A 121896-nucleotide genomic window follows, 5' to 3' on the forward strand; every position below is an offset into this window, starting at 1 on the left:
TGTAGTATAAACATTTATCATAATCATCAAGGTGGAAAAGATCTGGCATAAGATCGTAATCTAAAAAATTCTAAAAGGTTAGGAGAATATTGCCAATGGGGCCACGTAAAGTAAAATGCAATAGTATCAGATGTGGTGACTATAATATCGGTCCCAACTTTTTTTGAAAACCCCTCGTATAAATTCCATAACAACCTATTGAATTTACTAAGGTATTTCTTGTTTTCTGTATGACTCACCTGCAGTTGTTAATACAAAGAGAGAAAGTTGCACAACAAAAATTGTAACAAATTTTAGACTCATTTTTCCTTCTTTTTTTATGTAACCACTAACATTAATTTGAACTTTGCGGTGTTCGGATGTGTTTAAGGTGTTTGTGATTATTGCTTGTGCAATAGAGAAATATGAGTGCCTTGAGTGGATATTGATATTCTTCCATCTCTTAAGATAAGTGATTCTTATTTTTATTGTCTATTTTTTGTCTTTTGTGACAACGATATCACCTGCAGCATCTCTTATCTCATCCTGTTTTTATCGGCCAACGTCTTTCTTGGGGCCCCGAAAGGTGTAAATGAGAATCGGCGAATATGGCTATAAAGTGCAGAAAGTGTAATAAGTGCAAAGGGCGGCGACCTTGGAGTTGAGAACTGTGCGGACCACCACATGTATGCACATGACCAGTGCGGCACGGTGTCGATCAATTCGTTGGCCGACTACACTGCATTGGGATCGCAGTCTTATCGCTTGTTTTTCAGGTGCAATACGCACCTGTACATAGGCGTCGAGTACTCCTTGCACATCAAACGCTTAGAAGTGGCGCAGTTGGGGCAGTATTCATTTGTAAAATAGCAAATTAGTAACAAAAATGTGTTTAACATTTTAGTTTCTTTTTATTTATATATATCTATGTAGAGGTTTTTCAGTATACTTTTCAATTTTATGAATCTTATTTTGATTTTTTTATTTCATTTTTAATAGAAGCAGCATTCTATATTATTTTTTTATAATATTTAACATTGCACAAAATTGTCAAGATTCATCGAAAACTATAGGTTAGTTGCACTCTGAAACTTTAAAGTTACATGGTGCTTTATCAAAATTTCAAAATATTGTGACCCAATTTAAAAGGCTTCCAGGTGAATGTGGGAAGAAGTTAAAAATGAAAGTAGAATCTGTTTTTAGTAGCACTCCCGGTTTAAACACTGCATCAAGTTTGCACTGCATGACAGAGCCAAACATTAGAACAAAATACATATTAAATTTCCTCTCATTTTTTAATTACAGTCCCACAATCAGTTGTGACGTAGATCGTTCATGTTCTAAATTGAAAGACTTATTAACCCCCAAAAGAACACGTTTTACAGAGGAAAATCTCGAGCGAGCTCTAGACCTTGAGCGCGCTGCGAAAATTGTGTGTACGGCTATGAATTAAAACGGCTTCGCCGTTCTCTGGTAATAAGTACATAAAATTAAAAATAGTGGCATAATTCTTAAATGTCATAACCCTGATGAATTAAAAAAGTTAGCTCAAGAGAAAGAATTATCTGATAAGGTGATAAGTATGAGATTGGTGATTTAAAAACACCGCAACCACGTATACGTATCGCAGGTATTTCGAATGATATTGGAGAACAACATATTACTGCATTCTTAACGAGACAAAACAAACACATTTTTTCAGACACATCCCACTGTAAACTTCTCAAACATTCGCCCATAAAAAACAACAATGATTTTTCTCAGGTAGTTATTGAAGTCGATATATCAACGTATACCTAAATGTGCATTATCGTATGGTCACTGCTTAGTAGGTCTCGATAGCTGTAATATTTTTGATGCAATTGATATCATACGCTGTTTCAAGTGTAATGGTTATAATCATTCCCTAAAAAACTGTAATAGAGAAACATCTTGTCCAAGGTGCTCATCTAAGCATAGCGTTAAAGACTGTAAAGCTGCTGATAACGAACTAATAAGATGTATTAACTGCGTAAATATCCGTGAAAAAGAAAGTCTTAGTGAAGTTGATATAAACCATGCCTGCTGGGATCAAAGTAACTGTTTTGCTTACAAACGTGCAATTGAAAAATTAAAATCTGATGTTTTTGGGTTATTGTAGCAATCAGTGTTTCTACCGACAAGTATGATTAAATCTTCACTTATGATTTATTATCAAAATGTTAGAGGTCTAAATACTAAAACAAACATCTTGTATAATGCATCTCTTATAGACCATTTCAAGGTGATTGCATTTACTGAAACGTGGTTAAATTCTACTATTAATAGTTGTGAACTTTTTAATCTTTCCCTGTACAGTGTTTTTCAAGGTGATCGCAAGTATCACTTGTTGAATAAACAAAGAAGTGGTGGTGTTATGTTGACGGTTGATAAGTCCTATAGAGCAGTCCAATTGGAGGTTCCCAATGTTCCAGACATAATTGATTTACTTTGTGTTAAAGTATTTTTATCATCTAGATTCATATACGTCATTGTGCTATATATTCCACCAGGTATAAATGTTGAAGAGTATGATGCTCTTCTTGACTCTATTATGTCTCTTGAGTGTTTATACAACAACAGAATTGTAATTCTAGGTGATTTTAATATCCCTGAAATGGGAATATCAAAGGCATCACATGCGGTACAGAAAAACTCTTTACCTTAGAACAATCCAAGCATATTGTTAATATAAATGGCAAAATTCTGGATCTAATTTTTCATAATTTTACGCGTTGTATTGTCACTCGTGCTAATGACCCTGTATTACAGGAAGATAATCATCACCCACCTCTGTTAATAGACTTAAGTATAAAACATAACACTCATACTCTAACCTATAGATCGAAAGGTGGCTTTAATTTTAAGAAGGCGAATTTTAGTCAACTCTATGATGAAATATTTAGGTATGATTGGTCAATGATTCATAATTCTAGTGATCCTTCTGATGCTTTGAATTTATTTTATGAACATCTTAATATGTTATTTGAGAAATCATTACCCAAGAAAAAATCCATAAAAACATCTTATCCTATCTGGTTTACATTGGGGATATTAAAAAATATAAAATTAAAACACAGAGAATGGAAAAAATATAAGCGTACTAAAAATATTGTACATTATAATAATATGAGTTCTCTTAGAAAAACTATTAAACGAGATGCTGCTAAAGCATATAACGAATATGTTGAGTCTATGGAAGCAAGCATAAAAACAAATTCAAATAAATTCTGGGCTTTTGTTAACTCCAAAAGGAAATTTTCTGATCTACCACATTGTTTCACCTATAATAATGAAGAACACACCGATCCGCAAAACATTGCAGATTTATTTGCATCATTCTTTGCATCAACGTATAAAGATCATAATGATATAACCGAGGATACAACTAACTGCAATAATCTCCAACATGAAGTTCCACATAACTCTTGTCTAAATATTAATAAAATAGAAGACAATGATGTACTCAAGGCAATTAAGCGATTAAAAACATCCATGACAGCTGGACCAGACTTTATACCTGCATTTATAATTAAGGATTGTGCATATATTTTTGCCAAACCATTGTGTAAGATTTTCAATTTAATAATAAACACATGTAGCTATCCAGATATATTTAAATTGACACGCATATGCCCCGTTTTCAAAAAAGGTGACAAATGTTTGGTTGAGAACTATAGACCAATCTCTATAATGTGTAATTTTGCCAAAATATTTGAATTTATCATATCAGACTTAATAGCGTTCCATATTAACAAAATTATATCAGAACATCAGCATGGATTCATTTATAAAAGATCTACAGTCACAAACCTTTTATCTAAAACTCAATATATATCCGAATGCCTTGATAGAGGTAATCAGGTGGACGTTATATATCTGGATTTCTCCAGGGCGTTTGATAGTATTAATCACACATTGCTCCTTGATAAACTTGAATGTTTTGGATTCTCAGACTCTTCTATTCTTTTACTAAATTCCTATTTATCTAATAGGTCTACATATGTGAATTATAGGGGTTTTACTTCTTACACATTTACCCAATCATCTGGTGTACCACAAGGGTCAGTTCTTGGACCTCTCCTCTTTGTTTTATATATAAATGACATCACGGAAACACTTTATACTAAACATCTGTTGTATGCTGATGACCTTAAGATTTACCATGAAATAAAAAAGACATCTGATTGTTCAATGTTACAGCAGGACTTACAAAATATATTAAACTGGAGTACCCTAAACCATTTGAATATTAATAAAACTAAGTGTTATGTTATGTCATTTACTAGAAATGAATACAAGGTAAATTATCACTATAGCATAGATGATGTTATCTTGAATAGACCTAATGTCGTCAATGATCTTGGGGTAACATTTGACGCTAAATTATCGTTTTCATGTCATATAAGAAAAATTTCAGATGATGCGTATAAATGTCTAGGTTTCGTTATTCGTAACTCCAAATCATTTAATGACACCTCCACAATCATGACACTCTATATCGCCTTTGTTCGCAGTAAAATTGAATATGCATCTACAATCTGGTCTCCATGCTATAAAATATATTGTTCAGATCTTGAAAAGATTCAAAGACGCTTTTTGAAGTTTTGTGCATTCTTCGTAGATGGTTTTTATCCTATTCGTAACTTTCCACAGGACCTGCTACTATCTCGTTTCGCTTTACAAAGTCTTCTTGTCAGAAGATCCATGCAAGCATCGGTAATTTTATTTAAAATAATACAAAATATAGTTGAATGTAAATATATTTTCAATCAAATTTCTTTACATACACCTAGAATCAACTACCGGTATCATATTTTTCAGCCACTTCGTGCTAGAACTAATATGCTTATGTTTTCGCCTCTAAATCAGATGATACTAAGCTACTGCAGCGTTGAGAAAGATGTTGATATTTTTAACTGCAAGCTGAATCAATTAAAAAGATGTTTTCATAAATGACAATACAAAGAGGTTAAACACCAACACTGGTACCTAATAGAAAATTGTTCATGGTTTCATTACATTTTAAGAGTATACATAATAGTGCTTATTGTATTTTATAATTATTATCTGAGCTCACCTAACTGGGACTTGCAGTAGTATAGCTGCAATTGTGCTTAAACTGATGAAATCAATATACATGTTTTAACTTGGCTTGTAATTGGGTTTTAAAAAACCTGTTAGCCAATGTACAATAATAATATTAATAATAATAATAATAATATTAATAACAAAATATCACAAAATAAAACAACTTCTTAAAAAATACTTACCCCATAACCTGGGTCGAGATTTGTGTATATATTGTAGATGATGTTGAAGTAAAAAACTGTGCTAAATTCTAGCTACCCATAAATACAGATGATAACACTTTTAATTTTTTGTTCACAACTTTCAAATGAAGCATATTAGAAAAAAACTTTTGAAATGCAAAATTTAACACGTAAGAATTTTTTTTTTTGCACAATAAAGGAGTGGATAACCCCACTTGATAAATTTTCAGAGGTAATTTTCCCCTTTAAAAGTGTTCATGGACCCCTAGAATTTTGCACAGTTTCTTACTTTAGTATTCTCTACGATATATACTTGTACAAATCTCGACCCAGGTTGAGGTTACATTATCACAAATTTTAATCGCATCACTTAAAAAAAACTAGAATTAAATGAAATATTTTTTCAAAAACTAAACTGCCTCTTCTGAGTACCTGAGGTGGAGGTCGTTTCATTATATATTCATTTTCTTGGATCTCCCCCTGATCTTTAATGTCCGGAAACATAAAAGCATTCGGAATTTTTGGATTCCATTTCAAAAAATCACAAAAAATAGGGTTAAGTGATAACACTTTACCAATGTAACATTTTTTGTTTTGTTTTTGAGTTGTTAATTGTACTATAATATAATCGTCTATATTTAAGTCTGGTTTAGAACGATCAGTCTTACTATTTTGAGCCTTGAGATTCAAACGACGATTCAAATCATCAGAATAATTGGAAGAATTCAAACTTGTGGTGTCCGTGCTGTCATCATATTCGATACTAAATTTTGTTGTCTAAATCAGATGAGTCACTTGATATACTATAGCGTCTTTTTTGTTTTCCAATTTAGACGGGTTTTTGAATTTGAGATGCATCTTTATGTTGAAGGCAGGTATGTTTCTGAGTTAACTCTACTACTATTACATTTCTTATTTTGAATAATTCTTTTGAGACGATCCACACTGACGCGATCCTTTTCATTGTCTAACAGCCAGCAAAGTGAAGACTTTTTTATAACTTTTGTTGTATTATCTAAGCGTATTCTGACTAGATCACCTTTCTCAACAAAAATATCGTCACTATCAAAACTTCTAAGGTGTATGTCTCTGTGAAATTTCTTTGACAGAGACATACACCTTGTGTAACAAATTGTGCAAAGATCATTCAGTAAATCTTCATCTTGGTCATCTGGATCGTTTTCCAAACTTTGAAACCAGTTACGTTTCATGGCTATTTGAGAATTGTTGTAATTTTCAATGTGATCGCACTGTTCTTCACTAAACATTTCATCTTCAACTTCGTCATTGCATTCATTGTCTTTACACGGAGGCAAAAATACATAGTTGAAATCTATCACTTTCATTCCTAAATCTTCAGTGTCACGCAGACAATCCCGTAAAGCTGATTCTACGGTGCTTTGTATATCTTTATCTGAAATGTTTCCTAACTCATAATTTTTCACAAAATCTCTCTTCATGATTGAACTTTTTTTCCTGATTTCTCTAGGAAAAACGAATTTTTTATCCAAATCGTTTTTAATGTTGTTTATAGTTTGCAGTCTGTCACTTCGATGCAACATATCTCTTATACCAAAATTAACAATTGTGCTAAAAGTTGAGGTCATTGATCTAAGGCTTCTAAACATACTCTCACAAGTTTGAGAGCTAAACTTCCAAGGGAAGAACATATCATCAGTAAGATTTTTGCACGACCTGAACTTAATGAATTTGGGACCTCATATCACAAACTCAATTTTTAAAAACTAATTTGGGGTGAAATTATAAATTTGGTTTGTAGGTATAAAGCAATATAATGTATCATTTCTCCTCGGAACTGCATTTCATTAACTACAACTTTAATATTTGTCAAACTGAAATATCATGCTGTCAGTTAATGATCTTATACTGGAATTTTCTATCAGTATGCCCTTAAAAGGTTATTTAATCTCCACTTTTATGATTAAATTGATATTTTCTTTCTTATGATGAATGCTATGACTTATGTCGTACATGTTACGTTTATTAGTTCTAGAAAATATCTAGTTTAACTGGATTTGCTATGATGATTTTGGATTTCCTTTGTTTTCTTGTTGATTTTTCGTTAATTTCTCATTGATTTCCTCTTGATTTCTCGTTGATTTCCTCTTGATTTCCTTTTGATTTTCTTTGATTTCCTGTGATTTCCTGTGATTTCCTTTGATTTCCTCTGATTCCCTTTTTGATTTCCTGTGATTTTCTTTGATTTCCTCTAGCGTGTAGAATTGATTTCCTCTGCGGTTTACCCCTCGTAAAAACCTATACAGGGTCAGAGCAGGGTGAGTATTATAATAACGGGACCCTGATCAATTTTCAATGCAACACAGCATACAACTATCAGTTATCGGAGCTCAAAACTGACAAATAGAATTATTGCGAAAGTCAAAATTAACTACTAAGTAACTACACTCACCGGCAAAAAAATCGAATCATTAGGATTTTTGTAGAAATCTTCAATAAATTCTGGTGTGCGTCACATTTATAAGACAAATTAGTTTATCTAGGACGAAGGAGATGAGAAGGTAACGGGACCTTCGCTGAAGTTGCAACAATTACGAGTTTATTAAAAAATACCAGAAAATCCATTACATTAAACCAACAAAAGACTACTTAACATATCATTATTAACGACTATTGCCGCCTCTAGCTTGCATTACGGTTGCCATACGTCTTCCCATACCATCTATGAGGTGTCTAATCTCAGCCTGGGCTAATTGGTCAAATTCTTCAACTAGCGCATTTGCAAGATCTCTTATGTGTTGTATGGCCGGCACACGTGCTCTGATACGTCTACCTAACATGTCCCACACATGCTCAATTGGATTCAGGTCGGGACTGCGTGCTGGTCATTCCATACGTGAAATCCCGAATTCGTCGAAGTAGGTTTGTACAAGTCTAGCGATATGTGGTCTAGCATTATCATGCATTAGAATAAAATTATCGCCAATAAAAGGAGCAAAAGGTACGACATGCTCTTGAAGAATATTTGCTACATATCGATCAGCATTCATTGTGCCTCTATCCACCACTACAAGTTCCGTGCGAGCCTCGGCAGAAATTCCTGCCCAGACCATCACAGAACCTCCATGAAAACTTAGTCTGGAAACAATATTGCACTGAGCCTACCTTTCGCCTCTTCTTCGCCATACTCTTTGACGGCCGTCAGGAGAACGTAGACAAAAACGCGACTCATCTGTAAAGAGTACTTGGCCCCATTGGGCAAGATCCGAGTTAACGTGTTCTCGAGCAAATGCAAGTCGGGCTACTCTATGGCGTGGGAGAAGTTCTGGGCCACTTGCAGGTTTACGGGCCCTCAATTCAGCTGCAGTTAACCTTTTCCTTACAGTTCTTTCACTTACACTAACTCCTCGTGTTTCTTCAAGTTGATTTCTGGCTTCAACTGCGGTCGTATCCCTATTACGGAACACGGTCAGCGTTAAAAAACAGTCATCCCGAGCCGATGTTTTCTTTGGACGACCCGAATCAGGTCTTCGGCTGTATGATCCAGTCTCATTAAACCGTCGTACAGTTCTGTGAATGCTCACTTGTGATACCCCTAACGTATTGGCAACGTACCGTTAACTTCGACCATCCTGAATAAGAGCAATTGCTCGTGCTGCATTAATGGCCACAATACTCATGTTAATTGACAAAAACACAGTTTTCATCAAATTACAATGACAAACAGTCTGTTAATGCCCTCTAAACGTCACAACTGCAAATCTCATTGTTGGAAAAAACTTATCATCTTCAGATTTGAGGTTCATATCATGTACAAAAAAGAACCAAAAACCTAGTATTAGTATATTTTGTGTGATTTTTTCAAAACTGATATTGACTGTAGCCAAACGTTTAAAAAAGGAACCATTTTCAATACAAACTTTGGGTGATTCGCTTTTTTTGCCGGTGAGTGTATGTTTGTACATTTTAGAAAAATAAAAGTTAAAAAGAGTTACATATGAGGTATGTATTTTGTGTTGCATTGAAATTTGGTCAGGGTTCCTTTATTACAATACTCACTCTGTATTTATTGGAGAAAATTTTGAGGGGATGTCATCACGTTGTTGATGGGGATGATTAGACAAATTTTGGTTAGCGTGTTACCATCTACGTTATATTTCTAAAATATAATGTAAATAAAATAAATACAAAATTTGACAACAAATGGCCCAGTACTTTCGGAGATTATGTCTAATAAAAATCCGGACGGACGGTCAGACAGATAGACGGAAACGGCAGACCTATTTCGTAGTAATGTAGGGGTTATGAAAGGTCGGGAAAATGTAAAAGTAGGGAGTCGGCCGACGGAGTCGATTACAAAATAAAAAAGCGAGCGAGAAACCGTGTCACCGTCACCGCGTTTTTTTTGTGACCGTCAAAAGTCGAAACCGTCGTGCACGCATCGTTACCGTCACCGCGCTCCCCGCCCGGGTAGCCGCACCGTCTTCGCGCGATTTTCAGATCCCAAGGTCGCCGCCCCCAGAGCCAGAAGGAGGCCGTCCTGAGGGAAGTCGCCGCCCAGGAGGAACGACCGTGCCGGGCATTTAATTCTTTTGTTTGTAAAATAGAATTGTTAGTTATTTAAGTTGTTTAGCCGTAAGATTTATTATTTTAGACCGTGTAGCTGGTGGCAAGGAATAAACCCTATTTGTTATACACATCCTCGCCGTTTTATTTATTTTCGAGTTTTCGCGGCGGCTCATCACCTGAATTCCGTGTCTCCGGCTTTAGAGCACCCCGGCGCTCCCTCCCCCGGAGAGGGAGCTGGCGCCCGAGCGACCGCCGCTCCTGACCGAAGGCGCCACCCCCGGCGGCGTGAAGGTAGCCGCATAAGCTTGGTCGACCAGACGTGTTTCTGACATCAGCGATACTAGTCGACCCAAAGCTTGGCACCCAAGTACGCCGCCACCCCATACGTTATCGGCGAGATTCCGGACCGTCACCGGACCGTCTGTCCCATCATCCGGAATTTCGTCGCAATATGAGTATTTGAAAACAAAGACTATGTTGAATTCAAATCGCACCCATCCCGAATTTGTCCCTCTATACCCTTCTAAAAGCAGGGAGGAGGGGAGAGTAAGAGCAGTTAGGTAAATAGGTATCGTTGTTATCGGGAAAATAAATGTATAGTCTTATGGTACACCGGGACATCGAAGAATGTTTTCTCGAGCTTCCACAATGCGAAAGAGCGGTCGTCCTACTTGATGGTTTGAGTAGATCCTTAAAAACTACTGACGTGGTTATCATGAAACCAATCACACTTAAATTTCGACACATCTTTTGTGCAAGTAACAAAGAAAAATCTTTTTGCATTGTTAGAATCAACAGTTTTTGGTAATATTAAAGTTAAAAAGCTAAGACAAAATTTTGAATAGTTTTTGAAATATGACGTGATAAAAAACCAAAAAACGTAATTTTGAAATAATGAAAATTCAAGAAATAATTCGATTTGCTATGAAATTCTAATATATAAAAATCAAATTTTAACACGAAAAGAAGCGGAATGCAAAAACTATACGATAATTTGTGTAAGATACATGTATCAACTTCTTCAGAAATCGGTATGTTTTTGAATAATTGACAACACAGTACCGCCGCGAATTTTGGTAAGCCGCCAAGTCAAAAACCAATCAAGAAAATGTAAATACTGAACATGCAACATGGGACAAGAACTCTCACTGTTGATAAACTGAAACATGATATGTTTGGCATTGGCACATAGCAATCAATTCCTGTTCAACATCGTCTTCCTCCTCTACAAGTTCTAAAGAAAAGTCCGCGACAGCATATGTCTATCTTTTTAAGGTCGACTCAGCATAACTTTTTTAAGGTAATAAAATTTGTTCTAAAATAATAATGCATCTATATAAATAAAAATGAATCGCCGAAATGTATGTACGCGCATAACTTCAGAACGGCTGCACCGAATTGGACGATTCTTTTTTTTTACGTGTTCCTTATTGTCAGGACAAGGTTTATATGTAAGAAAATTTATAAAAAATAAGACGGCTAAAAGATTTAAAAAAATAAAAATTTTGCATGGGAATCGCCACTTCGAATGAATTTGAATAGTTGGCGTTTCTGACGGACCTGTCGCCTAACTGACGTGTCATACAAAACTATTTCTTCCGTGCGATTGTGAAAAGTATTATTGCATTTCAAGTCGTTGTTTGTTTTTTCGTAACAAAAAACGTCGTTTATTTCAAGAAAAGTGTTCGTTAAAGTAAATTTAGTTACGCATTGCGAAAGTTTCTTATTAATTTTGATCTGCCATTCTATTTACGTATACTCACTTTGTTGGTTTCGACAAAACCTCAAACTTTACCGTTATTCGAGGATTTAATTTGAAATTTTCAATATTTTAAAATTCTCAAGACAAAATTTACAGATTTGATTGACGGTGAAAATAATTCTGTGTCGTTTTATGCCGAGCAGACGACAAGCTGACATACGTCCACGAAGTCAATCAAATATGCGACGAACTACCTCAGGTGCAAATCGGAATGATTTATTTCATGGGTAATTCGGGTACGGAAGTTGATCATAATCAACATAATAGTCAAACATTGAAGCGAGACATTGGGTGGTATGAATAAAACTGAGTAGATACTCATATTCGAAGTACGAAGTACCTACTTGCAAACATTGTATCTCCCCGGACACAAATTGAACATCTACGCGTTTTGTGAGCATTTAATCTAAAAATGAGCATCGGTGTGGCAAATGACTATTGGTCCTTATAAATAATAAATTAAATGTAATATATTTTTGTTTCCTTAAGAATACAAAGTTAACAAATTTAGTTGAGTTACAAAAGTCTCTTTTGCTCCACGTTGGCCACCAACGAGCGATTTTCAAGATTTTTGTGAAACTTTGCTGGTTTTGAATTTGAATTTTCTGTCCTCGATATTTGATGCTCAGCAAGAACCACGGGAAGGTCTGGAGCAGATCTCGCTAGGAAAGGAGAGGGCTAGGATTTGTTAATGAGGGATAGAACGTTATACAGTACAATACAAAGGAAATACAATACAGGTACCTACAATCTAACTACAATACAGAATACACTACAGATACAGATACAATTCAGATACAATACAAATGCAAAGTTAGTAGCCAATACACCACCGGAAGAAATTGCACCAAAAATTGAGAATGTTGCAAAATGAAAACCCAAGCAAGCACACCCATGGGAGAACGCAGCCGCATAGATACAGGGCCGACTGACCTCATCCTTTTAGGATGATGAACCTCATCCGTTTAGGATGATGACCCAGCGTCTAAGGGCCAACAGAACCCCCCCAGGCCAAAGCGTCTGACGACATGGAGAATTCAGTCCCGGAACCAAAGAATGCACTGTTGCAAAATTAAATCCCAAGCAAATGCACCATGAAAACAAAGCATTTACACCACTGGAGCTAAATTGGCAAGACCCAAGTTAAGTTAGTAACTCATACAATATACAGTACAAAATGCTTCAATTACAAAAGTTACAATATACAAATTTCTCCACGTTTGCCACCAAAGAGCGATGACTTTGCTCGCTCGTTGCTGTTGCCCAGCAAGAACCAAACAATACGAGGAGGTCTGGAGTGCGTCTTGCCATTAAAAGAGAGGACTAAGGTTTGATAGCATGGGTGAAGGACACCGTATTTTGTAAATTTGGACGCCGTACTTTAAAAATTATGAATACGGTATTTTGTGAATTATGAACGCAGTACTTTGTACATTCTAAAGGCGTACTTTATCAGTCCTGAATGCATGTTATTAACAACATATTTAATAAAAATCGGGCATTTTTGGAAAAATATCCACTTTCCTTCGTGTTCACAACACTTAACACAAAACATTTTCGCTAATATTTATTAACAATAAATTAGAAATTCGCGAACACGTGCTACTTTTAACCCAAAACGAAGCTCCAATGTTGCTGCTACCAGACCGGAATCAAAACTGAACAGAAAGGATCGAAAATGTGACCTTTTATCTGGTAGCTCATGTGACAGTGACATCATCGTACGTCACGATGAGATTGCAAAAATTATTTTTCATCGATCAGAAATTGTACATTTTCGGGGTTAATTTAACAACGTTTAAACAAACTAATTTGTTTTTACTAACCTCGTGTTCTTAGGAAAACGTATTTCGGTTTAATTATCATATATTGATAGTTATCATATTTGAACATTATGAATTGTATTAATTATGTTTAAATTTTATTTAATTATATCGCGAAAATGTATAGCTTTGACCCACCAACTTCAATCGTTCCGAAAATTTATTCAAAATGTAAACATTGTCGACCAAACGAATCACGGAATCCGATAAATTAAAACTGAAGTCGTACTTACCCTGTTTTCGGTCCTTTTCGGAAAAATATCCATTTTCGTTCGTGTTCACAGCACTAACACAACATATTTTCCGTAATATGTATTAATAATAAACTAGAAATTCGCTAAAACGCACCACTTTTACGCCAAAATGAAGCGACGATCTTGCCGCCATCAAACAGAAATTAAAACTGAACACAAAGGACCGAAACACGTGACCTTTATACAAGTACCTCAGGTGACATTGACGTCATCGTACGTCACGATGAGATTGCAAAATTTATTTTTCATATTTTGGCCGGGAAAATGCACATTTTCGGGGATAATTTAACATTGTTTAAACAAATTGATTTGTTTTTAATAATTTCGGGCTTGTAGGACAACGGGTTTCGTTTTAATTATCATACATTGATGCTTATCATATTTAAACATTATAAATGATATTATTTATGTTTAAAATTTATTTATTTATGTCGTGAAAATGTATAGCTTTGATCAACCGATTTCAATCGTTTCGAAAATTTTCCCAAAATTTAAATATTGTCGAGTGAACGAATCACGGAATCCGATAAATTAAAACTGAACTCGAACTTACCCTGTTTTCGGTCCTTTTCGAAAAAATATACATTTTCGTTCGTGTTCACAGTACTAATACAACACATTTTCACTAATATTTAAATATATAAATTAGAAATTCGTGAAAAGAGCCCTACTTTTAAGCCAAAACGGACTCTGATGTTGCTGCCACAAAACCGAAATCAAAACTAAACGCAGAGGACTGAAAAATGTGACCTTTTATCAGGTGGCTCACGTGACAGTGGCGTCATCGTACGTCACGATGAGATTGCAAAAATTATTTTTCATATTTTCGCTCAGAAATTGTACATGTTCGGGGTTAATTTAACAATGTTTAAACAAACTAATTTGTTTTTGCTAACCTCGTGTTCTTAGGAAAATGGTTTTCGGTTTAATTATCACATATTAATAGTTATCATATTTAAACATTATGAATTATATTAATTATGTCATTTCTGCAACTCTTGAGTTATTTTCTAAAATAAATTGACTGATCCATACATTTTTTTGTCACTGTAAAAGCAAATCTAAAAAATATGAATGCAATGATAAATTTACGAAAATATACTGATGATATTTTGCACATTTTAGATAGGATTTATTCGACAAAATCTTGAGATGACGTCATCAAGTTTTTGGGCTTGATAAACAGATATATTTTGATTAAAAACCTACCATGTCAAACAGTAACTTCAAAAGGTCTGCAATAAATCTAAACATTTAGTTTTGCAATTCTTAATTCAATCAATAAAATAAACTGACTCAGTGATTAATTTTTTTTGAGACACCCCCTATAAGCAAAACTAAAAAATATGAATGGAATGATAAATCACAAGTATAGTCTCATCCTATTTTGGATATTTTAAAAAGGATTCATTTGGCAAAATTTTGGGCTGACGTCATCAATTTTTTGAAGGGGATAAGTAAATATATTTTGAATAAAAATTTGTTATGCTTAAAAATATGTTTGAAACATCTGCAAGATTTCAAAGCATTCGATTTTACAGATTCAAAATTAAACTGTAGGTGAAACGAAGTTCACGGGGTCAGCAGGTTTTATTATATGTTTACAAGCTGCACTTGTTTTATGGATTGTCCTTACGAAGCAAAGAAATTGTAGGTATATATCTAAATAAATTTATATATTGCTAACTGATAATAAATAAACTTTTCAAATTTGTGACAAATAGTGCTTCCAGTAGTGTCCCATTTAAATTACCAAATGGGTTGGCACATTTTAATCTGGTGTTATATCTATGAATAAAACCAACATATGACCTATGTATTATATTTAAAAATTACCATTTTAAGTTCAAGAAAACAACACCAATAACATTTCCCAGTATGACCATTTATCTCAATTAATTAGAAGAACAACTTTCTCTATAAAAATAAATAATACTCCTGTCTTTAATCTGATAAAATAAGGTTGATCTATGTTAATACCCTTTTAATAACAATGTAAAAATGTCATTAATATATTTAGCCAGTACTTATACTCATAGTACTAATCTTACATAAAATGTCACGCATATAATAGCAACTTTTTACCAACGCATCCAGATTATTACCGGTAAAGATATTCCAATCCCTATGTCCTGTTAGTACTATTATCGATAGTAAACACGTTACAAAGTGATGAGCGCGTTAATATAAAAGAAAAAACAATAATCTTTACAAATTAAAATAAAAGCAAAAAATCGGCATAAATACATATTTGTACATGACATAAAACAGTCCAAATGTGAATGCTATTTTACAGACTTTATCGAGTATCCGCATTCTGTAAAAAAGTCATATAATTTTGGTAGTATATTGGATTTATATCATCTACCTTTCCATGTGCTTTTGTGCAGAAGGAATAGTGTCATCTGGTTCCTTTAAAATGTATATTCTTGCTGCATGTATGCAATTCTTAAAGTACTGGTAGTAGTCGACGTCCTCTCCATCCACTTTATAAACTGATCTTTCTCTAGGATTCAGAATTTTTATCGCTTCTAAAGTTCCGTCATTGTTAAAATCCCATTGTCTGTTGGCATAGTACTCGAACATATCGTAACCTTTAGATATTCTTCTTTGAACCTTCATTAATCTGAAACAAATGCATTTCGCCAAATTCTTAATTACAAATTTAACCCAAGATTTTTTGCTCATTTTTTTTTGTAGATTTTTTATTCAGTTCCTAAATGGATATGTTTTGTGCACTTACACTGCATCATATCGCAGTAAAATTAACAAACCATCCAAAACAACTGCTGGAATCCACTGAAACAGAAGAAACTCTAAATTGTGATGCCACCGCCATTTTTTCATAGATCCACCAGGGTACCATAACACTCCATTAAGAGGTATATCATTGCAAACAATTCTTCTACCTATCTCTATGATTTCTTGATTCGTCACTTTATGTTGGAATGAACTAGTAATATTAAAAATGCGTTTTCTAGAATACAATAACTTAAAAAAGTGCTTCATGAAGTTATAGCATACATACTGTTTCTGTAGATAAAAGAAGGTACAACAAAATAATAAATTCGCTACTATATCGACAGGTATATAATCAGCATAGGTTTCTTTTTGACAGTACATAGTACGCAGCACTCCTTTCCCTGCCGCAATAAGAAGACCTGCAGGGCCATTAATGTTATCAGTCCATCCAACTACAGGCTCCTTCCAAATAGGAATAACTAAATTTATATAAGTGTATGAAATATTTTATCCTAAAAGTGATGGGTAGCGTACCAACTGAAAGTCTAATAGTTATAACAGGGAGATTATCCATTTCATTCGCAACTAGAGCTTCGGCAAGGGCTTTTGTGAAAGTGTAAGTGTTGGGGATGTCACCTAAAAGTCTACAACACCAAATCTATTCTACACTATTCAATAACAACAAAAATATCAAACATAAATTAGAATTACTAACTTATTCGTAATCTGATCTAACGTTTCTTGATCCAAACACTCACAAATTTTAATTATTGCATCCGGATCGGCTGGAGGAGGGTAAGTTTTTTCATACAAAATTTTTTCGTTCAAATGACAATAAGCTGTACTTACATAAGCAAAAACCTGAAACCAGAATTACCCATTTTTCTAATTTACAGTTTTAGTACACCTACAAGTAATCTTTCGCATTCTTTAGCCAACTGCAACATTAATTTTGTGCCCCTAGTATTAAGAAAGACAATTTTTTGTATCATCAAATCTGACGCTAGCGGCACAATGATAAATCATATCCACTTCTTTAGTTATTTTTTCTCTGTCCTCGGACGACAAACTTAAATCTCTAGTTTCCAAATTTACAGGGATAGCTTCAACTTTTTGGAATATCTCTGCTCCTTTTTGTTTCTTTAATAAACTGAATAGCTAAAATGGGGAATCAATATACACTTTTAATATGATTTCTACTTACAGGTCCAGAAAAAATATCTGCCATTCTCTCGTTAGGGTGTTTGCCTTTTTTTGCTCTAATCATGACAAGTATTTTCTCAACTTCGGGACATGTTCGAAGCAGTTTTTCTAAAAAAACTTTTCCCACGAAGCCTGTAACTCCTGTTATTAATATAGTTTTTTGTGCAAATGTTTCAACTATTCTGTTTGGATGGTCTTCTATCGTCGTGTCCGTCATTTTATTCTATAAAAATAAAATTAATTGCATGATTAATCAGAAATTATCTCAGAAAAAAAACTTAATTGTTTTAATAAGAGAATTGTCGGAAGAGTTTCATTTTGAAGAAACAGCTGCACAATTTTCCAATCTATGTGAAAAAATTATTTTAAGTATTAGCCGTATGTCGAAGCAGTTCAAACGAGTGACGTTTGTGGATTTTGTTCCGAAACGAAACTAAAAATATGAATATGTATTAAAAATTAAATTAAATTTCAAAAATTGAAACGAAAAATAAAAAAACATCTCTAAAACCTGAAATATTTTGACAAATTTCAAGCAAAATCACAAAGAAAAGAAAAGGTCGAATAAAATAAAATTAACAGTACAATAATTCCAATGTTAATGTTCTATCAGAAATTACTACGTGGAAAGTCGACTTTTGACGTTGTGTTCTGGTTCTATTTCAGCAATTAAGGTTTTACACGTATCAATAATACAGTTCAGCTTACTTTTTAAATAAATCCCAAAGGATACACATCTTTGGATAGTATTGTGGATACGCTGGATTTCAGCCCGTTGGTTTGAGTTTGAAGGCATTCTTTGATATTTTGTTAATATTAGCAGTTAGTTGACCATGAAATATGGTTATTAGAGTTTGAATGTCTTTGATTTGACTTATGTTGATGTAACATAAATAATTATATATGTACAACTTTTGTAACTTTGGACGAGTCCATTTCAGGCCGTGTTGATTAAGACCTCTAGCGGGTCTTGAAATTTATTCTTAAAATAGAGAATGACATTGGAAACATCAACACGTTCCTTGTTCAGTTTGACAGTCAAATAGAATGCCAAATACACACATCATTCTGTTAAAAATAGTAGTTTATTAGAGAAGAAGACAAAATAGCGAGTATCAACTTCGCACCACTAGATGGATCAAGGTGACGTACTTTAAACGACAAACAACAAAGGCTATTTCGACAGAACTTCCCTCGCCCTTATAATCCGACAAATCCAGCTCTTTAAAAAAATTAGATTTTTCAACTTTTGTTTTGTGATAACCTCTGTAAAGTAAGAACCAGCGACATAAATAACATCCCTACAGCCCCTGCGCCGTATGGACAATGTAAAATGTGTTCAAAGCACATAATTAACGAGATAAAATGTCCTTCAGCATTAGGTACTAGCAAACTAAAGCTCAAGTGTTTATTTATATTTATACATCGAAAGAATGTCACGTAGAAATTAGTTTGATTTTAATGAGCTTGTCTTCTCAAACAGAGGACTAAAATTATTAATTAAACCACAATCTACCAAAATGTTCTGAATATTATAATTTCTATTTTATCATGATAATATGAAAACGTGTATATTCTCACATTTTCGAGAAAATCGGGTGACTCGTTCGTAACTTGACCAATAAAACATTACCAATGCAAGAAAAAAAGGAAACGGCCAAGTTCTGCATCGAACCCACGACCACAAGACGCGGTTCCTTTGTTGGTAATTCAACGTTATTATACCTTGCAAACGTTATCGCAAAACGGTAGACTACTTTTTTCGTCCTGAAACGTCGAGAAAACATAAAAGTGGCCATTCGTCCGATGAAGTCGATTACTATACTTGCTAACTTACGCTCGGAAAGTGAAAAGTGGACCACTGACCACAGCTATCAACCCTTTTATTTCGATCGCACACTTATTTACGAGTAAATACTGCCGAGGCCAGAAAATCTTGAACGAGGATATCATTCCACTGTCACAAAGTGTAAAACACCTTTTTATTTTTTTATTTTTTTCATTTTTGACATTGCGGATATGCTGACACTGGAAATGAAATGAAATCTTTTAAACTTCAGACGTCAAAGTGGCAATAAAGCATAGACCACATAAAAATTTTCAAATTGCTAGAAAAATGACGTCCAAGATTTTCTGGAACCGGCTATATATATCACAGAGCTATTTATTACCTGATAGTTGAACTAGTTAGTATGAATCACAAAAGTTACATCTGTCAGATCGCCAGTAAATCAAAAAAATTGTGGGGTGGATGTCTACCAACCTCACTCACTGATGGTCTATTATGCCTCGGTGGTATTATAGGCAGCAATAAAACCTGTTTATATTGCTCATTCCACAGAAAACAAATTAGATATAAGTAAATAGTGAAGGTTGTGCTAGTATTTTTTTTTTTTTTTTAATACATGTGTAGATAATTGTGTACCTAAACCTGATGTATTCAATGCCAGCAATATAATTTCGCATAACAAGGGTAATATGAACAAATTTCACATCAATTGCATCAACTATGTTTTTAATAAATGTAGCGAACATTAGCGGGTCCAAATTGGAACCCTGATGAACTCCAGTTTATTCAATCATGGCCAACTAATATAAAGATTATGGCCTGTCCAAGAGGTACCATACGTGTTGCCATTTATTAATAATTACACTTAATAATTTAGCAAAATTTTAATTTGTTTTGACATTATGAGACTTCAAAACGTGTAATGGTCGTTTGTTTCGGTATGAATGCCTTTGTGCCTTTCAAAAAGTGTTAATAATTCTTTTGTCGTTTTTGAATTATTAATAGATGGCAGCACGTATGGTACCTTTGGATAGGCCGTAATCTTTATACTAGTCGGCCATGCTTGAATAAACAAGGGATTCAAATTTCTTCAACAGTCGGCCATGACCAATTTTGTCAAATGCCTTAGAAAAATCGACATAAATGACATCACCCTGGCAGTCATTATCTGACTTATCACAAAAAATTGCGTTATTGGTTTCGGTAGAACATCTTTCTATCTTCCAGTATCTTTGCAAAATTGCAGAGCATTGTTTCAGATCTATAATTCACGATGTTAGTTTTATCCGACCGGAGAAATCCTAGATATTGTCCATTGTGTAGCAAATACACCAGTCTTGAGTATTACATTGAAAAGAATAGTTAATGGTTCATGGAAATATAACAAAGTGTATGGAAATAGAAGTGGAAAAGAGAACATAACAAAAAGAAATTATTTATCTACGACTGTTTAGTAACTGTTCAATTCTTTACACAAATTTTTGTAGTTAAGTGTGTCCGTTATTACTCGTTTGATTGTAGCTGTTCAAGAATATTTTATTATGGCATCGATAACTAACCATTCTTGAAAGACTACCTGCGAAGAGGCGGCAGTTATATGAGAATTGATTCAGTTAAAGAGAGGAGGTAAAATTTGACCGATTGATGATACATTCATTGATTGTAATAACTATGGGAGGGGACCCAAAGGTTCTCCTTACGAACTGAAATTAAGAAATTTAAATAAACTTTCCATCATAAGGATGAGACAAAATAAATTTTTTATAACTTAAAACCGTGCTTAAAACGATCCGTTGATAATAAACAAAAGTTCAAACGTCACTTAAAATGTTGGCTTATGTTTGAGCTGCTTTGAACTGAGCAATATTGTTCTTTTTATTTATACAACTGAGACAAATGAATGGCGGCTTCCTGATTTGGAATGGCATAGGCATCTAGCCACTTGCTGAAGTAGTCGCTGGCCACCAGGATAGACTTGTTACCGTCGTTTGTTACAAGGAACGGACCGGCCACATCGATGGCGATTCTTTCGAAAGGTGCCCCAACATTATATTTCTTCATTTTTCCCCTCGCCCTGGTATGAAGACCCTGGCTGGCCGCACACGTCGTACACTTGCGACGCCAACTTTCGACGTCGTCACAATAGCCGACCCAATAAAACCTCTCCCGGATTTTCGACAAGGTTTTGTTCACTCCGAAGTGGGCTCCAGATGTTCCGGCATGAACTTCCTCTAAGACCTTGGAAACCTTTACCTTGGGGAGTACCAGCATCGTCTTATAGGTACGCCCATCAGGACTCTCCCACCTTCGCTTCAAGAGCCCATTTTCCATGACGAAGGAATCCCATTGGACCCATAGCGCCTTCAAACTGGGGGATTGGTCGGACAATTCCGCCCAGCCGGGTCGTTCGAGTCCTTCCTCCTTCCACTTTAGTATTGGCCCGATTATGTCGTTTGCTTCTTGTTCACGCTTTAACCGCGTCGTTGTCCATCCTTCATCTTGCTCAAAAATCGTCCGACGAACGGGCAGGTTCCCTTCTTCGGCGTCGATCCTGTCGCAGTGCTTGCACTCTCCGCACGGACGTCTTGACAAAGCGTCAGCGTTGTTGTGAAATCGACCCGCTCGGTATTTGATCCTAAAGTGGTACTGCTGTAGTCTTTCCAGCCAAAGCGTTACTTGACCCTCGGGATTCTTTATTCGCAGTAGCCACGAGAGGGCAGCGTGGTCGGTTCTGATCAGAAACTCCTGTCCGTATAGATACTTGTGGAAGTGGTTGACGGCTTTGACAATGGCTAGCAGTTCCTTCCTTGTGGCACAGTAATTTCTCTATGGTTTGGAATGTAATTTGCTAAAATATTCGATAGCCCTTTCCTCCCCATCTTGTATCTGCGACAATACGGCCCCAACTCCCGAGTTGCTCGCATCGGTATCGAGGACGAACATTCCTTTGTCCCTGGGGTAAGCCAAAATGGGGCTGGTGCACAAAACCGTCTTTAGTCTCTTAAAGGCCATCCCACATGTACTGCTCCACGTGAAAGTCGCCTTCTGCTCCGTCAGTTGGTGTAACGGTGCTGCGATGTCAGCATACCCTTCTACAAATCGTCGGTAATATGTGCAGAGTCCCAAGAAGCTTCGTAATTCATGCTTGTCTCTTGGTATGGGCCAATCCCGGAAAGCAAGAACTTTTGTCGAGTTGGTTTCTGTTCCTTTCTCCGACACGATATGACCCAGGAACTCGACTCTTTTCTGGAAGAGCGGGCATTTCTTGTGATTTAGTTTCAAACGAGCGTTTTCCATTCGTTCTAGCACCTCCTCGAGATTCTTCAGATGGTCGTCAAACATTTTGCCCATGATCATGACGTCGTCGAGGTATACCAGACAGGTCTTCCATGTCCATCCTTTCAACACCATCTCCATCAGCCGCTCGCATGTTGCTGGCGCATTACATAATCCGAAGGGCATAAGAGTGAAGTGATAGAGGCCACTTCCGGTGGAGAACGCAGTCTTTTCTATGTCGTCCGGGTGCAAGCCTACTTGCCAGTAGCCACTCTTCAAGTCCAAGGTCGAAAACCACGTCGAGCCGGATAAGGTCGTCAAGGTACGTCTATTCGAGGAAGGGGGTAACTGTCTTTCTTCGTGACGTCGTACAATTTCCTGTAATCGACGCAAAATCGGGTAGTCCCGTCCTTCTTGGTAACCAAGACGACTGGAGATGACCACGCGATGTTGGATTCTTCAATTACCCCATTTCTCAACATGTTGTCCACGAGTCTTGTAGCTTCTTCTTGTTTGGCTAGGGGTAGACTTCGCGGAGCCTGACGGATCGGTTGCGTGTCACCAGTGTTTATTCGGTGTTGTACGATGTTGGTCTTCCAGAATGGTTCCTCCTCTGAGGCGAAGACATTACGGTGCCTACGAATGAGTCCTTTAGCCAGTTTTCTATCACGAGCAGACAACTTGACCTCCAAGCCTTTGGTATCCCATTCCTTAGACTCATTCTCAATGTCTTCTTCCTCGCAATTCAACACCCGGGCAACTGACTCACATATTCCGATAATCTCCCCTTTTCTAATATTGACTGCATTGGGAAACACGTTTGCCACACGTAAGGGTATGTCACGATCGGTTTTGACTAGGGTGCTCGCGATCAGGAGCTTGTGGGTCGAGTCACCATCCCCAAACTGTATCCGGGGTTCGTCTCTACTCTGGCGGGAACGATGACTTCTGCATTACCATCTACCTTCGTTGTCTGACAGACCACTAGTCTGACTGTTGCAGCTTCCACATTCGGACGTCCCAGCACAAATTCTTCGGCTCCGAAACGCAGAATTTTCTGTTCTGGATCATTAAACCATACCGGCTGATTAGGTCCATACCCAGAATGAAATCGTCTGCGATTTCCGCCACCAGAACTTCATGCCTTATTCGGAGTCGACCGAGCTCTACATTGACCACTTCTGTACCCAGAACTCGTGTTGTTTCTCCCGTGACCGTCTTCACATTCGTGGTAGTACATACTGATTTAATCTGGCAATTTTGTAACCTGGATCTGCGTGCAAGAGACACTTCGGCTCCTGTGTCGATGATGATCTTCGATTCCTGGCCATTGATTTTTCCGCTGATTGTCGGGCTGTCGACGCTCCCCGCGATACATCTAACCATTATAGTCGTTGGGGCTTCTTTTTAGCAGCCAGTACGCGCCCCGAGGTACCGACTGCCTTTAGTTTTTCTACTCCTGATGTAGAGAAGGTCGCGGCTGCGATCTCCTCATCGGCGCTGGCGATCTAACACGGCAATCCCTCCTAATATGCCCTTGACGCCCACACCTGTAACATTCTAGGTGCCCTCCATGTTGTCTAGAACTGCCCGTCTTAATTTCGGCAATTATTTCACGGGCGAGTTTCTCAAAGTTCTCGCTCATTTTGTCGAGACTCTCTTGAATAGGGTTTACTTCGGCCTCAACCCCGATACCTCGTATCTTAACGTTGGAACGAGGTGAGCTGTTGTATGCGGCGTCCACTTCTAACGCTCGAATCAGCGCCTCGGATGGTTTCTTGACCCCGGAGATCTGCAGGACTCTTCTTACCTCACTATCTCTTACCTCGTTCACGAAGGTTTCTGCTGCCAGTCTGTCTTGAAAGTCTTGCGGAACTTCAGGATAGGCGACGTGTACCAAACGTTTAACATCTGCCGCAAACTCCTGAAGAGATTCACTACTCTTCTGAATCTTAGATTTAAGCTGCGCTCCGAAAACTTGCCGGAGGTGTTCATCTCCAAATCTGAGTTCGAGGGCGGTCGCCAAGGCGGTATAGTCCCTCTGGTTCTCTTCTGATAATGTCTATAGAATCTCCAGAGTCGCACCTCGTAGTGCTACTACCAAAGCGGTCACTTTCTATTGGTCATTCCAGATATTCGACAAGGCCGCAGCTTCAAATTGCTTCTTATAAGTAAGTAGTCCCCGACGTCTGCCCAATTGATCCCACTCCTGACACCAGTGTTACGTTGACGGGCGAATAATTAATCGGGCGTAGGTAAAACTCAAAGATTTATTTCTTTAACACGAATTACACTACTAACTACACTGGTCAACAAAATTCAATTTTTTCTCTCTAACTTTGACATAATTGTAATGTTTTCGTTTAATTTGTCTCTGTGTTTGTAACAAAGGGCATAAACCTTACAACTTAGCTCAATTAAAAATAAAAATGCATATTTGATGTTAAAAACAAAAAAGCAGGTAAAACAATTTAATTTTTGTATCTTTAACGGCAAAAAGTGATGTATTAACAAAAGAACAACCATAATTAAGAAAAAAACAACGATTGTAGATTAAAAAAAGAAAAAAACAAAAGAAACAGCTAAGACCGACGTTTTTTCGGTTGCCTACTATGGATTTCATTGGAGATCTCTCGCTTGATGGTCCCGCAGTATTTTGCGAGCATTTAGGGGTTCCATCGATCTTGGTAACCTTTTTGTATCCACAAAATGCCCAGATGGAAACGTTCTCTATGTCCGTCACTCACGTCGTCATAATTTTTGGGGAAAAAATCAAGACGCGAATACATAAAATGCACTTTTAAGAATATGTTAATTTTAAATTTTTTATATGATGATAACATGTTTTCTACTTACTAAACGTAGTTTTCTTATTGTTTCCCAAGAAGTTTGTAGCAATTTGATCACAAAAAAATACACCTTATAGAAAGTTTCCTATTACTTAATAGTACGATTTTTGTATTTTTCAAAGTATAATATTGAAGATTACTTTTAAATGAGAGCTAAGTTTGGGTTTAGCCGTTTATAATATCATTTAAAATTGTTAATTAAATAATAATTGGCTGCTATAATAAAAGTTAGAGCTTAGCTATTGCAACGAATATGTACAGAAATTATTCCGGCGAATTTCACTGGACGCTTTTGACTGTCTCCACTAGCTGAATAATCTATTCCCGACGGTCGCCTCTATTGAAACCCATTCTTCTCCGATCGAGATCTTTCCCGAACATCCATCGCGACTCCGATTCGAGACTTCCGGTAACCGGCTCCAGCCCTGTCTTTATGCGCCCGATACCCTCAGCAGTGATGATTCACCCATCAGCGCGATGTGTACGTCCAGAAAGCTCTCGACGGCCATAGGCGTCGTACTGGGGCGGCGTTAGGGTGTATTTCGTAACAATAAATAACATTTTTTACTAAACGACTCTTACAATAGTTCTTTTTATACTATTTAAATTAGTAATATATTTAATGCTTTAATTGTTGTAGTTTAACATCAGAGTTCTAGAAATTGAACATTTAACAGTTTTTTACGGATTTAAGTGGATTTAAATTTAAATTAAATAGTGAATCTTTCTTTAATACACTTTCTTGACTACAATAACTCGAAAGAGCAAAATTGTGGCCTTTTCAGCAGTTTTGTTTAGTAATCAGGAGATCACATCGGAATTTTCTTTCGGTACGTTTTTAGCGAGAAGTCGCTTTACTTTTACAAAACCTTATCTTTCGTACTAATTTGCGATGTCAAACTGTAGTCAGTGTAGAAAAACTGTTAATAAAGTATTCAGTTGTGACATTTGTCATACTGTATTTTGCAAAGAATGTGGAGAACTATCTGAGACGGAAGTAAGAGCTTAGCAACTACAGACACGTAGGATGCGATTTCTCTGTAAAAAATGTGATGAGCGTTACTGCCTCAGTTAACTCAATTAATAAACGACCTACGAGATGAAGTTATGAAGCTTAAAAATAAAAAAGAGAACTTAATCATCGAAGAAGATGACATGATTGTTGAAATTCAAGATCGCCTGAACAAGTCTAAAAATGTAATTATGTTCAACGCTCCGGAATCTGATAGTAAAGAGGTAAAGGATAAAATTATTCATGATAAAGAAATGGTTTTAAATATAATTAATGATATAGGAGCATCCACGGAAGTAGAAAAAGTTATAAGACTAGGAAAAATCGAAAACAAAGGTAAACCGCGGCCACTCAAAATTATTTGCAAACATTCAGATGATGCTCTTGAACTGCTAAGATGTCGTAAAAAAATAGTAAACAATATAAAAATAAATAATGGCTTAATACCAATGCAAAGAGATAAACTTAAAAAATTGAGAGATGAATTAACGGAACGGAAATCTAAAGGTGAAGATGTAACCATAAAATACATATATTAAGGGTATACCTAAAATAGTAAAATCGTCTCATCTAGAAAAAAACTAACAAATTCAAACTATATAATTAATGTCTAGTTTCAAAATGTTGGCGGTTTACGAACTAAATTATTAGAGTTATATTTAAATATTTTATCTTGTAATTACGACATAATTATTTTAGTTGAAACGTGGTTAAATGATGATTTCAAAGATTCAGAATTAGGCCTAGATAATTATTCAATCTTCAGAGCAGACAGAAATTGTCATCTTTTAAATAAGTTTAGAGGCGGTGGAGTTATGATACTAGTTCATAAAAGGATTAAATCTTTTCAAGTGCTATCTGTAAGTAGTGTGTTTGATACAGTATTTGTTGCAACCTCTTTAAACGGGTCAAAGAACATTATTTTTGGGGCCGTGTACATTCCTCCGCGATCTGAATTAATTGTGTATGAACAATTTTGTGATTTAATCATTGATAAATATCAAAAATACGAAGATTCCTCTGCCTATATCTGTGGCGATTTCAACCTTCCAGATGCACGGTGGAATATTGTTGATGATACATTAACTGCGGAATCGTCAAACAGCTGTCCTAAAGCTCTGGCCATTGCTAACTGCTTTTCTTATTTAAATATGTACCAGATTAACAAAATATCCAATAGCAGAAATGCATTTTTGGACCTTGTTTTCTCGAATAATTTAGAAACACAGATACAATATGCAAGTGAAACTTTAATCAGTGATTCCATCCATCACCCTATATTTGATTTTCAAGTATTATTATGCAATGCACCTTATTCGAACATGAAAGTAAATGAAGCGTATTATGATTTCTCTAACGGTGACTATGATGCCATAAACTCTTTTATTTTACAAATTAATTGGCAAGAACTGTTTTCGGACTCTGATCTAAATGTATGCCTTAGCAAATTCAATGGGATTATAAATGAATCTATGCGCAAGTGGATCCCTGTCAAGTACTTTAAGACATCGTGTTTTCCCAAATGGTTTTCTAATGAACTGAAAAACCTTATTTATTCTAAAAAAAGACTGCATAAACTTTATAAGATAAGTGGTGATCTAAATATATATGACGAATTTTCTAGACTCAGGAGATTATGTAAATTAAAAACAACAGAATGTTACAATTTATATATATCAAAAATGGAAACTGAAATCAATTCCAACTGTAACTCTTTTTGGAAATTTTGGAAAGAGAAAAATAACATGAACGATCTTCCAAATACTATGAAATATAACAATGAAATATCAGTTGATTCAATGAGTGCATCGAATTTATTCGCTGACTATTTTAAAACAGTTTATAGGAATTTGCAAATCAGTGTTGATTATTCTAATATACAAGTTAACTGCTTAACAGATTTTAACTTAAGAATGTTTTCGTTAAGTGAAATATTCGATGCTATTCTTAGTTTAAAGCCTACCAATAATGTAGGACCTGATGGAATTTCAACAAGATTTCTGGTTTCTTGCATATTTAGTATTTCTATACCAATACATCTTTTGTATAATTTATCCCTTTCTTCTGGGGTGGTTCCGAACATCTGGAAAGAAAGTTTTTTGGTTCCTATTTTTAAATCTGGAAACAGAGAACTCATCACAAACTATAGAGGGGTATGTATTCAGTCGGTTATTCCCAAGCTTTAAGACAAACTTATATCTAACCAGCTAAAATTATCGTGCAAACATATTATTCATACTCGGCAACACGGATTTTGTCAAGGAAGATCCACTACAACCAATTTAATATTATATCAAGATTACATTGTCAATGCTTTGGAAAAAGGATTTCAGGTTGACTCCATCTATGAAGATTTATCCAAGGCGTTTGATAGAGTGAATCACAATATTTTGTTATATAAATTAAAGCTAATGAATTTTGGGTCCAGATTTCTTAAATGGATTGAAAGTTTTATTAACAATAGGAAACAGTTCGTTAAAATAGGGAATTCTGTCTCTGATCCGGTTGTAGTTTGTTCAGGTGTGCCACAAGGCTCGCATTGTGGTCCACTTTTATTCTTATTGTTTATAAATGATATTTTCGATGCTGTTAAATTTTCAGAAATACTTCTTTTTGCGGATGATTTAAAGGTATACAAAGTAATTAACAATTTAGATGACTGCTTGTTGTTACAAAGGGATTTGGGTAATATTTTTCAGTGGTGTTCTTCTAATGATATGGGTATTAATTTTGATAAATGTTACAAAATTTCTTTCGGTAAACTGAATTTATTTCTTGACTTTACTTATAACATAGATAATGTAAATTTAGCAACAGTCTCGGAAATACGCGACTTAGGCGTCATATTTGATGCAAAACTTAGTTTTGTCCCTCATTTACAAATGACTGTTAATAAATCACTACGAAGGTTAGGTATGGTAACAAGGATTTTAAATAAATTTTCTGTTCATACATATAAAAAAGTATATTGCTCTTTAGTACGCTCTACACTGGAATATGCTAGCATAGTATGGTCACCACAGTATATTACTTATATAAGGATAATTGAAAGAGTTCAAAATAAATTTTTACGTTACTGTGCTTGGAAAATTGGTTTTAGGCATCAAGACTATTCTTACCAGCTAATTAGAAATATTTTAGGCCTAGATTCCCTTGAAATACGTAGAACAAAAGCAGACTTGATTTTTATATATAAGCTCTTTAATGGCAATATTGACTGCTTCGAATTATTGAGTTTGTTTTCTATCAACTGTCCCACAAGAATATTACGAAGCAACCCAATTTTCAGTGTTAAGCTCCACAGGACAAATTATGGATTTTTTTCACCATTGGCGAGAATGTCCCGAATTGTTAATGTTCATAGCGAATTTATAGAAATCTTTGGGGTGTCACATATATGCTTTACGAGATCCATTCATCAAGGGTTATTGTAGTCGTACAACGAGTTTTTTTATGCACACCGTAATCATTAATTTCTCTACTTTATCTAGTTATTATATTTCTTTTCTTCTTTCCTTTCTTTATATTTCTTTATTATTATTAGTATTATTATTATTATTTTTGTTATTTGTTTTTTCTTTATTTTTTACATTAGGTAGGATGTTTAATTTAATTTAATTTAATTTTTAGTGTATTTAATTATAATTTGTAATTTAGATATAATGGGGTTCCCCGTAATAAAGTTTATTTATTTATTTATAATAGTTTTAACACTAGTCCTTAGATGAAACATTTTATTAGCCTATTTGCTTCTTTGCAGTTAACATTTTCGATAATCTTGCCATAGGTAATAAAACAAAACCTGTAAAAATAACAGAAAAAATATAAGATAGTGCCAAAATTTTAACACACTCGCAGAGCTACAAATGAAACGACTAATTAAAATTATTAATTTTGCCATTATACTGACAGCTAAAAATTCTGAGAAGTAGTGAGGCGTTCGTCTTAAACTAGCATCTGTTTCTAGAATACTGAAATGGATCAAGTATGCACCAAAAGAGAGTTGTCCCAGCGTATGCATTGGAATCCATTCAAAACACTTCTTTACAGTACATACAGGACATAATGAAATTTAACATTAAAAAATAATAGTAACAAAGTCAACCTCCAAGATTTTGAGACAATCCAAAAATGAACAGTGCGATCCCTAAATCGAAGAGATTTTATCTATACTTCCATAGGCTGCATTAAACCATCGATTTCTGTACAAAACAGTAGTCATAAAATACACAGATAGACAAATAACCCCAATGGATAGAAGTGTGGTCAAGATCCGCCACAAATTTATGTAAATCTAAAGCAATAATAGAGTCAATAAAAAACGTCTTCGCGACTAACCTTAGAATATTTTTGTTTTTCATATCGGATGTAGAGACAACCAAAACATAATCCAAACACAAACGGTGCTAAATTGGAGTAATTACTGGTCCATGTAGCTTGCCACTCTTCCAAAAATATTATTTTTAAATAATACGCTAGCCTGTAGTGTTCATCTGAATCCCGATTGATCTAATTTGAATTAAACTTACTCTGGAGTCACCATCACAGCAAACTTAAAATTGTACCAAGCCAAATAGACAAACATAAAAATTATTTGAAATGCAATCACAAATCCTGAAGTTAGCAGTAGATATTTGGGTTGCTTTTGAGTCAACCATAGAAGAAAGAGTCCCAACACGGTTAACTGGAAGTCTGCCGACAAGTACCAAGTGTGCATGAGGCACTAGAAATCGTTTGGTTTGTAATTTTACAAACTTAAATCGCAATTTTGAGTTAAATTACCACTCCATCGCTCATTGCAAAGTTGTTGATGTATAATAAATTTGTCCACCATTTTTTTGTACATACATTGTATTCTGCTCCTAAAATTAATTCTGCGAAGGGACCACGAAACAAATGATTTAACCAAGAAGTATGCAAGATAATGATGGTTAGTCCAGACGTAAACCTGTAAATATAAACATGTCAGGCTTAGTGCTTTCTATTTTACATACAAGCATTTACCTAATATACCTTTTTATTATAGACTGTACAACATACCGGAATCTAATTTGACCTTTATTTTTGAGTTTTTTAAAAAACTGAACGGATAGTAACCAAGACGAGATCACAAAGAATGTTGAAACTATCATTCTACCTTGAGAAAAAAATAAATAGTATGCATTTTCGGCTTTCTAAAAAAAAACGAATAATTAAATCGGATGATATCATTTTGTGATTAACTTTTTCCACTTCATAAGGATTTAAAACTGGAGTCATCGCACTAAATCCCATTGCGTGGCTAGATATTATACAAACTGAGGTAATAAATCGAATTGCTTCTAAGAAGAGCATGTAATCTTGATTTTTGTGTTTGGTGGTAAAAATGTACTTTATGTTATCAAAGACTGAAAATATTGACAACAATTTTTGCTCTGAAAAGATGGTAGTTAGTAAAAACAAAAAAAAAAAAAACTATATAATCACTGTTCTACTTGACATTCCGACCTCCGTTTTGAAGCATTTTGATTTGTTTTTAATTAACTGAAGCCAAATGGATACTGACAATACAAAAAGAATATACAGTCCTGCAAGTACACTACAAGAAAATAAATCAGTTTGAAGTTTACTGAACCAACTCACCTTATAACAACATCAGTCGATGTTAATTTATAATTGGAGCTTTGCGTTTCACAACGAATATAATTTATTTTTCCTACAAGTCCCAAATTTCTACATTTTGTTTTGTAGTGGTTACTCAGACAGTTAGATATTGTTCCATTATATTGTGAGCACACTGTAGAAGCACAAACTCCGTGTCGCAAAATGTCGTGACGATAATGCGTACTGTTTGAACTTACTTTCTAAAACTCAAAATTAAAACGAATGTTTTAAATTCTGCTACTTAAAAAACGTACCTGAATGGTATTCCAGGACCTGTTTATACTTTCTGAAACATTTCCATTATTTTCCGGCAGTAGTTGTATTGTAAGTGAACAATACTCGGGATTGATTGAACTGGTATAGTACAAACATTTGTCATAATCATCAAAGTGGAAAAGATCAGGTATAAGATCGTAATTTAAAAAATTCAGAATGTTTGAGAGAAGGGTGCAGAAAAAATTGCGTGTGAGGTCATTCCGGTTTTGTACAACAATGTCACAACGTGCGATAATTAAATAAGCAACGAAATACTATACTTTCATTTATCAAGAGTTAACTTTTTAGACGATCAACTTTACAGTGTTATTACGTATCGCTTTAGATTTCGTGAAAGTGTCTTAGAACAGAAAACACAAAAATTGGCTTTGCAAAGATTTTGAAATAAAAAAAAAATGTGAAGACTTGGTTTAGTAACAGATTTCACCCTACACAATTAAAATTCATACACTAGTGTACAGGACTATAATATTTTCAGTCCCACTTTTTATTGACAACCCCGCGTAAAAGTTCCAGAAGAAACTCTTCTATAGTTTCATTTGTAGCTTACCTATAGCTGTGAATACAAAGGGAGAAAGTTGTAATATAAAAAACGTAGTAATAAATTCTACACTCATAATTCTGTTTTTGAAACTATAGTCACCTATTGTCACAGTTGAACACATAAAATTTGATTGTATGTGTTTTGCGTAGAAGTTAGAATAACCTTGTTAAGTACTTAGTCGTGCATCGATGATGGTGCAATTAAACAATTAAAATTAATTTATTTTTATTACTCGTTTTTTTTTTCTGGAAGATTCTATAGGAATATGCATATATGATGTATAGTAAAGTGCGCATCAATAGTCCGTTGAAAAACTTGTTTATTATTATAATTTCTTTAACACTTTTCGAAAAAAATTAGTAGGATGTAAAAAATTCAGTTAATAATTTTTAAGATTTACAAAAGCTTAACAAATCTGTCAAAATATTGATTTTGCTAAGTTTATTTTGGTAACAAAAAATAGTATATTATTAGCTAAGGTTGCAGAGCCAAGCATTCTAGACCGAGCGCAAATTAGAACCCGAGACGCGCAGCGTCGAGGGCTCTGAAGCGCGAGGTCTAGAAGTGGCTTTGCAACCGTGGTTAATATACTATTTTTTTCACTAGTAGAAACCATAAGACAATAAACTGAAAAAATAAACGTTCAATTTTTTGACGCAACATGATTTTGTTTTGATTTCTAATCAAACTTAATCTAAATCTTCAACACAAAGAAAACCGTTTATACTTGTGGCTGAGTTAATCATTTTATCTTCTACCGTCTACCAACTACCATGCGTATACTCAAGTAATGTTTGTAGCACACATTTGTTCATTTTTTAAGAAATAATCACATCAAACATTGCGTACATAACCTCAATTTTTCTTTTTGAACCGGTGGTCGCAAAAGTTGAATTTGCTACCTCTAAATGAGTCGACATTTGCATGCGTCATAGCTGCTGGTGAAAAAAAATTATATTTACATTATTTTGTATTGAATAGTAGAAAAACGATTTATTACACGAAAATTATCTGGAGTCTGGCTTGACAAGTCGAAATTCCTAACAAGATTTATTAATGTGTCTGAGTCAGTAATTTGTAGGGTGAAGATCGTTTTGTAACCATAGGAACGAAGATAAAATCCTTAACATAGGTACTCGTAGTGACCTGCAAACTTTGTAAATCATGGGATGGAAATAAATAATTTTGCAAAGATACCTAGTTTTCATAAATTTAATTTCGTTTCATCGTCATGACGGAGAATAAACCAAATTGCTCCGCCACTGGTTGGCAATACTTTCAAACCTAGGGGGGTGGTTAACTCTAGCGCATAGTCGTGAACGGTGTTTAGATCCACCGTACTATCGACGTCTATTTAACGATGTCGGTAAATGAACCTAGCAGGACACTCCATTACTAAGTAATAGCAAATATGTATGTAGCAAGGTGCCTGTGAATCTTTCCAAGACATACATGAACGTTGTAAAGTGGCACTTTGTATAAAGCGATCGAGGTGTCAAAATTAGTAGTATTAATTTATTATTTGCCTTACAGGCTTAATAATATTCCCAGTAGGGGTACAAATTAACTTAATCTACCTCAGATAAATCCATAACAATAAAAATAAATAAAATAAAATAAAATAAAAATTCGAGTGTTATATAATAAATATTCTATTCTTTCTGCTTGCCCACCCCTTGCCATAGTTCCCTTATCTTCCATAATTTTTTCATCCAGTCCAGTCCTCTTCCATCCTCGTTTAGCACTTCTTCCCTACTTTCCTCCGATTCTCTCAATCCTTCACATCCTTCCAGTCTATTGTTTCTCCCTCTCTCCAACATATCCTACACCTTCTGTCAGTTTCATCCATCCAAAAATTATTCTCTTTCTCTTCATTTCCACACCTAATTCTCGCCATCATTCTTTTCTCCTTTATACTCTCTCTCTGTGTACTTTGGTACTTCATCCTTTACTATTTTTCTATAGTCTGCATTATATCTAGACTCCGATATTCTCGATCTACGTTCTTGCTTATCTATATCCTTATCTCTTACACTCAGCTCTTCTTTCATACTCCTTCTCATTTCTCTCATTCTCTCTATTTCTTCACATGCATATCCCTTTCCTTCATAATACTTGTCCCTTTCGTTCCAAACATGTTTTCCCCCTTCCTTTCTTATTTCTTTCCAACATTCTTGCAATATCTTGCAATCACCTCACTCACTGAACTTCTCTTCAAATCCAACCGCCCTTTTACCCGCTTCCACTCTCATTTTCTCCCTTTTTGTTTCTTCTCTCACTATATACCCCGGCGTATACTTTTCCAATCCCAATGTCCATTTCAAGTATTTTTCTTGCACTCTCTCTATTTCTTCATATTCCCTCCATCCCCAGATCTCAGCTCCGTATATGAATCCACTTTTGACCAAACTATCAAACATCATTATTCTTCTCTTATAATCATGTCCAAATTTTCTCTCTCCTATTCCCCATACTATTCCTACCACTTTGTTCGCTTTTTGGACCATTTCTTGAATATGCGCTCTATCTGAGTTATTGCTCTTTAATGTATATTCTAAGTACTGGAATTCTTTCACCTGTTCAATCTTCTTCCCTCTCCATGCCCACTCTTCCTTCTCCTTACTTACTTTCTTGTTTTTTCCACATTCACTTCCAACTCCTTTTTTTTACATACTTCTCCAGATTTTTAATCATTGCTTTCATTTCTTCTCTTTTCCTTGCCACAATCACCAAATCATCTGCGTACGCCAACGACCACACTTTCTCTTTGCCGACTACCACCCCTCCTGTCTGTGCTTTTCTGAACGTTTGATCTGTATCTCCTACATAAGTTACAAACAATGCGGGGCTGAGTGGGCATCCTTGTCTCACTCCTCTGTTTGTATAAAAACTCTCACTCTCTATTCCATTCACTCTCACCGTATTTACTGTTTCTTCATATATTTCTTCGATTTTCGTTACCAAGTATGCATCTACTCCTTTTCTCCTCAAATACTCCCACATTTTCTCTCTATTCACGCTATCAAACGCTGCTTTGAAATCTATTAACAATGCGTACATTCGTCCACCCTCTTTCCTTATTTCTCTTCCCACTAAATGCCGCAGGGTGTACACATTGTCCATAGTACCTTTTCCTTTCCTAAACCCTGCCTGACCGTCTGGTAACATACCCCTTGCTTCCATCTCCTTTCGTAACCTCTCATCGAGTATCATTGCATATATCTTCTACGCCGTATTGAGCAAGGTAATCCCTCGGTAGTTCTTCACATCACTTTTTTGCTCCATTTTAAATAATCAGATTATTATACCTTCTCTCCACTGCCGAGGAAACCCTTTTCCCTTCCAAACTCCATTTACCACTTCCCATATCTTTTCTTTCACTTCTTCTGTCCCGAACATCCACGCTTCGTTCTGGATTCCATCCCCTCCTGGTGCCTTTCCTCTTTTCAGTCTTCCAATCTGTCTTTCTATTTCATCTTTTGTTATTTCCGAACCTCTCCACATTTCTTCCGTCGTTGTGATTCCTCTATTTATTTTGCAGCATTTTTCCTCACAACCTCCCAATAATTCCATAAAGTGTGTTTTCCATTCATGTATTTTGATTTTCCCGCTGATTTCAGTCTTCCTTCTCCGTTCCTTGTTTATATATCTCCATACTTGCTCTTCTCTTTTCAGGGACTTTATTGTCTTCTCTTCTTCTTCTCGTTTTTCTCTTTTTCTTTCTTCTCATTTTCTCCTATAATTCTCTCTTGCTTTTAGGTACTCTTCTTTCCTTCCCTTGTTATTCTTCCATTTTCTTAATTTTTCCCTTGCTTTTCTCTTCAACTCACTACATTCTCCGTTCCATCCATTATCCCTCCCTTGCCATATGTATATCTTTCTTTTTTCCGTAGCTTCTACAATTAGGTTGCTCAGTTCCACCATCATAGCTTCTATATCTTCTTTTACTTCGAATTTCTTTTTTTCTAGTCTACTTCTGTATCTTTGAATTCCCTCTTCATCCCATATGCTTTTTTCTAATTCTTTTCTTTCGTGTCTTCTCTCTTGTTTTTCGTACTCTTGCTCTTTTCCTTTGATTTTTATTTCTAGAGGCATGTGGTCTGATTCTACCCTTTCCCCCACTTCGAAACTCTCTATTTCTTCCCACGCCTCTTCGTTGACAATCCCATAATCTATAATTGATTCTCCCCTCGCCCCTACGTACGTCCATTCTCCTTCTTCATCTCCTTCCTTGTTTCCATTCAAAATTCCCCATCCTATTCTTCTATTATCTGCCACAATATTTTTCCTTCTTTGTTATTTGCTTTATCTTTTGATCCTCTTTTCTCTCCCTTTTCTTTATCCATTATTCTTGCCCCCTTATCGCCCAATCTTGCGTTAAAATCCCCTCCTATAAGTATTTTTTCAACTCCTTTTTCTTTTGTTTCCATTTCTATGTTTATCTTGGTTTCCTCCATTTTCTTGCTATAAACGGTTACTATTTCCCATCGATTGTTATCCAGCTGTATTATTTTCTTCATTAATCCGTTTTTATTATTACTTCCCTTTTCCAATTCTTGCATTTCTTTTCGAATTCTCATTACTAATCCCCCGCTTGCTCTCCCCTTTTTCTTTTCCTTTGTGGGCCCCTTGACACTCCCACACATATTCTCGTGGTAGTGTCTCTTCCAATTTCTCCCAGTTTTCTCTTTGCACCCAAGTCTCTACTAGCCCCACAACATCAAATTTTCCCACGTAGTCCCAGAACTCCTTTTCCTTTTTTCGCAACCCTTGGACATTCCAAAACAGTACCTTCACCCCTTTTTCTCCTAATTTTGTACCAGCTTCCCTTTTTCCGATTTCCCTATCTACATCCTTTATTTCTTTTCCTTTTCCTTTGCCTTGTTTGCTTCCCTTTTTCCTCGTTTTCTTCCTTCTCTTTTGGCTCTTTACTAAAAATTTTCTGCCTTCTTAAGTCTGCCCTCTTCTTCATTCCATTTAAAATTTCTGCCGTCTACAGTTAACTTTTTATATCCCATTCTAACCATTTTTCCTTTATTTCTCTCTTTTGTTGCCTCTTCTTTTATCTTGTTTTGAATTTTTCTTTCCGTTTTCGTCAGATCATCATTTATGTAAATTGACGACCCTTTTAAGTTCTTCTTGCATTTCATTACATTTATTTTTTCTTCTCTGTTTTCGAATTCCACTACATAAACTTTCTCTGCAATTTTGTACGCGCTTTTAACTTTACTCTCTACTTTGACTTTCTCTTCTAAAAATTTTGTCACTTTTCCAATTATCTGCTTCTGCTCTCCTGTTTCTATGTCCAATCCCATCATCACTACTTTATTTCTTCTCTTTTCTCTCTCCATTCGATCTAGTTGACTTTCTACTTCACCCACTCTCTTTCCCATTTCTTCCTTAGCTCTCTTCCATTCTTCATACTTATCTCTAATTTCTTGATTTTGCTCCTGTAGTTGATCTCTTGTTTGCTTTAATTCTTCTCTTATTGTTTTAAGCTCCTCTTTAAGCTGTGTATTCCATTCGTTCAATAGTAGTTTATTACTTTCTCTCATATCATCTCTGATTTGTGTCACAAGTTCGCTGATCATCTTCTTGACCTCCTCCATCTCTATATCTTCTTGATTTTCCTTCTCTCTCGATTGCAAACATACCTAGTTTACATAAATTTAATTTCGTTTCATCGTCATGACGGAGAATAAACCAAATTGCTCCGCCACTGGTTGGCAATACTTTCGAACCTAGGGGGGTGGTTAACTCTTGTGTATAGTCGTGAACGGTGTTTAGATCCACCGTACTAATGATATAATATTCTTAATGTCGGCTGTGTACGCGATAAAAAGCAGAGGATCAAGTACGGCACTCCACTCAGAACAACAATCGATCTACTGACAACGTCTCCAATCTTCACTCTAAAGGTTCGATCACTTAGGAATGAATCAATCCATCGATGCAAATTACCCCGTAGTCCAAGATGGTCTAATTTGTGTAAGAGTCGGCCTTTCGGAACTCTGTCGAACGCCTTCGAGAAATCAATATATACGATATTCAACGGTCGTTCCGAATCTGCATCTTTTGTCCAGTCGGACATACAGCACAATAGGTTTGACTGAATAGATCTACCGTGCAAGAATCCGTGTTGTTCGCGTGGAATGGGCTGGTGTGTCACTAGAAATGCAATCATGTGGTCGTATATTATGGATTCCATCGCCTTGACCACAAGACAGGCCGGTAATTAGAAGCATCAAACTTATAGCCTTTTGTGAAATTCGGACGAATTATTGCTGTTTTCCAGTCTAAGGGAACTTCTCCCGACTTGAAAGATTTAAAATTGAGAGTGACACCGCGAGAGAGTCTGCACAATTTTTCAAAACATTGGCCGAAATAAGATCTGGACCAGGGGAATTGTACGTTTTTATTTTCTTTAGTCTACTTAAAACTATCTCGCTAGAAAAACTCGGGTCTTCAATACAGTTCGGATTATACTTGCTGGACAAACTTAAATCTTTTAGAGGAGGCTCTACATGACCCCTCTGGCAAATGTGTCTGCAAATACTTATATTCGCAACACTCTCGTTTTCGTGGAGTGCTACACCGGAATCATCCTTGACTTGAAGTTATCTAACTGGTCCAGATAGTTTGCTACGAATATGTTTGAAAAGGCTTTTTGGATTTTTGTTGTCCGCTATACGCTTTTCGTATACAAATCTAACTTCCCTAATAATTCACGAAAGGTGATTTGAAAAGTTTCTATGGGCATTGTAGCTGGATTCGGAACCTGTTCTTTTAAAGATGCACTACGCTTCGCCTCGAAAATACATTCAATTGCTTGTCAAAATATGTTGCACTTTTCATCGTAATACCATAATCTAGATACTATATTACATTATTTAGATATAATCAGTTGTCCTGATGATCTACTACTCAAGTATCGCATCGCTACGTATTATTAATTTAAATTGTTGGTTTTTATTGTGATTTCGAGTTTGAAATTTATACCAATAGTGAGTACATAGTTCTATATATCTAAAGGTCATTGTATATGTTATCCTCATCCATCAGCGATTCCTAGCTTCTTGGTGTACGACGTCAGGTTCGCTCTGGCAAAACCGTTGACGTTCATCATTAACATGGCCATTTCGAAATCAATATTTCCTGATCGATGGAAGCGAGCTCGAATAACACCTATTTTTAAAAAGAATGATAAGAAGCAAGTAAAAAATTATAGACCTATTGCTATTATTTGTAATTTTGTGTTCGTATTTAATCAACAGGCTCAACTATGTCTATTACAATGGTTATACATCATTTAATTACATGTCCACTTCTGGCGTACCACAAGGTTCCAATCTTGGACCGCTGCTGTTCCTGTTATTCATTAATGATCTCTTAATGTCCACGTCTTGCTCTATCCTTGGTTTTGCAGATGACTAATGATGTTGACCATCTCCAGAATAATATTAATCTTATTGTACAATGGTGCTCTGATAATCACTTAAAATGAAACACTAACAAGTGCTTCTATGTTTATTTTTTGTCGTAATAACAGCGTTATACCTTCTACTTACTACATAAATGGTCAATTTTTAGTCAAAACTGATACCATTAGAGATTTGGGGGTTTTATTTGATCATCGACTCAGTTTCTCCCAACATATTATAGCTATAACCTCATCTGCATCCAAAAGTTTGGGATTTGTAATGCGTTCCGCCACGTATTTCAAAAATACGAACCTGCTTGAGTCACTATATTCTTCCTTTGTCCGTAGTAAACTAGAATATATCTCGATTGTGTGGTCTCCGTATTATTTTGTCATTAAAAACTACAGTTGTTTGAAACTTTACTTCATTAAAACAACATGCAGTCCTTGACATCAAGAAGAAATTTGCAGAGTGCTCACTTTATGTGGAAAATAATCCATGATCAGGTAGATTCTCCCAATATTTTGTCTGAAGTTAACTTCCATGTACCGAGAAGAAATGCTCGTCATTCAGTGACATTTAGTTTTCCAACCTCGCGAACTAAGATTCTGAAAAATTCACCACTCTGTGGATTGTGTAAAAATGCCAATGATCATTATGCGGACATATTCTTCCAAAAGAAGTGATGGATATACATGTGTAATTAGTCGTCTCATTATCTTTATATTTTACTAGCTGACCCCGTGAACTTCGTTTCACCTACAATTTAATTTTGAATCTGCAAAACCGAATGCTTTGAAATCTTGCAGATGTTTTAAACATATGATAAGCATAATAAATTTTTATTTAAAATATATTTACGTATCCCCTCCAAAAAATTGATGACATCAGCCCAAAATTTTGCCAAATGAATCCTCTCTAAAATGTCCAAGATAGGATGAGACTATACTTGTGATTTATCATTCCATTCATAATTTTTGGTTTTGCTTATAGGGGGTGTCTCAAAAAAATTAATCACTGAGTCAATTTATTTTATTGATTGAATCAAGAATTGCAAAACTGAATTTTGAAATATTGCAGACGTTTTGAAGTTACTGTTTGACATGGTAGGTTTTTAATCAAAATATATATGTTTATCAAGCCCAAAAACTTAATGACGTCATCTCAAGATTTTGCCGAACAAATCCTATCTAAAATGTGCAAAACATCATCAGTATATTTTCGTAATTTATCATTGCATTCATATTTTTTAGATTTGTTTTTACAGTGGCTCCAAAAAATTTATGGATCAGTCAATTTATTTTAGAGAATAACTCAAGAGTTGAAGAAATGACTTCTTTGAGATCTTGCAGAAGTTGTAAAGTTATTGTAAGCATGGTAAATTGTTAAGAATATTTACTTATTCCCCCCAAAAAATTGATGGAACCGCCCACTCGATTTTCGCAGATAATTTTGGGAATACAATACAGTTATTTTTAGTATTACACTGCACCAATCCATTATACTTTTGGTGCGAAGGAAGTTCTGTCGAAACAACGTTCGATCAAATTTTTGACAATGGTTGATATAAATAAAACTCAGTAGATGCTCATACTCGAAATACGAAGTATCTACTCGAATATCAAATCAAAATATTTCTAGTTTTTCTTGATGATGCTAATACTTCAGTAGGTAACAGTTGATGCTCAAGTAGTATCTCGATACAACAAAAACGGAAAACAGTGACAGTGTTCAACCATCAAGGCAAAAATCGAGTCACCAAAATATCAGTTAGTATGGGGTAGACACCTTGAGTTGGGAATCTCTATGGTCAGTGTTAGAAAGAACGCACTGCACAATTTATGCATAAATAAAAGCTAATTATCTTACGACTTCAGTTTTAATTTATCGGATTCCGTGATTCCTTCACTCGACAATGTTTAAATTTTGGAAAAATTTTCGAAACGATTGAAGTTGGTTGATCAAAGCTATACATTTGCATGATATAAATTAATAAATTTTAAACATAATTAATATCACTTATAATGTTTAAATATGATAAGCATAAATATATATGATAATTAAACCGAAACTCGTTGTCCTAAAAGCCCGAAATTATTAAAAACAAATCAATTTGTTTAAACATAATTAAATTATCCCCGAAAATGTGCATTTTCCCGGCCAAAATATGCGAAATAATGTTTGCAATCTCATCGTGACGTACGATGACGTCACTGTCACCTGAGCTACCTGTATAAACGTCATGTTTTTCGGTCCTTTGTGTTCAGTATTAATTTCTGTTTGATAGCAGCAAGATTGTCGCTTCATTTTGGCGTAAAAGTGGAGCGTTTTAGCGAATTTCTACTTTATTATTAATAAATATTACGGAAAATATGTTGTGTTAGTGCTGTGAACGCGAACGAAAATGGGTATTTTTCCGAAAAGGACCGAAAACGAGGTAAGTACGACTTCAGTTTTACTTTATCGGATTCCGTGATTCGTTTATTCGACAATGTTTAAGTTTTGGAAAAATTTTCGAAACGATAGAAGTTGGTGGGTCAAAGCTATACATTTTCGCGATATAATTAAATAAAATTTAAACATAATTAATATAATTCATAATGTTTAAATATGATAACTATTAATATGTGATAATTAAGCCGAAAACCATTTTCCTAAGAACACGAGGTTAGCAAAAACAAATTAGTTTGTTTAAACATTGTGAAATTAACCCCGAAAATGTACAATTTCTGATCTAAAATATGAAAAATAATTTTTGCAATCTCATCGTGACGTACGATGACGTCACTGTCACGTGAGCTACCTGATAAAAGGTCAGATTTTTCGGTCCTCTGCGTTTACTTTTGATTTTGGTTTGGTGGTAGCAACATCAGAGTCCGTTTTAGCTTAAAAGTAGGGCTCTTTTCACGAATTTCTAATTTATTATTAAAAAATAATAGTGAAAATGTGTTGTATTAGTACTGTGAACACAAACGAAAATGAATATTTTTCTGAAAAGGACCGAAAACAGGGTAAGTTCGACTTCAGTTTTAATTTATCGGATTCCGTGATTCGTTCGGTCGACTATGTTTAAATTTTGGGAAAATTTTCTAAACGATTGAAATCGGTTGATCAAAGCTATACATTTTCACGATATAAATAAATAAATTTTAAACATAATTAATATCATTTATAATGTTTAAATATGATAAGCATCAATATACGATAATTAAGCCAAAACTCGTTGTCCTACAAGCCCGAAGTTATTAAACACAAATCAATTTGTTTAAACAATGTTAAATTATCCCCGAAAATGTGCATTTTCCCGGCCAAAATATGAAAAATAATTTTTGCAATCTCATCGTGACGTACGATGACGTCACTGTCACCTGAGCTACCTGTATAAACGTCACGTTCTTCGGTCCTTTGTGTTCAGTATTAATTTCTGTTTGATGGCGGCAAGATCGTCGCTTCATTTTGGCGTAAAAGTGGAACGTTTTAGTGAATTTCTAGTTTATTATTAATACATATTACGGAAAATATGTTGAGTTAGTGCTGTGAACACGAACGAAAAGGGTTATTTTTCCGAAAAAGACGGAAAACAGGGTAAGTACGACTTCAGTTTTAATTTATCGGATTCCGTGATTCGTTCACTCGACTTTGTTTAAATTTTGGGGACATTTCCGAAACTATTGAAATCGGTTGATCAAAGCTATACATTTTCACGATATAAATAAATAAATTTTAAACATAATTAATATCATTTATAATGTTTAAATAGATAAGCATCAATATACGATAATTAAACCGAAACTCGTTTTCCTACAAACCCGAAATTATTAAAAACAAATCAATTTGTTTAAACAATGTTAAATTGTCCCCGAAAATGTGCATTTTCCCGGCCAAAATATGAAAAATAATTTTTGCAGTCTCATGGTGACGTACGATGACGTCAATGCCACGTGAGCTACCTGTATAAAGGTCACGTTTCGCGGTCCTTTGTGTTCAGTATTAATTTCTGTTTGATGGCGGCAAGATCGTCGCTTCATTTTGGCGTAAAAGTGGAGCGTTTTAGCGAATTTCTACTTTATTATTAATAAATATTACGGAAAATATGTTGTGTTAGTGCTGTGAACGCGAACGAAAATGGATATTTTTCCGAAAAGGACCGAAAACGAGGTAAGTACGACTTCAGTTTTAATTTATCGGATTCCGTGATTCGTTTATTCGACAATGTTTAAGTTTTGGAAAAATTTTCGAAACGATTGAAGTTGGTGGGTCAAAGCTATACATTTTCGCGATATAATTAAATAAAATTTAAACATAATTAATAGAATTCATAATGTTCAAATATGATAAATATCAATATATGATAATTAAACCGAAATCCATCTTCCTAAGAACACGAGGTTAGCAAAAACAAATTAGTTTGTTTAAACATTGTTAAATTAACCCCGAAAATGTACAATTTCTGATCTGAAATATGAAAAAAAAATTTTGCAATCTCATCGTGACGTACGATGACGTCACTGTCACGTGAGCTACCTGATAAAAGGTCAATTTTTCCATCCTCTGTGTTTAGTTTTGATTCCGGTCTGGTAGCAGCAACACTGGAGCTCCGTTTTGGCTTAAAAGTAGCACATGTTCGCGAATTTCTAATTTATTGTTAATAAATATTAGCGAAAATGTTTTGTGCTACGTGCTGTGAACACGAAGGAAAGTGGATATTTTTCCAAAAATGCCCGATTTTTTTTTAAATATGTTGTTAATAACATGCATTCAGGAGTCATAAAGTACGGCTTTGGAATATACAAAGTGCAGCGTTCATGATTCACAAAATACCGTATGCATCATTTTTAAACTACGGCGTCCAAATTTACAAAATACGGTGTCCTTCACCCATGCTATCAAACCCTAGTCCTCTCTTTTAATGGCAAGACGCACTCCAGACCTCCTCGTATTGTTTGGTTCTTGCTGGGCAACAGCAACGAGCGAGCAGAGTCATCGCTCTTTGTTGGCAAACGTGGAGAAATTTGTATATTGTAACTTTTGTAATTGAAGCATTTTGTACTGTATATTGTATGTGTTACTAACTTAACTTGGGTCTTGCCAATTTAGCTTCAGTGGTGCAAATGCTTTGTTTTCACGGTGCATTAGCTTGGGTTTTAATTTTGCAACAGTGCATTCTTTGGTTCCGAGACTGAATTCTCCATGTCGTCAGACGCTCTGGCCTGGGGGGGTTTTGTTGGCCCTTAGACGCTGGGTCATCATCCTAAACGGATGAGGTTCATCATCCTAAACGGATGAGGTCAGTCGGCCCTGTATCTATGCGGCTGCTTTCTCCCTTGGGCGTGTGAACGCTGCGACCTATAGATTTCGTTTCGAGTTCCATCGGTGTGCTTGCTTGGGTATTAATTTTGCAACAGTGCATTCTTTGGTTCCGGGTTTGAATTCTCCATGTCGTCAGACGCTTTGGCCTGGGGGAGGTTCTTTTGGCCCTTAGATGCTGGGTTGCATCGTTCTTTGAGAATGAGGTAAGACGACCTTGGATTTATGCGGCTGCGTTCTCCCTTGGGCGTGTGAGCGCTGCAACCAATAGATTTCGTCCTGAATTCCATCGATGTGCTTGCTTGGGTTTTCATTTTGCAACATTCTCAATTTTTGGTGCAATTTCTTCCGGTGGTGTATTGGGTACTAACTTTGCATTTGTATTGTATCTGAATTGTATCTGTATCTGTAGTGTATTCTGTATTGTAGCTAGATTGTAGGTACCTGTATTGTATTTCCGTTGTATTGCACTGTATAACGTTCTATCCCTCATTAACAATTCCTAGCCCTCTCCTTTCTTAGCGAGATCTGCTCCAGACCTTCCCGTGGTTCTTGCTGAGCATCAACTATCGAGGATAGAAAATTCAAAACCAGCAAAGTTTCACAAAAATCATGAAAATCGCTCGTTGATGGCCAACGTGGAGCAAAAGAGACTTTTGTAACTCAACTAACTTTGTTAAGTCTATATTCTTAAGGAAAAAAAATATATTACATTTAATTTATCATTTATAAGGACAAATAGTCATTTGCCACGCCGATGCTCATTTTTAGATTAAATGCTCACAAAACGCGTAAATGTTCAATTTGTGTCCGGGAAGATACAATGTTTTGCAAGTAGATACACAGTACATCGGGTAGATGCTCAGGTATATAAGAGTAATAATGAAGTAGGTACTTCGTACTTCGAATATGAGTATCTACTCAGTTTTATTCATACCGTCCAATGTCTCGCTTCAATGTTTGATTATGATGTTGATTATGAGCACAACGCTGATCACCCTCCGTATCCGAATTACCCTTAAAATAAATCATCGCGATTTGCACCTTAGGTAGTTCATCGTACATTTAATTGACTTCGTGGACTTATGTCAGCTTGTCGTCTTCTCGGCATTGTAATTAACTTCATAAAACGACACAGAATTATTTTCATAGTCAATCAAATCTGTAAATTTTGTCTTGAGAATTTTAAAATATTGAAAACTTCAAATTAAATCCTCGAATAACGGTAAAGTTTGAAATTTTGTCGAAACCAACAAAGTGAACAGAGGTAAATAGAATGGCAGATCAAAATTAATAAGACACTTTCACAATGTGTAACTAAATTCACTTTAACGAAGACTTTTCTTAAAATAAACGACGTTTTTTTTACGAAAAAACAAAGAACGATTTGAAATGCAATAATACTTTTTTCACAATCGCACGGGAGAAATAGTTTTGTATGACACGTCAGTTAGGCGACAGGTCCGTCAGGAACGCCAACTATTCAAATTCATTCGAAGTGGCGATTCCCATACAAATTTTTTAAAATTTTTTTATCTTTTAGCCGTCTTATTTTTTATAAATTTTCTTACATATAAACCTTGTCCTGACAATAAGGTACACGTAAAAAAAAGAATCGTCCAATTCGGTGCAGTCGTTCTGAAGTTATGAGCGAACATACATTTCGGCGATTCATTTTTATTAATATAGATTTTACTTTAGTTTTAATTGTAAACGGTGTTTAACTCTGAATTGTATTTATTTTTGTCCTGTAAATGGATTTGTATCTGTTGGGCAAATACATATTATTAAGACCCAACACTGACCCGGAAATGACCGGCATTCAGGCAAGACTTCTATCATTACGGGTACTAAGATCAAGTAATGATATGCATTGATTAGATTAACAAAACAACTTTCGAGATTCTAGAATTACAGCAAACAAATTAGTCTGCTATTATTCTCTAATCTCAATCTCACCCCATCCCCAAAAGTCTAGCGTAACTACCGATCATTTATCCGCGCATCACTTGGAAAGTGACTTACACTACTCTGACCAACTGGTGCTAATCTAAACTGACTGACATGATCAGACAGTTCGAGAAACTTACGAACAATATGACATGTTCCTAACAAAACAGCTTTTTGAATTTTGATAATTATTGAATCATTCAAATCCAAAGACTTTAAATTCTCAACTAAGCTATTTGGGACTACATCTGCATTAGAGATAACTAGGGGTAGAATTGAATTTTTTTTAAGATTCAACATGGATTTCATTTCTATCGATAATTGTAGATATTTTGAAATCTTGGTGTGGTATGTTTGAATAATGTTGTTTGTGTTAGGAATAGCAATGTCAATGAGAATGGCTTCGTTCGTGTGTTTTTTGATAATTATGATGTCTGGTCTGTTAGCTGTAATGTTTAATAAGTCTGTAAGTATTGTGCGATCCCAGTATAATTTGTATTTGTTATTTTCAAGGAACGGAGATGGAATGTAAATCTTATCTTCGATTAAGTTCATAAGTGTTGCTAATTCTTTGTGAATGATTTTGGCTGCGTTGTCGTGTCTAGCTTTGTAGTCAGTTTGTGCCAGGATGCTGGAGGAGGAGATTATGTGCTGGATCGTTTCAGGTTTTGCTTTGCAGAGGCGACAGCAGTCGTTTCTTATATTCGGATCTTTGATGACGTATTTTCTGTAATTCTTGGTATTGATTACTTGGTCTTGAATAGCAAACACAAATCCTTCTGTTGCGCCATACAAACTTGATTTTTTTTAACCAAATCAATGACATCTTCTTGTTGACATAAGTTTCTTCTAAGTCTTTGTAGAATTTTCCATGTAGTTGTTTTTGTTTTAGTCCACTTATTATTTTATCTATTGTGTAGGGGGGTGTGGATTTCTTCGGTGTTCGACAGATTCAAGGGTTTGTGGTTCAAATCTGCTCTTGTGATGGTGCGAAACATTTCATTTCTTTCTGCTCGTTTCAAGAAATACTTCTTCAGATCCGAGATTTGTCTCTGATATAAGTTTTCTAGGTTCTGGAAACCCCTTCCTCCATTCTGTTTTGGTAATGAGAATCTTTCAATGGACGATTTTGGATGATGCCTTCTATACTGTGTGAAGATTTTCCTTGTTGCGATGTTTAAATTTTCAAGATCAGTTTTGGACCATTTATTGACTCCAAAAGAATATGTTAGCAGTGGAACGCAGAATGTATTTACTGCTTTTATTAATTTTTTTCCATTTAACTGTGTCTTCAATATTAATTTTAATCTCGCTAGGTATTGATCTTTCAACTGTGTTTCCGTTTTGGTACGATTGATGTGGGAGGATTGACAGAAACCCAGATATTTGTATGTATCATTTCGTTCTTGGGCTTCGATTATTTCGTTATTCTGGGTTATATGTGGTACTTGGTGTTGGACGCCTCTTCTGATTGCTTAGGTCTTACATTTCTCAATACCAAAACACATACCAATATCACCGGAAAACTGTTCAGTCAGATTTAATAGGTTTGTTAACTGATTTTGTGTACTTGCATATATTTTTATGTCATCCATATACAGCAAGTGACTTATTCTGTTTTCTCTTTGTTTGTTAATTCTTATATTCAACCCATAATTGCAGCTGTTCAGGATATCGGAGAGGGGATTTATTGCTAAGCAGAACCATAATGGGCTAAGAAAATCGTCTTGAAAAATTCCTTTTCGGATCATTACTAGATCTGACTGAATTGTTTGTTCATTTAAGGTTATTTGGAGGGTGGTCTTCCAAAATTCCATAGAAAATTTGAGAAAAGTGCAGATTTTAGTATCAATTTTGTATAATTCCAGAATTTTGCATAGCCAGGAATGAGGGACAGAATCGTAAGCTTTCTTATAATCAATAAAAGCAGTATATATGTTTCGGTTTTCTTTTCTAGCTTGTTCACAGATGATGGAATCTATGATTAATTGCTCTTTGCAACCGAAGGATCCTTTAATACATCCTTTCTGTTCTTCATTAATGATGTCAGAGTTAAAACAGTGTTGATAGATTTTTTGTGTAATGCATGAGGTTAATATTTTATAGATTGTCAGTAAACATGTGATAGGTCTGTATTTTGATGGATTTTTTGTGTCGTTAACTTTAGGTTTTAGGTATGTTACACCATGACATAAGAATATTGGAAAGGAGGATGGGTCAAGAAGGAACTGATTTAAGTGATGTAGTAAATGAATATATACACAATTTAACTTTTTGTCCAAAAATTATGGATTTTGTCTGGTCCTGGTGATTTCCAGTTGTGTGTCTTATTGATGGTACTTATTAATTCGGCAAGTGTTATCTGATGATCATTCATGGTGTAACTGTGGATAGTTTATGGGATATATGAGGAATCCATTTGGCAGATTGGTTAAATTCAATTTCTTGAGACCAAAGTTTTGACCAAAATGTTGTTACATCCTGTGAACTTGGAAGTTCACCGGATAATTGAGTTTTGCTTGAATTAGTTAAATGTTGATAGAATAGTTTTTCGTTGTTTAAAAATTTAGTGTTATGAATTTTTCTGAGATATGATTGTTTGTATCTTTTAAGTCTTTTGCTATATAAGGAAAGCTTTTGTAATAGGGTAACTTTAATTTGGGATAGTGTTGTGTTGTACTCATCGTAATCAGTTTGATGAAAATTATTGTTGGTCAGTATCGAATGCATACATGTCATGATATGTGGTGTTTTAAATCCTCTAAGGTACTGTGTTATTTGGCTTAGTTGTTTTCTAATGTTATTAATTTTATAATTTAACCGTGTTTGCTAATGAGGGGTGGAGGGTATATGATTGGTGTTTGTATTTATTATGTTATCTTTACATGTGTTAATTTGAATACAAGTTAAAGCTGCACAATAGATAATTGTATGAAGTTTTTCAAAAGAGATCGAGTTTGCGAGATATTTTGGTAAAATGAAGGAGTTCATTATTTCTACAATTGCCAGAAACTTTTTAGAATAACACTGGCGGGGAAGTAAATGTCTATCATTTGGTTTTAATTTAGAATATGTTTCGAAAGTTAATTTAAATTGGTCTTCAATTTCATTTTGGAAATTAATGTGGAATTTAAAATTGTTGTTTACAGTTTTGATTAATGTGTCTTCGGTGTTGTAGTACGTGTTTTGTAGATTATCTGGGATGTTAATTTGGTTTTGGATTGTTCTTGATAAATTGTTAAGTGATTTGTCAGTTAATGTCTGGGATCTGTTTGAACGAGTGTTGGTAATTTGTGTTATGGTTGTGATCTTATTTTGAGGTGATTTGTTTAATAAATATTTAGTAAATGTGTCAGTCAGTTTATTAAAATATAATATTATCCACTTTTTTTATTAATAGACAAATTTAATTTTCAGGGAAACAAATTAAAAAACACCCTCTAATATCATACAGGAGTAACCCTACTTAACGAACGAGAAAAGTCTAGATTAGGTACATTTTTAACGAAATTAATCTTACAATTTTTTTATACTGTTTAAATTAGTAAAATGTTTTAATGCTATAATAGTTTTAACATTTGTCCTTAGAGAAAACATGCATTAGCCTATTTGCTTCTTCGCAGTTAAAATTTTCGACAATCTTGCCATAGGCAATAAAACAAAACTTGTAAAAATAACAGAAAACATATAAGACAGTACCAAAATTTTAACATTTTCGCATAGCTACAAATGAAACGATTAGTCAAAAGTATTAAATTTGCTGTTATACTGACAGCTAAAAAATCTAAGAAGTAGTGAGGCGTTCGCCTCAAACTAGCATCTGTTTCTAGAATACTGAGATGGATCAAGTATGCACCAAAAGAAAGTTGTCCCAGTGTATGCATTGGACTCCATTCAAAACCCTTCTTTACAATACCTGCAGAAGGAAAATAATGAAATTTTAATTAAAAAATAATAGTAACAAAGTCAACCTCCAAGATTTTGAGACAATCCAAAAATGAACAGTGCGATTCCTAAATCGAAGAGGATTTTATCTATACTTCCATACGCTGCATTAAACCATCGATTTCTGTACATCGTTGTAGTCATAAGATACGTGGATAGAAAAGGAGTACCAACAATTAGGAGTGTGGTCAACATCCGCCACAAATTTATGTAAATCTAAAGCAGCGATACAGTTAACAAAAAATGCCCTGGTGACTAACCTTAGAATATTTTTGTTTTTCATGTCGGATGTAGAGATAACCAAAACATAGTCCAAACGCAAATGGTGCTAAATTTGAGTAAGTACTAGTCCATGTAGCTTGCCACTCTTTCAAAAATATGAATTTAAAATAATACGTCAGCCTGTAGCGTTCATCTGAATTACGATTGATTGTTAATTTGAATGAAACTTACTCTGGAGTAAAAATCACAGCAAACTTAAAATTGTTCAAAGCTAAATAGACAAACATAAAAATTATTTGAAACGCAATCACACATCCTGAAGTTAGCAGTAGATATTTGGGTTGCTTTTGAGTTAGCCATAGAAGAAAGACTCCTAAAATGGTTAACTGGAAGTCTACGGACAAATACCATGTGTGCAGGAGGCACTAGGAATTGTTTGGCTTGTAATTTTACAAATTTAAATCGTAATTTTGAGTTAAATTACCACTCCATCGCTCATTACAAAGTTGTTGATGTATAATAAATTTGTCCACCATTTTTTTCTACACACATTAGATTCTACTCCTAAAATTGATTCTGCGAAGGGACCACGAAACAAATGATTTAACCAAGAAGTATGCAAGATAATGACGGTTAGTCCAGACGTAAACCTGTAAATATAAACATGTCAAGCACTAAGCTTTCGATTTTACATGCAAGCATTTACCTAATGTACCTTTTTATTATAGATTGTAGAACATACCGAAATCTAATCCGACCTTCACTTTTGAGTTTTTTAAAAAACTGAACGGACAATAGCCAAGACGAAATCACAAGGAATGTTGAAACTATCATTCTACACTGAGGCAGATATAAATAGGATGCACTTTCGGTATTCTAAAAAGTACGAATTACTATTAAATTGGAGGATATTGTTGTGGTGAACAACATTTTCCCATTCATAATAGTTCAAAACTGGAGTCATCACACTAAATCCCATTACGTGGACAAATATTACACAAACTGAGGTAATAAATCGCATTGTTTGTAAAAACAACATGTAGTCTTGATTCTTGTGTTCAGTAGTGAAAATGTAGTTTATGTTATCAAAGAATGAAAATATTGATAAAAATTTTTGCTCTAAAAACAAAAATCATATGATTACTGTGTTACTGATGTTCTGGCCTCCGTTGTGGCACCTTTTGATTTGTTTTTAATTAGTTGAAGCCAAACCGATACCGACAATACAAAAAGAATATACAGTCCTGCAAGTACACTACAAGGAAAGAAATCAATGTGAGGTTTACTGAACCAACTCACCTTATAACAACATCAGTCGATGTTGATGTATATTTGGAGTTTTGCGTTTCACAACGAATAGAATTTACTTTTCCTACAACTGCGAGATTTCTATATTTATTTTTATAGTGATTACTCAGACAGTTAGATATTGTTCCATTATATTGTGAGCACACTGTAGAAGCACAAACTCCGTGTCGCAAAAGGTCGTGACGATAATGCATATTGTCTGAACTTACTTTCTAAATGTCAAGATGAAAACGAATGTTTTAAGTTCTACTACTCAAAAAACGTACCTGAATGGTAGTCCAGGCCCTGTTTATACTGTCTGAAACATTTCTAGTATTTTCCGGCAGTAGTTGTATTGTCAGTGAACAATACGTAGGATCATTATGACTAGTATAGAACAAACATTTGTCATAATCATCAAAGTGGAAAAGATCAGGAATAAGATCGTAATCTAAAAATTTCTGCACAAGTAAGTTATAAGAATGTCACAACCTTAAATTATTATTAATCAAGCAATGAAACACTAAACTTAAACCTCTTCCATGGTTTTGTATGTAGCTTACCTGTGGCTGTTAATACAGTGGGAGAAAGTTGTAAGATAAAAAATGTTGTAACAAATCCTGCACTCATATTTGTTTTGAAACTACAATCACCTTAGTTTTGTTACAGTTAATCATACAAAACGATAGTTTTTATTGTATGCGTTTTGAGGTAGAAATTATAGAAACCTTGTTAAGTACATCGATTATGAGGTAATTAAAATTAATTTGCTGTTATTACTTTTTTCTTCTGAAGGACAATGTAATGATGCTATTTGTGTTTTATTTAATATTATAGGTACGTAGGTAGGGGAACGAGGGGCTTGTTGTAACAGTTTTTAGGAAAACGAATATAATTTGGTATCTATTAGCTGTTTGACCATTATAAAAGTATCTATCGGTAGTCTAACTATTCCCCTATTGGACTGAACAGGCAAAAGGTCAAAATTGTTCATCTTCACTTCACACCAGGCATTTTCTTAAAAAAAGTGCATTGTTACAACTTGCCCCGTGGTTGGGGCTAGTTGTAACAGCCATCATACAGGCAGTACCAGTAAAAATAAAGCTGATGTTGATACATATTTAGACTTTATTTTTGAAAAATCAACACAACACTTCATTATATACAATTTTTTTTCAGTAAAACTGAAATAAACTTTTAGAAAAAGAGTTAACATTAAAAATTTGAGTGTTGTCTTCCTTTTTCTTAATATATCTGGAAAGCGATAAATGGCATAGGTCAAAATTTTGGCTCGCTTTTCGTATGCTAGGTATGAGATTTGTAGAAGTGAATTTGGGATAAGTTGTAACATGTTACAACTTGCATCAAAGCTATTGTTACAACATGCCCCGTAGCACAATTTTCTACATTTAATTACATTTCGTCAAAATTATGTGGCTTAGCGTCAAAATGTGTAAGGAATATCAAAGCTGAGTAATTTTTGAGCTACATGCAAAACTAAAAGTTTTAAATTAATTAATAACTGATACGAAAAACCAAATTTTACTAAAGCAATATTTTACATTACTTGGTCAAAACGAGACACGTGCACACATCCACTTACTGCGCTGGCTCAAGGAACAGTGGTTGTGATGACATGATGTCTTATGGTGCAAGAATTAAATTCAGTAAAATACCTGACGTTAAAGAGTTTAAATTGTGGGTAAAAATTTAGTGTTACAACTTACCCCTGTTACAACAAGCCCCTAGTTCCCCTACTCTGACTATATAAGTAAATATAATAATTATAAAAGTCAAGATCAAATTTAACAGTTCATTTAAGGAACTGATTGTGTTTAAGTGATTGTGTACGTGCTTTCCAAAAATATAATCGTGCTATATATCTTGTCTCAAAAAAAAAACAAATTATGAGTTATAGTTATTATAAGACTTACAAGGAACTCTTGAAATATAAATATAACAGCGTGACGGGTTTTCGATGGAACAACAAAATCAAAAGTTAATATAGTAGACTCAAAGTTGAAGTATGATTCAAAATGTTGATTCCAGTTTTTAAAAATAAAATAAGGGGCAACTGAGTTACCTTAAGACTTTCATCAGAGAGTTACGTTTATTTTGATATAATTTTATTTTAAGGATAATACTTAGTATATTAAAAACCAGTTTGAAACGACTTTATTTTTGAGTACTAATCACAAAATTAGAAAACGAGTCGTCAGACGAGATGTCTTATGGGATGTATGTTATATGGTACTTTTTCTATTTCGCAATTTATTGTTTATTATAAAAAATCGCTCGTTCGAGAATTTCTGCTGTTACTAATCCACAGGCTATAGTAATCTTTTCGTTCAGATTGTTCACACCTAAAATAGGATTCTTTGTCCTTTACCATCCCCCATAAGAAAGATCCAGTGGTGTAAAGTCGGGGTTCCGGGGAGGTCAACCATTAACTGATGCCCTCCCCATCCATTTGTTTGTGTACCTTATTTCCAAATTTTCTCTCAATATCCGTGCGTTATGGGCATGGGCTCCATCGTGTTGAAACCACATACCAAATTTAAAGGGATAAGAAAAAATTAGGGTCCAATTAATATTATTTTCTATAGTAACTAGAACACCAAACACTCACTGAATAAACAATCTGTAAATGGATTTGGCGAATCCAGTGATGATTCCTGGGAGTAATAATACCAATTATGCCCGTTAACCCATCCATTTTTGCTAAATTTGGCTTCATCATCATCACTGAAGAGTACTTTTCCAAAAAATTTTCATCTTCATTAATTTTATGTCTAATAAATAAAGCTCGGAATTATAGGCAGAAAAAAATATGTAAATACTTATGCGAATTGCATTAGATGCAAAAATTGCTAAAATATGCAAGAAGTATATGCAAAATATGCAAGAAAAATTACTTCTTTTACACATTAGTATTTTATTTCTATCATTTCTTATAACACATAACTTAAATAGATAATACATATTTGGACTTAAACAACACATTTACAAATTAAAACTAACTACGTCGGTGTATACTATTACCCTATTAACTAGCTATTTTATTGACTAACTAGTTACTCTCTTGAAAAATATTGTTACGAAATAAACCCATACGCCGTCCCGGTGTGACGCCTATGGCCATCGAAGCCTTTCTGGTCTATACGCCAAACAGCGGCCGGGGTCGCCCCAGAAATGCTTAGAAACGGAAGTCGCGAATGGGGATTCCGGAGAAGTAAAGAAGCGATGACGTAAATCTTCAAGAAGGACCGCGTGTTGTTTAAATAGAGCCCACCTTTGGGGAACGGATTATTCAGAAGGTTCAGCTAGTTCAGTCAAGAGCGTCCAGTGAAATTCGCCGGAATAATTTCTGTACGAGTAAGGAATAAATTGTTGAGTTTTACCCACGCCAATTCAATCACCCGTCCAACGTAACAATATTATTATTTACATTTATTATAATGTTTTTCTAGATTTTCCACTTTAAATGAATGTCTTCGATCACTTAAAATATATTTATACACTGAAAAACTACGCTGTACATCGGTAGATGTTGTTAGGGCATATTAATTTATATTTTATTTTTCATTTTATCATGTTTATCATAACTTTAAAACATCTGTAAGATTTCAAAGCATTCACATTTAAATCGCAAAATGTTTTACAATTTTGATTTTTTTTTTAAATCTCGACGTTTCGGGTGAAAACTCAATACGGAATCATGAACTACATCTTGTGTTATTTCATACAATTTAAACGCCATTTACTATGTGCAATTATGTGACGTCATCACATTATTGGTGGGGATGATTAGACAAATTTTGGTTAGCGTTTTACTATTTGCATCATATTCCTAATATAAATACAAAAATTCGGTCCAGTGCTTTCTAAAATTATCAGTCTAATAAAAATCCAGGACGGCAGACAGAGAGACGGAAACTGGAGACTTATTTCTTCGCACTCTACGGGTCCTGAAAGGTCGAGAAAACGTAAAAGTAGAGGGTCGGCCGACGGACTCTATTTTGTACAGAATCTTCTATATATGTCTCTGCGACCGTAGTAGAGCGCCACCCCCTTGTCGTTTAATGGTTGTAATATTGGCTCCTGAGTCGGTTAATAGGGTGGCGGAGGAACGCCTGAAGCAGTGCTCTGTATAATTTTCCGGGTGAGGCAATTTGAGATACGTTGCTCCTTCTTTTGGCACATTCTTTATTTTGTTGACGCCAACCACTTAATTAACACATTTTTCCCTGATATATTTCACAAAAAATCTGGTAGTAACTCCCGGACGTAAATCACGATATTTTCGCAATATCTTGATATGGTCTTGACGTGAAATCACGAAAGTTCTCTGACTATGATTTTTACAATCGGGAACTCTTACCAGGGGCGGCTTGTCCTATGAGGCAGGTGAGGCAGTGCCTCACCAATGAATTTTACGCCTTATTAGGATTTTTATTATTTTATACGGACACATTTCGGCCAATAATTTGTGTCTTTTTTCTAAAATTTTAAAAATAAATATAGAAAATTATATTCTTATTTTTATCTCGGTAGGTACTCGTTGCTCCCTTAATTAAACAGCGCGCTTAAACACTCGGCACAACATGTATTTTGTGACGCGAATGAGGCCGACTCGAAGCTTGCCTCTACAGCATATATAGAAATCATGTTGTTAATAGGCAAGCAACCTGCAATACACTTATAAGCGGTATGAGTTGAAAAAAGACAAAATTGAGGCTAGCCTCATTTCCGTGCTTGCAAAAGAGATGGACAACTATATTATTTGCGCGCGGGGAACGTGCGATTGCAATGCAGTCTGCATTCGCAGGAGTATTCAAAATTAGGCCGTTGATTGTTTTGCCACAAATCTGTGTGTGTATAAATTGATTCAAAATTTCGGTAACAGAATTTTGTCTTAAAAGTGCCTACGTTTGCGTGGGTCGCGTTAGTGCTTTGTGCTTGTCATAATTTGATTTCGGTAATCGTTATTTAAGATTACGAGTAAATCGGAATTTTTCTCTACTAACGTTAAATGACAATGGCAGTTCTGTTTTTTCTACTTTCACGTATGATGATAAATTGTATGTAGTTAAGGAATTAAAACCGCCGGTTCCTGATTTGAGTAAATCGTTAATTGATCCATAAAAAAAAATTTTAAATAAATCCGTATTTATATTTTATATTTTTTTCATTTTGTTTTTTGTTATAAATCAAATTAGCTTTATTTTATGTTGTATTTGATCTTTTTCGATATGTTTCCTTTAAAGTTTATTTTAATTTTGTTTTTTGTTAGAAGTTATATTAGTTTTTTCTGACCACGCTTCCCTTTCCTTTTGTCCTGTCATTCTCATCCTTTCCTTGCAAGACCTCCTTACACCTTCACGTTGGTTCTTTGTGGACAGTTAAATGAGTTTACAAATTTGTTTATTTGACTAAATAGAAAATATTTAAGTAAACTTGATTTATTTATATTTTAGAGCGTTTTGTGCTGTGCCTCATCAATTTTTCAAGTCATGAGCCGCCCCTGACTCTTACAATGATGATTGAATCTTTATCTTCTATATTACTGGTCGTCATTTTGAGCAGTCCATCTGATGACCTGAAAAATGGGTCAAAATTATTTCAATCGATCTATTTATATCAATTTGGATTAGCTACCTTTTGTAGCAGAAATCTAAGTATTATCAGGTGCCTTTTGTAAAAATCTCTCTAGTTCTTCTTTTGTTAGAATCTTAGACCAGCGATTCTCAACCTTTTAGTCTTCACGACCCATTTACCAATAACAGTTTTTATCGCGCCCCCCCTCAAAAATTTGCTCAAAAATTTTGGAAGCAGAAAGCATGAAACCTAATAAACTTAAACGCCATTTGGAAACGCTTCATAGTGAATTTGTTATTAAACCTCGGCAAATTTTCGAATTAAAATTGAAATCATTTGAAAAGCAAAAAAAAAATCTTTGTAAATAAAAAAGCTTTACTTGGATCGTACAAAGTTTCATATAGCGATATGTAAAAAGCCGGCGAAGAACTTATTCTACCAGCTGCAACTGAAATTGTAAAAATTATGTTTGGAGATAATTTTACCAAACAATTGAAGTTTGTACCTCTATCAAATGAAACTGTTGCGCGTCGAATTGGTGATATAGCTAACGATGTACAGCATCAGCTTTTTGAGAAATTGCATGATAAATTATTTTCAATTTAGCTTGATTAGGCAACAGATAGCATTAAAGATGCGTTTGTTCGGTTTTGTCTGGTGCTCAGCAGTAGAAGAACTGCTTTTTTGCAAACCAACAGAACTCAAAGCAACAGCACTTACATTATTTGCTACTTTAAATGATTTTCTAAACGAAGGAAACATAGAATGGAAAAATTGCGTCGGAATATGCGGATGGTGCTCGTGCAATGTCTGGAAAATTCCAAAGTACCTATGCAAACACTTGTGAAACAAAAATCTCCACAGTGGGTGTGGACGCATTGCAGATCCATAGAGAAGCTTTGGCTTCCAAGGAAATGAGTCCTGGTTTAAATATTGTACTAACAACGGTTCTGACAGCAGTAAATTATATAAAAATGAGATCCTTAAAAATCAGAATATTTTCTGAACTTTACAAAGACATGGGTGCAGTACATTCATCGTAATTTTTTTATTGCGGGACAAGATGGTTATCACGTGGAAGATTTTCGCAACGTGTTTATGAGTTAAGAGAGGAAATTACCATTGATTTAGTAGACGAACACAGACCGTCGAGAAGTTTCGAGATTATTAATTTGTCATGAAATTGAGCTACTTGTTCGATATTTTCGAGAAATTAAATATTTTGAATCTTCAACTCCAAAGAGCAAACACACATATGTTGGATACTAGTGATAAAGTTACTGCTTTTTGTAGAAAATTGGAATAGTGGAACAGAAATGTAAAGCAAAAAACCTAGAAATGTTTCCAAAAGTGGATGAATGTGTTAAAACTTACAAGGTTGAGGAACAACTCATATGAAAGTTGTTTTTGTAACCACTGAAAATCATGCTGGCAAAGAATTTTACAAAGCACTTTTTTGCTGATGAGAATTTGCTAGCAGGTTACGAGTGGGTTAGGGATCCATTTCAAAACACTCCTGACGGCCTTTCAACTGCTGTAGAAGAAATGTTCATACACTTCCCGGCAAGCGGCGAAATCAAAAGACAATTTAGTAACAAGCCACTCTTTGAATTTTGGCCATGCTTGGATAATGAGTTCTCTGCGCTGAAAATAAGAGCGCTATGTATACTATTACCATTTTCAACATCGTACCTTTGTGAAACCGGATTTTCTACGATGGCTGCATTGAAGACAAAATATAGGTCTCGGTTGAATGTAGAGAAAGAACTTAGAGTGTCAATTTCTCAAATTAAACCGCGTTTCGAAAAGCTTTGTGCGGCTAAACAAGCTCAAGGGAGTCACTATTGCTGCATTTTTATTTAATTATTCAGAATGAATTTTATTTACTTTTTTAACAATATATTTAATTTTTTGTAGTAATATATTTATTATTTTTTTAAATATACTTTATTTTTTCTAAAAAATATATTTCTTTATTTGCTCGCGCCCCCCCTCTAATGTTGTCGCGCCCCCCTAGGGGGGCGCGCCCCACAGGTTGAGAATCGCTGTCTTAGACTTTTTTGGTCGGTACCCAATTGACTTGTTTTTCAAATATGGTATCAGTTTCGGAAATTTCGCTATATTTATATTTCCTTTAAGGTTCAGTGTACTTTTTAACATAGAATATATCGATCATAAAGGTACTACCTTTTTTATTTTATGCTCGAAGTATGCTAATAAAACAGATTCGAACACTTTTTGGATTTTCTTGGAACTGCACCACTCCGAATTCCGTATAAGCAAGTTCGTATTGTCTTACGGATTTGTGTGGCATCAATTGTGACATCGCACTTTGTGCCGCTTCGAAAACTTCTTGTGGTAACTCATTTTTTAATAAAACGTTATAAAACTGCAGTTCCAAAACGAGTTTTTGACACAACTGATTTTATTGTTTGCTACGTTGCTATGGATCGTCTTGATTAAAAATTTACTCAATTTGATTTATTGGAACTGTGCAGTTTTCAAAAAAAACGTTGTTTAATACTCGATTCGCAATCTAGAGTCGCAATTTAGAATCAAAAATAACTATTTCAGGCATATCAGTTACATCAACTATGTTATTAATTTCCATTTAAATTACCAAATGGGCTGGCATATCTGGAAGTAGGTCATCGACATACTACACCCCAACTAGACATCTGTAAGACAAAACTGCTGTGATAATTATGAATAAAACCAATATATGACCTGCATCTTATATTTAAAAATTACCGTACTGAAACATCATAAGTTCAAGAAAACAACAGAAATAATATTCCCCAGTCTGACCATTTACCTCAGCTCATTAGAATAATAATTTTCTCTCTACAAAATAAATAATAGGTATCATTAATCTGATTAAATTCAATTAGTTAATGTTATAATTTATGTTAATATTCTTTCAGTAATATGTAATATAATGATAATTTTACTAACTTATTTATCCGAGAGACCACGTAGTCCCAAAGAGGTTACAAATTTCACCGAGACAATAAATACCATTATGATACAATAATAATAATAATAATAAATTACAAATTAAGGGCAGTAGTATACTCGTAATACTAAACTAACATGAAATGTCACGCATATAAATAATAATTAAAGTGTACATCAGATAATAAAATCTTTACAACTTTTTTTATAATTGATTACCGGTAAAGATGTCCAAATCCTTATGTCTGTTACTAGTACTGTTGTAGATGGTAAACATATTATAAAGTGGTGAGCGAATTTTTATTGCTACTAACAGTCATACCTATTAAGGCCTGTAAACTGTATATTTACTGGAGTTAATATAAAACAAAAACTATAATCTTTACCAATTAAAATAAAAGCAAAAAATCGGCATAAATACATATTTGTACATGACATAAAACAGTCCAAATATGAATGCTATTTTACACACTTTATCGACTATCCGCATTCTGTAAAAAAAGTCATATAATTTTGGTAGTATATTATTGATTCATAGTATTTACCTTTCCATGTGTTTTTTTGCAGAAGGAATAGTGTCATCTGGTTCCTTCAAAATATATGTTCTTGCTGCATGTATACAGTTCCTAAAGTACTGGTGGTAGTCGATGTCCTCTCCATCCACTTTATAAACAGATTTTTCTCTAGGATTCAGAGTATTTATCGCTTTTAAAGTTCCGTCATTGTTAAAATCCCATTGCCTATTGGCATAGTACTCGAACACATCGTAACCTTTAGATATTCTTTTTTGCACTTTCATTAATCTGAAAACAAAAGCATTTTATTCCATTATATCCGTTCTAAGTTTTTTTTTATTTCGTTTTGCCCACTTACACTGACTTATATCCCAGTAAAACCAACAACCCATCCAAAACCACTGCTGGAATCCACTGAAACAGGAGAAACTCTAGATTGTGGTGCCACCGCCACTTCTTCATGGAGCCACCAGGGTACCATAACACTCCATTAAAAGGTAGATCATTACAAACAACGCTTCTACCTATATCTATGACTTGTTGATTCGTCACTTTGTGTTGGAATGAACTAGTAATATTAAAAATACGTTTCCTAAAATATAACAATTGAAAAGAGTGCGTCATGAATTTATGGGACACTTACTGATTCTGTAGATAAAAAAAAGTACAACAAAATAAAAAATTCGCTACTATATCGACAGGTACATAGTCAGCATAGGTTTCTTTTTGGCAGTACATAGTACGTAGCACTCCTTTCCCTGCCGCTATAAGAAGACCTGTAGGACCATTTATGTTATCAGTCCATCCAACTACAGGCTCCTTCCAAACAGGAACAACTAAATATATATATGAATTATTTTATCCCAAAAGTGATAGGCAACTTACTAACTGAAGGCCTTAGAATTATAACAGGTAGATTATCCATTTCATCCGTCACTAGCCCTTCAGCAAGGGCTTTAGTGAAAGCATAGGTATTAGGTATGTCCTTTAAAATTCTACAACATATAAGCTATCTTAAACTCTTTAATAACAACCAAACTCAAACATAAATTAGAAATTTACTAACTTATTTGTAATACATTCTAGCGTTTCTTGGTTCAACCACTCACAAGCTTTAATTACTTTATCTGGATCGGCTGGAGGAGGGTAGGTCTTTTCATACAAAATCCTTTCCTTCAAGTGACAGTAAGCTGTACTTAAATAAGCAAAAACCTGAAGACAAAAATTAGCCATTTTTTAAATTTATGCAGTTTTAGTACACATACAAGTAATCTTTTGCAAGCTTTAGCCAACTGCAACATTAATTTTGTACCCCTAGTGTTAAGAAACACCGCCTTTTGTAAAGTCTCATCAAATCTGATGCTAGCGGCACAATGGTAGATCATATCCACTTCTTTAGTTATTTTTTCCCTGTCTTCGGACGACAAACTTAAATCTCTAGTTTCCAAATTTGCAGAGACAGCTTCAACTTTTTGGAATATTTCTGGTCCGTTTTGTTTGTTTAGTAAACTGAATAGCTTAAAGAAAGAATTACGTACTAGATAGATATTTTTAATACGATTAACGCTTACAGGTCCAGCAAACACATCTTTCATTCTCTCGTTAGGGTTCTTGTCTTTTTTTGTTCTAACCATGACAAGTATTTTCTTAATTTCGGGACATGTTCGAAGTAGTTTTTCTAAAAAAACTTTTCCCACGAAGCCTGTAACTCCTGTTATTAATATAGTTTTGTGTGCAAATATTTCGGCTATTCTGTTCGGATAGTCTTCTATCGTTGTGTCTGCCATTTTACTCTATGAAAGAAATGTAAATAAAATAGTTTATTGTTTATGAGTTCTAGTTCGTCGAAAATACAATATTATAGAAAAAGTCGACACGTTTCGTCAACCACGTTGGTAGTCTAAAGCAAAATGTAGCCCCGCCCACCCGCCCTATCTCAATTGTGATGATTTTTTCTATTCGTCGTGAGCCAAGGGGACGGAGCTAACTGCAAAATCCTTATTTCTCTACGAAAAATTAAAAACATGTTGTTGAGTATCGTTTTGTTTAAAGAAGACTTTGTACATTAAGAAAAAAAATAAAGCCAAAGATTAGGCCCCACCTATCGCCACTCCAATCTCAAATCGCAATTGTGACGAATTTTTCGTTTTTCGTCACTTTAAACATATTTTAAGTTTTAAGAAGAAAAGCAAAATATAAGAAATTACCATGTAAGACATGTTTTTGTGTATCGTGTTATTCAAAGAATGCTATATATATTAAGAAAAAATTAAAGCCAAAGATTAAGCGCCACCCATACCTGCCCTGATCTATATCATATCTAATGAAGTTTTCATTCGTTGGCAGACCTAGGGGCAGAGCCTAATTGCAAAATCCATATTTTCTTACAAAAATTTACCATTTTAAACGTATTTTAAGTTTCTAAGAATAAAATAATTATCACAATTGAGATATGGTGGGTGGGCGGGCTTTATATTTTACCTTTTTTTCTTTATATGCATAGTATTCTTTAAACAACACGAGGCTCAAAAACATGTTTTTAATTTCTTGTAAATAAATAAGTATGTTGCAGTTAAGCTGAGCCCTCTTGGTTCAAGGCGAATGAAAAAAATCATCACAATTGCGACTGGGCGGGTGGGTGGGCTTACATTTTGCTTTGTTGTTGTAATACGTGTGGACTTTTTTTCACAACATCAAACTTAGAACATGTTAAAATGAAAAATTTGTATAAGGAAATATCGATTTTCCAATTAGTCTCCACCCCATAATTGCAAAACCCATATTTCCTTGCGCACCCACTGGTAATAGATTTATTATTTAATGGTGAATCTAAGCATTTACAAATAATTGCGAAATTCCCTGGCTGGAGAAACTTAATTGTTTTATTTCTCCCAAATTTAACAATACTATGTTGATTTAAGCATAAGTGTTTTATTTGTTTGCGAAAGGACCAAGAAAATTGTTTATTTATTACACCTGTAATTGGAATTCCCAATACATTATTGACAAATTTCACAAAAATCAGTTTGTTGAAATCAACGTTATGAAAGGTTCTTCTTGTGATTGGAGGTTAGTGCTCCTAATTAGAATTATTTAACAAATTATGACAGACGGAACATAAAACCAAATATACATTTAATGTATTAGTTCATTACTGTAATAAATTATATGCACCAGACACATTAAAATTCAATTTTATGTTTCTTTAGAATTAATATTAATGCAGTTATTTCTTTCACACAGAGTAGTCTTGGACTAATTTACGTGGGCATCCCGAATATTATTTTACAATTAGAAGAGAGTGGCTTCTTTTCGATTAGTTATAACAAGTGTTGAAATATTCAATTTCAAATTTAATGGACGGGATAACCCATTGCCTTAGAGATACAGCGAAGTATACCGGGTTTCCCATTACACATTCAACAGAAAACATACCCCTTTCATATTAACTGCATTCAAAATAAACAAAGACATTGTCATTTTTTTATTATAATTATGGATTGAAAAAGTGAATGAATTGAACTTTTATTGAGCATTTTTTATTTGAACTTGAACATCAGCAACAATAACTGTCGCAATTTGTTTAAAAAATTCCATTTATAATTAATTTAATGCTAATAGTAATTAGAGACGGACAAAAGCATTTGTACATTCTAAACTACTGGGTATATCAAATTAAAACTTGTACGATATATTTTTTTAATGTTTTAGTTTTCAATTAAATGAACCATAAAAATATTGTTGTAAAATTTTATGTGTATTTTTGGAATGTCGTGCAGTTGCTAAAACGCTAACTCTAATTTGTCCTGAGCATTTGATAGCATCACCTTAAAATTGTGGTTTATGAATCCAGCTTGATTTTTATTTCCCGAGGAAAAGCAAAAGAATAGCATTCTTCTAACTTTCATGTTTTCTCAACGTTCCATAACCGCTGAAGTATGAAAAAATGGTTTCCCGTTTCCGTTTGTTTGTCCTCGATTTTCTTCATATTTTATATATACAGGGTTAGTAAAAAATCCCGGAACGATTGAATAACTTTGTTATTTGAAAGGTTTTTTTTGGAAATTTTGTGTGGATATATACTTAGTTAAACTTGATTGCAGTATTTTTCTTTTTTTATCGCTTTTGGTTTGACACACAAGGCAACTACAGAATAATAAACTAATTTCAGAAATTATCAACATGTTCAATTCTACTGATACAAAAAATACAAAAAAATTCACAAAAAAACACCTAATAATGAACGATTTTCATTCAATTTTATAAAATAACAATTTTATAATTGTGCTTTGTGGATCCCTTCGACATCCAATTTTCTCAAAAAAATCAATTGTAAAACGACTTTTTGTACTACAGGGCCGCAGTAGTTGTCTTTTTTATTTAACACCTGTTTTAAGTGTAACTTTCATTTTAATTTTACACGCATTTGAATTAATTGTTATATCTACCATTGGATTCAAAATATGTAAATTTGTTTGACAAAATTGTTAAACGCTGTCATTTTTTTAAGTATTTAAAATACTATTAATTGTTTTGCAGAACGATGAACTTTTTTTTTCGAAGCAAATTAAAATTGTTAGTAATGGATTTGAAAATCTCAATAAACAATACAGTACAATTTTAAGTAGATATTTTAAAATTGGAATTTAAACATGCCAGGATATATATTATATATATTTATTTTTTATTTTTAATGACGATAATTTAATACATAAAAATATCAAAAACATACCTTCAATGTAGAACTTCACGTTCTTAATTTGTTCAAACACACCAAAACAAGTAATTACCCTCACCGTCCGCACAGTGAAGTTTAAATATCCATCAGCTTCGATGAACACCTAAATTCACTATGACCACTTTCTTTGAGCCACGGATAATTAGTGGGGACTTACCGTAATTTTTTTGTCTAATATGTCCGCGAATAGGTCTACTTTTTGCGTGCTTTGTGGGTTTCTTTCCACTCGGAAAAAACTTTTTCCTTACGCATTTGATTGCGTGGTTAACCTTGAAACAGTGTAAGAAACGATGAAAAATGTTAAGATGAAAATAACAACAAATTTAATAACTATATTTTTAATGAACTGTCGTCAACGTTACTGTTTTCTTATTTCATTGTTTCATGCTATGTTAATGCAACGTTTATTCTAAATTACAACAACGTAGTGCGCTATTGTTGTCTGAAAATGTTCTGGAAAATAATGCTAGTATTAAAAAGTATTTTTATGCATATACTTTACAATTCAAATTTCGTATAACATAAAAAAAATATGTAACTCAAGGAAGACAAAACAACCTGTTTAAAGTTGACAAATTAAATAATATAAGCATGTTTACATAAAAAGATTTCTACATTTAGCGTTATTATAAGTATCACTGAAGAAGAATTGATTTCTTTTTTAGCACTTCAAACAATTGCATACCTATGATGACACAACTCAAACAAAGTTATGGAGATGTTGGGCGATGCTGCAATAACACTAAAGAAAATTGGTGTAATCAAAATGAATGTTCCTACCGCAGTCCAAATTTGGCAAATTTGCTATAAGTATATTCATATTTTCAAAAAAAGAAAAAAGTTTTATAAACTACGATAAAAAGTTGTTTATCAAATTTTGAATCGTTCTTAAAAATGTTATCTAATATTTACATAAGGCAGTGACACACATTTTAATGATTTCCACAAAATCTTTTCCTTTAATCTAATATACTTACCAAGATATCACTTGTTAAAGGTCCAACGGGAAGTGACCCTAGGCTTTCATTTGTGTCTACAACCAAACCGACGGAAATGTTCCTTTTAATTTTGTAAACATAAGGAAACAAAGAGTGGAAAGTTTGTCTCTTACATGAGCATTTTACTGGTTACATGAATAATTATCATCGAATAACAAAATGAACTACACATCGAAATGTTTCACTTGTCTTCTTAATTGTCTTTTTAACTATCCATTCTTCTTTAAATGCGTGGTAAGTCTGGAAATTTCTAAACGGTAGTGTGTATTCACAAAAGTGAAATTTACGCCCCCAATGATAAAACCCACAACACATATTCGACACGGTATTTTCATGACTGATTTTATAAAAAAAATAATAGGAGTAATAATTATAATGAAATATACCCATGCAAATAATGAGATTTCGATTTAATTTATTTTAATCCTAGTTTTCTGTTGTAGGTACTTGTACTTAGAGTGGCTAATCACTCCTTATCACTCATTATTTAACAGGAAGTTTGTTTCAGATTCACGATAGAACAAAATTAGTCCCGTGTTAAAGCATCCTCTATCAGACTGGTCAATTAATTCTAAATACTTTCACTTCTGATTTATGCTTGTTTGAAACATTATCGTACCGAGATAGTTTTGTTACAGTTTCAGTTTTCTGAAAACACAAAAAACTTTTTCGGAACGTGTTAACACTGCTTGATTAAAATTATATGTTTGAGGGAGGAGTAAATTCTTTTATATAATAAAAGTTCAGACAACGTTTTCAATTATATTAAGGCTCGAATTGTATGTAAAATGCATATTCCTTAAAATGCGGCATATTCAGAAAAAAGATATTTTCTGAACATAATTTGTTCATTAAATTTTTCATAACCCGATTAAAATTATCTTAATTTTTCATTATTTAACTCTTTATGTAGCATCCTTCTAGCAATTACTCATTCCCAGTACTTTCGGAGATTATCTGTCTAATAAAAAGCCGTGACGGGAGACAGACAGACAGACAGGCCGAAAAGGGGGTCATGAAACGTCGAGAAAACGGAAAAATAGAGAGTCGGCCGGCGAACTCTATAGTAAACGTTTAATTTCGTAGACAAAGGTAAAAAGTGTAATCATTTAGTTTCTTACACTGTTACTGATATTACTTATCTATATTTGGTTTATTGTACCTATAGAACTTATCAAAAATAACACTCCGCCAAATCAAATTTTTTAACGTTTTAAAGCAACGGGATTTGTTGAATTATACGTATGGAACGTGGGAAGTCGTATCGAAATAACCTTCGACCACTTATTTTGTTAAAAGTACGAGTACATATAGAGATTTTTTTCCAACTGATTTAACGCTGTCATTATCAGCATAAACATAAATCTACTACACCTATAAAAAGAATTTATTAGTAGTTCTTTTGTAGAATTGTCTTTCCAAGCTCATCGATTTTTCTTTTCATTAAAAATTAATTAATTAATGCAGCTGCAACTCTGATGGTCATTTCTCTGCTTAGACTTAAACGGAGCCCGTAAAACTTAATATGGGCTCTAAAACAATAAAACATTTTCCAGAAACTGTGCTTACTATAATAAGTTTCCTGGGTTTTTGGCCTAGAAATGACGAATACGTAACAGTTTTGCACACTCTGCAAGTTGCTCTGTTTTTCACTTTTTGTCAAGGGTGGATATTTCTAGGAGCTATGTTATACTTATTTGCAAACTACAGTGAGTTTGACATAACAGTATTAAGCGTATCCATAACATTAACTTTCAGATAATCCGAGAATTGAAGTTACCGATAGTGTTCTTGTATTATTTACAGGATTATTCTTTATTTATGGATTTGCAATGTACTTTACAAAAGTTAATAGAATCATTGACTTTCTCAAAGATGTGGATAATGTTGATAAATTTGAAGAGCCCGGAGGTCTACAGGCGTTTAAAAGAAAACATAACAACATAGTGAAATTTTTGACTGGATACGTCGTTGTTGCTATCTTGATATATGCGGTAGCAAGTTATTTAGACGGAAAAAGTTGTGAAAAACGAAACAGAGAAAATCATAAAAGCAATATTTGCGGGCTTGTGGTACCTTTGTGGGCTCCTGTTGATATGGATAGTTATGGAAAAAATGTTGTTTTTATATTAGAGGTGTTCACATATTGGATTATATTACTATCGGCTCTTACATTAACTTATTTTTTCGTTGTATGTTATGATACGCTCGTTGTCAGATTGAAACATTTGAAACACAATTTAGAAGGCATTCCTGAATTAACGAAGAAAATGCGAACAGAAACATTGATACGGTGTATCAAATATCATATCAAAATTATAAGGTAGGTTTTATCTGCTCAGTTAGGTAACTCCAGGTTTTTATTACCTTTAGTACTTTCGTAACGTTTCCATTAGGTTTTTTATATCATTTTTACTGATAAACATTAAAGAATGGTTATAGGTAGCATTGTCCATAACTATGCGCCAAATCTAGCAGCAACTAAGTAATTTTGAAACCAACTTTCAAATAATATTTAGTTCGTATCTTCAAGGTGGTCTACCAAAAATTTACTTAGATTTTTTGCTGAAAGCAAAAATCCACTTTGCACCCAACTTTTGTTGTTAAATAATAATTATTTTCCTGTTAGAGAAAATGTTGAAGATCGGTCCTTGAGTCCTTTTCTAATTACGTCATGAATGTCGTACCAAGTCTCATCTACGTATATTAAGTATGTAATAAGTTTCTTAATTTCTGAGACTCATTCATGACGAAGTTATACTTCAATTGAAGGCTTCCCATAATCGTGACTCCCTGGTTTTGTTAATTCACTTTTTTTTCGGTTAAGTAGAGTTTGGTCACTTTGTTGTACTCAAAATGCATAAATGTAATAAATTCTGGGAATACTTATTTACAATAGTGAATTTGACAATAATTGTTATGGATCGAGTAAAATTATGAAAATATATTTTTCTGAGAAAACTTATAATATTATACACTGAAAACAGATAATTGCAATACTGTGCATGATGCGTTGAATGTTTTTGCGTGATATTAATAACATTCTTGTCCAACTGAGGAACTTTCTTTGGTTTCAGTTTAACACAACAATGCAACGATTGCTTTGGAGATATAAATAAAGTTCACTTTTCTTTGTCATCTATAATACTGGGCATTTTGAACAATCAGACTATAACGGTAAATATTAAAAAAAAACTAAACCAATTTCTGGACATATGTAAATATACAGTCGACCAAACACATTTTTTTGATCTCACTTTGTATAATTCATTATAGGAACACCAATTGAAAGTAGCATTACATCTTCTAGGTTGGATAGCTACACTCTATTTGTTATGTAACATTGGACAACATTTAATAAACGAGGTGTTGTATAAACAGTAACCCTTTATTGTGTATAATAATTTATCTTTTTCAGAGTACAGCTATTTCTAGAACCCTGTATTTTCTGAACTGGTATGACTATGATTCAGAGCAAAACTTCTATCTAAGAATGATGATGATGAGAGCCCAACAGCCCTTGAGTATATCGACCGGAATCTTTTACTCTTATTCAATGGAAATGTTTTCAATGGTACGTATCTAATTGTAAGTAAAGTAATACGGCACTGCTTTTAGACCATAAATAGCAATTTATGTTATATTATTCACAATATTTTACATTATTACATGAAATCTGACTTACTTCGTCACTCATTGCCACATGCAATAATTATTCATTGCATTCAGAAATCTACCTTACCGACCGAATTGCGCGTTAGATTCAATAAGAGTGAGGATACTTAATCCTTATCCTTACATCTCCCCTCCTAAGATAAAAATTTTGGTACAAGAGTTTTGGTACAAATTATAATATACAGGGTGCCGCATCCAAGTCTGGATATAGCGAATTAACATGGGAATTGGTTTATATTTTATAATATCTCCCCAGATCACTTTAAAGCTATTATTGAGTGATGCTTTTGGGGAGGTCGAAGAGGGCTATCGGCCAGTATTTTTTTCAAATCGTTGCATCGCGCTCATTCACTGTAAAAAGGTTTTAAAAATCGTATTTTGAAATTCGCGCCCGATCCGAATTGTCGCGAAGTATTCCGTCGTACTGTCGAAGTTCGGCGATCGCGTCTTTTCATTACCCATGCAAAATTCAAATGTCAAAGTGAAATTAGAAATTATTCTCATCAGAAATCAACGAACAAGTCAAACTGAATTATTTTATCCAGTGTGATGATTTATTGCAGGTCAATTTAAACGGAATAAATGCACAAACTGCACAAAATATTTTATTAGGTTATGCTATGTTCTACTGCGATTAGATGAAAAAGCGGGGGACTGCATGTTCTTCAACGGTTAATTTAATTAGTAGGTAATTTCACCTTTTTTTTTTGGAATCACTAAAGATTGGAAGTCAATTGATTTTACATTCGTTAAGCAAGGATGGATTTTTTGATGATCTACTAGAAGGTGTAAGTATTTTTTAGTGGATCGTGAACCACCAAATCCACCGAATGTATCTATGGAAACCACTTCAAGGGGGTTTTTGCGGGACCGAGATGTAACATTAGACCAATTTTACTATGTCTTCTTGATTTATTTTGTATGCAAATTTCGCAAATTTTACAAGCTTTTTCAATATTTTTTGATATATCTTCTGCCGTATAGTAAGGTAGTATTTTGCTTTGCATTTGTTTTATGCCTATGTGGCACAATTCCTTATGGATACTATTTTTACAAAACTCTTCTGATACTTAATACAATTTTCTTCTTCTTCCTTTCTTTTCTATAATATAGATTATCTTCAAATATTAGATTATTTTTATTATTTGTTAAATTTTCGTTACCCTCTTGGTCTTGTATGATATCCTCTACTTTTATTAGATTGACAATTTTTAATTTAACTTCTTCATCTTCTTGAGGCCCCAATACTGGGTTTCTGCTTAAGCAGTCTGCTTCCAAGTTATCTCTGCCTGAGCACTGTATTATTTCCATATCATATTGTGATAAGTAGAAAGTGAGATCCCCTAATTCTTCGTCCGTTCTAGCTTTAATATTCATTTTTTCTAGCGGCTTATGATCCGAAAACACTTTGAAGAGTTTTTCTATGACCAAGTGTTGCCAATACTGTACTGCGTCTTTTATTGCTAGGCATTCTAGGTAAATAGCTTTCTTTCTTTTCTGAGATTCATTAAGTTTCTTGGAGAAGTATGCAACTGGTTTTTCTATTTCCGAATTATTATTTAGTTGTGGCTGTTTCATCACTAGACAGCGGATTTCTGTCGGGCTACGTCACGATTTTAGTGGGGACGCGCTGCATCGCCGGGACTCAGTAGCGGGTGATAGGTAATCACTGAATTTAATTGTCACTTGATTCCATAAATACAATTAACGATTTATTAATCAAACGGCTAACTAAATGAGAACTGGAATTAACAGCAGAGTGCAACGAAGCAGCGTTATTCTAATCTCAAATAAACGAAGTGCAGCCGGTAACTGCAATGAATTCCCATCCCGTACGAGCCGTACCGAGTTTGGCCTTGTCTAGCCCGACAGAAATCCGCTCTCTATTCATCACAGCTGTTGTACCTTGTAAGCTTGCATCTGTGTAAATGTATATTGGTAATTCCGGATCAAAAATAGCAAAGACCGGCTGCTGGCAGAGGAAATTCTTCATATATTCAAAGGCTTTTTGACATTCTGTAGGCCACGTGAATTTTTGATCTTTTCTTAATAAATTATGTAGTGGTTCCAGAATAATAGAAATTTTCGCTACATTTTCATTATAAAAATTTATATTCCCCAAGAATTGTCGAACATTTTTCTGATTTCTTGGAACCGAAAAATTTCGTATTCAAATCAAATTATCCGTTAGGGGAGAAATTGAATTGTATCCTATTACATGTCCTAAATATTGTACGGAATCCAAGGCAAAGGTACACTTAGATAGTTTTAATCGGAAACCTTCATTCATTATTATTGCTTGTAGTAATTGCGACAAATGATTAATGTGTTCTTCGAAGGTTTTTGAAAAAATCAGTATGTCGTCGATATAGTTGACTGCAAAATCTGATAATTTATGTTTTCTTATTATGTTACTTAATGTTGTTTGAAATATAGCTGGTGACGTTTTTAGTCCAAATGGTAGACAGGTCCATAGAAAGTGACCTTCTTAGGTTACAAATCCAGTTTTTCGTCTGTCTTCTACCCTTAAAGGAATGGACCAAAACGCTGAGTTTATGTCAAGTTTCGAAAAGTATCTGCAATTTCTTGTTTTTATTACTAGATCTTCGATTAATGGAAAAAGTTGTGATTGGGGAACTATTATCTTATTCAGGTCTCTGAAATCTATACATAATCTTGATTTTTTTGTTTTCATCTTTTTCATAAGCTAGTGTTACTGAGGCTGCAAAAGGGCTGTATGATTCTTCGATTAAATCTCTTTTGAGTAGTTTAGAAATTTGTTCCTCTATTTCCTTTTTGTCTTCAATTGTGCATCTATATGGTCTCTTACTGCAATATTTATCTTCTATGAGATCTATTCTGGCTTCGTAATCCTTTACTGTCCCTATATCGTATTTGTCTTTTGCAAATATATTTTTGTATTTCTCTATAAGATTTTTTATCATTTTTTCTTCATGATGGTTCAAGTGATTTGTCAAGATTTCAAAGTTTTCTTGATCTACATGTTCATTGAAGTTTATTTTATATCTTGTTTTTCTTCGAAATCATTAGTTTTCTGTTTTATTTCCAGTTTTTCATTTTGTATCAGTTTGAATTTTTTTATACAATCTAAACCAACTATGTTTAAAATTTTCATTATTTATTATGAATACATCTATCTTTTCTTCTATATTTAATATTTTTACTTTTATTTTACTCCATCTGATTTATGTACATCATTAATTGTCTTCAAGTTAATCTTTTGCATCATATTGTCCTTTCTTGGTTTCAAACGTATTAGTTTTGAATTTATCAATGAGACATTTGAGCCTGCGTCATAAATAGCAGATACTTCTAAGATGTCGTTTAGTTTTACCTTGAGACTAATTAATGGTGAAACTATTAGTTTTTTGGATCATTACTCACTTCTACTTGTAATATATGTAGAATTGTTTACGTGTTTTGTTTTTCCTTCACCGTTTTTTCTATCTTTGAACCAACATTCGGTTTCAGGATGAAATCTAATACCTTTGTTTTTATTTTTACAGATTTCACAAGGTATCTTTTAGCTTTTGTCTTTGTTATTGACTCTATATTTTTTTGTTTTTAAATTTTTCTTGGAAGCTAAATGTTCCAATTTACCTAATTCATTATATAGGTCTTCAGTTTTCTTTAGTTTCTCTCTGTCAATTCTATCAGCTATGAAATTTGGCAAGCCAATAGCGATGAAATCTATTAGTGTTCCATCATCAATTGACTTTTTTACTTCTAATAAAAGTTTTTCTTTTTTTAGCGCGTAATCAAGCATGGAGCCGGTTTGATATTTAAATGACATTTCATATGTTATTGAAGACCAACCTTTACTAGAAAATGTATCAAAAGTTTTTTTTTTCCAATCTTCCCATTCTGCATTAATAGTAAATTTCAAGAGTGTATTGCTGTAGCAATCGGTAGCACCTTTGTCCATGAGTGATTTTAAAATTTCGATTTTTTTCTCATTTTGTATTATATTGAATCTTTCAAATTCTTTTTCAAAACTACTTATCCATTGATTCGCGTTTGAATTTTTTCCATTAAATTTTTCAATGATAAATTCTTTTGCTATTTGGCCTATATTTATTCCTGTTGATTGTTCATTAGTTTTTTTAAGTAATTGTTCTCATAACTGAATCAGTGGTTGTTCTGAAGTATTTTCCTTACCATTAGTATTATTTTGCTTTTTCAATTTTTTCTTCTAAGTATTCGTCATTAACTTGTAAATTGTTACCTTCATCCAAATATGCTGCTCTTAAATCATTGGTGAGAGGAATTCAAATATTCCTTAGTTGGCCTCTTTGAGTCAATGACTTTTTTATCTTAGTAAATGCTGCGGCTCATGTGCATCCAAATAGTTATCTGGAACGATCTGGGATACTAAGTACTTTGAAAGTGAAAAGCAGCTTTTCCATTGTGAGTTCCAACGAGAATGTTGTTTTGTAATGTGAGGTTATTTCCGTTTTTCCTTCTTATCTTTAAAAGGGAATAAAACTTGAATTGTTTCTCTGTAAACAACAAAGAAACAACATTCAATGTTATTATTCACAATATTTAATGCAATAATTAATCATCGCATCATCTACCTTACCGACCTAATTGCGCGTTAGATTCAACAAGAGTGAGGATACTTAATCCTTATCCTTACATGTACATACTTAACTATATATATTTGTGATTATTTGCAGATATTACGAGCCTCATATACCTACATGACAGTCATTGCTAATCTTCGGTACGTCATCGGTGAAAATTAATTACTTGGAATAGGTATATGAACACTGTAAGTTTACAATTTGACAGCTTTTAGCACTGCTACTAATAATAAGTAAATAATAATAAATTTATAAATAGTATTTTCGTGTCGTACTTAACCAAAAAATTATGGTCGTTCAAAAAATAAGTTTTTGGAATACTAAACGAACTTGCACTTAAATAAATATTTGATGTTATAGGTATAATACATATAGTTATGTATAAAAAGTAATTAAAAAGTCTGCTGTTCTTTGGTATGCACTATGTGTACAACATGATTATAAAACATATTTCATCAAGTTGCTTATGAAATTGTGTAAACTTTGCCGCTTCGTTGTGATGACAAGCATTATCATTGCTGTCTTACAGCCAACAATTCAGGGCATATGGTATTACTTATCTCATGGAAGTGGCAAATGTTTATTTAAAATGCGGTGATGGTAACAGATTTTCCAAAGCTGACTTGATGTACGATATTTTATAATCATCTTGTATGATTTTAGCAATACATATGTAAACATTAGTTAAAAATTAACAAACACTTACTTAGTATTAGGATGCACCTAAAGAGTAAGATTATTTCCATTTCTGAACCAGCTTTTATAAGTATGCATACAACGATCGTCTTGTATTTGGCCAGTTCTCACAAATCAATAAATAAAATAACAACAAATATGGTAGGAATAAAACGTATTTTCTGTAAGTCATCTTACTCATTCAAAGTACACTCCACGTTATTATTATTTTTAATCTAGAATTGTCTTACATAGTTATCGTTATCTCAAGTTTGTTACCTTTATATAGCATCTTTCGTTATTGTTTATTTTCAAAACCAAAAATCTTGCTAATAATTTCTTTTCATTGCAATTAATGATTATAACACATTTAAATCATATTTTTATCAAATAAACTATATTACACTGCTTTAGGTCTACTAATTTACTCTACATCAGTCAAACTGCAAAATAGCTTGTATTCTCTGAGATGATACATTTAACGCTGTGTCTAAACCTACATTAATTCTCAAAATATGAGAATATAGAGCTCCGAAAATCGACATGCTTATGTTGAGATTCCCCTTCATCTTCAAAAGATTGATGTTTGGGCTACAATCAGCTGACGTCGAACAACGATGAAATGAAAGTAGGTTATTATCAACAAGACCGGGCTACAGCGCATTCGGCTAGGACCTCAATGGAAATCCGGCTATTGAATCATCTGTAATTGTATTAAGTATTATCTATAGTTTTAAGCACACCTTCAAGAGATGCAAAACAGTGAATACACACAAATAAAAAGTAGACCGAGTCAGAGCGCTGGCGCGTGTTGAATAATATATAGCTTACAAAAAATCTCAATTGGTTGATGAAGATTTGTTTGCTTATATTTTATCGTAATTCTCGGTCAAGCTTTTATTTCAAAAACTTTTCTTAGTTGACAAAACTGAAATAAATAGAAAATATGGATCTAAAACTACTTAATACAATATTTTCAGTTAATAAAATTTTAGCAGTTACTCCTTTACTTTAAATCTTAAATACGCTACAATGATTGAGAAAGTATATGCAACCATTATTGGAACATTTTATACGTGCGCAGTTTCAGCTGCTACTATATATCGATTACCGGGATACTCACAAACAATTCATATTAAGTTAACAGTACAACTTCTTTTAGATATTTCTCTTTATTTGTTCAACACTACTTCAGTATTTGGAGCGATAAGAAATAAACAACGGTGGTATAAACTTATCAAAAATTTAAAAAAATTACCAACAATGAAAACGAAAAATTCATCGACACGCTTTTTTGTAACGAACTGCATTGTTATTGCAGTTTTTATGTACATGGTTTCTATTTTTGAAAAAATATGGGTGCTTGTTTCTACCAGAAATACACGATTGAACTAATTCAAGTGTATTCGCAATTTGTAACTGTTTTTTTAATTATTTCCATTTTAATCATGTTTCGAGGAAGATATAAATTCATAAAACAATATCTCTCTCGTAGTTTACAGCATTATTTGCAAAACAAAGTGATTTTAGTTACAAATCTGTTTGATAACACTAAGGCAAATATTATTGATTTAAAAGAAAGTGTCGATTGTTTTAACCGTATATTCGGTTGGCCTTTATTTTTCAATACCTCTTCTTCAACACTCCAAATTCTGATATATCTAGAAAATATTTCCATGAAAATGTTTAAAAAAAATCTTCCGGCGCTTATTTCTCACATGAACATCATCGTCTTGTACTGCGTAATTTTATTACCCTTCTATACAAGGATGTTATAATAAGCTTTATTTTTTAGACGGGAACAACTCGTAATCTGCTTCTATGTGACCCTATAATGAACGTCGAGAAAGCGTAAAAGTAGAGAGTCGGCCGGCGGACTCGATTAGGAAGGATACTTATTTCGCTTACGCTCGGGAAGGAAAAGTTTAATATCGTAGACAAAGGCAAAAAATGTAATCACTTAGTTTCTTACACTGTTACTGGTGTTACTTATCTATATTTGGTTTATTGTATAGAGCTTATCAAAAATTTAATGTTTCAAAGCAACGGAATTTCTTGAATTATACTTACGGAACGTGGGAAACCTTCGACCACTTATTTTTTGTTTTATAAACATAACTTGATATTTTATTAAAAATACGAGTACATATAGAGATTTTTTTCCAAATGATTAAACGCTATCATTATCAGCATAAACATAAATCTACTGCACCTATAAAAAGAATTTATTAGTAGTTCTTTTGTAGAATTTTCTATCCAAGCAAATCGATTTTTATTTTCATTAAAAATTAATTAATTAATGCAGCTGCAGCTCTGATGGTCATTTCTCTACTCAAACTTGCCCTAAACGGAGCCTGTAAAACTTAATATGGGCCCTAAAACAATAAAACATTTTCCAGAGACCGTACTTACTATAATAAGTATCATGGGTTTTTGGCCTAAAAATCACGAATACGCAACATGTTTGCACGCTCTGCAAGTTTCTCTGTTTTACAGTTTTTGTCAAGGGTGGATATTTATAGGAGCTATATTATACTTGGTTATAAACTACAGTGAGTTTAACATAACAGTATTAAACGTATCTATAACATTAACTTTCAGATAATCCGAGAATTGATGTTACCGATAGTGTTCTTGTATTATCTACAGGATTATTCTTTGTCTACGGATTTGTGAACTACTTTGCAAAAGTTAACAAGATCATTGATTTTGTCAAAGATGTGGAAAATGTTGATACATCTGAAGAACCCGGTGGTCTACAAGCGTTTAAAAGAAAGCATAACAACATAGTGAAATTTTTGACTGGATACGTCGTTGTTGCTATCTTGATCTATGGCGTAGCAACTTATTTAGATGGACAAACTTGTGAAAAACGAAACAGAGAAAGTCATAAAAGCAATATTTGCGGGCTTCTGGTGCCGTTGTTGGCTCCTGTTGATATGGACAGTAATGGAAAAAATGTTCTTTTTACATTAGAGGCGTTATCATGTTGCATTATATTACTATCGGCTCTGACATTAACTTATTTTTTTGTCGTATGTTATGATACGCTTGTTGTCAGATTAAAACATTTGAGACACACTTTAGAAGGCATTCCTGAATTAACGAAGAAAATGCGAACAGAAACATTGATACGGTGTATCAAATATCACATTAAAATTATAAGGTAAGTTCTTATACGCTGATTTAGGTAACTCAAGGTTTTTCATTATTATCTTTAGTACTTTCCTATTCGCAGCGTTTCCATTAGGTTTTTTGTATTATTTTTACCCATAAACATTCGAGATTGTACCTAGCATTGTCCATAAATATTGCAAAATTAGTCTCTAAATTTGGCAGCAACTAATTTTGAAACCAGTTTCAATTAACCCAAACTTCGGCCATCGAGGTCTTTCTCGAATTGAGTATTCGCGACTTCCGCTTCCAGGCTTTTCGAACGTCGCTGGGCCGCGTCATTAACGATCAGTCACCCGTCATTGCCGTCCATCCTAGAAAGTTCTCGACGGTCCATAGGCGTCGTACCGGGGTGGCGTATGGGTTTAGTTCGTAACAATACGTTGTAACAGCAGCCGATACTTCTTAAATATCTCTAAAATGTACATTTGAATAATTCATGTTAAAACCTTTTCATGGAGTTTTTGACGCAAATTATTATTTATGATGGGGAGAATATTGTTTTAACGATCGATACGATTCGTATATGGCATGTTTTATTTTTGAAGTTAATCTGTTCCATCAATATACTAAAAACTCGTGTTTTTATTTCAGAATTCGGATTATGGAAATATATTTTTCTGAGAAAACTTATAATACTTATTATACACTAAAAAGAAATAATTACAATATATAATCTTTATTCTAAAAATGACTGTGTATGATGCACTGAACATTTTTACGTGATATTAATAACTTTCTTGTCTGATTGAGGAACTTTCTTTTGGTTTCAGTTTAACAAAACAATGTAACGATTGCTTTGGAGATATAAACAAAGTTCACTTTTCTTTGTCATCTATAATACTGGGCATTTTGAACAATCAAACAATAAAGGTAAATATAAAAAAAAAACTAAGTAAATTTCTGGACACCTGTATATAGTCGCATAAACACTTTCATTCTACAGTGTCTGTGGGGGGACAATTGTTGAGTTCACCTTGTATGATTCATTATAGGAACAGCAATTGAAAGGAGCATTACATCTTCTAGGTTGGATAGCTACACTCTATTTGTTATGTAACATTGGACAAAATTTAATTAATGAGGTATTATATAAAAAGTAACACTTTGAGTATAATAATTTATATTTTTCAGAGTACAGCTATCTCTCAAACCCTGTATTTCCTGAACTGGTATGACTATGATTCAGATCAAAACTTCTGTCTAAGAATGATAATGATGAGAACCCAACAGCCCTTGAGTATGACGACCGGAATCTTTTACTATTTTTCAATGGAAATGTTTTCAGCGGTACGTATCTAATTGTAAATACAGCAAGACGGCTTTTAGGCTATAACCGTAGCAACAACAGTAATCAATCATAACATTCCGTAACACCACCACTAAATTGAATGATATTCAGTTCTTAAATTTGTTCATTTTACAAGATTTTCTAGATTTCTTTTTACCAATTTTGACTCTGACTAGCTTCTTCCAGTTGGTAGTTTCGACAGTTCCGAGGCGTTACTTTCTGATAATGACTTCATCAGTTCTTCATTCATAGCTTCACGTTACTGATTTTTTTCTAGTTCTTTTAAAGCTAAGGTCATTGGATCATTTTTTCTTAGATAAAACTTCTCCATCTCTTGATATTACTTCCTGTTTTGAAAAAATTTCAATTTACAGCTAAATTTAATTTTAATTTTGTGCTAAATTATTTTATTAAATTTCCATATTTTTGGACATACTATATAAAGTCGCCACGAAAGCAAGGATCTTGAACATCAAAATCTAATTGTTGATAAAAGTTATAGTTCTGAAACCAGGAGTATTACTAACTTACAAAATATATACTTAACTATATTTGTGACCATTTGCAGATATTACGAGCCTCGTATACCTATATGACAGTCATCGCTAATCTTCAGTATATCACCGGTGAAAATTAATTACTTGGGATAGGTCTATGAACACTGTAAGCTCACAGTTTGACAGGTCTTAGCGCTGCTACTAATAATAAGCAAATAGTAATAAATTTACAAATAGTAAACGTTCAACAAATTAAAAAATAAAAAACTGCGATTTTATTTTAGTTCCCTATGGTTACGAATAATATAGTAAATAAAAAAAACGAACAAATTTGGACTAAAAAATATTTATTGTACGTAACAAAAATATTATGGTTGTTATGTTGTTTTTGGAGTACTAAACAAACTTGCACTTAAATAAATATTTGATGTTAGGAATATGTGTAATACATATATAAAAACTTTGCTATTCTTTGATATGCACTATGTGTATAAGATGATTATAAAAGATATTACACCAAGTTGCCTTTAAAATTGTGTAAATTTTGCCGCCTCGTTGTGATGACAAACATTATCTACTTTTGCAATGTTTGCTGTCTGACAGGCAACCAATAATTCAGGGCATATTGTATTACTAATCTCATGGAAGCGGCAAATCTTGATTAAAATTGCGGTGATAGATTTTCCAAAGCTGACTTGTTGTACTCTAATTTTAATAATAATGAAAAACTTTCAGAGTTTAAAAAATATATTTGTAGTCACTGCTACACGTGTTTCGGTACACAGTACCGTCTTCAGGCAGAAGAGAAACAGTTTCTCTTCTGCCTGAAGACGGTACTGTGTACCGAAACACGTGTAGCAGTGACTACAAATATATTTTTTAAACTCTGAAAGTTTTTCATTATTATTAAAATTAATATGGAGTTTAAACACGTATCAGCCTCATCAATACAAACATTGTTGTACTCTATTTTGTAATCATCCTATATTATTTTAGCAATATATGTTTAAACAGCAGTTAAAAATTAATAAGCATTTAGTATTTAGTGTTAAGATATACCTAAAGAGTAAGATGATATCCACTTCTGAAGCAGCATTCTATCTTAAACATTATAATTAAACATACAATGATCGGCTTGTATTTTGCCAGTTCCCACAAATAAATAAATAAAATAACAACAAATAAAAATAAACAAAACTTACCTTCTGTAAGTCATCTTACTCATTCAGATTACACGTCACTTTAATAATTTTTATTATTTTTAATCTTGAGTTGTCTTACATTATCTCAAATTATAGTATCTTTCGTTATTGTTTTCTTTTCATTACAATTAATCATTGTAACACATTTAAATCACATTTTTATCAAATAAAATATATTACACTGCTTTAGGTCTACTTATTTACTCTATATCTCACAAACTGCAAAATAGCTTGTCTTCTCTGAAATGATACCTATGTTTAACTCAGCCTCGACAACTACATTCATTCTCAAAATATGAGAATATGGAACATCGAAAATCGACATATTTATGTTGAGCTTCCCCTTCATCTTTGAGAGACTGATGCTTGGGCTACAATCAGTCAACGACGGATAGCAGGGTTTATATTATTTGAAGATAATTATAGCAATAATACACATGCGATTAATCCTCCTCAAGATACCTTAAATCATTAATCTAAATACAGAGAATGTCTGGCCTTAGGGATTTTGTGATCCTACCAAACAAAACTTTTTTTGTTAAATATTTGTCATTTTCTGGTGTAGGATAAAAAATATTGTGTACACCACGGCGGGCATTTTTTTTGACCCGGAAAACCCTTACTTTCCGGCCTTGGTATACAATATACTATTGAATCATCTGTAACTGTATTATTTTATTACCTATGTTTTGAAGCACAAACTTCAAGAGTTGCAAAACAGTGAATACACTCGAATACAAAGCAGACCAACAAGTCAGAGCGCTGGCGCGCTTTTTAATAATATATAACCTACAAAAAATCTCAATTGTTTGATGAAGATTTGTTTGCTTACATTTTTATCGTAATTCTCGGTCTAGGTAAAATATTATCTTTTATTTCAAAAACTTCCCTTAGTTGCCAAAACTGAAATAAATAGAAAATATGGATGTAAAACTACTAAATACAATATTTTCAGTTACTAAAATTTTAGCAGTTACTCCTTTTGCTTTAGAATTTAAATACGCTACAACCTTTGAGAAAGTATATGCAGCCGTTATTGGAATATTTTATACGTGCGCAGTTTCAGCTGCTACTATATATCGATTACCGGGATACTCACAAACAATTCATATTAAGTTAACAGTACAACTTCTTTTAGATATTTCTCTTTATTTGTTTAACACTTCTTCAATGTTTGGAGCGATAAGAAATAAACAACAGTGGTATAAACTTATCAAAAATTTAAAAAAACTACCAACAATGAAAACGAAAAATTCATCGACACGCTTTTTTGTAACGAACTGCATTGTTATTGCAGTTTTTATTTACATGGTTTCTATTTTTGAAAAAATTATGGGTGCTTGTTTCTACCAGCAATACACGATTGAACTAATTCAAGTGTATTCGCAATTTATAACAATTTTTTTAATTATTTCCATTTTAATCATGTTTCGAGGAAGATATAAGTTCATAAAAGAATATCTCTCTCGTATTTTACAGCATTATTTGCAAAACAAAGTGATTTTAGTCACAAATCTGTTTGATAACACTAAGGCAAATATTATTGATTTAAAAGAAAGTGTCGATTGTTTTAACCGTATATTCGGCTGGCCTTTATTTTTCAATACTTCTTTTTCAACACTCCAAATTCTGATATATCTAGAAAACATTTCCATGTGTATGTTGCAGAAAAATATTCCGATGCTTATTTCTCACATAAATATCATCGTCTTGTATTGCGTAATTTTATTATCCTTCTATGCAGGGGTGTCATAGTAAGCTTTATTTTTTAGACGGGAACAATTTGTAATCTGCTTCTATGTGACTCTATAACGAACGAATTTAATAAAATTTTGTCTTTAACGCTACACATAGACAAATACCTCGATGATGGTAGAGGAAACATAGAAGCCTCATTATTCAAGTTTATCAAAGACAATGAACCGAAATTTACTGCTGCACGATTTTTTGTTATTAACAAATTAACAATTTTAAGGATGTTTAATGTCGTCTTGAATTTTTTGATTGTAGAAATACAGTTTGAAGTTATCATGAAGTAAAAGAAATAATAAGGTAATTGATTTGTAAAGAACTGCTATACGTGTTTGTCATATAAATATGTAAGAAAGAATTTATTAATAGTTTTTTTGCAGAATTATCTTCCCACTATAATCGATTTTAATAGCTCCGATGATCATTTTTCAGTCATATCCTTCTGTCCGCCAGTAAAAACACTTTTACTATGCTAGAAATGTTAAATACTATATTTGCCTTATAGGCAAAGGTTCTCAGTAGGGGTACAAATTAACTTAATCTACATAATACAAATAAATCAATAAAATAAATAAAATAAATAAAATAAATAAAATAAATAAAATAAATAAAATAAATAAAATAAATAAAATAAATAAAACAAATACAATAAATGAAATAAATACAATAAATAAAATAAATATTCGAGTTTTATACAATAATAATTGTTCTATTCTTTCTGCTTGCCCACCCCTTGCCTTGTTCCCTTATCTTCCATACTTCTTTCATCCAGTCCAATCCTCTTCCATCCTCGTTTAGCATTTCTTCCCTACTTTCCTCCGATTCTTTCAATCTTTCACATCCTTCCAGCATCTGCTCTATTGTGTCTCACTCTCTCCAACATATCCTAGACCTTCTGTCAGTTTCATGCGTCCAAAAATTATTCTCTTTCTCTTCATTTCCACACCTAAATCTCGCCATCATTCTTTTCACCTTTATACTCTCTCTGTGTGTGTACTTTGGTACTTCATCCTTTACTATTTTTCTATACTCTGCATTATATCTAGACCCCGATATTCTCGATCTGCGTTCTTGCTTATCTATATCCTTATCTCTTACACTCAGTTCTTCTTTCATACTCCTTCCCATTTCTCTCATTCTCTTTATTTCTTCACATGCATATCCCTTTCCTTCATAATACTTGTCTCTTTCGTTCCAAACATGTTTTCCCCCTTCCTTTCTTATTTATTTCCAACATTCTTGCAATATTTTACAATTACCTCTCTCACTAAATTTCTCTTCAAATCCAACCACCCTTTTACCCGCTTCCACTCTCATTTTCTCCCTTTTTGTTTCTTCTCTCACTACACATATACCTTGGCGTATACTTTTCCACTCTCAATGTCCATTTTAAGTATTTTTCTTGTACTCTCTCTATTTCTTCATTTTACCTCCATCCCCAAATCTCAGCTCCGTACATAAATACACTGTTGATCAAACTACCAAACATCATCATTCTTCTCTTATAATCATGTCCAAATTTTCTATCCTCTATTCCCCATACTATTCCTATCACTTTGTTCGCTTTTCGGACCATTTCTTGAATATGCGCTCTATCTGAGTCATTGCTATTTAATGTATAGGACTGGAATTCTTTCACCTGTTCAATCTCCCTCCCTCTCCATGCCCACTCTTCGTCTCCTTTATTACTTTCTTCCCAAACACCACCATTTTTGTTTTTTCCACATTCTCTTCCAATTTCTTTTTTTGTACATACTTCTCGAAATTTTCAATCATTGTTTTCATTTCTTCTCTTTTCTTTGCCACAATCACCACATCATCTGCGTAATCCAAAGACCACACTTTCTCTTTGCCCACTACCACCCTTCCTATCTGTGCTTTTCTGAACATTTCATCTATATCTCCTAGATAAGCTGCAAACAATGCGGGGCTGAGTAGGCATCCCTGTCTCACTCCTCTATTTGTATAAAAACTCTCGCTCTCTGTTTCATTCATTCTCACCTTACTTACTGTTTCTTCATATATTTCTTCCATTTTCGTTACTAGGTACGCATCTATTCCCTTTCTTCTCAAATACTCCCACATTTTCTCTCTGTTCACGCTATCAAACGCTGCTCTGAAATCTATGAACAATGCATACATTCGTCCACCCTCTTTCCTTATTTCTCTTCCCACTAAATCCTGCAGGATGTACACATTGTCCATGGTACCTCTTCCTGTCCTAAACCTTGCCTGTCCGTCTGGTAACATACCCCTTGCTTCCATCTCCTTTCGTAACCTCTCATCGAGTATCATTGCGTATATCTTGTATGCCGTATTGAGCAAGGTGATCCCTCGATAGTTCTTCACATCACTTTTTTGCCTCTTTTTAAATAATGGGATTATTATACCTTCTCTCCACTGCCGAGGAAACCTTTTTCCGTTCCAAACTCCATCTACCACTTCCCATATCCTTTCTTTCACTCTTTCTGTCCCGAACATCCACGCTTCGTTCTGGATTCCATCCCCTCCTGGTGCCTTTCCTCTTTTCAGTCTTTCAATCTGTCTTCCTATTTCATCTTCTGTTATTGCCGAACCTCTCCACATTTATTCCGTCGTTGTGATTCCTTTATTTATGTTGCAGCATTTTTCCTCACAACCTCCCAATAATTCCATAAAGTGTCTTTTCCATTCATGTATTTTGATTTGCCTACTGACTTCAGTCTTCCTCCTCTATTCCTTTTTTATGTATCTCCATACTTCTTGTTCTGTTTTCAGGGACTTTATTGTCTTCTCTTCTTCTTCTCGTTTTTTTCTTTTTCTTTCTTTACATTTCCTCCTATAATTCTTTCTTGCTTTTAAGTACTCTTTCTTTCTTCCCTTGTTATTCTTTCATTTTCTTAATTTTCCCCTTGCTTTTCTCTTCAACTCACTACATTCCCCGTTCCATACATTATTCCTCCCTTTCCATATGTATATCTTCCTTTTTTACGAAGTAGCTTCTACAATTAAGTTGATCAGTTCTGCTATTAAAGCTTCTATATCTTCTTTTACTTCGAATTTCTTTTTTTCTAGTTTACTTCTGTATCTTTGAATTCCCTCTTCATCCCATATTCTTTTTTTTACTTCTTTTCTTTCGTTTCTTTTCCTTGTTTTTCGTACTCTTGCTCTTTTCCTTTGATTTTTATTTCTAGTGGTATGTGGTCTGATTCTACCCTTTCCCCCACTTTGAAACTCTCTATTTCGTCCCACGCCTCTTCGTTGACAATCCCATAGTCTATAATTGATTCTCCCCTAGCCTCTACGTACGTCCATTCTCCTTCTTCATCTCCTTCCTTGTTTCCATTCAAAATTTCCCATCCCATTTCTGCTATATCTCCTACAATATTTTCCCATCTTTGTTATTTGCTTTGTCTTTTGATCCTCTTTTCTCTCCTTTTTCTTTATCTATTATTCTTGTCCCCTTATCGCCCAGTCTTGCGTTAAAATCCCCTCCTGTAAGTATTTTTTCACCTCCTTTTTCTTTTTCCTTTTCTATGTTTATCTTGGTTTCTTCCATTTTCTTGCTATAAACGATTATTATTTCCCATCGATTGTTATCCAACTGTATTTCTTTCTTCATTAGTCCGTTTTTATTATTACTTCCCTTTTCCAATTCTTGCGTTTCTTTTCGAATTCCCGCTACTATTCCCCCGCTTGCTCTCCCCTTTTTCTTTTCCTTTGTCTCCCCTTGACATTTCCACACATATTCTTGTGGCAGTGTCTTTTCAAGTTTCTCCCAGTTTTCTCTTTGTACCCATGTCTCTACTATCCCCACGACATCAAATTTTCCCACGTAATCCCAGAACTCCTTTTCCTTTTTTCGCAACCCTTGGACATTCCAAAACAGTATCTACACCCTTTTTTCTCCTAATTTTGTACTAGCTTCCCTTTTTCCGATTTCCCTATCTGCATCCTTTATTTCTTTTCCTTTTCCTTTGCCTTGTTTGCTTTCATTTTTCCTCCTTTTGTTTCTTTTCTTTCGGCTCTTTACGAAAAATTTTCTACCTTCTTGAATCTGCCCTCTTCTTCATTACATTCAAAATTTCTGCCATCTATAATTAACTGTTTATATGCCATTCTAACCATTTTTCCTTTATTTCTCTCTTTTGTTGCCTCTTCTTTTATTTTGATTTAAATTTTTCTTTCCGTTTTCGTCAGATCATCATTTACGTAAATTGATGACTCTTTTAAGTTCTTCTTGCTTTTCATTACAGTTATTTTTTCTTCTCTATTTTCAAATTCCACTACATAAACTTTCTCTGCAATTTTGTACGCGCTTTTAACTTTACTCTCTACTTTGGCTTTCTCTTCTAGAAATGTTGTCACATTTTCAGTTATCTTCTTCTGCTCTCCTATTCCTATTTCCAATCCCATCATCACTAATTGTTTCTTCTCTTTTCTCTCTCCATTCGATCTAGTTGACTTTCTACTTCACCCACTCTCTTTCCCATCCCATCTCTAATTTCTTGATTTTGCTCCTATAGTTGATCTCTTGCTTGCTTTAATTCTTCTGTTATTGTTTTGAGCTCCTCTTCAAGCTGCGTATTCCATTCCTTCAATAATTGTTTATTACTTTTTCTCATATCATCTCTGATTCGTGTCGCAAGTTCGCTGATCACCTTCTTGACCTTCTCCATCTCTATATCTGCTTGATTTCTCTTCTTTATCGATTGCAGAGGACCCCTAGGTCAGGATTCTGGGCTTCTAAAAGCCTCAGAGTTAACTCAGCACGGAAGCCATGAATCGTCCCTAGACAAGTACTAAGGCTTTTCTTGGTCTTGGTCTCACCTTACAAGGTGAGGTTAATTTCCATCTTTAGGAAGATTATCTGCAGCACGTAGCAGTGCCTCGAAAACCCTCACTTGGAAGATGTTCTAATGTGCATTTGTGAGTTAAGTAAATAATATTTGACGTTATAGGAATATATAAGACATTAAAAAAAAATGAAGTTATTTAGTGTGCACTCAGTTTATTCTTTTAGCAACAGAAACATTAAACTGTAGTTAAAAATTACCAAGTATAACATTTACAGTCAGTTTATACAATATTTTAATTGAGATTAAATTAATTACGCATTTAACGAGGCGTTTAGCGACGTCTGATTGGCGTAGAACCGGTCACGTAGTATTTTAATTACCGAGTTAAAAATTTAATCGCAATCAAATATTTAACTGAGCTTCTATAAACCGGGTCAAAGTATTAAGAATGTAAGTCAAATTACAACTTAACATATAGTAGACATTAAAACTTACTTTAATAACTTTTGCGTTAATATAAAATAGCCTTAGCGACGCGTAGTACCGATGTCTTAACTAAGCTTTCGCCAAATACTGCACTTATTTCTCTCAATTGTCCATATTCTGTTTTCTTTCAAGATTACAAAATCTTGATAATGTCGTTTTATTATAATTAATGATCTAACCCTATAAAAACACTTTTAACAAATAAAATATCAATGAAATTTTAGACCAAAAATAATTATTTTAGTAGTTGAGAAAAATGTTGTCCCTATCATTTTATTACTGATAAATTTCATTAACATTCTATAAGCGAGAAACTTCCAAAGGTGGACACTCAAAGTGCCTTATATTTCTCGGCATCACCATCCCATGCTGTACTTTTGCCGTTTCCTTCATGAAATTAATGACTGTAGCAATCATTTTCTCTGGAACTTTGGGACCAATTCCAGGGACGGCGTCAACAAATACATCTTCATATTCTCTCTGAAACTCAGTCTTAGAAATTTACAAAAATTCACACACTTGAAGCAAACCTCTTCACTTGGTGGCTTAACTTTGTCTGTCGCTTCACTCGACAACGTCTCACTAGACTTTGCTGACCCAGTTTCAGGTGAAACAATTTCTTGTTCCGGAAGCTTTGTTTCAAAATGTTCAGGTGCCACAATTTGCGAAGGAGTCAAACCTGCGTCAGCCAGCATACTTGCTTTGAATTTTTCCAATTCTTCATCGCCTTCACCCATCAGTTCTTGTTGAACCGCCTAGAAAACTACGTTGATAACAATTAAAAAGTGCTCACTTTCTTACTCGTAATCTCTCTAAATCTTCCAAAAAATACTCATTTTCTTCTAGTTTCTCTGGCTGTGTATCGTCACAAACAGATTTGTCTCGAACTGAAGAGGCTCGAGTATCTCTAGAAACGTTGTCCTCTTTGTCACTGGGAAAAAGGTCCTTCTTTACGTCTTGTGCTAATTGTTCCGAAAACTTCTTATCTGTTGGTTCTGCTTCCTCTTTTCCTTCATCATCTTCTTCTTTAGTCGATCGTACAGACTTCCGCTCTTCTGTGTCTTGTTGATCTGGTTTCTCTTGATCCATTTTCGCATCGTCTTTCTTTGTTGGAGCGATTGAAACTTTTACAGACCGCTGCGATTGGTCTTCATCGTCAGCACCAGATTGTTGCTCTCGCTCTTTAAGTTCATCTTCATAGTACTCTCCCCTAAAAATCGGTTCAGTAGTAAAAATTTGTACAAACAGAAGTACTTACTCGCCATCCTGTCTAATTTTCATCAACAATTTCATATAATTGTCTGGGTCCTGACTAGTGACACTTGGACAGGATACCACTGAAGTTTCGTCCACCTTTTTTCCATCACCTTCGCTCTTTAACATCGACTCCGTAGAAACCGCACTCGAACGTTCTTCTTCTTGATCTTGTTCTGGTGCTTTGGCACCAGAATCTTTCGCAATTTTTTCTTGGTAAAGCTCCAAAAACTTATCCAAAAAATAGTAGTTTCTTAATGTTTGAGGTATTGAAGCATCAATTCTTGCTAAAAATTGGTACAAATCGACGAAAATTTCCACGCATATCATGGCGGAACCACCTTCAGGTTCTTCAGTGAGAATTTCACAAATGAGGATCATGGTTTGAGTCAAATTTTCAGTAAGATGAGCTGCACATAATCTGTAATGTTTGATACCTCTATAAAAACATGTTCATGTTGAAGATATTTCAGATTTTTTAAAGAATTGCGCATTTTATGAAAGAAAGAAAGTTGTAGGCGCTGACACAATATTTTAAGAGCGTACTAACCCGATAAACCGCAGCCACGGGACCGCCATATTGTCCTCAAATCCCCCAAGAACCAAAATTTGAATAAGATTTGGGTGCTGCAAGCAAGCACCAATCCACCGATCCCACAAGACCTTGAAAGTCACAGTAGTAGTTCCAGCCATCTGGTACAGCAAAGCACGCAACCATCCTGGAGTCATTCCATGATGGTCCTTCGGGATGGGATATTCCAAACGAGGTTTCACTGGTGGCGGGATGTTTAAGGACAAGCAGCGGAAATAAGTAGTGGCCCATCTATGTATAAATTGCTTTACGTATTCTCAAGGGTATTTGTGAAGAATGGACTTACTTGAGTAAATCATTGGGCTGAGTCCTGATGGCAGCTTTAGCGAACTGACGTAGCAGGTATGGGAAAGTTGGAGGAATGCATATTTGTTGGGAGCAATACATTTGCTCCCCTAATTCGGGCATTTTTACTGGGTTTTGACACTTGTAGCGAACGTTAAGTGAACAGAAAGGGTTGTTGGTAATAAGGTTGCTATGGTAAAGGTGGTCGTATTGATTAGTGTTTTCCGAACGAAAGTTTGTGTACTTATGCATAAATTGTTGATAAATTGTTTGAACGTTGACAGAGGGTCTACGTTAAGGGAAGACACACAATTAAAGTGGATCATAAAATTTATATATAATATTACAACAATCAAACCAACTCTTAAAAAAGTTATGTGGGGAGCAACATAATTTATAATTTAGGTATCCGTGGACAGGATTTAGCATGTTAGTGATTAAACCACTAATAAATCTCAAAAAACTGGTCTAAATTTATTTAGACAGAACTTCCCTCGCTCCTGAAGTACAGCCGAATAATTACAGATTGTTAGAAAAATTATAAAATTAAATTTTGACAATTTTATTATACCCCCATAACTAAAAATAAAAATATGTGTAAACTAATATAGTAGAGGTAAAGAAGCATGCTCTGTGTGTGTTTCAAGTGAATTTTCCCATAACAAAATTTTGGGATGACATCATCAACAATTTAGCAAGGATTTGTTCTTCAACTTGCAGTTTTCTTTTGGTCCTATCACGACCTCGGTCATGAGTTTGAGGCTTGAAGGTACATACCATAACCTCGGAGATGCGGTACCACTGATGTAAATGTTCGCGTACACGGAATCGCACAATTTGGAAAGCTACCAGTGGCGTGTATGACAATTTATATTTCATTTTAAATAATTTTTTCTAGACATTGCTACCAGTTAGGAACATGAACTTTACACTATACAATAAATCTTATTGTGAGCTATTCCCATTTTTTTATAGCATACATTTCGAAATCACCCTGTATGTATTGACGTGCCTCGATTGCTTAGTAAACTAAATTTTAATGCACCAGTTCATTTAATGTGCGATTTATTTAATGGTACAGCAGGAGATCGTGAAGAAAGTGAATTAAAATTATAAAGTACTGTATTATAATTAGAGAGCGGATTTCTGTCGGGCTAGACAAGGCCAAACTCGGTACGGCTCGTACGGGATGGGAATTTATTGCAGTTACCGGCTGCACTTCGTTTATTTGAGATTAGAATAACGCTGCTTCGTTGCACTCTGCTGTTAATTCCAGTTCTCATTTACTTAGCCGTTTGATTAATAAATCGTTATTTGTATTTATGGAATCAAGTGACAATTAAATTCGGTGATTACCTATCACCCGCTACTGAGTCCCGGCGATGCAGCGCGTCCCCACCTATATCGTGACGTAGCCCGACAGAAATCCGCTGTCTAATTATAATATAATAAGTAGTTTAATTAAGTAATTCTTTAAAATACTGCAGACTTGAATATTGGGGGTTTATGGGATTTATTAATCAATTGATTACTTACTTATTCAAATAAATAAATAAATAAATAAATATTTTAGTCACAAATGTATAGCCTTTGCCATTTCTATTGAAACACCATTTGTTGATCGTAAATTTGCCAACGTTCGTATTCCAACAATTTTTTAACTAAAAGCACTCAACCGAAAGCTGGCACCAATTGCTAAACTTTCAGCAAAGCAACAGGTGGTGTTCCAATAGAAATGGCAAAGACATCTGTTTTAGTTTTTAGCTATATCACAGAATTGATAACAAATGTTATCTGAGCTGTGATTACTTCGTAGAACAGTGGGGCGTGGTGAAGTGGAGTTTTCTTGTGCCATGTTAATTGCATTTATTGTTCAAAATTCACCTTCCTAATTAAAAGTAGATTAATTCTCAATTCAGGCGTTACCTAAAAGGATCAAGGTGCCCTAAGAACAGCTTGATATTATTAATACGTTTGTTTTTGAGCATTTTCCTTAAAAAAGTGTTTTGTGTTTCCTTATTTGTTGTGCTTCATGTAGTCGCCGTGACTTGGGCGCTCTCGTCGCTCAAATGTCATAAGGTTTGTTTACCTTTTTAAATTCTGAGGTTATGCTTGTTATACCTGCTATTTATTACGTGTAATTTATACACGTAATGAAAAATAAATGGCTAGGGTTCAATGCGGAAGTCGATCCTGCTGTTTATCTGCTTTGTGCTGGTTATCAGTGTCCTATGCATGGTTGTTGTGTGCTGATTGCGACAATAAATTAAAATTGTTCAAACTCCATTCTGCGTATTGAGATTTATTCACTGAAGGAAAGTAATATTGACCTCGGCATCTCCATCAGTAGGGTTTTGTTTTCCCAAGGAAAACGGCTTCGTTAAATAGTACCTATGCTAAATAGCATTAGAACTGTAACACCAAGAGATAAGGATTTATGTTTAACAATTTTTATTGCATAATTCTAATATTCATACAGAATACTCTGATTACAATATCTGTCTTTTATCTCCAACGCTTTTAAATGTTTTGTCCTGGCCTCCCAGATTTCCGGATTTAAATCCCATCGAACACGTATGGAATACGGCGGGCAGTAGAATAATGAACTTACAAAATCCTCCACAGACCTTAACTCCGCTATAGCAGTAAATTCAAGTTGCTTGGGATGAAGTAGGTACTTCACGATGAAGTAATGGAATCGCTGCCCCGACGTGTCAACGAATCCATTCAAAATTCAAGTAATTCAATTCCTTTTCAAGTAATGACTAATGAGTAATTGTAATGCAATATTTTAAAAAAAATGTGATAAGTAATTGCGAGGAATTCATTTTTTTGAGTAATTCAGTCACTTTTACAGTTACTTTTCACAATTACTTTTAACCCAAATAGTCAAAAATATTGTTTTGTTTTTCTCTACGAATCGTTTATCTGACCTACTGGGATTATTCTACCTATCTGGTTCGTCCCCACAAAGAGAACCTAGTAGGGAGTTAAAATCTAAAACAAGTTTAGCACATTATTTGTTAGGAAAACAGGTAACCATAATATACATAATCTCTTCATCATATTAAGAGTGAGCTAAACATTAAAGCATATTCCAGCATAGGGAAATACATATAGACTTCTGCCCCAGTTTTTGCGAAAGGTATACGTCCGATTGTAATAAACTTCACACCGTTGAAATAAGCGTAAAAAACCCTACCCAGACTGCTTTTCCGTTTTTTAAATTTTGTCGTCAAAAAAAAAACTACAACGCCTTAAATTTGTGATGAATATGAAATTATCTGGTTTTTGCTATTTATGGATCAATTTTAAATTTTCAAAAAGGTACGTTAGTAGAAATTGTATTAGAAAATCTATTGCGCTTTATAGAAATAAAATATCTTAATAAATAATAATTGAGTAAACAGGGGCTGAATATTTAAAATTTGTGGTCAAACAAACTTTAGCCACTTTTCTGGTCCACTCAAATCTATAACAGGTAACTGATAGAGCACGTCCTCTTAAACTCCTCATAATCCGACAATAAAAGAGTGTCCACCCTCTAAGGTTTTTTAAATTTAATCTGTATGTCACAACGCCAAGTAAGAGGCAATTAAAGACAGACTTTTAAGTTTACATTATCTTGTAGCCCCCTTCTAATTATTTAGGAACATCCTTTTTATTAAAGATTAAAACATTTGCGTCCCCAAGTAATTATCGGTGGACTAATATTTACGATACATTTACACGTAGCCAATAAGATATTTTGAAATCTCCCACCAATGCAAATTTTTGTTTAAAAGAGGTTGCAGTTGGCATCGAACTTTTATTTGTAACTAGAGTGAAATGAAATTAGGCGCCAAAGAATCGGTTCTTCAATTTTTGATAAAATATGCAACATGTTGCCCCACAACAATTCCATTTAGCGCCGCAGTGGAAAGGATGTTTTTAAGACAAAACGTCATGCCTTAGCTGACGAAAATTTTAAATCTCAATTATAATTGAATTTAAATTATGGTTATAGTCGTCTCGCCTGAAGTATTTATTTGTTTTATTTTATTTACTGCTGTGAATTCGTAACAAATGCGTTAGTAAAATAAATCACTCACTACTTTTTTCATTCTAACACGTTTTTTCTTGACCTTTTGGACCCATAAAACAAATATCTAAAATTGTATCTTCATCAAAGTACAAAAAGTAATTGTTAAAGTAATGCATTACTTTTTAAAAGTAATGAGTAATTATTGTAATGAATTCCTTAAAAAAAAGTAATTTGTATTTGTAATGAATTGTTACTGAATCAATGTAATGCATTACTTTTTAAAAGTAATTGTTCCAATCACTATTTACAGATAATAATAGATCTTTATTTTCCATTGTACAACAAGATGAGTGGAATATGTTACAGAAACAAATGAAACAAAACTGAAAACTAGTGCAGATACATTTAACTAAAATATTCAATAATGGAATACAGACTCATTCCTATAAAAGATGATGCTTTAACTTATGCTTGAATACCATAATATTTAACATTACCTATAGATTTTGCGGGAATTTGTTAATATTTTTTCTCATATCGTCTGGTTTTCTCGAATTTATTCTCTTTTTTGGTTGTTAATGTTGACATTTAGTCTCTTAAACGCATTTCTAATCCCTCAAATATCACATAAGGAATTAATGTTACAGTGCAATTATAAAAGGAGCCAAAGTTGGAACGTTCTGAGCTGATATGTAATGCCCTGCATATAGCGTAGAATATGGTAGTTCCAAAAATTCAGCAGGTATTAAGAAGGTATTTTTCCAATGGGTTGTTTGATGTATTTATTCTCTCTGTAATTTACAAGTAACCCCCCCCCCCCCCCACAAATAACTAATCAACTTTTTTTGTTCCTCAACAGTGCACAGTGGGACGAAATCAAAAATATGTGGCCAAAATTCTGAAACAGCCCAAATTCATTACAAAACTTGTTGATATTTGTCAAATTGCATTCATTTTATTTTAAAACATGGTTTACTAATAAATTTGTGATCGAAAATTTACTGAAATATGGTATTAAAATAAATAATAATTAAAATACAAAATAAAAATTGTCATATTTAAAAATTGTTAGTGTTTAATAATTATTATTAATATAATAGGAATTAAGAAACAATCAGAACAAAAAAATAACAAGCCTGCTTGAAAGAAATATATGTATACATGATTATTAAATTTCATCATTTTCGAAACCGATTTCACTATTTGTATCAGCGGATGAAATTGTCGTTTCTGTTTCCTCGGTATCACTTTCTTCTAATTCGTTTTTTAAAAGTTGATGAGTTTCTGGTAGCATTTTTTTAATTTTTTTTCTGTGGACCTTCCTTAAAGAATTTATTAAAAGATCAGATGACTGAAGAAGCCTATTTAAAAGATACTGATTGCTGTTTATTCTGGAAGATCTCCACGTATGCTATGGCCGATATTTTCGTATATCTTTGTTTCTAGCCTCTTCTGTTAACTGCCCAATAGGAAGCAAAGTTGATGAAATAATAATTGTCTCATGAATTAGAACTTTATGCCGTCATATGCATGTTAAATCATCCATATTCGTCGACAAACATTTTCGCCGTTTCAATGGCGTATGCATTATATCGTCACCTTAGAACTGGTTTGCCGCATATCCAGATCGCGTCCGAGGGATTTTCGCCTCTACTGTTTGGTGCAGATTTGCCGCATGTCGCACTTGGGCGAAGCGAAACATAGTTTAGATTCAGTGCTGATTTGCCGCATGTCCAAGCAGAAATCGATAGAGTACCGTTATCCGTTTTTACGTACTTCCTTGCTGTTTTGCTTTTCAGCGTTAGGTTTGGGGTTGGGAAAGAAATCGTATTCAACTTCACGCGCAGAACAATAAGAATAATGTGAAATAAATAAAAAAGAGACTTAACAATTTTGATGAATCTGAAATTAAAAAAAAGCAACTGTAATTTGTGCAACTCTTTTTCTGTTGTAGATGTTACAAATATTTTCAAATTATTAGATTCGAAATTTTACAAATTTAAATTTCAAATAGATTTGTTGTTCGATAAACAAATAATTTAATTTTTTACTAAACAGTAATATTTTTCTTTAATTTTTTCTGGGGAATGATTGAACTTATTTTCTCTAAACTTTTAGTGAACAAGATTTATAACGCTGCATACCAGTAAAAGAGTTCACAATTTTTTGTAGTATTCTTATTTGTAGAAATGATATTTCTACATCAATAATCACAAATAATAGATACATTTTTAATTTTTTAGATTAAAATGTTGTAAAAGTAATATGAAAATTAAAATTTCGAAGCAAAATCTGTTTAGGTGGATTTTGCTTCGAAATTTATTACTGGAACGTTTACAAAAATCAGCATTTGACATAAAATGCTTGCAAATTTGAAACAGAATTGGAATGTTTCTTGACAATCATGCCTAATACATTTTTGACTTGTATCTTTTAAAAAGAATTATTTCCGAATTTATAGCTATTTACAATTTACGACTTACTTCAAGAATAAATTCCGTATTAGAATTTTACCTATAATAACTAAATAGAGGTATGTTGTTAACTTATATAAGGTACCTTACATCGAAACGAGTAATTTGTTTTTTAATATGACATTGCCTTTCTTTATCATTCTATTTGTCTAACAATTAATGTTGTGCAATTATACGCGTGTAAATAAAAATAACTTTACAATAACTTATTTAAGGGTAAATTTTTTTACCAATTAATTTAAGTGGATGGTTATATGTAATGGTAATAATAGCCGCATAAAATTCACTCACTGTTTAGGTATACCAGATATCAAAAGCTATTAAATCCAAATGTTATTGTTTATTTTTTTTTATGTCTCGAGCGTAAGCTAAGGAAGTATTGTAATCAAGTTCATCGGGCGACTGGCTACTTTTATGGCTTCTCAACGTTTCATGACTCCTATGATACGAAAACATATAGGTCTCTCGTTTCCGGTTGATAAAACGCTGACCAACATTTGTAATCATCCTCCCCATCATATAACGTCATCTCCAACTTTTACAGCAATAAATGTTATATATTTTTTAAAAATAACACACTTTTTCATTTGTTGTTTATTGAGTTTTTACCCTAAGCACCCAGATTGAATTAAATTACCATAACCCTAATTTCTTGAGATTTTGGAAACAGGATATACTACATAAAGAAAGTTAAAAGAATTTGAAGTAATGTAATGATACTCTTTTTACATCAACATACTATTATTTATCAATTAATTGGGCATCGTCCAAAATACTGTTCATAAATTATAAGTGCAGGAAGTTTATGCAAAAGCATGCAAATACATTTTTTGCGGATAATAATATGTATTGCTTTATTATTAAATATCTACTCATTTACAAGAATTATTAAAATTAGTAAAAAAAAGTATTCAAGTCTCTGTCTAGTTTACTACCTTACCTTATTAAAATAATAAGTTTAATCAATTATGTAGTTAGCAAACAATGATGTTTAATTTATACTTAGTAGGGTTCACGGCATTAGCTTTTCACATTGCATGTTTAATTCGGAGTTATAATTTGAGAATATAATTTACCCGTTTATTTATTTTTGTAGTTTAGTAGTACTTCAGCAAATTTAGAAAACTGTATGTTATTTAAAAATACGTGACAAATCACGAGGCCAGGCAATCTAGAGATTTGACTGCTGGTTTGCGCGGGAAATACTGCATACTTTTTAGATAAAAGGAGTCTATGATAAGCGCACGTAGGAGATGATAGACAGAGAGCTAATATATAGAGCTAATGTATTGGAAAGAAATAGGATAAGTTTACGTGCGCACACCACAGCCTCCCTTTCTTCTCTAAACAGTTTGGGATCATACCATAGTATCATAAATAATAATTGACAAAGAGTTCGCAAAGGAATCCAACGGAAATATTTATACAATTGTTTACAACTACCAGTACAAATAATTCTTTCATTTTCAACTGAAAAGCGTATAACTATTAAGTACTAGATATTATGGAGTTAGGGGTAATCAAATAGATTTGGGTTGCAGTCAACATAATTGTCACTGATACATAAGACATGGAAACGAATGATTTATTTCCAAATCCAAACATACTGCATTTACAGTTTTAAACAGTATCACTGCTAATTTTCTCTGGTTGCCCGACAATAGCTACTTGTAGTCAATATCCACGTAATGTAATAAAATACTGGAATGTAATTGTTTCAGACAACAACCTATTTTTACCCGAGTGTTCTTTATCAATTTGAATATTTTATATAAAAAAATTACATATTAAGCTGCAATTTTAGTAGGACTGCAGCGAGTCAACGAGCCGCCATTACTCCGCCAATGCAAAGAAAATATCATTTTATTATCCTTTGTAAAAATAATTTCTTTCTGTAAAACACATTTAAATTTGGTACTCCGTATTTCGTTCACAATTCACCATTTAACAATGGAAATTAACAATGCAAAATTTGGATTCTACAATTTTTAGGTAAAATGAATGACTGCAATGAGTTTTATCAAATGTAGATTTTATATAAAAATAAAGAAAAATAAGTCTCTTTATTTTGAAAATATTTAGAAAAAATCGAATCAAAACATCAATAACTTAACATTCATTGTTCGTTATACTTAGTTAACTACTTCATCACGCGATTTCTAATATCGTTTCAATTTTTCATTTATTTCACATTATTAATCCTTGCCGTATTACTTGTTCTGCGCGTGAAGTTGATTAAGAAATCTTAATCTTAATTATCTCTGAAAAATGTATCTATTATTATCTGTGATTATTGATGTGGAAATATCATTTCCACAAATAAGAATACAGGTATGCAGCATTATGAATTTTGTTGACTAAAATTTTAGAGAAAATAAGTTCAATCATTTCCGAGAAATCATTAAATAAAAATGTTACTCTTAAGTAAAAAATTAAATTATTTGTTTACTAGCAACAAATCTATTTGAAATTTAAATTTGTAAAATTTCGAATCTAATAATTTGAAACTCAATCTTTCTTAAAAAAAAATCGAAAATATTTGTAACATCTATAACAACAGAAAAAGAGTTGCACAAATTACAGTTGCTTTTTTTTAATTTCAGATTCATCAAAATTGTTAAGTCTCTTTTTTATTTATTTCACATTATTCTTATTGTTCTGCGCGTGAAGTTGAATACGATTTCTTTCCCAACCCCAAACCTAACGCTGAAAAGCAAAACAGCAAGGAAGTACGTAAAAACGGATAACGGTACTCTATCGATTTCTGCTTGGACATGCGGCAAATCAGCACTGAATCTAAACTATGTTTCGCTTCGCCCAAGTGCGACATGCGGCAAATCTGCACCAAACAGTAGAGGCGAAAATCCCTCGGACGCGATCTGGATATGCGGCAAACCAGTTCTAAGGTGACGATATGCTTCTAATTGTATTTCTTCTCCACAAGCAATTGTTTAAAAATCACAGAAAATCTGTAGATTAAATTTTCCTATACTCCAGTGATTTCTGCTGAAATTTTAGGAGTATCAAAAAATCGCCTTGCAGTGTTCCCATTAGATGTGCCGGTTCCTCCTACCCGCGATTGGTCCACAATCAACCCAAGTTTGCTACGACATTCTAGTTGAATTTTTTTTTCATACTTCTACACCTGCCTTGTCAGCGGTTCTTACTTGCCATTTTTTTATGTCTATACTTCAAATGATACTCTAGGTCGGCCCACTAGAGAAGATATTGAAGGCTTAAATGTCGAAGATACAGACGTAGAAGGACTCTCTGCTCTCCAAAATACTAACTACACCTGTGCTACCAACCATAATGCATTTTGCTTAAAAAAAATGCTCTTCATATCTCCTACACTTGTTAAGTCTTGAGGAAAATTCAGAACACAGCCGTCTATCATTTTTCTTCTATTCAAGAATTAAAGTTTCTTTGTCTTCAAGATAGTAAAACTTTATTAGATGAGCAATTAAACGCTCCCTCTGGACTGAGTGATTTTGTTCGCGTTTTTCGCGAAGAAGAGAGAATATTTCTTTCCTGCAGAACATATTGAACTCAAATGTATCTCAAAAACACACTAATGAGTCTAAAGTAACACATATAAACTTACATCAAATTGCTGTATACGTACATATTAAATGCAAACATTTTTTTAATGTGCTGAACTTATAAATCTACTTACATATTTTGTCAAATATTTCGAAAGGTGGGAAAAAGGGGCATTTCAAATTTTAAGGGGTTTGTCACCAAACTTTACAGATTCATATCCCATTTATACAAGAGGGGGTATTGTGTTTTTTTTTTATAAGTCACCGCAAACATACAAAAGTATTTCCAAGTTGACAAAATTTACGATTGGGCGTTCAGAGCAGGTAATATTATTTAGAAGAACAGATGTTCATTTTTCACAATTTTGACCACGTATTTTCAGTTTCGTCCCACTGTGCAGTGGTAAAAACTCGCGATTGTTTTTGTCTTAGTGTTCTCTATATGATTTATTTCCATTTTCAATAGCTCGTCTGTTCTGCAACCTCCATTAGTACCCATTATAGCACGAACTTACAAACAGAACACACACAGTGCATTTATATATTACAGTGCCGGTATTTGTATCTTCATACCTCACTCCGTCACACCCTCTCTCATCCTTCTCATTTTCTTACACGCCCTTTCCGCGAATCCCATTAATCTCTTACACATCGCCTTTGATTCCAACAACCTCTCAAATCGTCTTTCCCCTTCCCCCATCTATTCTGACCATTCACAACTCCTTCTTTCCTCATCATACAATCCACACTCGAAAACAATATGCGAAACATTCTCTACCCTACCGCAACCACACAGATCCGTATCACTCAGTCCTCTTTTATTTAAAAACTCATTCAACAAAAACAACCCAAACATTCCTGGCTCAAACCAAACATTCTCACTCGCAAACCTCACACTTGGAACAAAATCATGAGTCACTCTACCTTTCTCGCTCATATCCCATCTTCTTTGCCAGGTCTCCCACAGTTTCGCATCCAACACACCCTTTTTCTCCAGATTCTCTCCCTCTTCTAACTTAATCTACAGCCATCCCAATTCTCCTAAACTCACTCCCCTTTTCGCCCTCAACATCACTCCTCTCCTCAAAAATTCCAAATCCCACGGTAAGTCTCCCATCAACACTTGCATCGCATCCGTACTCACTGTCCTACAAAACACCATGCACCCATACAACACGCTCCTTTGACACCTTTTCACCAACTCCCTCGCACACCCAAACCTAAACACATCACACCATACCCTCATACCAAACGAAGCACACGCAACCACCAATCCTTTATATATCACTCGTACCGTTCGTTTATCTAGACCCCATTCATTCCTCAATACCCGCCTCAATTTCCCCATCACCCTACCTCCCAGACTCACGACTTGCGGCCTAAAATTCATACACCCACTAACTCTTGTACCCAGATATTTCACCTCTTTCATATACTTCACACGCTTATCCTTAACCCGCACATTCGGCGGTCTCGAATCAGACACCGATCCCTTCAGAAGCATCATAACCGTTTTCTCCCTGGACATCTCGACACCCACTCCATTTCCCCAAGCAACCACCATTTCCATCGCTGCCGTTCTCACATCCTCAATCTCCTTCCTATTATCCGCCTCAATCATACACAATAGAGCATCCGCATACGCCCCACACGATATCCCCCTTCTTCCAATCTCCTCCAACAACCCGTCCATCATCATGTTCCAAACCGCCGTTCCACAGATAGATCTTTGTGGACATCCCCTACACACCTTCCTTTCCACCTCATTTGCCCCTCCTACCACATCACATATTCCGATCTCTAAAATAACTCGCCCAAACTTTGATCTCCGTACACCCAACTTCCATCAATTTACTCAACACCGCATTCCAGCTCAGATTATTATCAAACACTCCTTTAAAATGAACAAAAATTCCCGACACGTACTTCTTTTCCGACCACGCCACAACCTATTTCAGTCTTATCCACGCATCCTGTATTCCCAATACTTTCAAGAATCCTCGACCTTCTTCTTTCAATTACCCTCGCCAGTCTTCCCACCAGTACTCTCTCAAACACTTTTCCCATCACACTCAAAAGGCGAATAGGCCTATGCGACCTCCGTAATGACCTATCCTTATCCACGCCCTTCAAGAGGATGACCAGTTGCGCTACCTTCCATTCGTCCGGAACCCATCCTTCCCCCATACCATTCATTAATAACACATACTTCGGAACAGTCTTCCACAGAACCGCCATCCTTTCAGGCACCACATCATCCATTCCCGGCAACTTCTTCTTCTTCCTCATACTCCTCACGCTCCTTTCAACCTCATCATAATTCATTCTCTCCACGACACCCTCCACCCCTTCATACAATTCATAGTTCACGGGAACGTCAACTGGGAAAAACTCTCTCAACAATACCTCCACCGTATCCCTCCAAGTTTCCGTTTTCCTATCACCGTTCCATACGCCTATCAGTCGTTCGTTCTTTTCACTCCTACAGAGCTTATAAACTGCACCCCACGGATCTGCATTGCCAACAAACCAGACAAAATTCCTCCACCTTAAGACCTTTGTCTCCTTACAAACAGAACAGCAAGTTTTAGACTACCAAATGGAATAAAATTATATTATCAAATCTTTATTAGTAAGCATTTGTTATCACCAGAGTTAGGCACAGCCGAAGGGATGGGCAATGAACCAGACAAATATTAAAAACGACGGCGCGACGTCAGGCGATAAATTTGGATGGCCGACTGTGCAGTCTCAACCACGTCTCAACCTCAGTAGCGTTTGATGCAAATCAGGGTTTATCTAATCAAGATCGTCACGGAAATTGTGATGTTGAACAGTCATTTTTAATTTTTAAAGCATTTTAACATCTAGGAGAACTCGTATGACTGAGGTAAACCGAGAAAAAGTAGTAATTGTTATTAAGAATTCCTGAAGTTTTAGACCATGACTGCAATAGCGCTGGCGATCAGACGGCACACTTCCGTAATGCCGAAGTCTGGTTATCACTATGCTTTACACAAAAATTTGTTGACCTCACCTGTAAATGTTTCCGATTTTTTCAATTTGTGATTACATGATTGTTTTTTCAAGGAAGTTAGAACTGTTCCAAACCTGCATAAAAGCAATATCACAACAAGCTATAAAATACTACTCCTAATTAAGATTTTCAAACCTGCCGATATCTTTTTTTTTTTCTTTTTAATGGCTTAGAACATTGGAACATCAGTTAAACTGATTACTTTGATCAAGAAGATACACTTTTCTAAGTAGGGTTTGAACCACGTCATAAATTTCGATTCTAACTTTGAAGTTACTAAGTAATTAATTTGCTGAAAGCACAGAACAATAACTGCTTAACAATTAACCTGCTTATATTACAAAATATTAACTAACCAGCTTCACAATCAGCAGCAAAAATACATGTACTTTTCAGAGTTCCGCAAACTGTGTATTAATACAAATATAACCATGGATTTGGATCTAAGACGTTTTTTCACTTTGCTCTATCAGTATTTGGAAGATGAGAACGCAGGACCAAGACAATGCAACCAATTAATTATGAACTTAAACGATGTTTTAACACGAGAACAAGTTAACATTCCTGATTTGGGTAGTTTTTAGCACCACCTTTAAATATTTTTTTTATGAAGTATATACTTTTCCAGACTTATACCTACAATATTTATTCAACAAATCAGAAGGTCTTCTTGACTTCGTTACAAAAATTGTGAATAAGAAACAATTCCAGTCGTCGGTTATATATGTCTTCGAGATAATTTATACTTTGATAAATAATTTTTCTTCAAAAGTAGAGAAATATATAACTGTGATATACGATACATATTTCAAAGTCATCAACTCCTCACTTATCTCCTCCGATACAAAAGTAAGAGCGTTAGAAGTGGCGACTCTTAGTTTTGAAAAAATTAACAAGTGTTTAGATTATCCTGCGTGTTACAATAATGTGTACGCCAGTTTATTAAGAATAGTTAATACGAACAAACTCGTCACAGGTAATAGTATCAAGTGATATTTAGTCGGTTTTACACGACTTGATCATTTCTTAGTTCAAGAAAAAGTCTTCAAAGCCTTAGGAGCTTTTGCTAAGTACTTTCAAGATTCGATAACTAACCACGAAAGCTTGAAGTCCATTTTTATAAGTGCACTGAAAGCTGAAATGAACAAGAAAGATTTTTCTAATGGGGTCGTCTGCGGTGTTTTTACTGGACTGGACCATTTTTGTGAAAGTTTTCCCCTCGATCCAAAGTCAAAAAAAGATGAGACCGACATTAACAACCTTTACAATTATCTTGATCAAATGAGAATACCAACATCTGAAATAAAAATCGCCAATAGAGGTAAGATTCAATCTGATTATTTTTTTCAATTCGACTGTTCAAATTATTTCAGCTGCCTTAACGTTCCTTGGAAATAATATGTCAATATTTATTAATTTAATGATTAAAAACATCGGAAATTGGCACAAAACTTTGTTAGAATGGTTGGATTATGGACCTGATGATCAAAAAGTTGGTGTTTTCGTGATTAAAGCTTTGTATAGTGCCCTAGGAACATTTTTACTATCTCAGCAACATACAGATGTTATAAGGGTTAGTAAAATCGTGGTCAACATTAAAAATTATAATAATACTTTGACGTTTTTAGTATTTTATGCAATATTTTAATCAAACGTTCAATAATAACAAAGCTACTCATTCCGAAAAATATCTGTGTTTGCACGGATTTGTTTCATTTTTACCACAGTTAAGTGAAGAGGAATTCAAAAACACACTTATTTTGATAGTTCAGAACATCGAACAAAGCTTTATTCTTAATCCAGAACCATCGAGGGACGTTTTACAAAATCTATCATACCACTTAGAGACTATGATAAAATTCGTCCATGTCGGAAAAATTACAAACAGTGAACTTTTTTCATTACAAAAAGTAGCAATTTTGATGATTAAGGTTTACCCACAGTTGCCATTTTCCTGCCACGCCGCTGTTATAGAGGCTTTAGTATCAACTTGCTACTATTTGTTATGCAACGATGAAAAACTTTTCGATAATTTTGTGGACAGTGTGATATATCGAGGAGTAGTTTGGTCTTGCTCGCATCAGCACGTCTCAGAAGCTGATATTTTAGAAAAAGGTACACCTGGAGTACTTACTGTCAAGAATTATTTCAAGATGTGGCGAAAATTGTTGAGGCATAAATTCGACAAGATGGGGATTTGTTCGGATAATCGCATAGACATTTTGACAAAGATTATAAATAAATTAATGAAAACTTTGCTGGTGTTAATTGACAAACTCAATGTTTCCATTGTTTTGAATGAGGCAGCGGAGGCTGCAACGGATATACAGTCTGCATATAAAGTAGCCGAAGCTAATGACTTCGCTATTTTCTTAAACGTGGTGGATTTTTATCAGAAGATTTTTGAAGAAGTCGACCCCTCAAATTTGAAACAGTGGGCTAGCAAGTTGATACGGTGTCTCGTGGATAAATGCAAAAAGTTTCCTTTGATTAGTGGGTTTTACAAGCTGCTTTCGTTCATTTTAAAAGTTTGCAACAAGATAAATTACTTCGATGAATCTAGAAGCAGCGTTGTTCAGGATGTCCAAATGTGTAACTCAACTTTAACGATATTCGCCAACAGCATTTTAAGCAAAACGCAAGAGTATAAAGCAGACTTACTGATTGCATGTCTTCAAGTTCTTCTACAGTATCCGATTGTTATAATCCGGAAAATATTACCAGCATGTGTAGCTTGTTTCAAAACGATTTTCTATGTTGGTCGAAATTACGTACAGTTGGCCAACATGGCTTTAGATACGTTGGAACAGTGGCAAAAGGAGATCATGTATGAAGAAATGGAACCTTTCTTAATACAGGTTATACCATTGCTAGACTATTACCTACAGAGCAAATCGTTGGGACGTTTCACGGATTCCAGTGTTCCCGAAACTAGAAGAAAAACTGCACAAGCGCTGAAGAAACGTAAAGTTTTACTTAACTTTGAATCAGAACTTACTAGACTTCAAATAAGGATTATAAAATTTGTTGGTGGACAAAGCAATGCGTTATGTGAAGCTTTTGCTTTTCATGAGGATGACACGAATTTGTCTGTTTGGAGTAATCAGCAACATCTGAAAATCGTGTTACCCTATAATGATATCAAGTTAGATATATACCTTGATAAACTACTTCCAAGAATTATTAACATAGCACTAAATAGTTCTGACAGGAAAACTAGAGTTATGGCTTGTGAGCTACTACAAGCTATAATTATGATTTTTTTGGGAGCAAGTAAGTACTTTGATTTTTTGTTCTCGGGCGTAATACAGTAATCAAATTTTAGCAAAACAAATGACACAATCTGGTCTCTCCGATTTAAATGAATTATTGAGACATATATCTGTACCTCTACTGAAGCTCGGATGTGACATGGACCCAGTCATTGAACAACTATATAGACCTCTATGTTTTCAGTTAATTCATTGGTATACACAAGTGTCACAATTGCGAAGCGAACATAGCGCTATATTCATTGAGTCGGTTCTGGTAAATACTAAATTGTCCCTATAGGTATATAGTTACATTTAACCACATCTTTCTAGGAAAATATAACCCACCCAACTGACACTGCGTTACGAGATTTCTTAGGCAAATGCATCAACGAATTCGTCAAATGGACAATTAAACAAACAAGCGAAAAAAATTTAGCCATAGATCAGATTAACATCAAAATCCTAATTAAAAAAATGCGATTTTACAGCATGCATCCAGACCCTTCCAAAAAACTAGGAGCTGCTTTAATTTTCAATAACATATATAGAGAACTTCGCGAAGAAACTGCTCTTTTGAGTATGTTTTGGATTGAATTTCTTCACATCTTTGTTAAAAGTCTTTCAACTTATGAATATGAAGCAACCGACGAAAATTCAATTACACACATAAATAGCGCCTTAAGCCATTTAGAAAGAGGCTTTGTGGAAAAATCCAGTATGTTTAATAAGGCGGATAGACATCGAAGGATCCCCGTTGATATGGAAGGAGAAACTTTGGAGCATGTTGTTCTTTGGTTGCTAGAACAAACAGGATCATCGAGTCGGTATTGTCGCGAAAAATGCATGGAACTGTTTTGCAGCTTGGCACCAAAAACAACACAATTTAGCACTCTTCAAACGTTTGTTACATCTTTCAAAAAAACGAACTGGGTTGTAGAAATTTATGAAGCATTTTTGACGCGGTACCCAACTTTAGAAAATTTATCAAAATGTGAAGGATTAGGACCAAATAAATGGATGCAAGCGTTTTTGTGTGCACTAGATGGGTACAAGTTTGTCGTCACTAACAAGCTAACACCCTTGGACAATATTTTAACCGAAACTATTATCAATGGCATTCATTATTTCCTCAATAAACTGTCTAAAGCAACTTTGGAACAAGCTTACAGTCTTATTGAAGTCAAAGAGTGGTTGTTTACCTCATTCGATATACAAACTTTTGATAAACAGAGATCCCAAGCGGCTGTCAAGATTTTAGAGCTTTTGAACGCTCTCTCGCCCAACTTCCTTTTGTTTTGGACCCCGGATTTGGGGAATTTCGTTGTTGAGATAATATTCAATCGCGAGAGTTTAGGATTTACATGTCTGTTACCCGATAGTAACATTGATGGTTACATTGCACCAACAGTGAAAACGTTTTTGACGAATTTACCACCAGACAAAGCTGCGGAGTTGCTGAAACTTTTGCAAGGTTATGTCAACCAGCATTTAGTAACTGATATAGACTTCAACAAGAATGTTTCTCCCAAACAGAGAAATCTTCTAAAAGCACTGAACATGTTGCAGTCGTTTTCACTGACGCAATTCTCGTTTGAAAACTTCTCTAATAACTTGATTCCAACCTTGTTGAACAAGTTTATCAGAGAAGCAAGAAGTGGAATTATTTATGTCGATCCATTTCAGGATACAATATTAACGTACTGTCTATCAATTTTTGATTTTGCTCTTTCTAATGAAAATGAGTTTAAGAGTTTTGTTGACTTTTTGTATAAACCGTACCAAGTTCAAACAGCAGAGTTCAAGCAGCGGATCCACTTGGGTACTTATCTTCTGAAGACGTTTGAAGATTCCGTGATGGAGAAGATCGTCAACAAATTTGATACGTTTTTAGATCTAAGTTTGAAGAATTATAGTGCGATAAGTCGAACTAGGGAGCTACTTTTTTATGTATTCTTTTACACGGTACCCAAAAGACGACTTAAGTTCGTGAACGAGGCTGCGGTAGCTAAACTCTTGACAACTTGGACTGTTTTTGAGACACATTTTAATGAAAATAACGCCGAAAGCGGTTTGGATTTTGTTAAGTGTTTGCTTCCTATACTAAAGTCATGTAAATTGTCCAGTGGGCCCGTGAAGAATTGGTTAGTGAGTCTGTTACATGCTGAACAAAATTCATGGAAATATGAGCTTGACTTTAAAGCTGAAGTTTTTCATTTATTAGTGGACGTGATGGATGAAACAGATGATGATAATACTAGTCTAAGGTTAGTATCGTAGAGTAAAATTGACTACACAAGCTAAAAGTTGAGATGTGTATTTTTTTCTTAGTTTGGTGATATCGAAGTGTTGAACAAGTATTTAGATACTTAGATGTAAGATTTTGTTGTATCAAGCTTGAAATCTATATGAATTTTTTGGTCTTTACGTACTATCATTTACAATTGTTGTAAATAAGATTGTAACTTCCTTTGTACAAAGACTTGTTTCACAAGTGGTGCATTTAATCGTACACTTTTTTACTTCCCGAGCATAAGCAAACGAAGTATTGTAATCGAATCCTTCGGCCGACTCTCTACTTTTACATTTTCTCGACCTTTCATGACCCTTAGAGAACGTCTGTCTGTTCGTCTGTCTGTCCGTCTGTCTGTCCGTCTGTCGAATAAATCCTATCTAAAATGTACAAAATATGATGAGTCTGTACATCTGATTTTCTAGTTATACAGGGTGACTCAAAAAATCAATGAATCAATGAAGTATTTTATTGATTTAATCAAGGACTACAAAACCGATTGCTTTGAAATCTTGGAGATGTTTTAAAGTTATGATAAGCATGGTAAATTTTTGATCAACATGTATTTGCTCATTCCCCCAAAAAAATTATTACGTTATAACAAAGTTTTGCCGAATAAATTCTATGTAAAATGTGCAAAATATGATGAGTTTTTACTTGTTATTTTTCACAGCATTCATATTTTTTCGATTTACTTATACAAAATGCTCGAAAAAATTAATTACGATACTGTTATTTTTCAATTTCCATTTTACACTCAATAAAATAAGTCAGCGAAACGGAGAAAAGAGTGGCTAAATTTAACTTTTTCCTAGTTCTATGAGCAAGCAGTAGCCACGCCTACCCACCCCTTCTTTGTTTCAGTGACAAATCTTAATATTGTTCAGTCCTATCTTAGCAAGTTTTAGCCCCGCCCATCCACCATTTTTTTCTTAGAGGATATGTCATTTACGGAAATCTTATACTAACAAGTACTAGCCCCGCCCACCCACCCTTTATTTTCTTAGAAGATATGTTATTTACCAAAATCAATCTCATCTTAGCAGGTGCTAACCCCGCCTACACACGCTGTTCTCATTCGACGATTTTATTTCTCTTCAATTGAGATCCACCTTTCATTGGGGCAAAATCAAATAAATCACTGGATTATGTTCTTTTGGAAATGGAAACGAATAGAACGTGGACTGTTTAAAAAAATGTTAATCGTATTTTTTCTTTGTTATTCTAGTTGTTTGCTACATTTATTTCTTATTTCTGAAGAAAAAAAAAATAAGGGAAGGGGTGGGCGGGGCTAAGTTTAATTTTTTCCTACAGAATCTTTTATAAGCTACCAATAGCCCCGCCCACCCACCCCCCTCTTCATTCTTGTGATTACTCTTAATATTGTTCAGTCATTTAACAAAATCAATCTTATTTTAACTAATACTAGCTCCGCCCACCCGCCTACTCGTCCGCTTCATGGTACTTTCGGTGCGAGGGAAGTTCTGTCGAAACAACTTTCGACCGATTTTTTAAATTTTTTAAAATATATACTCTTACACCTGTAGTTTATGAATCCGTTCGAATCTCATCGTCGTTTAAAGACACTGACTTCGTTTGAATGCTTGACTTCGGATGCGAGAGAGATCTTATCGAAAAAACCTTCTGCCAATTTTTCATTTTATCGCTTTTTTGACACTTTTTTTGTTCTTTTTTATCAGCATTTTTTGTCACTTTTTTGTTGGATTTTTGTTCTCTATTTTTGTAGCCTTTTTGACTTTTAGTGGCTTTTTATCACGTCAGATTGCTATTACGTAGTAGCTGAAGGACAAGGGGTGTTATTTATACCTCTGGTTTTTAGTTTACAGCGGCTATCACCAAACGAAAATCGTAAAATCAAATTTTATAATTTTTTAAAGAGCTGGATTTGTCTAATTATGCCTACAGCCTACGACCAATTTTTTATTGATTAAATTAAGAACCTCATTTTATAGATTTGCTTATACACGGTCACTCAAAAAATTAATGAATCAGTCAATTTATTTTATTGAATAAATCAAGAATTGCAAAACTGAATACTTTGAAATCTCGCAGACGTTTTAAAGTTATTGTAAACATGGTAAATTGTTAATCAAAATGTATTTGTTTATTCCCCGCAAAAAACTAATGACGTCATCTCAAAATTTTGCCGAATAAATTGCACCCAAAATGTACAAAATATAATGAGTTTTTACTTGTGATTTATCATTGCATTCATGAGTCAAATTTATTTATTAAATCAAAAACGGCTCACTCCATTTTCTCAGAAAATTTTGGGAATACAATACTGTTGATATACGTGTCCTGGCAAAAATGTTGATGAAGTCGTCACAAATTTGTGAACGGAAAAACTCAACTCGAAAATGCTGGATGTATTTCATTGTATAGTGTCTCAGATACTATAAGGTTGTATGCCCCATTAAACACTTAATAATGGGATGTTATAATTCCTTTCGTGCGGCTGGTTACCGGCTCAATCCTAGCATCATGAATCAATAATACTGCTGTGTAATCCACTTCATTCTTGGTATATTAAATCAACACATAAGCATCAGCCATATAACCTTGTAGTATCTGAGACACTATACTTTAGGTGCGAGGGAAGTTCTGTCGAAACAACTTTCGATCAATTTTTTTCTCCCGTTTGTAGCATTTTTTGTCGTTTCTTTTTGTCTTTGATGATCGCAAAATTTTATTATGAAAAACTCGCTTCTTTACCTATAGTTTTGTAATCCACACCTATTTCTGTTTTAACTTTTAGTCGTTTTAGATGCCTCTTCTACAATTTAATAATATCATACTCAATTTTGTTATAAACCAAATAATAGTAAGACCCTTTGAAACATTTCTTTGTAATAACATCACTTCTCTAAAAAAATGGAAACCCTCTAATTTTACTTCACATACACATAGAATTTCCATAATAGGGAGACTTTAAGCGTTTGACTGTAATTGTAATTAAGTATCTTCATATTTCACGTCTTTATAATTATTATATAATTTGTCTTTTTCGTTTGAAAAATAAATTCGATATGAAAATCAGCCCCTAGATGTAAAAAAAAGGAAATCTACATTTAGTTGATGTTATATTTGAAAACTTCACTATCACAGCTACTAAACTAAGGAACAAAATATTCCAGTCATTAAATTTATCTTAATTAAAAATCTTAATTATCACAAACTTTTATAACTGGATATTTGTATTTTTAGAGATGGCTTGTTGAAGGTAAAAAGCAGGTTATTATCGGACGTTTCTCCAATTCCACCAGAAGCCAAAACAATATTTTTAGATAAATTATTGTGTTCGGTACCTAAAATACAAACCCCGGAGCTTCTCATGTTTTTGTTGGATCTCTTCGTGAAAATAGCAACTGAGAAGAGCAGTTCTGATATGAACCATTTCCTGACTGACTACATAAGAAACACACAACCAACACAGAAAATTTCACTATCCAAGTTATACAGCTTGTATCTGAACCACGATTTAGACAATCTTCAAAGATATAAACTAGTCTCTAACACCATATCGGTCTTCCAGTATTGCGATCTTCTCGTTTTTGAAGATTTTTTCGTCGACCATATTGTGGAAATGATATCCACTTTAAAACAACCAGTTACACGGGAAAACTTGGTTACGAAAATCTCCTACTGTTTATTAATAGAAACGTTATTCTTTAGATGTCCAGTTGGAAGTACTGATACCGAAATTCATAGAATAACACAAGCTGCTCTGCCTGAAAAGCCGAGTAATAAAGCGTTTTTGTGTCAGTTGCTAAAAATAACTCTTGACGCTATTAAAGATTCTTTTGATTGTGAGGAATTCTTCCGTTTGTATAAGTGTCATTTATACAGTGCCATGGTATCGATTGTGAGTAACTCAGTGAAAGAGGTCAACTTCTACACAAAACTTTTTGTACGTCAAGAAAACAATGTGGATATATTGTGGAATAATCTAATTGACACCAAAAAGAAGTACGTTTTTCAAACAGACTTTGAAACGATCCCAAACAAAAGAAAAGTTCTTGTAAACATTAGAGACCAAGTGCGGGCACAAAAGAAAAAGCAGGTTGGTCAGACACAGTCTATAAGGTACATAGAATCGATGCGACTTTACAATAGTTCTTTATCAGAAGACTTTAACAACTTTGACTTCACTAATACTCTTGTACGCGAACTAAAGCAAAAAAAATTTAGTGGTGAAACTCCGATTCAAAGTGAAATAGAACTAGATTGTACAGATGTTAATAGTCACGAGTGTATGGCGACTGTGTGTGGACTAATTGAACATATGGTCAATACAAATGTCATAGACTTACCAAGTGAAGAAGCCGATGACTACGAACTACCGGCTTGGGTCAATGGTAAGTAGTACGTATATAACTATACTATTAAAAACTAGCAGTAATTTTTAGGGATCAGAACACTCCTACTAAATCCAAAAACACACAGTAATATTAAAATATTTTGGATCAAAGTTATTGACAATATGATACATATTTTCAAGGATTTTGCAAAATGGTTTTTAGAGCCACTTCTAAAATTCATTGTAGATAAGTGTGCTGGAAATGGTCTTAATTATTTCATAATTGATGTGGTAAGTCGTTAACGCAATGTTGTCATTTTTTTCTGTAACAATTCAAATTATAAATAGGTTGCTATTTTGGCCGCTTGGTCTACTAACGTGGTTCCACAAACCGCACAAGAAGTTCAACTTGCGTCCGATTTGATTACGTTTTTGATTAACCACCTTAATAACGAAAGACAAGATATGTTTAAGTACCATTTGGACTTAATCCGTTTGCTGATTGAAGCATGGAAATCGTCCATCACCGTTAGTTATGACTTACTCTATTCTAAATTAAACGTTGATCCCAAATCTAAAACAGTGGAGGTTGGAATACATTTATTTTCCATTTTTTTGGCAAACAAAATCTTCCCTTGGGAAAACAAAACAACCGAATTTTGTGAAACCGTATTCAATATTATTTTGAAAAATAATTACAAAAGAACGTACAAACCGTGTTGTGAAATCATAGGTCTTTTGTTACGTTTAAAAAACAAAGATGCAGCTTTATCCAAAGTTGTCGATAATGTCCACGATCTTTTGAAGAAGATTGATCCAAAGAAATTTGCAGACGTTTTGGAAGCTATTGTTTTACATTATCCCGAAGTAGCGGATGAGTCTCACATAAAACATCTGTTAAGTCAAGTCCATGGACTACCTAAACCCCTGAAAGTAATTTACTTGAAAATCATTTTAACCAGAAGTAGCATTACGGATAAAATTGATGAATTCAAAACAGAAAAGTGGGATTCGTACATTAACAACGACGACCTCGAAGTGCAGTTGCTGAGTCTAGAAATCGTCCACAAGTGTTTGGACGTTTTAAAAGAGTCCGCGCTCTTCAAATCCATTATAAAAGCAGTGTGTACTCACGTATCAAACTCAAACGTTTTGTGCAGAACACGAATGTTTGACATCGTCACACTAATCTGGCAGAAGGGAACATACAGCACGGAGATTCTAGACTTGTGTAAACCAATTCTTGTTCAAGGACTCACAGATCCAGATAACGAAATTCGTGAAAAAGTTTTTGATTTCTGGAAAAACCACCACGAGTTGCCTTCACCCATCGCAGCGCGATTTACATATGTTTTGTCAAACTTGTATGAAGTGGCCACAGAAAACGACTTTCTGGGTTATAGTTCGCACCTCCTCTTGGATAGTATCAAGCAGTCGGACGAATACAAAGAATCTCTCTTTAAACATCCTTTGGAAGACTGTGATTTTGAAAAACACGAGCTTCAGACTAACTGGCGTCTTCGACACCTGTCTGTAGTGCCGTTATTTGCCGAAACTGTGAGAACTTTTGATCCAGATTTTGAGAATATGGATTGGGACATGAGCAAACTTCGTCAGACTCAAACTGCTCGTGAGTTTGCTCAGACTCAAAGTGTTCGAGATAAGCAGTTTTCACAGTACACGATGAGTGAGAGTAGTCTTTATGTAAAACGCGATGAAGAGAGGGTTAATCCTTATTTGGTACCACTATCACACAAGTACCAAATTCCTAAGCGACGATTTCCTAGAGATAAGTCGCAGATCAGAAGCTATTTTGCTGAGCAGGAAGTGAGGAAATCGGTGCAGAAAACGGAGCAGAGGAAAGATTTAGTAGAAGAACGTGAATATAAAGTCGTTATTTATCGTAGTTATAAGAAAGGAGATTTCCCAGATGTTCAAATTACTCTGCAGGACGTGTTGGAACCACTTCAAGCCCTTACCTTGGTAAGTAGTTTTTTCACAAAAATGTATATGTACATGACGAAATCCTAACAATTTTAATTTGATATTTTAGCATGACGGCGAAATTTCAAAAATCTTGTATTCTCAACTATTCCAAAACGTATTACACAAAGTGAGAAGTGATCAAGCTTTTTTGGAGCCAGTTTCAGTTGCCATTGAAGCCATTTTTAACAACTCGACTCAATTTAATCGAAACTTGTTTCGAACTTTATTTGATGCACTTCTGCAGTGCAAAAGCTCGATAGTACTTCCTGCTGATTTAATAGTCTCGGTTTGTCAATCTAGCGGCTTAAGAACTTTAGGTGTACTACTTTTAGAAGAATATCTTACATCTTCCAATTCTTCATCCTTGGATCCACAAGAAACCACCAATGAAATCAGTCTGTGGATAAGCCTTGCAGAGTAATAATTTTTTCTGGGAAGAAATTATGCTACTTTTGCTAATTTCAGGTTATACAAAGATATGGACGATTGGGATGTAGTCAAATCCATCTTTCTTGAAAAAACTGATTGCCCAGAAAGTGTCAAAACCGCTCTCGTTGCAGAATCTCGCAAGCAGTGGAGAAATGCTCAAGATGAATACGGGAAACTCATTCAAACCGACGAGAATTTACAGAGAAAGGGTTTTTATTACGAATCATATATCAAATGTTTTGCACATTTAGGAGAATGGGATAAAGTGGTAGAACAAATTGATTCCCTTGTTGGAAAGAATTGGGACAGTTTGTGGGACCAAGGTTTCAATCAACACAAATTAATGCCTTGGTACATCAGTGGACAATTAAAGAACTCCTTGTTCACTAAGAACGCATCAAACCAGTTTCTCTCAAGTCTCAACGAAAGTGTCAATTCTGATCGGTTGGACTATTTGGAAAACCGTTTCTGTGAAGAAATTGCTATGCTGTGGATTTTACAGAAAGAAAGTGACGAAGCTGAAAAGTATTTGAAAATGTATTTGAATAAGTTCTTGGATAATTGGCAACAGCTGGACTTATTTTATTCCAATCTTCGCTATAATCAGTTGTTGAAGTTGCGCAACATAATTGACACCAACGACTTTCTGTCAGTGTTCAACAATTTGAACGTGAAAAACGTAGAAAGAGTACAAGATTTGATTAATCGTTGGACCAGAACGGCTAACGAAAATGTACCATCGATCTTATATTGCGAAGAAAAAGTATTATATCGCAAACAGTTTCTAAATTTGCTTGTAGACAAAATAAAGTCATACAATGCGCAAGAGTTAGAAAATATCGTTCCTGATCTAAACCAACTAAGGTTTAATTTAGATGAAGGCCTTATGGATATTGGAATTGAACAAAATAATTTTTTCATGACGAGAAAATACCTCCGTAGTTACAGTAAACACAATATCCTGAAACTTGAAGTGGTACTCAGTAAAATGGCTTACCTGAAGTCATCAATGTTAGACGACCCCACCATTAAGTTAGATGTTTTGTTAAAAGGTTGCAAACCGCTGGGTATTTTTCTGTTTATTACGTTTCACAGCTTTTTAAAGTAAACTAATTCTAGGAAAAATATTTCAAGTACCAGGCCAGTCACCGCTGAAAGCTTTAGCACATTTTCATCTTTTTCAACAGCTGAATGAAATTTCTTCTATTTTTCGGAACGACAACGAATTCTTTCAACGTTTTCTCAATGATGATCAACATTGTCAGCAGAAACAGTTCCTTACAAGCTTGATTGAAGCTGACAGTATTTCTTCAGTTGAAGATCCCGCACTATTTGGAGCAGAAATGTTAAAACAATTTCTTCCCTTTTATGAAACCGAGATAGAAAACGCTATGGAAACTGACACAAGCCAGTCAAACCGAGAGTACGACACAGTAGCACATGCTTACGTCCAGCTTGCTTATTTTGCAAAGAAACAGGGAGAATCTTATTTCAGTGACTTTATGCTTTGTGTTTTAAGAGCCATGAAGTTCAATTCGTCCGAGGGACGACAGTTATTTCCGTGTATAATAATGGAGAAGGAGTTTGAAGACGAAGACAAGGAACAATTTATTGAAGAAGTAAGTTTTTCTGGAAGACAAACCTTTATAAATGACAATTTTCAGACGAGTAAACTACCAGTGTGGATGTTCCTCGGTTGGATTCCTCAAATTTTAGTCACCCTTGATTCCCCAAAAATTTCAGCAGTAGCACCACTTGTTCTGAAAATAGCAAAAACTTACCCACAAGCTATTATGTACGCATACAGATTAAGTAAAGAAAATTACAAGTCAGACTACACGGAATTTAACGAATTAATCGAGAAGTACATATTAATTTAAATTTGAGTCTTTATCGTTCGTTATTGTTATTTTTTAGGTTGGACAATATTTTGCTTAGTGATAGCAGAATTGACGAATTTTTGAAAGCCCTCCCATTTGTTGGAGTACCAGCCTCCATTTTAATGTACTTTAATCGCAAAATAGTTAAATCTATTCAAACAGAAGACTTGGCTCAGGCTAAACGCTTGTTAGAATATCTTTTAGATAATCTGTTTAATTGTGAACCGGATTCGCGTGATGTTTCTTTAATGCAAGGAAATATGTTTAAGAAAATCACAAAGTTTAGTGAAGATTTTAAGAACTTACTTGATCGTAAGCTTTAGTTAAGATATCTGACAGCGTTAACGTGTTGGCAAAAATTGGCATCTCTGCACATGCGCGATATGTAATGGGGCTTCTAGCCCACTTTGTGGCGGGAAATTTGATAAGGTCGCACTACATAACTACTATTTAACGAATGTTAACTTAAATTTACTGCCAACTTCTATGTTTACAATAATCTCTGATATTATTTGTTGTATCTACGTTTACTTTTAAGGTTTGAGTTCCACCCAGAGTGCAGATTTAATCGAACCATTAAAGAATATTAATAAAGAATTGAGTGCAACTTTACAAAATGAGGGTGAAGCAAAGAAAAATTCAAAATTACTGAAAGACTATTGTCCTTGGTTGTCTAATTTTTCTGCCCACAAAATGGACGTTGACTTGGAAATACCGGGTCAGTATGATGGCAACAAACTCCCACTGACTCAACACCACGTCAAAATATCTGGTTTTAACCCAAACGTGAGACCTGTTTATTTCTCCAACAAAACTATGTAGGTATGAATTTTTATTCAGGTTTCAGTCATGCCATCTCTCCAGAAACCTATAAAAATCACCATTTTGGGAAACGACACCAAAGAATACCCGTTTCTTATCAAATTCGGTGAAGACATACGACAGGATCAAAGAATACAACAGCTGTTTTCATTGATGAATAATATTTTTGATAACGATAAGTCACTAATAAGTGGCAAGAAGTTCTCCATTCTTACATACCAAGTAATTTTTAAAGTCACTATACTTACTATTATTTATTAAAAAATTATTCACAGGTGATACCTCTAACGACAAATTTGGGTTTAATACAGTGGATTGACAACACGAGTTCTTTACAAGACTTCGTCAAGAAATCACTCACAGACTCTGAGTCTGTAAAAAATTATGAGCAACTTTTTCAAAATTATCACGAATGGGTACACAAGTTTTCAAATGAAGCTTTCGATGCTTATGGTAGTGCAGCCGTGAAATACACACGCGATAAAGTGGTACCCAAATTTCAGTCACTAGCGAGTTCCATTGAGTTGAACGTTTTCAAGACACAGTTTTTGAAACTGAGTACCAACATTGAAAGCTTTTTCGCTCTACGTAACAACTTCATCACATCATACGCCATAATGTGTGTCAGCCAGTGGATACTTGGAGTTGGTGATAGACATCTGTCCAACATTTTAATCTGCTTAAAAAATGGTAAAGTTCTGGGTGTCGACTTTGGCCACGCCTTTGGTACAGCCACACAGATTCTACCAATCCCAGAATTAGTACCATTCCGACTAACACCCCACATAGTCAGCCTGATGAAACCTCTAGGCGAAAAAGGGTTATTCAGAGAAGTCATGATCCACTGTTTGAGGGCCTTCAGATGCAACAGTAGTTCCTTATTGGCTACAATGAATGTTTTTATTAAAGAACCGTCACTTGATTGGTTAGAGCATGCTTCGAAATTTGGAGAGAATATAGATCCTACCAAGTCCAAGTGGTACCCGATTCAAAAAATTGGTCAAGCTGAAAGAAAGTTACGTGGAGCTAAATCCACTACTACCATGGTCGAAGATTTAAGAGCAGGACACCAAAAGAATCAGCAGTATATGGAAGCGTACATTAAACTAGTGGAGGGTGTGACGGAATTTGATCTTAGAGCCAGGAAAGAAGGAGACACTTTGACGGTGGAAGATCAGGTTGATTGTTTGATAGATCACGCCTCTGATTATAATTTGCTTGGGCGAATGTTTGAAGGATGGGCTGCTTGGGTCTAACTTTGCTTTGTTTTTTACTTTGTATTTTCTACAACATTTATAAATAAAAATATTTTGTTAGTGTAGTAATTTTCGAATGATTTGGCAACCACGCTTTTCATGAAAATATTTCGATAACAGTAATTATGGTGTTGTTTTTATTATAGACTATAATTTGTTTGTCTAATCTAATATCTCCCCAATACATTAGATATAATTATTAATGTTTCTCTAATCTGAAATGTTGTGAAGTATCTAGCATTTAAACTAATCTTAAACGTTGGTCCATTTTGAGAGAGAAGCTTGAAAATTTACGTTTAAACTAATACCCTCGTGGACTCGAAAAACGGGGTTTAATAATTTCTTACAGGTTTAATAATTTTCGTGCGGCTTGAATTTGAACATTT

The 121896-nt window shown here is 34.1% G+C and overlaps 6 protein-coding genes and 1 pseudogene across 8 annotated transcripts in view; 2 read left to right on the forward strand and 5 right to left on the reverse strand.

Moving 5' to 3' along the window:
• Window positions 1-444, reverse strand: part of LOC135138340 (nose resistant to fluoxetine protein 6-like) — a 3647-nt gene extending 3203 nt beyond the window's left edge. The window contains exons 1-2 of one of the 2 annotated variants that reach the window (XM_064068296.1): window positions 240-444; window positions 1-60 (exon numbers count right to left, since the gene is read on the reverse strand). The exon at window positions 1-60 is cut by the window's left edge and continues 104 nt beyond it. In XM_064068296.1, the coding sequence (XP_063924366.1) occupies window positions 1-60; window positions 240-303 (124 nt within the window). In that variant the 5' untranslated portion in view covers window positions 304-444. The remainder of the gene's footprint in view (window positions 61-239) is intronic. The other variant, XM_064068295.1, reaches the window with a different exon arrangement.
• A 15229-nt stretch (window positions 445-15673) lies between these two features.
• Window positions 15674-17819, reverse strand: LOC135138661 (putative fatty acyl-CoA reductase CG5065; annotated as a pseudogene).
• Window positions 17820-40042: 22223 nt separating this feature from the next.
• LOC135138662 (O-acyltransferase like protein-like) lies at window positions 40043-55839 on the reverse strand. Its single transcript, XM_064068637.1, has 10 exons — window positions 55753-55839; window positions 53411-53584; window positions 53354-53356; window positions 52552-52712; window positions 52321-52486; window positions 52068-52261; window positions 51875-52016; window positions 51641-51830; window positions 51439-51585; window positions 40043-40176 (listed from the first exon to the last, which is right to left on the reverse strand). The coding sequence occupies exons 1-10, from the start codon at window positions 55837-55839 to the stop codon at window positions 40043-40045; spliced, it is 1398 nt and encodes a 465-aa protein (XP_063924707.1).
• A 6062-nt stretch (window positions 55840-61901) lies between these two features.
• Window positions 61902-67055, reverse strand: LOC135138399 (fatty acyl-CoA reductase 1-like). Its single transcript, XM_064068369.1, has 9 exons — window positions 66924-67055; window positions 63763-63984; window positions 63457-63708; window positions 63258-63403; window positions 63077-63186; window positions 62835-63027; window positions 62550-62783; window positions 62222-62479; window positions 61902-62167 (listed from the first exon to the last, which is right to left on the reverse strand). Exons 2-9 carry the CDS (start codon window positions 63976-63978, stop codon window positions 62059-62061), a joined length of 1518 nt encoding a protein of 505 aa, XP_063924439.1. The 5' UTR covers window positions 63979-63984; window positions 66924-67055; the 3' UTR covers window positions 61902-62058.
• A 12254-nt stretch (window positions 67056-79309) lies between these two features.
• Window positions 79310-81615, forward strand: LOC135138663 (uncharacterized). Its single transcript, XM_064068638.1, has 6 exons — window positions 79310-79436; window positions 79486-80050; window positions 80312-80426; window positions 81054-81143; window positions 81193-81348; window positions 81526-81615. The coding sequence occupies exons 1-6, from the start codon at window positions 79310-79312 to the stop codon at window positions 81613-81615; spliced, it is 1143 nt and encodes a 380-aa protein (XP_063924708.1).
• An 8168-nt stretch (window positions 81616-89783) lies between these two features.
• On the reverse strand, window positions 89784-93921 carry LOC135138069 (uncharacterized). Of its 2 annotated transcripts, XM_064067919.1 has the most exons (7): window positions 93732-93921; window positions 92197-92385; window positions 91869-92141; window positions 91323-91739; window positions 90866-91274; window positions 90595-90819; window positions 89784-90544 (listed from the first exon to the last, which is right to left on the reverse strand). In XM_064067919.1, the coding sequence occupies exons 2-7, from the start codon at window positions 92316-92318 to the stop codon at window positions 90365-90367; spliced, it is 1626 nt and encodes a 541-aa protein (XP_063923989.1). In that variant the 5' UTR covers window positions 92319-92385; window positions 93732-93921; the 3' UTR covers window positions 89784-90364. The 2 variants fall into 2 exon arrangements, with proteins under 2 accessions (XP_063923989.1, XP_063923988.1); XM_064067918.1 differs by lacking the exon at window positions 93732-93921 and having other exon boundaries at window positions 92197-92558.
• Window positions 93922-94005: 84 nt separating this feature from the next.
• LOC135138068 (DNA-dependent protein kinase catalytic subunit-like) lies at window positions 94006-121575 on the forward strand. The gene is made up of 19 exons (XM_064067917.1): window positions 94006-94274; window positions 105669-105845; window positions 105901-106248; window positions 106303-106593; window positions 106646-106845; window positions 106901-108545; window positions 108598-108800; window positions 108857-110790; window positions 114045-115195; window positions 115247-115428; window positions 115486-117120; window positions 117191-117540; window positions 117589-118619; window positions 118672-119171; window positions 119217-119416; window positions 119470-119744; window positions 119971-120218; window positions 120273-120476; window positions 120530-121575. Exons 2-19 carry the CDS (start codon window positions 105704-105706, stop codon window positions 121508-121510), a joined length of 11520 nt encoding a protein of 3839 aa, XP_063923987.1. The 5' UTR covers window positions 94006-94274; window positions 105669-105703; the 3' UTR covers window positions 121511-121575.
• Window positions 121576-121896: the final 321 nt, after the last annotated feature.

Source organism: Zophobas morio, unplaced genomic scaffold (genome assembly GCF_036711695.1).
Source record: "Zophobas morio isolate AGI-343-1 ecotype UQ-CSIRO unplaced genomic scaffold, CSIRO_AGI_Zmor_V1 ptg000030l, whole genome shotgun sequence".
Classification (NCBI taxonomy): Eukaryota; Metazoa; Arthropoda; class Insecta; order Coleoptera; family Tenebrionidae; genus Zophobas; species Zophobas morio.

Excerpts from the sequence above, each read along its gene's own strand:
- LOC135138399 (XM_064068369.1), bottom strand. The coding sequence starts at position 63,978 with ATGGCAGACACAACGATAGAAGACTATCCGAACAGAATAGCCGAAATA. Across the intron at positions 63,709-63,762 it reads AAGATGTGTTTGCTGGACCT|CTATTCAGTTTACTAAACAA; the intron begins GTAAGCGTTAAT and ends TCTTTCTTTAAG. Across the intron at positions 62,168-62,221 it reads GCAAAAAAACACATGGAAAG|AATGCGGATAGTCGATAAAG; the intron begins GTAAATACTATG and ends CTTTTTTTACAG.
- LOC135138663 (XM_064068638.1), top strand. The coding sequence starts at position 79,310 with ATGGGTTTTTGGCCTAAAAATCACGAATACGCAACATGTTTGCACGCT. Across the intron at positions 80,427-81,053 it reads CGGGGTGGCGTATGGGTTTA|GAACAGCAATTGAAAGGAGC; the intron begins GTTCGTAACAAT and ends GATTCATTATAG. Across the intron at positions 81,349-81,525 it reads CAATGGAAATGTTTTCAGCG|CTTCTTCCAGTTGGTAGTTT; the intron begins GTACGTATCTAA and ends GACTCTGACTAG.
- LOC135138662 (XM_064068637.1), bottom strand. The coding sequence starts at position 55,839 with ATGGATGGGTTAACGGGCATAATTGGTATTATTACTCCCAGGAATCAT. Across the intron at positions 52,262-52,320 it reads TTGTAATGAGCGATGGAGTG|TGCCTCCTGCACACATGGTA; the intron begins GTAATTTAACTC and ends AACAATTCCTAG. Across the intron at positions 40,177-51,438 it reads CTTAGATTTTTTAGCTGTCA|GTGTTATTCGAGCTCGCTTC; the intron begins GTATAACAGCAA and ends TTTTAAAAATAG.
- LOC135138069 (XM_064067918.1), bottom strand. The coding sequence starts at position 92,447 with ATGCATAAGTACACAAACTTTCGTTCGGAAAACACTAATCAATACGAC. Across the intron at positions 91,740-91,868 it reads CCGTGGCTGCGGTTTATCGG|ATTATGTGCAGCTCATCTTA; the intron begins GTTAGTACGCTC and ends CAAACATTACAG. Across the intron at positions 90,820-90,865 it reads AAGATTTAGAGAGATTACGA|GCGGTTCAACAAGAACTGAT; the intron begins GTAAGAAAGTGA and ends GTAGTTTTCTAG.
- LOC135138068 (XM_064067917.1), top strand. The coding sequence starts at position 105,704 with ATGGATTTGGATCTAAGACGTTTTTTCACTTTGCTCTATCAGTATTTG. Across the intron at positions 108,801-108,856 it reads TATTCATTGAGTCGGTTCTG|GAAAATATAACCCACCCAAC; the intron begins GTAAATACTAAA and ends ACATCTTTCTAG. Across the intron at positions 115,196-115,246 it reads ACTACCGGCTTGGGTCAATG|GGATCAGAACACTCCTACTA; the intron begins GTAAGTAGTACG and ends AGTAATTTTTAG.